Source organism: Nelumbo nucifera, chromosome 5, assembly GCF_055504915.1.
Source record: "Nelumbo nucifera cultivar China Antique chromosome 5, China Antique-T2T, whole genome shotgun sequence".
Taxonomy (NCBI): Eukaryota; Viridiplantae; Streptophyta; class Magnoliopsida; order Proteales; family Nelumbonaceae; genus Nelumbo; species Nelumbo nucifera.
In genome coordinates this window covers 50,479,691-50,623,869 of record NC_142653.1, presented here as the reverse complement: position 1 = coordinate 50,623,869, position 144,179 = coordinate 50,479,691, and the positions used below count along the sequence as shown (strand labels likewise).

The 144,179-nt window shown below is 36.4% G+C and overlaps 3 protein-coding genes and 1 pseudogene across 14 annotated transcripts; 3 read left to right on the top strand and 1 right to left on the bottom strand.

The window, feature by feature from the left end:
* Positions 1 to 4,106: 4,106 nt before the first annotated feature.
* Positions 4,107 to 4,682, top strand: LOC104588726 (uncharacterized). The gene has a single exon (XM_010246769.3). The coding sequence runs from the start codon at positions 4,107 to 4,109 to the stop codon at positions 4,680 to 4,682; it is 576 nt and encodes a 191-aa protein (XP_010245071.1).
* Positions 4,683 to 16,951: 12,269 nt separating this feature from the next.
* On the bottom strand, positions 16,952 to 54,390 carry LOC104588727 (PHD finger family protein). Of its 11 annotated transcripts, none has more exons than XM_088887636.1 (22): positions 52,671 to 54,390; positions 47,338 to 47,423; positions 45,818 to 46,198; positions 45,616 to 45,711; positions 45,084 to 45,509; positions 37,581 to 37,620; positions 32,234 to 32,384; positions 32,005 to 32,114; positions 31,483 to 31,713; positions 31,076 to 31,323; positions 30,766 to 30,996; positions 30,463 to 30,684; positions 30,299 to 30,352; positions 30,079 to 30,144; positions 29,809 to 29,949; positions 29,675 to 29,728; positions 22,157 to 22,216; positions 19,206 to 19,607; positions 18,576 to 19,116; positions 18,018 to 18,111; positions 17,797 to 17,919; positions 16,952 to 17,674 (listed from the first exon to the last, which is right to left on the bottom strand). In XM_088887636.1, the coding sequence occupies exons 1-19, from the start codon at positions 54,064 to 54,066 to the stop codon at positions 18,949 to 18,951; spliced, it is 4,563 nt and encodes a 1,520-aa protein (XP_088743762.1). In that variant the 5' UTR covers positions 54,067 to 54,390; the 3' UTR covers positions 16,952 to 17,674; positions 17,797 to 17,919; positions 18,018 to 18,111; positions 18,576 to 18,948. The 11 variants fall into 11 exon arrangements, with proteins under 11 accessions (XP_088743762.1, XP_088743760.1, XP_088743763.1 ...); XM_088887634.1 differs by having other exon boundaries at positions 17,797 to 17,910; XM_088887637.1 differs by lacking the exon at positions 18,018 to 18,111 and having other exon boundaries at positions 17,797 to 17,953.
* A 16,511-nt stretch (positions 54,391 to 70,901) lies between these two features.
* On the top strand, positions 70,902 to 71,297 carry LOC104588743 (non-specific lipid transfer protein GPI-anchored 9 pseudogene; annotated as a pseudogene).
* Positions 71,298 to 99,140: 27,843 nt separating this feature from the next.
* On the top strand, positions 99,141 to 138,961 carry LOC104588728 (uncharacterized). Of its 2 annotated transcripts, none has more exons than XM_088888832.1 (4): positions 99,141 to 99,379; positions 99,490 to 99,577; positions 128,026 to 128,178; positions 135,580 to 138,652. In XM_088888832.1, the coding sequence occupies exons 1-4, from the start codon at positions 99,247 to 99,249 to the stop codon at positions 135,584 to 135,586; spliced, it is 381 nt and encodes a 126-aa protein (XP_088744958.1). In that variant the 5' UTR covers positions 99,141 to 99,246; the 3' UTR covers positions 135,587 to 138,652. The 2 variants fall into 2 exon arrangements, with proteins under 2 accessions (XP_088744958.1, XP_010245079.1); XM_010246777.3 differs by lacking the exon at positions 135,580 to 138,652 and adding an exon at positions 138,666 to 138,961 and having other exon boundaries at positions 99,142 to 99,379.
* Positions 138,962 to 144,179: the final 5,218 nt, after the last annotated feature.

Here is a 144,179-nt window from a genome sequence, read left to right as displayed (position 1 = left end):
CTAAACCGAATTTGTGAAGTGATGAAGTCAATGAGCGACTACTATAATATAAAGTAATCTAGGAAAAGTGTTTATGCTGGAACCGTCACAAATTGGTTTGAACTTGAAGCAATATTATTGTCAGACTGGGACGAGACAAAACCAGAAAGCTCATTAGATCATAGTTCTACCGGTTCATAGACTGATTAGACGAAGGTTTTTAAAACCAAATCGGACGACGAATCAGTCAGGTCCGGTTTCTGAGTCAAACGGTCCAATCATTCAAATCGAATGGATGATTTGTTTTGACAAAAAATTAAAAAATAAAATAAATAGTCAAAACCGTTGAACGGTTTAAATGATTTTAATTGCCTAGATCAATAGTTTACTGACCAAATCAATGGTTTTTGATGAAATAACAGTTTTGGGATAAAAAAGAACTGATCCTGATTTTTTTAGTCTGACCATCCAGTCCGATCTGATTTTAAACTGTATGAAAGATTTGGTTTGAAGCCTCGAATAACATGGGTTTTCTGCCTTGTGAAAGCCTGACTGCCTGCCTGAATATAGACCGTCAATTTGATAATGGTTCCCCTTAGATTTGGCCCACGTATGTCAAGTTCCCACATCAACTTCTAACTCTCTAAAGCTCATATCAGAGACCCCATTTTAGATATATTGCTTTCTTATCCTTCAAAAATGGTCCCTCTTTTTTTTTTCAACAAACAAAATAGGATGAGAAAAATGACTCGTTTTAATTTGCCACGTGGAAAGAGAGTGGGCAAGCCCATTTTGATTACCAAACTACCTTCCACATGTTAAACATTTTCTTGTATTTCATTCCAAGAGAAAATAAAAAAAATAAAAAAACTGATTTGAGAAATCCAAATATCAAACACCATAAGATAAAGACGACCAAGGAACCTCATAGTTGATTTCATATTGTTCTCTTTGTTAAAAACGACTTTTCTTTAATAAGATAGATTTCTATACACGACTAAGTACCCCCAGATTGGTTGATTTGTTTTATTTTTATTTGTCAAAGGCTGGTACTGCCATAAAAAAGAAACTAAAATAACAATAAATAATAGTTGACTTTCACATCTCAGATGACAGTCTCACACCTAATGAAAATTGAATATTTGATTTGAATTTGTTGCAGTTCAAATTTGAATCTCAAATTTAACCATCAAGATTGACTTTTTCCATCATAGGGTCTGTAGTTCAAGTTCAAAAATACCAGCATGAGCCTCTTTGATCTGGGGCCCCATAAGTTTGACACCTTCCAATGTCTCGTTCTTATGATCACCACCACTTAAGTGTGTGAATAGACCGGTTTGGATTGGACCACATCCAGTGCAAAATCAATTTGGATGGATTAGACGGACTAACAAGACATATTGGATTGGACCAATTCGATCCAAAATATTTATTAGATTGGATTGGACCTGGTCTGTTTGTAACAAATTTATAATGGATTGAATTGGATTAAACCAATATCTGGTCCATTATTATAAGATAAGAATATATGTATCAATAGACCGAGTTTGGGTTGAAATCAATCTAAATCAAAATGAATTTGAATAAATTGGATAGTCCAAACACTGAATTGAACTGATCCAAATTGGTCCAAAACTTTCATTGGATTGGATTGGACTTAATTCATTTATAATGGACTCACGTTAGACCAAACCCAATCTAATTGACACCCCTATCTATGTTGGTTTAGGGCCATTTATGGGACCCTAGTTCAAAGAGACCCATGCTGGTTTTGGGCCATTTTGGGCCGAGGCGATGAACTAAGTGTGGAAAGGACTTGTCCAATCCAAACCTTACCTACCCAAAGGTTTGATCAATGATAATGTTCTTTTTCTCTTTGCTAGCAGGATGCACGTTTGCTTTGGCGTTATCCGAGAGAAAAGTGAAGGAAAAGAAAAGAAAAGTGTTTAAATGAGAATGAGTTATCTGCTTCCATCCATATCTTTATTCTTTGCAAGCTTATAGAAGTTGGTGAGCTCAATAGCGCATTCCCTTTTCCTTACCGGGTCTAAATCCCCCCTTCACACTAAAAACCGACTACCGACCCGTTTGCCCACCTAATGTTTAGCAATTCAGCCTACAGCAAGATGGTGTGGGGAAAGTTTATATTAAATTCATTCACAAGAACAAAAAATGGGTCAAACACGCATTAACATGTTAAAATGGGTCAACAAGTATGTATTATGATAAGTTTTTAGTTAGGAATATAGGATAAAAATCTGGCATTTCATAATTTGTTGTATGATTTGCTAATTTATGTATTTACCTAAATATTAATATAATTAATTATATAAATAAATATATAATAAAACAAAAAATCCCATATTTTTACGTAAAAATTTTATATATACCAAACAAATTGTTCATTTTCCCGAATAATTCATGACTTTTTCTTAACTTTTGAAACTTTTGCTGAATTAACAGATTTGTTACTTTACCCCGAAGAAGGGTCTTCTTTTGATTGGGCTAGCTGCCTAGCTCTACAACAACCCAAACCCATTTATCAGAACCCGAACCGGACTGGTTTTGGTTGGTATGACACTAGATATTCCTTTTGTTCCCAACCACAAGTGTCAGCCATTGCTCCACGCTTGCACTGATCTGTCCTCTCTGTTCTTTTTGCAGCCACTTCGACCCGAGCCGACAGTGCACTAAGCTCCTTCTGAAACAATACAAAAGTAAGCATTGGACGGGTCCGAATGCAAAGACACCATGAACTGGAAGCAAGATACCCTGCACACAACACAATGAAACCACTGGCTCTTATCTTAATTCTTAATACAGTTGTTAATGTATTTAAGTATTTATCAAATGTTTGAGTTAGCTTCTTGGATCTGGGTCTGCTCACTTTGACAGGTCCGGCCGGCCTGTATGGACCTCTGCAGAGTGCAGAGAGAGACAACAAGAACAATACCATATTTCTTGTGCTTTTCAAATACAGAAACAGTGTTAGGGCCCCAGAGACAATCTGTACTTTTAAACTTAAATAATTCAGAAGGTGCAGACTTAGAGTTTAGAGACATGGGTCACCGACTAATTTTTATATATCAGCCATCTGACCATCAGCTTACCAGATAAGGGTTTCAACCTACTATATTGTATCAATGGACCCACCAATTAGCAGATTGATGATGGTAAGATCACAACCCACTTGATCAGTTTATTTCAACTGGTGGGTCCTCCCACATCAGATGCCAAATCAATGGGGAATGGAAGGTGATGATGATGGGAAACCATGTTAATATGTTATGGGTGGAATCAGTGGTGGATGTGATCAGTTCATCATCTTACATTATTGACCAGACCGGCCTTTACCTTTCACATGTGTTCTTCACATGCTTGAGACAAGGCCATATGCAGTGTGTCGGCTGGGCCTGTTCATCTCTAACTAACATATATTTCATCCACACGTGCCTTCCATGTGCTTTCTCCATTACTGAGGGGAGCTAGCTTCTGATAGCCTAGATTTTGGGGGACTTACTTTACACATAAATTACTAGTAACCCATATATAAAAATCACGAGTACACAAATGGAAGATATGTATAGGGCCATGTAGGTCCCACATGAAGCTTGCCAAAACCATCGTAGCCGTCCGGTGGGTGGCTGACCAGACTGATTAAGGTGAAGATCATCATCATCAACCGTGGGATGGACTGCTAGCTGGGGCAGCTTGGTTTGGTCTCAGCTCTGCCTTGACTCTGGCTGGCCACGCTTAAGCCATACACACGGTATTAATGAAACACCAAACACGTCTTTGTCTTAGTCCTTATGGACTCATTAAAGTAATTGTTGTACTCGTTATGTGTTTATGGCTTGTAAGTCTACAGCTAGATATATAATATAAATATGCAGCCATGAAATAATGGGTCCAAAATAATGGTCCACCTTGATCCTGAAGATATCCTTTCCTAGAACCCTACTATCAAAGGAAACGGCCATCTCTGCAAATTCATTTAAAGCAAACCCAATGAACCCCTTTCCTCTGATTCAAATCATTCAACCTCTTTCTCTCTCTCTCTCTCTCTCTCTCTCTCTGTGGGCTACAATTCTGAGGGTTTAAGGCAATAAGAAGATTAAAAAGGAGACATGGGAAATCAGTATAATCACCAGCAAAATCATCACTGGTTCCGCCTAAGATCAATCATACCAATGTTGTGTTTGAGGCCGCCGGTGACAAGGAAGGAGAGGCTCCCAAAGTGCGACGGCAATGCCGCCGATGAGTACAGCAGCTACAAGGAGCCTGTGTCCCCTAGAGTTGGATGCATGGGTCAGGTCAAGAGGAGCAACAAGGTGGTTGGTTTCCCAACTCACCAGAGATGCACCCATAGTAAGGATAATGGCAAGAAGAAATACTTCAAGCTTCAGAAGATGTTCTCAAGCAAGGATCTGGTTAGCACTAGCAGTAGCAGAAGACAGATGCTCGTGGGTAGGAGTAGGGACAGGTTTGATTATGAGCAAGAAGATTACTCTTCCATCAGCATCAGCATCAGCATCGTTGATTTGGATCCCCCTTTACCAGTTGTTAAACGGGCGCCAAATGATGGTAAGGATGGAGGCGAAGTGGTTAGTCTTTGGAAGAGGAGATGTGGTGGAGAGGTGTTGAAGGGTCTAGATGTTAAGCAGAGACAAACTCCTTTTGCCCAACGACCAGCCTCTCTGTGAAGAAATTGATTAAATCATGTAGCTTTTTTTGTCAATTACATGAAACAACTGTGTATATATATATTTATATGTTCATTTCATTGATTCTCAATTTTGTTCATCTTTCTTAGCTAGTTTTCTTCAACAATACAAAATCCATAGAAGGATAACTAACTTGTTCAGAGGTAGGAAACTATTGGTCCAAGAACTGTTCTGCTAGCACTACATCCATATCCAATAATGGAACCACTGATCAAGTATTTGGCCCCACTCTGTGGTTTCACATTCTACTGTGTCATCTTTGGGCCCTACCCTACTGTCAGATAATGGAACAAAAGATCATTATAAGAACTGGGGTTGAAACATTGAGGAGAGTATTCTGGTTAGAATATCAGCAATCTGAGCTCCATTAGCAGAGATGGAATCCAAAGCATGTCATGAGAACAGATGCTGACTTACAAGTGTTTATTGATCAGGTATTCAATCTGAATAGCTGGCACACAAACTGGGCAGCTAAATGTGATTGACAACCGGTCCCAGCACTAGACCTGGAGACAGTAGATTGCTTCTCTGAACAGTAGTAGCTAGCTAGACAGAACTTGAAGCTAACAGGCAAATGCATCTAGTGTGGTGAAAAATATGTTTTACAGTGGAGAGAGGAGTTGGGTTCAAGGCATACATGAACTATTGTTTTGCAGCACGCTGTAGTCAGATCTCAAGAGACCAGGCATCAAAAATTGTGTTTTATTTATAGACTTATAGAGGAGAAAACTTATCATAGACCAAATTAGCTGCACATCTGGAAACCCAGATCCCCACTCAGGCAACTCGTGAATCGATAATGAATCATCAGGAGGGTCTAAAATCAGCCCGGAGTTGGTTTGATTCGGACAGAGTTCGACCTAGTCTATCTTATTCTTGATTTGTTCATCATATCAGTTCCAATAGGTTGGAACTAATCTGAGGGTTTGGGAAATATGAAGAACTGGATGCTATTTTTCCATAAATTAATGACAGTATTATCTCTATTGCCATTTTCCTGTATTTGTACAGCAATACAGTGCTTGGGAAATGGGGAAAAAGTTCTTTTGCTGATTATAAACGCTGGTAGGTCAATATATGCACTGAGAGTAGCATTTCCTACCTTTTTCTTATAATTTTTTTATAATTTCTATATATTTTTTCTTATTTTTATAGATTTTATCATACTTATATCATATTATTGTATAAATCATATATGGAAACCAAGAACCGGTTGACTCACCACTTGACTCGGTCAAGTATATTTTCTATAAGAAACTGATCGGTTGAGTCCATAATCCTGGTGTTCCAACCACGATCCTTGTTGTCTTTCCTTTATTTGCAAAGTGAACCTAAACAACGGGAATCACAAACATTGAAGGACTCTGGATCTCCTGCCCACGCCTAGGTGGTGTATTGTGGGTTGGGTCGGTTTATTGAGGTTTTCCCAACCGACTCGACCTGGTCGGGTTACCTGAGGTGGAAACCGAAACCGACCCACTGATAGGCAAAACCGACATAGTCGGTTTGAGTCGAGTTGGGTCGGTTTCGGTTTTGCTCCTATAGTCAAACCTTATTTTTAAAACTTGTCTCACCTTTGGTCCAGTGTCAACCTTACTAACCTCTGTTCCACTCAAAAAGTTTTTGTATTCAATAAGACAAAAGACAAAACTGTTTTATAGAAAACAAAAGTTATCAATATTCAATATTCAATAAGACAATAAAATAGAAGGTCAAACTGTTTTATAGAAAGAAGACTGAAATATTTATATTTAAAGAAACTTTCTAAATTCTAATCTAGGTAAAAGAGGACACCTAATTCTAGTTAAGTAGGAACTAGAAGATAGGGATGTTCTAGTTCTAGTAGAAGACTAGTTAAATAGGAAACTAGGAACTACCGAACTAGTAGAAGACTAGTTCGGTTCGGTTTCAGGTTGGTTTCGGTTTTTACACAAGGAAACCGAAACCGACCCGATATTTCGGTTTATAAATTTGCCCAACCCGAAACCGACCGGTGCTGAAGAAAACCCGGCCGACTCGGGTTGGATCAGTCCGGGTTGGTCGGTTTGGTCGGGTTGGGCCTTCTTATGAACAGCCCTACCACCTCCTGTGAATTGGGAACATCTCCCCCTGTATAATGCTATACAGAGGGTGAGATGTTCTCCATGTGTGGCTATGATAAACGTGGGCAGGATTCTCGTGGGTAGGAGATCTGGGCTCACATTGAAGAGCTTGGATTTACACACAAGAGTTGGATACCATCTTTGATCCAAAAGCTTGAGTCATTACGTTGTGGGCAAATCCTTATACATAAATCCTTTGTTTTTTATCTATGGGGTTAAACAATCCCCAACACCACTTTTGAACAGTAAACATTGTTATATCACCAAGTTTGACATGTACCAACCAAGAGCCATTTGCTCACAAACTATAGAGAACCCTCACTCAATTGTCAATAGCTAAATGGAAAGTCATCCATGAATGGATCAGAACATAGGAGTCAACAATTACTCAACTATGGGAGAATATTCATTATAGGAGGTGGAGTCATGGGTGTTAATCAACTGCTTTTGTCAACCACTCAACTATGAGGAAGCCTAGAAAACAATGGGAGTCATCACATGCATTCACCAAATACATGTACCCAAACTAACGTTTGGATCTAGTACCAATATTGTGCACAAAGAGCAGTTTGATGTATGCTATGATCTAGGGGTGTCAATTGGACTGGACTTAGTCCAATCCAATTCAGTACAATGTGAGTCCATTACAAATGGACCTGGTCCAATCCAGTACAAAGAATATTTTGGACCGGTCCAGAGACTATCCAATCTGTTTAAATTCTTGTTAATTTAGATTGGTTTCAACTCAAACCTGGTCACTGATACCTATATTCTTATCTTCTATCAATGGATCAGATATTGGCTCAACCCAATATAAATTCATTATGAACGGACTAGGTCCAATCCAATATGTCATATTAGTCCATCCAATCCATCCAAATTCAATATGTCTTATTGGTCCATCCAATCCGTCCAAATTGATTTTGATTTGAACAGAGTCCAACCCAAAACAGGTCCATTGACACCCCTACTATGATTTACACAAAACCAAGCATTGCTCTCGTGCAGTAGGTGTTGTGAAAAGCTGCAAGTGTCAAGTGAAATCAGTTTGGAGGTTATACTTATGTTTGGAGGTTGAAATCAGTTTTGGAAGGTTAGATAGATTTAAGATTTAGTAGATCTTGAATCTAAAAAATCTATCTCGAGGTATTTATTCACTTTTGTATGGGAAAATTGTATCTTAACCATCTAAATTTTAGAATTCCGTTGCATTTTCTACCACTAAGGTTGAATAATGTTGCTATGAAGCTAGGGAAAAAAATTGTTTGAAATGGTTTCTCCATAAACTCGGAAAGTCACATGGAAAGTATGTGATCTATTATGAAAATAAAACTAAAATAGTATTATAGACTAAAGCAAAAATGCTATATACCATTCCCAAACTACACATTTATTGATGCTTCATATATTTGATACATGCTAATGGTAATATCCAAGTACATATCTAAATTCAATAAATGATAATATTAATTTCAAATTCAAATATTCATCATCATCATCATCATCCATGCCTTATCCCAACTATATGGGGTCAGCTCCATGAGTCCTATTTCGTCAATCCATTCTATTTAAAGTCATATGCATTGTTAAATCATTAGTGCTTAGATCATTTCTTACTACTACTCATGTTCTTTTTTGGTCTATCTCGAGCTCTTCTAGGCCCTTCAATGTATAACAAATCACTTCTTTTAACTAGCATAGTAGGTGGTCTTCTATGCATGTTCCCAAACTATCTTAGTCGATTATCTCTCACTTTATCACCTATTAGAGCTATTCCTAAGTTTGCATGGATAACTTCATTTCAAATCCTATCTTTTCTAGTTTTTCTGTTAATCCATCGTAGCATTTGCATTTCTGCCACATTCATTTTTCTGGACATGTTGTTTGTTGGCAATCAAACACTGTCTCCCTACAACATAATTGGCCTCACAATTGTTTTATAGAACTTTCCTTTTAATCTAAAGTGGTATTCACCTATCACATAGAAGTCCAAATGCACCCCCCCATTTTTCCCATCCTACTCTTAATTCTTTGGGTGACATCCTCTTCAATCTCTTCCTTGTTATGAATTATTGAACCAAGGTACAAGAAATGGTCACATTAAATTATCTCTTGGTCTTTAGTTCCAAGTGCATCTTGATTTACACTATTGTTATTACTAAATATATATGTCATATACTCTGTTTTAATTAATCCTGCTTATTTTAAAACCTCTTGTTACTATTAAATTTGGATATAGTATTTTAGAATCACTTCTATGATACTATCTATATGGATTTTGTCCTCACAAAATCTGAACTCACACTATCCTCTTAGCCTTGTAGTCGTGCATTGAGAATATCTCCCATGAATAAAATCATGTGAGTACAGAGATGTTCTCAATGCACAGTTGAAAAGACCGTGAGGATGGATTTTGTGAGGATGAAATTTGTGTTCCATAAATCCCTTATAGTAACTGCAAAGTCTTGTAAACCATGTAACAAGGTTTCCTGAGATTAAGCAAAAAATATCACTTCTTTATTCAAAGGAAGGGTTCCTTGAAAAGGAACTGCTTCTTGACTAGTGAACTTCAATATAGTACTTTGAATCTAAAATTCATTAGCACGGAAATTGCTTCAGTTTCAAGAAAAGGAAAACCCTACAATGGAAAGACATGATATCAGATAGGAATCAATCAAAACCCTTGTAAATTTTGATGAAAATCCACCATATTGGTTATCATTTTTATGATGTCGGTTGATTGGTTATAAGTTTTTCTAGTATCATGTCCTTTTGGAATCATAAACTAAAAAAAAATAAAATCAAATCAAACCAAATATTAACAAACATGCCCCAAGTAAAATAGCAAAAACAAATTCATCACATAATCAATTAATCCTCATGATTTCACATTAAAGTAACCCTCGTTCCAAGCAAGGACTCAAACTAAATTTACTTACATAGTAAAATTAACATAAAGTGTTCTAGACATTCAAAGTCGAGTCTAGATCTCCTACCCACGAGAACTCTGTCCACGTTTATCGCAGCCACACATGGAGAACATCTCATCCTCTGCATAGTATTATGCAGGGGAGATGTTCCCAATTCACGGGGGGTAGTGTATTGTGGGTAGGCGTGGGTAGTGTTCTTGTGAGCAGGAGATCCAGAGTCTTCAAAGCCAGTTAAGTAATGTAATCACCAAGAAACATAATAACCTATACTTCTAGTCAAACTAACTTGCGCCAACTCATGACAACATATATACACTTGTATCACCTGCCATGAATAATTTTAAATTAGATCATTGTACACAAATTTTAGGAGCCAATCTCTCCAGACCTAAGACATCAATCAATAATAATTCAAAATACAAAATTGAGGGTACCCAAGAACCCCTTATTAGGTTCAATCAATGTTCTAAATATCGACCTGGGCCGATATGCTGGTAGGGTGTATGGACCTGTGTCTGTGCTTTTTTTATGTTTTACTTATTTTATTTTTGAAATTGGTTCAGAGTGGCCGGTTTAAAGCCCGACTACCCTCTGAACCAGTGGTTGACCCGATACAATCCTTGTAAGGGCATATCAAAAAGCCTTTGGCATAATATATATCGACCAATACATATCAATACTTTGAAACTTGGGTTCAATACCATTTTTTTTTTACTTTTTCCCAACCAGCAGTCAATTGATCAATCCTAACAAGAGAATTGAACTTCACTTATAGATGTCCAAAAGAGTCAGAGTATCGGAACATTGACTGAGGATGTCTAAGGGATACAACAACACAAAGTTCACCGTGGTGGAATAAGGGCCTATTTGGGAGGGCTTTCACGTTAATTGAACTATGTTCACAGAACCGCTTTAGAAAGCTACCTAATAAAACTCTATAGAAGATTGATTTTTTGGCTGATGCAAGTCTACTTTCCGCTTTTCAAGCTTCTTTTAACAAACATTCAAGGCTTTCCAATTCATGTAACACACATGAAAGACCTCCCAAACTATACAAAAAATACCAAGGTTTTTAAAACCGAACTGAACAATGAACCAATCAGGGGTCCGGTTTTTGGGTCAAACGGTCTGACCATTCAAACCGAACAGACAGCCCGTTTTGACAAAAAATATAAAAAAAAATAAAAAAACAAAATGACCAAACCTTTGGACGGTTCGACCACCTGAGTCAATGATTTGCTGACCAAATCAACAGTCACCTGACCGGTTCCCGGTTTTTCCAATCCAACCATCCGGTCCAGCCCGGTCCGGTTTTGAAAACCATGAAAAATACAACGGCTTAAGAGAAAACATTCTAATTAATGGAAATCGGTAGGGAGTGTTCTCTCTATTTGGGGGTGGAGGAGTGCTCCATTTGAGCTTGAACTTCTAAAGAAAGGCTTATTAATCTCGAGAGTGGGAGACGGTACAAGTATAAAGGTTTGGGAAGATCAATGGATTCCTACTCTTCCTCAATTCAGAATTCAAAGTGAGAGGCCAAATGATTCATCAGTTGTTTGGGTAGCAGATCTAATCACCCCTAACCCCCAACGTTGGCACAGAAATCTGATAAACAATTTGTTCCAACTGGAAGAGGCAAATGCAATTCTGACTATTCCCTTAAGTCCCAAAAATAATATTGATAAAATTATATGGGGACTCTCTAAAGATGGGAACTATTCAGTATACCATTCGACTTATCATTGGGCTGTGTTGAATTCAAATTCCCAAACAATCATAAGGGGAGACTCTCAACAGATGCTAAACTGGAACAAAATCTGGAACAGGGGCTCTTGCCACTTGCCAAAACCTTTACAAAAGAAAGGTGGTAGAGTCTCCTTTATGTCCTCTTTGTGAAAAAAGAGGAAGATAATACAAAGAACATGATTCTCCATTGTGATGCGGCCCAAGCTACTTGGTTGTTAAGCACAATGGGGATCAAAACTGAGGCAATAGGCGAAGGACATCTACTGCACTGGGTAAACTCCCCAGATATCAAAGGAAAACATCACAGTGTGGCTACCTATCAAGGTATCTAACTTTAAAGATTAACTCGGCAGCTAATAGTGATCACACTACTGATCCTCACAATCAGGAAGACCTATCTTTCAATCCAACTAACAGGTTTGATCACTATTTCTATCCTCTGTGATGTCTCAGAGAGCAGAGATTGCTTATGTTAAGAGTCCGGGTGTTTTCATCAGTGCTATGGGTGAATTAGTTCATTGTGGATCTGCCCATGAGACCGAGCTTAGGGCCATTAAAATGGCCATGGCGCCATGCTTGAGGTGAACAGACGGGAGCTTCGAAATGCTAGTGATATTTCTGATGCAAAAGTTGTGGTTCAGCACCTCAGGAGGCAGAGATCTTTATTTGACCCCTCTTCTCCATCTTGGCAGATTTCAATTCCTTGACTCCTTTCACGTCGGAGACTCCTATCCATGGTTTACAAACCGTCATTGACCCAGATGATCAGACCATTCGACCCAAGAACTATTCAGGCAACCGGTTCTGTTTTACTCCAAACTCGGTTCCTGGCCAAAAACTATTGAATTGGTCAACGATCCATTGGCCTAGATAGTCAAACCATCGATCTGTTCAACAGTTTTTTGCCGCTTTTTATTTTTATTTATTTTTTATTTTTTAAATTTTATTATCAAGATGGGCCATCTACTCCAACCAAACGGTCAAACCATCAAAAACCAGTGGCTAGAATGATTCTATTTTCGGGTAATTTTATAAAACTCATATATCTGCTATTGGCGACGTCAATACATTGTTCTAGCTCACTCAATTGCATGTAAGACCCTCAAGTCTCTTTATCCTAACCCTGTAAATCATGGTTGGATAGCTCCTTTTTTTTTACAGCCACCTATGAGGCATTATTCCCCCCTTGATAGGGTTTTGTTTTGTATGCCTAGTGCAAGGTTTCTCCTCGTCGGTTATTACCAAAAAAAAATATTAACTTAAACTTATTAGTGGGATTCTAGCTACTACAATGTAAATTATAAGTTTGTGGTGTTATCTTTTAACAATAATTTAATATTTATATTATTAAAATGTCTTAATAAGATAAGGGTTAAATACTTAAAGTACCCCTATTATTTAGTAAATAGATAAAAACTTTTCCTACTATTGGAAAAATTATTTAAGGTACCATTAAGTTTTTTAACAATAAACATTATCGTTAAATATTAATGATAAAAAAGCAAAATATCAAATTTTCCTCCATTATATCTCAAACTTTCAAAATAAAATCCAATATAAAAGATGCAAATCGAAGAACATTTTTTCTTAGATTTCTTAAATACTCATTACACAAAAACAAATTTGGAAGATAACCCATATATAAAATATCTATTCGAACACCACCCGAGAGAATCAAAAGTTGCAGAAGTAAAAATGAAGAGGCCTACAAAGGAAGGCTTTGGTTTCAATCCACGAGTTGCTCTTCATCAAGGGATCCAATCTTTTTCTTTTAACCTAGAAGTTCAATCAGTGTAGACCTATTCATGGGCCCAGTAGCCAGACGGGCTGGCCTGGTCCAGCCTGTCCTAAGTCAGGCTTGGACAATTTTAAGCCCGTGAGCTCGGTCTCGGGCTTTGGAAATTAGGCCCGACTACTTTTCAGGCTGGGCTCATGCTTTCCCAAATGAACTCAGCCCGATCTTGAGCCCGAGCCCATCCTGGTAATATAATAGAAATACGGCATGTCTTAATAATATATAATATATATTATATAATAATAAAATTAATAGCAAAAATGTATTATATATTATATTTATAATATATTAGTATATTATAAAATTCATGTCAAAGTTGGACTTCAGGCTTTATATAGGACTGGACTCAGGCTCAAGATCTAGGCCCACAGTCTGGCCAGGCTCGGGCTCGGGCCTGGTGATGTCCAACTAACGACTATTTAATTAATTAAATCTCCATCTTCTTTTCATGTTTCTTTCAAAATTTCTAACGCATTTGGACATTTGAAATATACCAAAAGAACACATTTGAACGTTTGAGAGATTATTTTAACAAAACAACAACCCAAATTCCAAAAGTGCTTCTGTATACAAAAGTCTCTTCAAACCAACAACCCAACCTGTGTTCTCTTTTGTGAAACCGCCTTCTGAAATTAACAATGGCTGTGGTGGTAGAAAGTTCGTAATCATTTCTATAAACTTTTTTAGCGTAATTTATTGGTCCTTCCGTCCTATTTTTATAGGATTTGCAATTCTAGGCTAACGAAGACATTCTATTTTTAGGCTGAACGCTCAAGCTTGTCGTTGGCAACATTATCTTCTCAATTTATCTAAGGTTCATCTATGGCAACATTGCCGTTGGATTTTATTTGAAAATTTAAAGAACAATGAAGGAAAAATCAATTACAAAATAGTTTTGAAATTAAGAAAAATTATACAAGTAATGTGACATCACATGTGAACAGATTGTAAAAACTTAAACACTTAAACAGTAATTTTTCAAAAGTTTTTGTCCATTTACTAAACCATAGGGGTACTTGAACTCTTGAAGTATTTAACATTGTTTAGAAAATCGGAATAGACCAGCCAATCAAACTTGTTAAACCATGACTCAGAACCTTAGCCAATTTAATCTTACCCCAATAATTGCTTTTGCTAAAAACCAGCTGACTGGTCAGTTTAACTGGAAAACTGGTAAACCAATCCAAGTTTCTTGAAACTGCCTAGGTCTCTAATCAATTACAATTTTAAAATGTAATTAACAAAGGCCACGTTTGGCAAGTCTTTCCATGCAGGCTTCGGGCCGTTTGGAAGCTCGGAAGCCTGAATTCTGGGCTTTTCCCGTTTGGCAATAGAAAGATATATTGGGAAAAAGTGCCAACCCATAAAAGATGCCAACAGCCCAAATTTGGGCTTTTTTAAAAAGCTTCAAATGAAGCTTTTACGATCTTTTAGCTCCCGCCGTCTTCTACAAACGTGTGGCACGATGCACACGCTTGGGAGAAAATGGGTATCTTTTCACAAAAAAAAAAACTATTTGAATGTGTAAGTGGGACCTACTAATGGTATGTGGGGCCCACCTTGGAAAATGCATGTTGGGCTCACATTAGGTATTATGCGGGCCCCGCCTTGAAAAGTGTATGTGGAGCCCATATACATGTCCACTAATGGCACATTAGGCCCACCTTGTAAAATGTATATGGGCCCCATGAACATGTACACACATGGACCCCACATACATGTTCACCAATGGTATGTGGGGCCAAGGTTCAAAATATCGATACACCGGATACGCCAGTATGGGCGTATCGGGCGAATCGATACTCCTTTTGGTGGTTTTTTTCTTTTTTGCCAACTGATTCAAGGGAGCCAGTTTAGGTCTTCGCCACACCCTGAACTAGTCAGACCACCGATACGTGTATCGATGGGGTGCCAGAACGATATGCATCGGTCGATACTTTGAACCTTGTGTGGGGCCCACCTCAAAAAATGTATGTAGGCCCTACAAACATGTCCACACATGGACCCCACATGCATGCCCACCAATGGTATGTCGGGCCCACCTTGTAAAATGCATGTGGGCCACACATACATGTCCACCAATGGTATGTGGGGTCCACCTTAGAAAATTTATATGGGTCCCATGTGTTAAATGAAAGGTTCATTGGCCCACACACAAGGCATTCATATTTACATAACACATTTTCATCACATTACCAAACGGTCTTCTAATTTTCATGGTCTTTCATGAAATCTATAAAAAATATTTCAATCAAACGGTCTTTGGTCTTCCAAGATCTATTTGCAAAAACTTACCGTCTTTTAATTATCAAATCTTGTAACAGATCTTTTAGAAAAGACTTGCCAAACAGGCACAAAATTTGAACCCATGACCTCTTGTTATCATATAATACTTAATTACCATTATTCACTTATTGTGTTACTAATTATTCTTTATTCTACATATTACTTTATTAAAAATATGTAAATAAGAGACTTGAACAGTTTTGAACCGTAGTTATTTGCTATGAAATAACAAATGGAACTTGTCATTATCCAGTTCGACCTCGATTGAATCTCTGCTCCGTAAACCTCTCTTATCCCATTCTATTCCCGGTCGAATTCTCTAAACATTGATAATTATCTATTTTGATTCAATTTTAGCATTTACATATAAAATCTTGACCCAAATCAAAATTTTGACCAATCAACTGGTATTATAAACGTGATAATCAGGAGTTATTTATCAAAATTCTTGGATGAGTTTTGATTGGTCAAAACTCTTCGCATACCATGTTTTTCGTGCATCATTGATTTTCCACCAATTAAAAATTGCATATATAAAAAATAAATAAAAAAATAAAAAATAAAAAATAATAATAATAATAATCTTAGGTTTGTCTTGACCAACCCAATAAGAACCGAAGTCGTCACTTCGCTCAAATTCACCTGTAACGTATGAACTTCCTAGCGAAGATGCACAAGTCAAAAATAAACAAAAAAATAAAAAATAAAAAATAATAATAATAATAATCTTAGGTTTGTCTTGACCAACCCAATAAGAACCGAAGTCGTCACTTCGCTCAAATTCACCTGTAACGTATGAACTTCCTAGCGAAGATGCACAAGTCAATTTCTAATCCCCGAGATCTGGAGATATCTATGTCAAGTTATTGGGTCAAGGTTTCATAACAGCAAAGCCATCTAATGAGGCATTAATCGCATTATTTCTACCATTATATGTGAATCAGAAGATTAATACAATTGAAGGTACGGTTCCGAGAATTGCACGTTCGGCTTAGTTTGGAAGGAATACAAATGCAAACATGTAGGGTGCAAAACCTTACATTTTATACTAATTTTTATGTATTTGCACCGTACATATTTGTATTTGTACTCTTTCCAAACTGAGCCTTCAGATCTAATTTCTCATGGTCAATCCTAACCATACTCTTGCATTGTCATGCTGCAACAATCAAAGGACCACGAACTTGGCTGAGAAAGCCTGATGGTGACCAGAAAACTCACAGTAAATTGCTTTCATTTCGCAGCAGGACAGTCCCGAAACCTCCACAAATCAAACGCAGGCCCTGAAGCTTAATCCATTTGCAGAGAGCAAGAGACCATGCAGATTCTATCTCAAGGGTTTACTTTTGATCTTTACATTGTCCAAGATGCCATGTCACAGTGAAATATGGTAGAAACAGAAATCAAGCATATTATGAACCACTCAACCACATAGAGAGATCAGTGCCTAAATTGTTTTTTAGAAAATATTTCAACAGTTGCTCAGTAACATAATCAATCTCACAACTGCTTTGTTGCTTAAATAGAGGAAAAGGCTTCACTTGGCAATGACAGCATGGCCAAAGTTTCTCTTCATTACCAAGCAGACGTCTAGGAAAGGGCAACCAAATCACAGCATTCCTCCAGGCTCCATCTTCCACTTTATGTCACGAATGGGTGGTTGTGGAAGTACTTTAGTTCAACATCACAGTAAAATACCTTATTAAACAATGTTAACATGAATAAATCTTTTCAGAGAAATTATTGGCATGCGGCATCTCAACAAAAAAGGATAATGCTGCTAATTGTAATACGATCTTACACAAACGAACCAAGTAATGAGTAAGCATGAACATCATAAACCATATGGCCTTGATCAACATTTCTGTCCAGCAGTTGTAAAAACGGCCCAATGTAAAAATGGTAGCAACTTCCAACTGGTACACATGCTATCAAGTTCTGGTTCTCATACCCAAAATACTGTTTATTTTGCCACATAGCTCTTGGGATCTTGTTTTAAGTGAACACTCATCATCCCCTATTTTCCTGCCCTAGTCCCATAGCAATTTAGTCTATCAATATGCATGAATTGGAATAGTGCAACCAAGAAATTCCTAAGATACTGCTGCTGCTCTGAACAAAGGGAATAAAATTCATTTGAGAACGTATTCAGTCAGTGACAAATTTTCTAGAAAAAATAAGCCTGGTATTATGACGAAACCATGACTTCTGTTCATTGTCAAGGAAACCCTTACCAGCAATCAGTTGTGTGGTCCACACAAGTAAAAACTGAACCATCAATTAGAAACACGTGTCGCAATGGTTAAACTGCTTGTAAATGCACCTTCTCGTGACATCCATTTGAGGTCCTGGGAAAACTTAATCTCCATTAATCAGTGTCACAATGCCATCCTGAAATACATGCACATGTACCAAAAATAAATAATACCATGACTAATAACAACTAACAACTAACCTTACAGTAAAAGGCCACGTCTCCCTCCCCAACAGGAATGCCACATCAAGAAAGACCATGACTTGAAGCATCAAAAATAACATAAAAGCCAAAGCTTTCATATCAAGGCAGAAAAGTCAGAAATAAACAATGTCAAAAGGGCATTAGAGCAATACAGTGCGTTCTCTCACAATAAGTTTAAGAATCTCAATAATCTATCATGCTTACTACGAACACAAACAATGACCATGGTGATCCAAAGTTCACAATATTTTAGCAGAAAAAGAAAAACGATAACAATGGAGAACAATAAAAATCCAGCTTCCAAATGAACCAATGTCAATAAACCTTGAAAAAAATAGCCACGTCGTGAATGTGATAGGTTAACCTAAATGGCATAACATCGGAAAATAATTTCAGACACTATGTATATCTTTAAAAAGACTTACAAGAGTGCTGTGCAGAAACTAACAGTAGAAATATCAGCTATCTGAACCTTGTAAGGTATTTCATGCAAATGCGTTGACTAAATCAAGAAATATATACACTAACTTTACAGAGTATGCAACATAAGGATACCTTCTAATTCCTCATATACAGTTACAGGGAAGAAGCATAGCTTCCATGTTATCCTTCCACCAGGGAGACAAGCAGCCAGATAAAGCAACTGAAGCTTGTCAGCATACATGTAATTGAGACCAACTCTCACCCTCTGTACAGTTTCCCCGGGATAAATATACAACAATGATGTCAAAACTTTGCTCTCTGAACCCAAGCAGCAATTCCTATTTAAGGATGCACTTGGCCAAAACCCTATCCCATTGGATCATTATCCTTTTTCCACTCAAATTTCGCAATTAAATGTATGTGAACCTCCGAGCAGAGTAGCCAGGATAAAAGGTCGTTGGCCATGAGAAAGGCAATCAAAACCCACATAAGTCAATATCAAGCCCTACCCATCACGTTCCAATGGTTCATGAGAAGCCGTGTCACGGGCAACTAGCTTCTCTTTTGATAGGCAGTCAAGAGGAACATAAGCAAAACCTTTAGGTAACCGCTGATTCTGCACGGATGCTTGGTCTGATGTCATTACCAGCTCTTTTTGAAAAGTCTCAGTGTGCTGCATCGATCACAGTAGTGAGGATCATCATTTTTAAGTGGAAAGAAAAGAGAACAAAAACAAAGCAAAAACAGACCATGTCACTGCACCTTTCTTGACTTGGATTTCCTTTCCCCTTCATCCGTGGAGTTTCGTGAGGCAACAGGTGCAGGTCTATGAGGAAGTTGCTTCCCGGAAAAGGCCATCCTCTCGGTTGGTCTTCGTGTGCCTATGTGTTGAGATGTTGAGCTATCATCAATTTTCTGCTCAAAATCCATGGGAACAGGAACCATAACTCGTCGTTTACCAGAGGTCATGCCATCAAAGGTGGCGTTCTCTGGTTTATGGATAGTTTCACTGCAGGATTTATGGTCATCCACACACTTGAGGTTGGTAGAAGCCGATTCTGAACTAACATCAAGTTGAAAGAAAGGACTGTGAACGAGCACAGAAAAAGCAACAGCATCTCTTTTTGAAGCAAGTATATCATGTGAGCAAAGAACCAATTCTCGCTGGATAGAGAAGAAAAGAAAGATGGTAAAGGAATGATACAACAAACTGAAAATTCCAGAAAGAAAAAATATATAAATGACTAGTTTACAATTCTAGATGATACAAATCTGAGCTACCATAACTCCACCTGCATTTGGTGTGGCCTCTTATAAGAGCTTCTAGCGCTTTTCACATTTTAGAAGCCAAAAGCATCCCATTTTTCCATTTGGTAAAAAATCCACAAATGGGTTTTTTCATATAAAAGCCCGTTTGAAAAAGCACCTGAGGCCCGACTTTTCGCTTCATGCATTTTCGAGAAGCACTTTTCCAAAAATTTAACACTCAAAATGCCCATTTAATAATTTCATAATCCCAGGAATAGCCATGGCTAAGAGAAAACGCTGGCTGACCTATCTTCTTCCCATTTCCCTTCAATCTCCCATTCTCCCAACTTGCAGTGGTGGCAAGGCAAAGAACAGATATGCATATTCCATTTTTTCCGTTTTTTCGTTATATTATTTAAATAAATGAAATTTCAACAACCCATTTGATGAGTTTGCCATCTTCTTCTTCCTATTTCTTACCACCATGAAAACAATAATTACCCTAACAAGTTGCAACGATTTTGCGACTATAACAGGTAAGAACCATCCTTTTTTGTTTTCTTTTCATTTCATATGATGATTTTTTTTTCAAAACCCCCACCCAACCTAGCAGCACAAAACAAGCTTGTGATTCAACATTAATCTATGGAAAATTGTTCAAAAATTGTTGTAGTCAGTTTTTTATCCTAGTGACAACAGAAATTTTCTATGTAAAATTTATATAGCATTATTCTAGTGACAACATTGTTCAATCCTACTCTAGTAATAGTGTGTTGAACTTCATTCATATGGAAATTTACTTCTTTTATGATAACAACCTCCCTTATATACACCATGTTTATATTGAGTTTTTGTTAACAGAATTTAGAAAATAGGACATGATTATAGGTTGGATATTGGAGTTTCGGCTCAAATAGAAAATATGCCACATGCAAACCATATGGCAAGTTGGCAACATTCATGGAGTTGTAAGTTCATTTAGAAGCCAAGAAATGTTGGCAGGCTTAAAGAAGTGCTTATGTCGTTTTTTTTAAGTTTATACGTGATAGAGAGTACAATCATCTTTATAGTGACAGAAGCCCGTTTTGAACCAAGCAATATTGTTAGAAAAACACTTTTTAAAAGAAAAAATCCACCCAAAAAAGCACCTCACCAAGCGCTCAATAAGTGATTTTTCAAGAAGCCTGTTTAGAGGGGAAAAGTCCTGCTAAACGCACCCTTAACCATCAGAATTAATGAGAGGGTAACCATGCCAAAATGAAGTAAAATCTGCAAATTCCTGCTAAACGCAGCCTCAAGCGAGGGCACTCTCAATTAATCAATATCTAAAATATACAACTAATGCAAGTACCTTACACATTGTTTGGTTCTTTTTAGGATACCAGATAACAAAGAGGCAAAATAATTTCAAGAGACAAAATCATAAACACTAATGCAATCTCCTGCCAAGGTGCCAGGAGATTTAGATGCATGAGCATAAACCTCATGAGTGCCAACATTTAAGAAAAACATGAAACTACAAAAGCTAAGTATAGAAATATGCTTACGAGTGTTTTTGTATAGAAAGATAATACAAATAGATAAATAAATCACATAAACAAGAACTAAGTATGTTATTGAAAAAAAAAGGACTACGTATATCGAGAATTTCTGATAAAGTCATGGAATTCTTACCAAACAGTTTGAGTAATAAAAGGTTCTAAGTGTTAATAATTCCTAAAATGGTTTCAAATATGCTGAAGCACAGATACAAACACATGAATACATGTGTACACGTACAAAGAAATACTAACAGACATAAGGTTACCCAAGGTGGGTGGAATGGGCTTTGTGCTTTTCAGGCAAGAGCATCAAGATTGAGACTTAATGTGCCTTCAGCCACACCTCAAGGTTAACCTCACTAAGGTTCTAATATCGGTGGGTGCTTTACTTCTTTTTAGTTTTTTTCCTGAAACAAGTCAAACCCCAAAACAGTGACTGTAGGAGCATATTGGAGGGTCACTGATACGATACGTATTGGCCGATACATTGTGAAATTTTAGCCCTTGAGCCCTACAGCCTCTTAAATTATCATGGACTGTCTTCATTGAAGCAATTTCTATGAGCATTGCCTCAAGGAGTAAACATTTATCGCAAAACCTTCCATGGGTCTGTTTAGTGTTAGGTCATCTAGTAAAGAAGGGATAGGCAACTTAAATATTAAAATATTGAAACTATGATATTTATGCAGACCATAATTAATCAAAACAATATTAAAATAGACTGGAAGATTGCACATGCAGCTAATCAACAAGGTCCCCTATGTAGTAGACTTTCAGATTATCCACATTATCATCTGCATTGCAGAAACTTGGTCGTGTAGGGAGGAATTCACCTGACCCAACTAAACATTTTTCTTATGCATATAAAAAAAGGATTATAGCAACTAGAGGCAAATTTCATCTATATAAATCTGCATGTATTACCTTCAACTTTTCCCGTTTGACAATTCTCTCGCAAAGTAGGCGTAACCTTTCCAGTTCAACCTGTGATTTCCATGAAAGGATGTAATTAGTTAATTCATTTTCTTTGATATTTCTGCTTTAAAAACAAGCTTCAATAGGATAAAATTCATGAGCATCATGTATTTTTCAGGATAGGAAACCAGATGAAATGATCGCTCAAAGAGTAGGAGGTTACAGTAAACAACATCCGGAAATGACACATTTAATAGACATCAACAAACAACTTGCTGAAAATGACGACTATATATTTAATAGCAATTCTGAATTTTTCTATCAAGCAACAGTAATCAAAAGTTATATGAATGCTGAAATAGGTAAAAATATGGTAACAATCCAAAATAAAAAGTAACGAATGAAGGATCAATAAAACCAGGCTGGCATACATAACTAAATCAAAATACATCAGTCTTTCATTTTAGGTTATATGTAGAGAAAATGATATACTTTATTAAAACAAAGCCCTCAGACTAGAGAACTTCTCCCTCAGACAAGTGGCATATTATTGTCTCAATAAAGAGCATCTCAAAAGTGGTTATTCTTTCCTCGGACATGTGTCTACTGACTTAAATGGTAGTTACCTCCATTCTGAAAAAAAGTAGTGGTAGTTACCTCCACTAAAAAGACAAAAAAAATAAAAAACTCATTTCAAATGACGTAGGATCCATAAAGTGGAGTATTATTTAGAAATAAAAATTGATGTAATCACTTAAGTTAAATAAAAAATCCATACATAAAAAATCAAATAAAATAAAAACATAAATTTACAACATAGAAAATGGGCATCAAACAAAAGTTATTAGAATACATATCAAAAAAATATCGGAATACTGGCCCCATAATTACTACGGGGATCATAGTGAAAGATAAGTAACAGCAGAATATTCAAATGACAAGGGAAAGGCTAGGCTGTTTGGAAAAAAGAGCCTGCACTGGTTGGGGGCTTCCTGCACATAGAACATTACTCAATTCAGAAACTTGTTTGTCTTTTTAATTAAAATAATATTGATCCCAAATGCTCTTTTCCCCACACCCAAGCTAATGTGCCATGCACATGAAGATTCAAAACAGCTCAGGCTCTTTTTCCCAAACAGCCAAGCTTTTCTCTCAAGGACAAGTAAATACCCATCTATAGAATATGCAGGGAGACGGGGATACATGTCCGTAACAGCTTTCAACTATGCATTAATGCTGAAAGATTTCAAGGATATGAAAAGGATTGACACTAAATGACAATGTGATAAGATGGTGGAATATTGAATGTTATCTTTAGGCTCAGTTTGGGAAGAGTGAAAATACAAGGTTTAGAAGAAGCATATACAAGGTTTTGCACTGTACATATCTGTATTTGCACTCTTCCCAAACTGAGCCTTAACCTTATTGTTTAGAGGGGATTTAAGACGTAATTAATGTAGTCCTTCTCTGAGATGTATATGTCTCTTTGGATCCATGATCTCCATCAGTGGATCCTTTTCCAACATGGGTGTGATCTTTATTTTTATCTTTCATTGATATATAGCAACAATTAAAAAAAAAAAAACTTAACTCCACTTGTTTTTGCACTTCAACTTCTAGATCTTTTGACATCCACATTCCATTTATTAAATTACTCAAAACAAGAAAACCCAAATTATTATATAATGTGGCATAGATAATAGCACCAACCATCCAATAGTTGAAGAAATATACATTATCCTCGGTGCTAATTACCATGGACAGTGGCATAATCAGGCATTTGGAACTAGTCATTTGTACTACTTCCATCTTTGTGCATAGTTGCCCTTTATACTGCCAGTTCATTTTTTATGTTTGTTTTTTCTTATATTCCTATATTGGTATTCTGCCCAACTCAGGCTCTTCTTTGAGGGAGAGCTTCATCCTAACAAAGAAAGAGTGGGAGAGAGGAAAAAGAGGGAAAGTCTTCTTTCATTTCTTGACAAGGTATGGATTTACATTTCTTTCTTATACTCTTTAAAGTTTGATCATAGTTGCAACTGATTACAACAGGTTCTTACAACTTCGTCATTTGCATCCTCAATTAGTTTGAACCACCATTTCAGAATTCTTTTCTGCTACTGGCGATTGCTGACATGGCCTTTTCATTCTCTTCCTAAAGTAGGTAAGCACCACAAGTTTAGCATGGCCATATTTAGAAAGACAGTCCACTACCACCAAAAACAACCCTCTTCCACTTAGAAGATGGAAGGCCTGTGATAAAGCCCATTGAGACTACATCCCAAATTTGCTTTGGGATTTTCAGCAGCTGCAACAATCCACTCGGAGCCTGAGACTTGTGCTGTTCGCAAATGGGACATGCCATCACAAAGTCTCAAACAGTACATCGCATCCCAACACAGTAACAATGGACTGAGATGACTGTAATCCATTGATAAGTTTTGAATATACCCGAGTAGCCTCCGGTAGGGGAACTGTCGAAAAGCGTTTGTTGGTTTGCAATATGGGTTGAACGGACTGGAAGAACAAGTTGGTTCTAGTAGAAAAGAACCGAATCAATGACTGTATACCCTAGGGTTGAAATGGACCACAGGCCCATTTAGCTTGGATCTGAACAAGTAATGGGTTGTCTTGGGCTTCACATTTGACACCATATCCAACAGTGGATAGCTAGGCTTGGTGTTACTAGGTTGACCCAACTTGTGAAGGAAGAAAGAGCATCTGCTACTTTATTAGTAGCCCCAGTTTGTATTCCATATCATTAATCAACCCAAAAACTTATAAGCCTAGTGTTGCTGATCCTAAATGTGAAAGTTCTGCTCCAGGAGATATATCAATCTTTTTAGACCCATTCAAACACCGAACTGGCGCCCCAACAAGTAGGCATGCCACTTTTGTACCACCATCAGCTCTTTCTCCTAACCTGACTTGGCTTGGGCTTGAGAGGACAACTGCTTGCTAAAATAGGCAAGAGGTTAGCCATCTTGCATTAACACCACAACCAAGCCACCCTGAGAACTGAGAAGCATCACATTCAAGGACAAAAGGCTTGGAGAAGTCCAGGAGGGCTAAAGTGGTTGGTGTGGAGCAGTTTTCTTTAGTGCATCAAAGGCCCATTGAGCATGACAATCCCATAGGAAGGTGTCCTTACGCAGAAGCTAAGAAGCGTGGCCAGCATACCATAGCCAGATATAAAGCCCCTGCAATAGCCTGTGAGGCCCAAGAAACATCTAAGGCTTTTGACTGTCATGGGCTTAAGCCATTTTTGTATGCTGTCAACTTTTTTGGGGTCTGCCAACTCACCATGCAACCGCAACATGGTCCAAATACTGAACCTAAGGTTGTCCAAAACCGCATTACAAAGCCTTGGCATACAACTAATTTTGCCATAGAAGGTCAAAGGCAATCAAAAGATAGTGCAAATGGGATTGCTAATCAACACTACAGACAAATATGTCACAAAAAAAAAACTAATATAAAATGACACAAGTGAGGGCGGAATGCCTCATGTGAACAGAACGCCATCTTATGGACATCCTCAAAATGCAGCACCCTAGTCTGGAGGTAACCCAATCATAGATCAGGCTTTGAGAACACTCCAACTGCTTGTAGATCATCCAACAATTCATCTATTAGCAAAATGGGAAAGTGATCATCCAACATCCTCAAAATGCAGCACCCTATGATCCAGGGGCCACAGGGGAGGTAGCACATCCAATTCTTCGAAACATCAGAATAGGTGGAGAGTAATTTCTATAGTTCCTGATGGACCTCGGGTGGAAGAGCCTCTTCTCTACTTAATGTCAACATTGGACTAGTGAGCTTCATGCCCAAGCATATCGAGGGTTGCCTGTCCACTAATCCACTTGACAACTTCAAAGAACTGATCTGAGGTCATCCACTTGCAGCAAGAACACAGAGATGCCATCCAGATTATAGGACACCCCATCCACTATGTAAGTGTGAACTCCATAGTCATTTTGAACCAATCACAAAGGACTCGTCCTAATTGCTTTAACCACCAAACACCTAAGACAACACCAGTGTTGCCTAAGTCAAGTGGGTACAAATTAGCTGAGAAAACATGACTCTGTATTACCAGTGACAACCCCTTGCAAATCCCTTCAAACCATATCAGATTACCATCAGCCAGGTGCACGACAAATGGTTCCATCTTCTGCACAACTAACCCCAACTGTTTGGATAGCATTTCGGTGATGAAGTTCAGTACTCCCGCTATAAATCAAAGTTAATATGGTGTGGCCCAATAAAGAGCCCACAACCCTCATGGTTGGCGGTGAGGATGGCACAATGGAAGTGTAAATTGAAATTTCTGGTTCATCCAACCCATTATAGTCTCCCCCACTGATCTCAAACGATTGATCTAAGTTTCCACTCTATAAATCATCAACTTACAATAGGAACATTTGTTGGACCCATCACTTGTGACCCCACCCAATTTTTTTTCTCACAATTGTAGTAAAAATCACAGTCTGCAAGCTTGCATTTCAACCCGACAATTTTCTTATAGGCACCGCAACAAGGCTAAGGCTGATGATTTAAATTGTGGGCCTAGGGTTTTCATGTATGAGGTATTCTTTAACAGAGGCAGCCCAGACTGTGTTGGACCTAGCAGGGTTGGTTGGTTCAGGCCACCTAGTCTTATAGGTGACCCGAACTACATGAAGCCAAGGAAGGGTCAAGTCATTTTCTTGAGTCAAGCTAGCCTCTCCTCCTAGTCTAGCAAGGCCAAGAAACAAGCACCAATGTCGGCTGGAGAGCCTTAACTTCCACCCAAATTTCTTCTTTCAGGCCTCCCATGAAGCATCCCAGGAGAGCCTTCTCAGGCCACCTATGCACCTTCGTCAATAGCTTTTTTTAAATTCGACCTGAATGTCACTTACCCTCCCTGCCTGTCAAAGCTTGGAAAAAGGTTAATTATAATCATCAAGCCTTATAGTGCCAAATGTCGAAAACAGGGCTTTGGTGAAATCTACCCAAGAAACCTGAGTATAGGAGCAGTAGAACCATTGGGAACTATAGAATAACCTCTCCTTCGAGGTGAAACAAGGCTATGGGAATTCTCTCATTATTGTGGGGTTTCATGGTTTTCAAATACTATTCGGCCTAAAAAATCTAATGTATAGGGTCATCACTTGAGTAGTTTGGAAAATCTAGCCTGGCAATCCCACCCACAGCCCTACTTCCTTGTCTGGTTCCTTCTTGCTCACAACTGGTCCTTTACTGGTCGTCTTCTTGGTTGCCACCAATGGAGATCTCCAATTGTGTCACCATCACCACCATCATCTGATTTCATGCAGGTTGTCAGTCACCTTGTGCAAATGGATCTCCATCCAATCAATTTGGTCTTCTTTGGTTTTTGATCTGGTATTGGAATTCTTGATCTTCTCAAAATGTCACCAAAGCTATACTACCAAATGTTTGGATTCTGCCCAACCCAGGCTCTTCTTCGAGGGAGAATTTCCTCCTTACAGAGAAAGAGAGAGGGGGGGAGAGGAAAAAGAGGTAAAGGTAAAGACATTTCATTTCTCCACAAGGTATGGATTTGCATTCCTTTCTTATACTCTTCAATCATACTTGCAACCAAGGTTTTAAAACGTGGAGGCGTGACACGAGGTGTTCCACTACCTAGAGGCATGAGGCGTAGTTCAGAACGTAAGAGGCGTAAGTCTCCTTAAGAGGGGGAGGAGGAAGAAGATGAAGGGGGGATCTTTATTTTAAATAAAAATCTTTTATATTAAGAAGAATAAAGATGCATAACACTAGTTGAAAGGGGGGGGGGGGGGGGGGGGGGGGGGGGGGGGGGGGGGGGGGGGGGGGTCTTGTTGATAGTTCCCTTTCAGTTCTTTTTTTTATCATTAATAGTTCGTTTCAGTTAATCATCCCGTAAGTGTAAATATACTAATGAATAAACACACATACTATAAAATATACCAACATATTCATGTATGCAAACAAGCATGTTTTTTTTGATAAATATGCAAACAAGCATGTTCACAAATATCATCATCACCCAAGCCTTATTCCAACTATATGAAGTCAGTTTTTTTTATCAGGCACCAAAATCAAAATTTATTACTTAAAGAAAGGAATATACAAATCGAAGGTGGCTACCTCCCAGAAAATACAGTAACAATTTTAATATTTTAATCTTACAACTAAGCCCAAAAACACTGTGCCCTATTTAGTATTTACCCCTTGTTTTGCTAATTGGTCAGCTAGACCATTTGCTGACTTTGGAGTCCATTGAATTGTCAGCTGCATGTCCCTTGAGAACCTCCTGAATTTTTTTATTTCGTTGTTGAAAAACCAAGGAGTCTTCTCATTCTGTTTCAGCCTGCTTATCACTATTTTGGAGTTACCTTCAACTACTAGCTTTCTCACCCTCCATCTTCATAGATTTCTGTATCCCATAGAGCACTGCATTCAGTTCTGCTGTTACAGAATCACACAATCCAGTGGGGCCTGAGTACATACCCAATCACGCCACTTTCACTTCTTAAAACCCCTCCAATTCCAGACAGACCCAGATTCCCAAAGCTGCTTCCGTCAAAGTTTTATTTCAGGAAGCCTAACTCCTGGGGGTCCCAAAACCTTAGTGCCCTCTTCTTGGCTGAAGTTGAGGCTGCAATTGTTCTCCTGTTCCTTATTATGACATCAAAGGAGAAAGCTGAAAACTACTCCCGTGTCTTAACCCAGAAAGCCACTTTTGTCATAATCCCTTCAATTAAGGCTTACTTGCTCCTTTTCTTTTCCTCCAAGATAGGCTTATTTCTGTCCTCCCATAAAGTCCAGATCACTGCTGCCCTTGTACACCTCCACATCAGTTACATGAACCCTGTTTCCATATTCCATTATATTTAATGCCATATCAATTGTCAAATTATTAATACTTTGACCCATGTCCTTTTTGGTCTAAGCTAGCCTTTTCTAGCCCCTTCAAGTTGCAACAGATTGCTTCTTTTTATGGGTGCTGCTAATGGTCTTCCATTCGCGTGACCACCATCTGAGTCTACTTTCATTTTATCACCTATGGGAAAGTTGGGAGCTAATCCTAGGTTCCTCCAAATAAGTTCATCTCTGACCTATCCTTCTAGTTTTTCCACTCATCCATCTATGCATATGCATTTATGCCACTCATTTTTTTGGCATGCTGTTACTTCACATCTCAACATAAGTAATTGTTTCTATCAAGGCACATGACTCAACTTACTAACAATGTCACAACATAAACAAATAAAACCAGCCTAAAAAGGACAATGCATGGTTTTCTTGCATGGAACGAACAAGATACTCTGATCAAACAGTCTATTACTATGTATAGAGAAAATGACTACTGCATCTGCAAAGTTTGAAATCTAAATCCATGTTAGTGCAACCTCATCGTGCCAACTGAATTGGGAGCATTTAAGGTATTTTATCATGCCATTTTCTTTTTTCCAAATTCAAAATTGATGAACTGAATCACAATCAAGAATAAATATATAAACTGGAAGCACATCTCACCCTTATTTGTTTTATAGCTTTTAGCTCCTCCACCCCATGTTGTTGAGTTTCAGCCTGTATAAGTTGGCTAGGTCAGAATGAGATCAAAGGAAAGAATAAACACGAATAGAAGAGATAAACCAACTAAATATGACCTTTTCTTTCTGCTCCAAGCTATGCTTTTCACAATAAGCTTTATGCTGCAACTTGCCTGTACCAGTCTTTACATGCATGAAGAGGCCAGCATTTCTAGCACAATATGGATGAAATGTGCTCTGACAGTGACCATAGTTACACTGTAAACAGTGAAATAACAATAAATAGCTCAAAATCCACAGTTTTCTCATCAATAATAGCAAATAAATTTATCCAGAAATGTAAAAGTCACAAAGAGGGATTAACAAATAGTTAGTGAGGATCCTAACCTTGATACATACACCAACTCTGCGATGACAAATAAAGCAAACGTCTCTTTCCTTTGAAATGGCCTCCTAACATTAAGTAATAAAGTAGAATAAGTCCACATATAAATAGTAAAATTCATGCTTTATGTAAATATATTGCTTGGCAAGGTCTCTGAAAAGGAAAGAATAATATGGAAGCAGCACTTAATAGACACTACAGAATAGTACAAACAGCACTTACCATCCCTTCAACAGGATTTTGTTGACCCCTTCTGAAAGTTGACTCCAGCACCCACTGCAACAGCAAAGTTAAGAATTGGAACAATCAACAACATTCTGAAAAGAATAAGAAATAAAAACCTTATTCCATCGAGTGACAATAACAGAATTAAGAAATTAAATTACCTCAGCACAGAAGGCATGAACCCACAGGCCATCAGTTGACTTTCTAAAGGCACCAGAAGTGGCACCACATAAAGCACAATGTACAACAAAAGAAGGCTTCTCCTGAGAATTCACAGCTGGACCTGTAGGGCTTCTAGATGGTAATAGATCTTCACACAATTCACAGTACCATGGACCAATTTGATCTTTAACATTGCGATAACAAATTAAGTGAACTGCAACCTGTCAAAACAAGGTCTTTGTTAAACCCCAAAACTACAGACATCAATGCTTCAAAATAAGCTTGTAAAGACGCAAGAGAACCTTGCAGTTAGAACAAACTAAAATCGGATTCAATATTGTCTCAGGTCGTCTACAAATATCACATGATCTTGATTGTTCTTTTGGAAAATCATATGACAACTGAAAGCTGTCCGACTGCTTTTCAGATGACACCCTTCCAACAGCTAACTTTGACAGTGTCTCCTTTGCTCGTGGTAACAATGGAGAGTAAGGTCCAGCCCTCCCACTGACTGTGTTCAACTTCGACAGACTCTGCAAGCAAAATATGTCATCAGTTCCCTTATTAATGAACACAAGTAATTAAAAACTTGCTGAATTACAAGATTATAACCTCATGATGAGCAGCTTCATCATGTCCATCCTTCCTAAGTGATGAAATCCTTGAAGAGGCTGCTGCTGCAGCCGTTGCAGCAGCAAGCACTGCCTGAGCCTCTTTGTGCCTTTTCTCTTTCCTACCCTGTTTCTTGGCTTCTCTGAGTTCACAAAGATACTGGTTGACAAGCACCGCATCCCATTTTTGCTTCCTTGCATCATCAATCTCCTGGGGAAGTCTTTTTGCAACCCTAAAAATTAAATTATCTGCAAAAAAATCCCATAGACAAATTGAATAATCCAATCACATATAGACATAAAAAAGTGAAGAAAATAACAGAAAGAACATGGCATGGTGCCTCAACTCAACTGTTAGGGTAAGTGGAAGATGCAGAAGAGAACAAAATAGAGAGGGGAAGGCAATACCACAATGACGTTTTCTTGCAATTGCATTGTCTATTAGCCTATTCTGAAAGTAAATAAGTTGTCCTTCTATTTCATCTTCTGGAGAAAGATCCAAAATTCCCATTTTCCGGGCCTTAACCAACTGTTCTGATATATCCATGTCACTGCAAGTTGAAAGTCGATCTTGGTAATTACAGTAAACACTGGCAGTGTAATCTCCATCCATGGAAGGCATACCTTTCTCCCTTGAATCTGCCAAAAAAAATTTTCATAAAAAAGGATAGCATCCAGTAATAATGATGACTGCACGAGTGAATAGGTGCAAATAGAAAGTTCTAAAAGAGCAAAGAGAAGACCAAGGAAAACATGATCTGAAGTGCGAAATTTAAAGATATTTGAAAGAAAGCATGGCTCTTGATAGAGCAGAATGGCAGGATAGGATTCATGTAGCCAACCCCATATAGTTGGGACTAAGGCTGAGTTGAGTTGATACTTTCTCCAGAAAAAATGCACATGGAACCAATAGAGAAGATTTTACCATACCATCACATTCAGGAACTGAGTTTTTCTGCTTGAAAAACATAGTCTGCATTTGTATCAACCTTTTGCTGATAAATGGGTGAGTATAACAACTTGAAGCATCTTCTCCACTTCTGCATTAACATGGAGATTCAGAAGAATTGTTATCTATCACTGAAAATTCAAGAATTATCTCAACCAAAAGAATAGGCATCCGATGAGTAACAAAATAAATCTATGTTGTAAAGTTTACATGTGGCCATTCATAATAGGCACTGCTGCATCAACAACACAACTTGATCGCTCCCCACTAGAAGTGACTGGAACATCCTCAATAGAAGTATCATAGTATCCTAATTCACCATTCTCCAATATGTTGCTTTTAGCAGGTTCAGCAGAATCCACTGTTGAAAAATGAGTTATTAGCGTGAGAAGGGATACTAACCAGGGGCACATTTGATAGAGAACCCAAAATAAAAAATAAACATCAACAAAAAAACACTCAAAAATGTAACTTCAGAATTTGAAACCTTTGTGGGCCAGGACATGAATGTTGATTAGTATAAACTCACAGACATTGGACGAACAAAAGTTGATTAGAAGAAAAAGCAAACTAGCAAAGCTATAATATGTATTCATAGAGACATCTTGTACTCATACACAACAATACCATACTGGCCCCTGGCTGCTACTGGAATACCAAAATATCTATTTCGGCTTACATGACTAATATTTTACTTTGTACAGATGCACCCATCTGGATACAGCTTGTACCATAAAAACTCCCTAGGTAACCAGATATCACATAACTACCAAAATATATGTATTTAAAGATAGATAAGCTTTTTTAAAAAAGTGTATATGCATATCTATCAATGTCACATGCACAACCATGTGTTTTTAAGTGACAGCAAAAATATGTGAAACACATAACAACAAACATGATACCCTAACATGACTAAAGTTCTTGTCGTAAAATAAAGAGGTAGTTGTTATCAAAAAATAAAATAAAGAGATTCTACCATATATGGATCAGCACAATAATAAATTATTAAGTATGAAAATCTTTAACACATAGAAGCAATCTTACTATAAATATTCAAACCTGCAAAAGTGTTAATATTGGTTTACAACTCTAAGTGACATAAGGAGCAATGTTTTAAAAGGCATGGGAGGCATATGCCTGGAGGCACACGTCCAGGCAAGGCACCCCCAAAACACCATGAGGTGTGCAAATTTCTTAAGGAAACAAGCAAATTGTGGCATGTTGTGATTAAAAGAATTCACAGTTCGATGGACAATGGTTTGCATGCTTGGGCCACCCTCTCTTCACCTTGGAAAAATGTCTTTCCAGTTTTCCATCCTTCCTTAACCATATCCATATTGATGCTTCCTCGGGTGATAGAGGCAGATTCTACAAAGACCTTTGGTGGGGGATCAGCCACTTGGGCTGCTTTTGATAAGAACACAAATACAGAACCAATACGTATTTACACTTCTGTACTGAACATGAAAATAAATTTGTATTTTTCTGGCATTATTGCATTCAAAATGGGAGTACAGTTTACTTCCAAAAAATGCCAGCAAACTTTGCACTCATATTTGACTGATGTAAAATAGGAAGGATCAAGTCTTGAAAGTTGTGTCTGTACACATTACAACTAAACACAATACAAAATTTATCAATACAAAACAAACAAGTTTGCATCCATACTTTTGACCAAATTTACATTTATGTCAATTCATGTGCTTTTTGAAATATTGCCAAATGCAGATTGGAGTCTTAAGGACAAATTTCCAAATATCGTATCTGTTTGGTCAAAAAACAACCTTGTTTCTAAGTCTGTCATTTTCTAACCAGGGTTCATCAAAGGACTTGGGGCTAATAAGGGATTAACAAAGGACTTGTTTCGATACATCCACTTCTGACACCATGATTTGGTCCTTTACTCCAGGAACAATTCTCATGTGCTTCTTTCTTTAAATGATTATCAGCATCTCTTTTGCCTACCCTTTTTTTTGATAAATGATTGATAATTTATTCATGATAATCAGAATGACAAGGACCAGTCCTGATTAGGAAATTTGACAAGGACCAGTCCCCTCTCAACATAGGGCTTTTTCTTGGGAGGCCATGCACAAAAAAGATTAATACATGTGAAATCTTCAGAAGAGACCATGCTGGTTTCTAAGGGGCAAGTTGTGAAACAACTGATGTTTTTCTTAGGAACTGGCTAGTAGTGGCTTCTTCTTCATCCTAAAGGAGAACAGCATCCACTCAGTGGCCATATCTAGACCACAACTTCATCAAACTAAGCTTTGATGAATAGAGTCCTGGTAAGTAAGTTGAAACCAAGGTACCTCTTGAAAGAGGGCGTTCAGAAATACCGCTGGTCATCCATTGGATCATAGAAATACTGCTAGGAGGATTAAACAAATGGCAAGAGACTTGGAACATTAAAACTAAAACTTAGCTTGGTGCCAAGGTCAGCCAACAGTATATCCAATGCCTTGGCTAGGCAAGGAGCAAGGAGGAATCCTTTATATTGGAGTCCAATCCCTCCATGGGAAGAGAATGTAATGCAAAAAAAAAAAATTATCAGTTTGTTATATGATCGTAAGTGGGGGGCAAGAACATTCACAACAGGGGTGTGCTTGGCACATTTATACATGTACAGAATTATTTTCACTTATCAATAAAATCACCTAGATGCTGATCAAAAAACTATTATTTTATAATAGAGTGCTAACTCGTTGCATAGAAGGTACTCTAAAGTCTGACCAACATTAAGATATAATTTATGCCAAAATATCCATCTGAAAAAGTCTAACCAAAACTTATTTGAGAGAACTTTTGTTTTACTCTTCCCCTTTCCTCTTTTGTTTTGCTACTTCCAAAGTTGATACAACGCCTCATGCAAGCCTATGTCATAGACCCATAGGCTACAGTTCACTAAGGCACCAAAGTGATCACTCAAGTAATGTGCTTATGAATGTATACCCTCTGTACAGATTCCCATTGTACAGGGGATTTTTTGTACTGTTAGTTTTTTTTTTTCTGGAATGAAATAAAAGTCCATAAGAAATGTTATGCACCACATGTAAATCATATACATGTCTTATTTTTGCTTAAATGCCTTACATATATAATATAGATTAAAATATAGAATATGTAGACTTCCATTCTAGGGGGGCATGACCAACCAACAACTCAAAGAGGATCAATCTCCGATGTCCTCCCATGCTCCAAGAATATGTAAAACAAGCAAATAGAAAGAAAATGGGAAGAGAGGAGGTGGGACCTTGGATCAATTTGCAAGACCCTGCTTTCATCCACATCTGTAGTACAAATTTTTTTCTTCCAATTGTACCAATAAAATGGTGCATGCCTAATGCCCTATCTCTAATGTTTCTTCTAAAGATTGAAAACCAAAATTGGGAGTCATCCCTCCTCTGAAATGAACTGGGACAGTAGGGCTCTAGATCTTTGGTAAGCAGCAACCTATATACTCGAGGCATAAATTGCATGCCATAGGAGCCATTGTTTTAAACTTCCACAGAGAACTATTTCCACCAAAATGTTCCACTTTTGTAGCACTTGAAATAAAACCTTCCTGGAATACAAACAGTACAAGGTTCCAATCAAACTTTGATAAGTTTTATTCTTTTTGTAATTGGAAAATAGAAAGTATACTTATATTATAAAGGAAAATACATGGTAATTACAAGCCCCTTGAATGTACAAAATAGAGAATAGGCCACCCCTACTCATGGCACAATAAATGGGCTCATCATATAGAAAATAAACGTCCCTAGTCAAACTTTTTAAGTGTTGATTATTCCAATTGATTTTTATATATACACATAAAAAATAAAAAAATAAACAGAAGCCAGAAGTACATGTGAAATATAGAAACATTCTTCTAATGCTCCAAATAATTACTTTGAAAGAATATGTAGAGGAACCTTCTGCAAGAGGCAGGGGAGAAAGATGCTATCTAAAAAATCAATGGCAACAACAAACTAAAGAAGAACCATTTTCGTAATTATAATTAAAGGCATCTTTTAAATATTGGGACCACTTCATAATCAAACAGATAATTCAAGGGCACGACAACTACTACAGAAACCAATTCTATCTTTGGAGTGCAAATTATCTTTTAAGGATATTTTGAACATAAATGAATTTCTGCTAAAGGAAATTCTTTGAAAGAATGTAGTTAGAGAAGTGTTTTAAACATTGACTTGAAGACTGACCTGTTTTTCCCTCCGGGTGGAACCCATAATATTTAATTAATAAGATTTGAGGCCAAAAAAGGCATTTTTTGGTAAAATTACTAAGCTCAGGCGTCTTCAGCTCCTTGCAACACATAGGTTGCAAAACGTTACCCAAAAAGAACACCCCACTCCAACCAATAAGCACAAAATTATGGCATCCAAATGTGTTCACAGCTCTTCCCTAATTATATGTTCATAAATATAATTATATATAAATTATTGCAGAAAATAATACTTTCATTAATACATAGTCATGGATGCACCACATACATACATAAGCAGATACAGTGAGAAGATATAGCTATTATTAAAATAATTTAAACCTGAAATATATATATATAATGTAATTTATAATCAGTGACCTGTTGTTCCGGGTCAAGCAGATTTACAGTTCAAGCTTCCAGAGCGATGGGTCTCTTACCAAGTCAACAGCTTTTGACAAACTAGTAGCGGGTTTGGGGTTAACCCAAGATGGAATTGTTGTTGGATGATGGTTCAAACAGTATATCTAAAGTATGCTTACAGCAATATCCAGCACTGTCCAATTTTAGAAAAAAGAATACCTTTGTTATGCAAGTCAACTTTTGCTCATAAAATATTAATCTTGTTTTGATCAGCAGAAATGAAGACTGCCCTCGAATAAGAAGATTTGCATACAAAAAAGTAGGGCTGTCATCGGGTCGGGTTCGGAATGGATTTAAAGGCCTCATATTCGAATTCAGATCATAACGGACACAGGTCGGATTCAGATTTTATCTGGCTCCGATTTAATTTTTTAAAGACCTCATATTCGAATTCAGATTTTTATATAATATACAAAAATACACTTTTTATATTTTAAATATAATTATATACAATTTATACATTAAAATCAATAAACATTATATTATAATTAGATTCAGATTTTAGTCGGATCGGATGGAGTCAAATCCAAATCCAATCCGATTATTAATCGGATGTAGATTACAAAATCCAAATCCGATCCAATTACATAAATGCAACATCCAAATCCGAGACAATCGGATCAGGCCTCAGATTTTCAGGTATCCTTGACAGGCCTACAAAGAAGACCCTGCAGGTACCAACAAACACCAAAAAAGAAAAAGGCAAGCATGCAAAAGACAGCCCCATGTCGATGAAGGTGTTCACCAGTACAAAACAGGTAAACATGTATACTTTTGCCAAGATAAAAACCAATTCGACTACAACAAAATGCCAAACAAGTATCAACATTGCAAGTGTCGAAACTAAGCACCATGTTAACACTTTTAATAACAAAGAAGCACACAGAGCATAAAAGATTGGCAAAAGGCAAATGTTACCTTTAGATTTAGTTGGCTGTCCTACAGAAGAACCCAACACCTGATTACCCAAAGAATCTGTTAAAATCTGCAATTACAAGTGAACTTGTACCAAATGTAGCAAAAATTTACACCTCAAGAATGAACTAAAGAGGACAAATGTATTAACAATCACTTTCAATTGACATAAAATGACAACAGCAACAAGATAATCAAAGCCTGAACATTAATTGTTTTGAAATGAATCCACAAAAGCAACAAAATAACAGAAATTCATCGGCAAGTGGGATGTGAAAGCTCTTGTTGGGGTTACTGGAAACAAGACAATGAGGAACTCGGTTCAGAAAAGATTGGAAGAGCTGGTGGGGACTGGGGAGTAAAGTTGGGGAGGATGTGAAAAGGGTCGTTGGAGATTCTGTACTCACTATAGTGCCAGAAAACTCAACAATGAAGGGTGTGATGGGTTGGGATGACGAGTATCTGTGGTTCTTGAGTCCATAAGAGGAGCAAACGTTATGGAGTTGGTTTTGGCTTCCAGTTCAGCACAAAGAGTGCATGGATGGGTATTATGTTGCATAGAACAAGGTTCTTTGGGATGATGATATATAGCAACTGAAGGATAATAAGGAAATCCCAAGCCTGTTATCAACACAGGAAAAACAAGGAAGATGAAAGAAATAAATTAATAGAGGCTTCTGTATTCCTTATTTCTTATTATGTTTATTAGCTTTAACTCTTAGAATGGCATCTTTAAAATATGTATTTTCATTTTTGTTTCTCTGAAAAATTAAACCAAAAAAAAGCAAAAGTAGGCTCCCATTTAACAAGTGCAATGCAATAAATTAATACAAAATATTAAATGAACCAGAAAATATAAACATACACGCCACTAACTAGTTCACTATGTAGTTTAATTTTTTGACGAAAAGGCAAAGCACTTCATTAATTTCATCAAAAGGTATATGGATCTACTAGTATATATGCATGTATAGTTAGTGAGCCACTATAAATCAACAACTTGTAATTTTCTGCTAGTTATTACCAAAGTCAAAGCATTTCCTTTGACTTCTCTCCCTCCAAATGCACCAGGAGACTACAGCTGGGGTGGTATTCCAAAGGATTCTTCCTTTTTACTCAGCCTTCCAGGATCTCAAGAAGTCTCTCATCTTCTCGGGTATACACCAGCTCAGGTTTATCAGTCTACAGAAATGAGAGTAGATATCTCTTAAGAGCGTGCAAATTGCACATGACACAAGATTCAGATTGGAAGCTAATACCCCGTCTTATAAGATTGTCTCTAGTCAAGCACCTGTCCAGGACCATAGACCACTACACTAAGAAAGCTGCCTCTGAAGAGATCTGAGGTAACCATAACCTTTTTGTGAGGGAAATTGTGGTTCTGATTACCAATTAGCTGGTAATAGCAAGATTTCTCTGGGAAGACTCCAGATTTTTGCCAAGTCCACTGTCTTTAATCCTCCTGGTTTTGGTATTGAGGCTGTTCCACTTAGCAAGCTGAGCAATGCTGTGAGATCCTCTATTTCTCAATCACTTAAGTTTCTTCTTAGAGATGGTTGCAGCAAACATGTTCCCTCTGGAATTTATAGTTGTTAACCACCCTAGAATCTTCGTTCTCTGCCAAAATAAAGAGTAAGGCGAAGCACTCCAACAAAGCTCTCTCCCCACACCAAACATCCCTCCAAAAGCTGATCCTGTCCACGAGCTCAATTTTACACCTGGGAGGAATTTGCTATGAAGTTTATCAATGCTCTCCAAATTGAACAGCCATAAGGACCCATCTCTGCTCTTGAATCCCAATTAAAATTTCTACCACTAGAACTTCTCCCAAATTAACTGTCTTCAAAGCATATTTGGTTGGGTACTAAACCTCCAGAACCGTTTTGCAATCAGGGAACTGTTCATCTCCTTCAATTTCTTAATCCCTAGACCACCAGCAAATTCAGGTAGACAGAATTGGTCCCATTGTACCAGACCTACCTTATCCCTAGCCTGCCACCCTCTCCAAAGGAAATACCTTTGGATTCTTTCCAATTTCTCAGCAACTGCAACAGATAAAGGAAATTGGGAAAGATTGCTCTTTACAATTGTTACATCAACTCACTATGTAGTTTAATTCAACAACATTGTGATAGTTATTAAATCAACATGAATCCCCCCACCATGATTATCAAGTACCATTGTTACAACAAAAGCACACATGTACAACCATTGTACACATGAAAATCCATCCTTCTACTTGAGGACCAAGTAGATCTCTAAAACTTGCAGAGTTTGGCTTGATTTTGATGTAATCATAAAGTTAATTCAATTACCAATCCAACAAGCTCAACATCACATCATTGAAACATGAATCCAGCAAGTTATGGCCACAAATCACCATTTTTGTCTATAATATTGATTTTTTTTATTTTTTTGCAGTAATACTAAAATCTTTCTTTTTTTCTTTTTGATAAGAGATGAAAATCGAGTTATTTATTGAGCAAAATGGGATAGTCTAAGACCAATAATACCACACTAAAACAGAACAGAACACAATACATTGCTACCCGAGATTAAACACTGTTTTAAAAGCGCAAGGCACAAGGGCCATTTTACGCCTGAGGCACAAGGCAAAAGGTGAGGCGTGCGCCTTTTTGAGGCAAGGTGCAAAATCTAAAAAAAAAAACTAAAAATTCAAAAAAGTTGCAAAAAATTCTAAAAGAATGCAAAAAAATCAAAAAAATTATAAAACATAATATTAATAAAAATATAAACTTAAGTTTTAAAATAAATGTTTAAAAACCTATTATCTAAAATTAAAATACATAATATAAAATGTAAAGCATATTCAAATGAGAATTTAAAAATGAAATCAAACATATAAAACATTTTCAAGAATATAAAAACCCACAATCTCTTTTTTTCTCAATTGCATCAAGTAGCTAATGTGACATATTACATTCCTAATTCTACGAGCCGCCTTTGTGCCACGCCCCTCGAGGCAAGCCAAACAAGTCCATGTTAGGGTCTTAAATTCTTAGATTTCACACAAGAAATTATAATTTTATAATATTAGTTGCTTTTAAGAAAATATTTTATTAAGATGAATGAATGGACAACATTACCAAATAGAGGATTCCCAAAGCGGCAAATTTTCAAAAGGCGCATGCCTGGGCTAAGGCACAAGGCGCACCAGGCGCACGCCTAGGCGCACCAAGCGTGTGCATTTTGAATGGGTTGCGCCTAGGACCTGGGCGAAGCGCCTACCCTAAAATGCGCCTTGCCTGAGCACCTAGGCGCGCCTTTTAAATCATTGATTAAACACCAAAGGATATAAAGCATCACCACCAACCTCTATTACCAAGATAAAGGGAGAACAGAGTTGGAGATATTTTCTGGTGATGGTATTAAGGACTTCAAAGGAGAAGTCATGGAATGTGGAATAGCTAAGAAAGATGCACATAGAGATATCTCTGAGACGCAATTCCATGGCATTTCTGTTTCAAAAGTTTTGAGAGACTCGAGGAGAACCAGCAGACTGCAAAAGTCTTTTTGAAAGATATGGTCAAACTCTCCAATGCACTTTGACCAGAAAATGATCCTCCCTTTGCACTTATTTTATTAACTCAACCATGGGTTCAAGTTCCTGATCATTCTGGGTTTTTTTCAATCATGAGTTCCAAACAATTTCAACATTTTGAAGCTCATACAAGTCAGCCACAACTTTGACCACCATAGAACCACAATTTGAACATTAGTTCATTACATGGGAAGAAGTCCTATCCATGAGAGGGAAAATCGATACCTACCCACCCACCCAAAATACGCTTTGGTCATGACTTCATATATAAAGATAATATCCAACCCACAAACAATCACGGAAGGAAATCAGCTACCAAATTATCTATTACCACTCACCAACACAATAGAAAATTCTCCCTTCACCTCAAAATGAAGTAAGCACTATAAAATTGAAAGCTACAATGCTATTTATCACCAAAACAATGAAATCTTCAAAGCCCTCCTAATAATAAAGGGATTCCTAAACCTTTTTATCTTTTTGGCTTAACTAGTAAAAGATCCTCATCTGACTAGGATATTTTCTCTATCAGGCCCTGATAGAACTTTTAAAGTATCTTCTCTTGCACTTGCAAAAGTCCTGAAGGAAATGTACAACAAGAAGCTTGCAGTCTGGCAAACTAAAATGCAAACAATAAGGTCAAGTTCAAAACTTCACTCAGGGAACATTAGAATGAAAGATCACCTGCTTAGATGGGAGAAGGTGTCAAGTTTACAACAAAAAGGGGCTTAGGGATTGGGAACATTAGAATGAAATATTGAGCTTTACTGAATATGTGGCTATGGAGGTTCTCGAGGGAGAGCGATAGGCTTTGGCATAAAGTGATAACAAGTGTGCATGGACTGTCAAACAATGGATGATGATGCTTGTATCCAGAGAGTTACCTTGGCTACTCCTTGGAAAGCCATCCACAGTCCTGCCTTCATCAATCACATCAGGCATGACTTAATTTTGAATCTTAAGATCAGGTTTTGGACCAGTGCCTAAGTTCATTTGCTCCTCTTCCTCTCCTTCTGAGTTAAATTGGAAGTTGGGCTTTGTTAGGAACCTTAAGTGTTAGACAGTGTATGCCCTTAGCTCCAATCAGATTGATGTACATAAGCATTTATTTGTAAATGAATAAAGTACATTGTCGTTTCATGTTAATGTCAATGTTTTAAAAGCACAAGACACAAAAAAGGTGCAGAGGTCAATTTGCGCCTGAGATGCAAGGCGCAAGGCGAGGCGCGCGCCTTTTGAAGCAAGGCGCAAAAATTTTTAAAATTGCTAAAATATCAAAAAAAATGTCAAAAAATTCATAAACAAATGCCAAAATTTTTCAAAAAAAAATCAAATAATATTAAACATAATATTAATAAAAATATAAACTTGAATTTTAAAATAAATGCTTTAAAAAACCTATTATCTAAAATTAAAATATATAAACATAAGATGTAAAGCATATTCAAATGAGAATTTAAAAATAAAACCAAATATATAAAACATTTTCAAGCATGTAAAACCTCTAATCTCTTTTTTCGCTCAATTGCATTACTTCAAGTAGCTAATGTAATGTAAAACATATTACATTCCCGATTCTATGAGACGCCTTTGTGCCACGCCCCTCGAGGCAAGCACAAACAAGTCCATGTTAGGTGCATTACCCTTTAAACAGGACACTTAAGAGACTCGTGTTAACTTAGAATGTTATCAACCATTGGATAGACTTGGGGAGTTTATCCTGACAAGGCTAACGCTGGTGTGCTACCAAGGAGTTGGAGCAGCTTTTCTCAGCTGCTAAAATTTGACCCCAAGCACAACCAATGGGTGTTTATCAAAAGCATTGAAGTTGAACCAATTTCCAGTTATGCCCTGGACCTTGGAGAGAGATGGGCAAAACTAGAAAGTTACACATAACTTTGATAAAATAGATGGGCAAAAATATTTATATATATTTTATATATACTTATATATAATGTATTTATATATTTTATATATTTATATATTATATATTATATAAATTATAATTATATAATAATAAAGTATATAATATATTGATAAAATAAACAATTGTTTTCAATTTTATTATACTAATTTATTTAATTATTGTATATATAAGCAAATGTATACATCAAAATTCATATAAAATTAAAATTTTAATTTTTTTCAATTTTTTTGAATAAATAGCTTTGGCTTGACCCACGGCCCCGTTTGGCCCACTGGCCAGCCCAACCCATAGCACAACACGGCATGGGCCCACAAGGGCTTGGGCCGTGAGTCGTACATGGCTGACCCCCAAGTTATCCCAAGGGAGGGCGGCATAGCCCGAGACAGCTCGTGGGCCGGCACAGCCCAACCCACACTTTGCGTGGGCGGCCCACGGGGCACGTTGTGCCAACCCGGCACAGCCTATTTTACACCTCTAATCCATGCCCCGCTAGAATTGGAGGAGCCATCAGGGATGATGAAGGTAATATATGTGCTTTCTTCTTGGGCCCAGCTAGGCAAAATGATGTTGCATCAACAGAATTCTTAGCATTTGTCTGTGGCCTTGAGAAAGCAAAGGAATTGGGTCTAGAGAGGCTAATTATTGAAGGTGATTCCAATATAGTTGTTGATTGGTTAAAGAAAGGGGAAGGAGTTTCATGGCACTTAAGGAATGATCTTAGGAGGTTCAAAAGGCTCTCCAAGGATACATTGATTCAAACTAATTGGCAAATGGTTTAGCCAAACAAGGGGTACATAAAAACTATATGTTTCGGGCTCAGTTGTAACTTTTGGAGTTCAACAGTTGGTGTCTATTTGTAACCTTCACAACTACTTGTTGTGCCTCTTTAATCAATTTAATGGAATCTTTTTTTTTAGTATTGATCAAAAACACTTCCTGGAATCAAAATTTCCAAATATTTATCTTTATTTTCCCAATATTTAAAAAGAATTGAATATATTAGAATTTTTTTCAGTTTATTATCAAATTTCTCTAAATAATGACAAAACATTGGGAAATCTTTACCGGTGTTGCCCAAATTAATTGAAAATAATCATGAGATGCATGTATTGCCCAAATTACTACTCTTGACAAATTTAAGAAAAAGGTATTTAGAGTTGCTTGTTATAGACGTTTGAATCAACAAAACTAACCAGTTTTTCAAAATATATAGATCTTTTAAATTTGTAGACAAATAATTAATTTAGGAGTACATAACTATGTAATAATCATAAAACAATATACCAATCATATTAACACCATAACAATCAATTCATGTAATATTATGTCCACATAATTTAAGAATAAGATAGTTCTAAAGAATCTTAAAGGAAAAGATTTAGGATAAGAATTATATTTAGTTTTTAAAGATAATTACCTTAAAATACTAAATCTAATGCCCCCCTCAATGCTCATTTTAAGATTTTTAATCTTCTATTTCCTGTGCATAGTAAGTTCTTATCTTTTTTAAGTTTTGAGTGATTATATTTTTTTTACAAGGTGCAAAATAGCAATGCATCACCCATCGGTTTTTGAACCCATCAAAACGCCAAATATTGAGGTTTAAGGGAAAAGGCCATATTCAATCACTAATACCGTTCCTAGAGATGGATTCAAATCTTTTAAGTCTGATACAATCTCGAACCATGTTTATTGTCCCTTAGAATCACGTAATACACAAATTTTGTGTAACACGCATGCCAATACTTTGAACCTTGACATTTTCACAATACATTAAGTTTATTGAATAAATCCATGTTTTCTAATATTTCTAATGTTTTCATAATTTCCTAAGATTTTCCAGATTTCTAAGCAAAATTTAGAAATCTTCCTCAGTTGCACATGGTGAATTGCTTGACCAAAACTTTTCCTTTAGTGGTAAGTAAACAAAAACTTCAGACCACGGTTAAACCTAAAACATTTTCTTCAACCCACAAAAGAAATTAAAGATTTATAAATCAGAAATAGATATGGTTACCTTTTCAATGCCACCTGGATCTTTACAACAATATCCATCAAGAGAAAGAGGCTCATTACTGGAACCATTTTTCGGATCTTCAGTGAGAACAAGTGTGTGTTGATTAACTATCATTGCTCCATTCTCGTTTTTGTGCATAGATGTTTCCTTAGATGGGCACACAACTTTGCTACCCTTCAAAATCTTTATGTTGCTTTTTGTTCTCCTTCTTGGTGGCACCGATTTAACATGAACATTATCACGAACATCGGGACTGGCAACCACAACAGCATTTGATCCATCAGGACCTGCTACACCGACCTTTAATGAAATAGCGGAATTCCTCCCACTTTTCAATTTTTTCTGAGAATCACTCATATAAGCATGATTCCCAAGCCACTTAGTTATCCTGCATCTCAAGTCAGGGAGAAATGACGAGCGATCACCCTACAGGAAATTCAATCACACAATAAGAAACAAGGAAAGCAGCTGAGAATCTTTCTGTAACTACTACTTATGGATAACAATTGCAAACATAAAATTCTTCTATCACTTTTCTGAGTACCGCAAGCACTGCAGCCAATGAATCAGATGAAATGCCAATTTCTAGTGCTACATCACTCAGAAAAGCTTTCCCTCGATCAATTAACTGCACATTCAAATTGAGAGAAGATAGAAAGCAAAGCTAAGATAATTAGTCCCTACAAACTATAGCACAGGAAATAGCGAATGCTGAAGCAAATACACATCCATACCTTCTTCAGAATCTGTACAAAATCTAAGGAATCAGGTAGGTTAATCTCCCCATTGTTATTTCTCTCATGTGGCACAACGCCAATAGATTCTTGTGTATCACCACATTCTGAAATATGTTTGGCATCTTGTTCCAATGGTGTCATAACATTATCCAATTTATCTAAATTAGCATCCTTTCTATTAACATGAACCATGTTGTTGTCTCCATTCCTAGGTCCCAGATTTAACTTATGTGGTTTGTCTTCCAGCAATGTAACAGGCAATTCGTTGGCTGCAGAAGAATCACAACCAACATTCACAGAGAGTAGGCTACTTGAATGCTGGTTTGCACTAACTTCCTGAAACTCTGAGTGCTTTGAACAAAAGGCCCGCAGTTCAACCTGAAGCAATGTTAGCCAATCAGATCACATAGCTTATTATAAATATTTATAATATACAAGGAGAAAGCCCCAACCAAAAAACAATGTACTTAATTCTGTTTGTACAGTTTTATTTTTCGGTGATTTTAGGTGGTTTTTCTGTATTCTTAGGAATATGTGAGTGGGGTATTCTCCTGCATGAGTCAGTCCAAGTGATTATTTATCACATGACATTGTAGTTCTTTCCTAGTTTCCTTTCAGTTCTGTTTGTTTACAATGCAAATCTGAACCATAGTTTTCAAGGCATCAAGGCACCAAGGCAAGGCAAGGCAACAGGGGGGCACCTTGCCACCTAGTCGCCAAGGCAGGTGCCTAGGCAATGGATTTTTTTATGTAAAAAACATATATTCTAGGGTAGTTCCCTAGGTACCATAACCATATTTCCTTAATAATTATTCATAATTTTCATAAGAAAAGTATAAAGTTCATATTAAAGAATAAAAATCAACATATTCATGAGAAGAAAAAGAAGAAGGAAAATAAAATTCAAAAAATATAGGGGCTGAACCCTTACTTTTGTTATGAGGAAAGAAGAAAAGAAAAAGTGTTGACCAGACAAAATTTTAAGTTCTTCCTTACTTATTGGTTTAGGTTTTGAAGTCTCTGAGGGTTCAATACAGCATTTAGCAATATTTGTGTTGATTAAACCCTAACAAATAAGAAAATAATAAAAATAAATTAGTATATAAACACAAAATGATTATTTTAGTTTAATAATGTCTATTTTATAATTATAATCTCAAAAAAAATAAAGAACAAAAAGTATTTTATAACAATTTGCACCATCTTCCTCCTGCCTCAATTCTCACTCATACAAAGTAGGGAGCAGATCGCATAGCTACCTACCACTCTCAAACAAATAATCTCCTCTTCCCTCCATTCTGTGGAACATAAGGTGGGAACTGGGAACCACATAATTTTACTTCTCATAAACAAATAAGACAGTCAACTCTGAAGCAAAAGTAAACCAGAATTCACACAGCCTATTTGCACTCTCATCCATCTACAGTAATGCAAATGAAATTTGCACTGCAACCAGTCTTCATGAAATTTTTATTCACCACCAAAAAAAGAGGAAAAAGAAGCAAAATCAAGCTTACATTTTCAAAACCAGTCTTTCCCCAGATTTCCATCCTATGTTTTGCCTCCCTTGCACATATAGGATGAAAAGAAGTTCTGCAAGTTCCTGAAAAATTATTCAAACAAAAAACCATCATGAGTAGGAGCATCATCACCCTAGAACATCATTTCAAGTTATTCTGCATCACCAGCATATACACTAAAGTGGATTGTACAATATCAAATACAATGTTTCCATCAAATATACTTTCAGTAATACAAATATATTTTACCTTTCCTCAAAATAACACAATTGTTACAATTAAAAATATATCGTATAAATTTGAATTTTGAGGGCAGAAGATGTGTGAATCAGGTGTTGATTATTTTTGATAAACGTGAAACAGGTGTTGATTGGTCATATAATTTGAGCATATCTCCATCCTCAACGAATTTATTGGTCTTCCGTCTTCATTTTCCAACTTTTGTAATGGATGGGTTCTACTGTATTTGGCTATTAAAGGGCTGGGTGGTTGTTCTTTATTTAGTTAGCAATTCAAATAGCGTGTATCTGGGTTTGGCCTTTGTTTGGCTTAATGAAGTCTCTTTAATTCATACGAAAAAAAATAAAACATTCATGAGGAAACAAATGTGAGCAACTGAGCATATGAAACCTGCAAAAGTGAGCATATGATACTGAGAAAACACCATAAATTGATGCCAAGGAGCAGTTTGAATGAAAGACTCATTAAAATAACAGACATAGCAAGCATTGAAGCTGGAATTAGCGGTAAAAGTTGGCAAAGTGGAGAGACTCAATAAACACATGTTTTCCAGCAAAGATAGCACCAAATTATCATGTCCAATGCCACCTTTTTGGAGCAGATGCTGATGACCTGTATGATCAGTTGGAGACCCTTTAACATGAGCATCACTTATAACCCATTTCATGACAAAATGCAAGACTCTATCTACCATTGCAGAAAATTTTAACATGAAAGAATAAGTCTCCAAATACTGTCTGGTTATGTGATCTATGGATTGCAAGCATGCTACTGTGAACAAGCAGGGCTACGTTTTACATACAGACATTAATACTTCCTTGTTAGAGTACTGTTGGTGGTCTATTATCTAGCCAAAGCATCAGCCATGCTGCTAGCAAATCTAAGATTCCAATGGAAAGTGGCATTCAGCTCAGCCAACAACAATCTGCCTTCCTTTAACATGTATGTATATTTCCAAATTCCAGCAGCATTGTTTCTAAGCCATTCCACCACTAAGTCCCCCTCCCCACCATTATTTCCAAGTTCCAAACTTAGCATTCCAAGTTTCGATAATTCAACTCCAATTGGACCATTTGGGAAGGAATGGTAGAATTTTCAATGACAAAAGCAGGAGTAAATTATTGACTTAATTAAAATAAAGGTTGCGCACTGTGTGAAAACTCTGGAAGTTTTTTTATCAGCAACACAATAAATGATTCATTAGATTAAAAAAGCTTATACAACAAAGAAGCTGTAATTTTGGAGGCTTTCCAAAATCTCTCTGAATGAAATATCATGAGAAATTGGAAAGAAGTGGCACTCCAACTTCCTAAAGCTTAATTTTTATGGAAGGTTCATTGACAACATGGGATTGACTGGGGTAGGGGGAGTCTTCAGGAACTCTGAAGGAAAAGTGGTTGCTTTGTATTCAGGACAACTGGAGCATGGTGATGCACTAACAGCAGAAATGGTTAGTTTATTGCAGGGATTAAAACTTGCTGAACAATTTCATTTCCACAATTTATAAGTGGAAGGTGACTCTCAGGTAGTCATTTCTTGGACAAGATGCAATACCCAATCTCCTAGGATTTCAGGGAAAAACTTGGGGAGACTGAGAACTTAATAAGAGAACTAAATGTTTACTTTAAAGGGGTTAGAAGAACAACAAATGGAATGGCAGATACTGTAGCCAAACAAGGGGCTTTGAGACAACATTTGTTTTGGGCAAATTTGTGAAGTCTTGTACTGTTGGGGTGGATCCTACACCCATCTTCTTGTAAACTTCAAGTTGCATTAATAAAATTACATTCTACTGGTCAAATAATAGTTCAGCTCTAATTGAATATTCCACTAGTGCGTAAAATACCTGGGTTTAGCTCCAATTGAATATTTATTAAAAAAAATACCTGGGTTGCATACTGCACCCATCAAAGTTTAGCTTTAGTTTGATATTGGCAATTTTTAGAAGTGCATAGCGCAAAAAAAAACACAGGTAGTTCTTTGCGCCTGAGGCACAAGGTGCAAGCTGTGCAAGGCAAGGTGCATGCCTTTCTGAAGTGAGGCACAGAATTTTTTAAATTGGAAAACAAATACATAAAATGCACTCAAATTAATATACATAAACATAACACATACAGCATATGCAAAGTGAAAATGTAAAAATAAAATTAAACATAACATATAAAACATATTCAAGCACGTGAAAACTTTGAATCTCGTTATTCCTTTCCCAGTCACATTAATTCTTATGAGCCACTTTGTACTGCGCCTCCTTGAGGCAAGTGCAAATAAATCCATGTTAAGGTCTTAAAATCTTAATGTGTACATAAAAAAATGGTTGTCTTGCATTAGGAAGAATGAATGAACAATATTGGTAAAAAAGGAGTTTCAGGACATTTTTTACAAGATAAGGAATTAGGACTAGTTTATAAAATCAATTCTTTAAGTACATACTAAAAATTTAAGACCTTAGCATGGACTTATTTGTGCTTGCCTCAAGGGGCTTGGTTAGGGGGGGTCCATGGAGGGGGTGCACCATGTTTAAAATAGTACAAAGCGCAAAATTTAATACAGACACTAAGCTGAGGTGCAGGCGCACCAGGCACATGCCTTTTTAATGGGGCTGTGCCTGGGCCTAGGCGAGGTGCAGGCCTTCTTGCCTATGCACCTAAGCACACCTTTTCAATAACTAGATACTGGAGGAGACCATGTTACAGCTGTAGCACTTCCTTTTATAAGTAACAGAAATTTATTAATTGAACATGACAATGAAGTATTTCACGAGATTGTGTTGTACATATCATGAGAGTGAAGCCCCTACTATCTCTTCACCACAAAGGAATTTTCTTTATTTATGAGCCCAAAAAATCTGTTGCCTGCTACTCCCTTGTTTAGCCAGAGCATCAGCCAAACTATTGCCTGATCTTTGTACCACTGAATTGTAAGCTGCATGTTCCTTGACCACCATTTAAATTGCCTTATCCCATTCTTATAGGTCCATAGATAGAACAATGTTGCCCCTCATCAACCAGCTGTAGCACTTCCAAGTGATGGAAGATTATGCCAGTCATTGACAGCCCCTAATGACATTTTTTTATAAGGTATAAGCAACAAATATTTCATTAAAAGCACCCAACTGCTAACAAAAGTAAGCAGCTGGCCATGAAGTACAACTACCAAACTGGAGTCTCAATACAGTAAAAATTAAATACAAATAAAAAACAATAAGCAGCCTGTTACAGATTACACCCCGCACCCAGGACAACCCCAAACTAGCTGCTACTCAACACCCCTGCTCCTGCCAAAGAATCCGTCAACACGTTTGCACTTCTAGGGAAGGAAATGTTCAAAGAGGCACCTAGATAGTGCGCCTATCTCATCAGGGTCCTAAACTAGGGATTATTTCATGAGCTTTCATACAATATATTATAGTTTGGCAGTCTCCCTTCACTTCCACATCTTTCATTTCATCAATTTCACACCTTGAACTAAAGCCAACATTTCAGCCTGCAAAGGATTACCATGTCTAATTGGACCTGAAAAGTTGAGGATAATGTTGCCACAATGGTCACTAACCTCCCCCACACCTAAAATCCAGGGCTTACCAAACAGCACCCATCAAAGTTAAATATGAGTTTCTCCACAGCTGGGGCAATTCAATCCGCTACTCTTAGTTGCCTCCTGAACTGGAAATCTGCCACAGCTCGCCAGCCCCTTAAAATATCATTTAGGATAATTCCTTTGAACTTATCACATATTAAAACCCAGTGAGCAACTCTTATCATGGTGAGTTCTTACTTCCTCTGTTTGATTATACTGCTCTCCAAAAATACAGGCATTCCTTTGACTCCACAGCCCCCATAACACTGTTTGTCTTGTACATTGCCAGAATATCTTTTCCCCATGGGTGGAACAGCTCATCAGAGATGATCTAAAAAGGTGTGGAAATTCAGACAGTGCCTCCAAATCTCTTCCAAACAAATAAAACAGGTATTGCCACACCTTAGAAGAGAACAAACAATATAAGAGAATGTAGTTAATGCTTCAAAACTCTTTAAACAAAGAAGAAACACATGAATTGAGAGACCAGTTTTTCTATTTTCTTTGAAGTATACCATAGGTGTTTATAACTTGGTTAACAGCCTCCAAGCTTCTAGGTTAAAGTCAAATTTTGGTTTCGGCCTCAAGAAAGAAGCATATGATAACAGAATACTGACATGGAAAAAAAAAACATATGAGAACAGAAAAGATAAGCAGAAGAAATGGTATAAGTGTTCAAAACATGGAAATTTAGGTCCCATTGCATATGTGTCAGCATTAGTAAGAGAACCCAAATTAGGGAGTGACACTGATAACTACAGAATGCTCCCCCAAAGACCATGTCAGTGGTTTAATGGAGTCTTCTCACAGGCTATCTGAATTTCAAGGTGCAAAGATTCATATCCAAATTCAAGAGAACCCACAGTTATGTTACACCAAAATAACAGTAGTTGTGCTTTAGAAGTCTAGATCCCAACCAATTGCTTCTTATGCTTTTGGGAAATAGTAGACAATAAATTCCTTTCATTTTTTTCTAATAGTTAAATTCCTTTCATTTTGAAGCAAGTATTAAATTGCAACCATCAACAAACCAATTCACAATGTTTTATAACTTTGCCTTGGCAGCATACCCTTTATTTTTTGCAACTCTCCGCCTTGAAAGTCTAGATGATTTTGTTTACCATGGTTGAGACTTAAAAAGAATGACCTAGAGAGTGATTAGGTTGGCAATAGGCTTATAATTCCATCTAGGGATCTTGCCTCATGAGAGATCTGGGATTAAGAGGTAATATACCAAACTAGTGTTGCCTTAAAGATAATATGGTCCCACCATTATCAACTGTTCAAAAGAAATGAGGAAAGGATAGAATCAAACATCTTGTCATAGCTTAGTTTAACCATCTATGTAGTTTGGACCAGATAATATTCAATACATGAAGTTCAGTGTCACAATACAGGTGCACATTTAATGACTACAATGTACAAATTGTTGTTTTGAAGCACCAGTTAAAGAAAAAAAAATTGCAAACATGGTAGAAAAGAAGGGAGCAACTCAAAGCAATAATACATACCATGGCTACAGCGAATGCAAACGCCATACTTCACCTTGCATAAATTGCAAACTAATTTTCTCCGTGTATCCTTTATACTTTCCACATTCATAATTGGCTCCATAATTTTTGTGTCTTTTACATATACCTCAGGCATCCATTGACAACAAAACAAGTGTGCAAACTTCACAGCACCACCACTTTTGCTTTCAACACCGTCCTTGCCCAATGGTTTTAAAGCACCACCCTGTTTTGGGCAAAGCACACAGGGCCTAGAAAATAATCCGTTGCCATTACCAACAGTTCCTTTTCCTAGCAACCCAGTTTTCACATCAGCCTGCTGCTTACACCAAGAACACAACCATGACACGTCCGGAACATTTTGCACGCCATAGCATTTCTGATGAACTGAAGCATTACAAGAACCACAGACCAGCAACTGATTTGACTGTTCCCCAGTTTCGCCCAGGCAACATACGTGGCAGACGAATGAACCCTGTCCTTCCGATGGTCGTGCAACGACCAGTCTCTCTAAGCCTGCATCTCCGCCTAGGAGCTTCCTCTTCTTGGAGGGCCGCTCCGAGGTAAGTAAAATCTTATTCCTGGATCCCAAAAGCCACTCTAAACTAGGCCACAATGGAAAAGAGGACGGCATCACTGAAGAGGTCATTTCTTCTTGTGGCAAAATATCAGCTCCCCCACTGTCAATTTCCATGTATTGCTCTTCCTCCTTTATCTCCTTATCACCCACCTCCTCAGAAACAGGTTCCTCCATCTCCGTATCTTCTGGAACAACCGCCTCTTCAGCAACTGTCCTCGCGTTCTCCAGCTCATTAGCACCAATTGCCGGCTTCACCTCAACTTCAACTGCATTGGCATCAGTTCCAGCGGTGGAAGAAGAATCTACATTTCCTTCCACAGCTTCCCGCACTTTAGGAATAGAAAAACGCGACAAGTCAGCTGCTGAGTAACCAAGAGGAGTCCCCAAAGCAAACAAATTGTCGATATCATTCAACATAACAGGCCTGAAGTAGTCCTCCATCTCTACCCAAATGTTCGAAACCTGTGGCTGTGACACTGCCCCGTGCCCCGAAGCCTTCTTAGCTACGGCCTCCGAATGAGATTTCTTATGCTTCTTCCTACCATCAGAATACTTCGACAGGAAATCAGCCAACCCAACGGGAAGCGTAGAAACCCTAGACGGTGGAACATCGTCAGACTCATAGGGGCAACGCTCGGAGAGCGCCTTCCGAGCCTGCGCGTAGAAATCAATCTCGGCCGGTTGCTGCTGTTGTCGTTTGGCGGGAAATTTGTTGTTGGAAACCCTAGAAACGGGGCAAGGCTTCTGTTCAGTCCCACAACCTCCCTCCGCACCCCTACCCATCATCTTCCGCCGAGAGCATCGGCTTCCAGTCATGGCCGCGACGAGCCAAAACAGTCCATTCCCCCAAACCCTAACCCTAGTAACCTAACCCTAACCCTAGCCCTGGTTACGGCCCTCTCATGCAAAGAAAGACGGAGAGACAGAGCGAGATAGCGAGGGAAAGCGAAGTCGGTGGCGGGAAAATTCGCGAACTAGGGTTAGGGTTTTCTGTTAAATTCTTTTTTTGGTTCCGTTCGGATCCGTCGAAGCGTCAAATTGTTTTTGTTTGTTATCCTCGCCCGTCTGTGTTCGGTTTGGAGAGAGAAGGTCTCGCGTTTTTTGCAGGCAGAAAGGGAGGTTCGTTTTCACGAGATAATTAAAAAATTATTTTCATTACAATTTTTTAATAGCAATATCGTGTACAGATGGACATTGACCTTTTTAACTGTTACACGTGTCTTTTCTACAAATCAATACCTATGACGTGGCGAAACAGCACCCAAACATAACCCGGACACTTCATGGATAAACACGATTAGCCACGTCATTATAACCCACGAGGCCAGAAGGAATTGATCATTGTAGGAAACGCTCCCTTCTCTGTCTCTCTCATCTCATGGTTGAAGCCTGCAGAGTGCAGAGTGAAAACATATTAGGACTTAAGAGAGGAACAAGAGAGAGAAAAAAAAAAAGCGGGAGAAGCGAATAAGGTTTGTGCACGTACGAGACATCTAGAAACAAAAGAGGTGGAAACCAGAAACGGGTTGCGAGTTTGATTCGGGAATATGGGCGAAAGTGCATTTATAAGGAGATGAGGGCGGATGACGGATCGGACTTTAGAGATCTTTTTAAGCAAGTGAAGCGATGTCGTACATGTTTACTAGTTTAGAAGGACAGTGGGTGGACTGTTAACGGCTCAGATTTATTGACCCAGCAGCAGAGCAGCTATGTCTCGGATGATTTGAGGAAGTTGTCTTTTGTGACTACAGTCGCAGCACCACCTTGGCTCTCCAATAAAAAAATGACACGTAAGTCATCATAACCAAATGAATAAATGCTTGAGGGTAAATTCCTAAAACCTATTTATCAAACCCAAAAGCAAATCTCCAAAAACCATTAGAGCAGGTAAGGCTGCGTTTGGTTGCAGTGCAATTTTATTTACACTAGTATGAATGTATGAAGAGTGCAAATGAAAAAAAAATACAGATTCTTATTTAATTTTGTTTTGGGTTTTAATTTATTCTGCTCTGTATCATAATTTTCTTCATTTGTACTGCATTCAAACAAAATAAGCTCGAATTTGAAACAAAAATAGATCAGAATTTACACTCAAATCATTTGCACTGCCATGGTTTTGCATTGCAACCAAACACAGCCTAAGGGTGAGCAAATGGGTGGATTATTCTCCACACCTAACTAACCAATCATAAATTCATGTTGAAGCAACTTTACCCAATTTGTTACTCAGTAAGGTCTCTTTATAAATTATTGGAATCTACCCCAACTTAAGCCGGTTCTAGGGTTTGAGGGTGTACCCTACTTAAACCATTCTCAAGAAATAGCCTTGGTGGAACTAAACTTGAATAACCTTAGCCTGATCATTCTTAGGCCCTGTTCATTTTTCGGTAAGTTACTTACCCGAGTAAATGCAGTTACTTGGGTAAGTATTTCCCATGTTCTTTTGTTTCTCATGTAAATAAAGCAATTACCATTTTAGTCATAAAAAATTATTATTAAAAATGGCATTATCGTCCAATTCAAGTATTGGCAACTTTCTCTTTCCCTGGTCCCCACATAAATCTGAAAAAAAAAAACATGGGATTCTTGGTCAAAGGAAACCAAAATCCCATTGACCAAATTTCCCCCTTTCAAAATCCGAAAAAATAAATAAATAAAGAACACCCCCTCAGATTGGCCTAGATGGGAATCAAACTTGCTTTGAAATAAACCTCTAAATACTTTGAAGATGTAAAGGTTTAAACTCAAGCACTCATATTCACAAACACCATGGTCTCACTTGATCATTTAGCCTAAGTAAACTAATAAACTTCATTCATTTTAATATTTGGATGTGTATAATAAGTAATGTAAAAGTCAATATTTACAATTTCTTTAAAAAAAGGCAACGTTTGCACATTTTAAATTATAATGATAAGTTTTAAAACCTATTATTATTAGTAGTAGTAGTAAAGTCAATATTTACTACTACTACTACTACTACAATTGTTATTATTGTTATTGTTATTATTGTTGTTGTTGTTGTTGTTATTTATCAATGATAAAATTTGTGCTTATGTAATTATGTCATGTGTAAAATTATTAGGTTCCGTTTGGTTTGTAATTGGAATTATAACCAAAATCGGAATCAGAATGGGAATTGGAATCAAAAGACCATTCCCTCAAATGGGGAATGCCCTTAATGGGAATGGGATTCCAATACCATCCAACCAAACAATTAGAATCAGAATAGTCCATTCTGATTTCGATTTTGAACCCCTATTCCCGTGAACCAAACGGGCCCTTAATGTTCAAAAAAAAAACATAACATATATAGCTATTTAATTAGATTCTTAATGTTATCTTTGTTCTAAGTTCCTTTTTTTTGGGGGGGGGGAGGGGGGGGGAGGAAGGGAAAAAAGGAAAATATTCCATCGGTAGACCCTATAACCTCCAAGGCCAAAACCAAAAACCAATATTGAAATTGAGGTTCACAAGATAGGTGATGGTTCCAAAAACCTGGAACCAACCAGATCAATCTATGCTCACCCTAAGGGAAGATCACTTTACTATTCAAAACTTGGAAAAGTTGTAGATACCCCAAATTTTGTTAGCCTTCAAGAAGATATATGAAAAATGCTCATGTGTGCATTACATGATATATTAAACGTTTTTGAATGCCTAAATTACCCTTCTTCAATATGTAATGATCATAGTACTTCACTTTTCTTTTTTGATGGTAAGAAGCTTTTAATTGAAAGAAATCATTGTATTGATCATTTTACTTTAACATTGATGCCACTTATGTAGACAACATTTAAGGGGTATTTGCAACTTTTTGAAGTAACACATCCTATATATTCCTTCATGATAAGGGAGGAGGGTGTTGGAGCTTATCCTTTTTCAATGTTATTCACTTTTCATGCATCAAACAAAATTCATAAAATCCCAACAAACAACATTCAAGAAAACATTTCATGTAAACACTTTTTAAACCATAAATTTATTTCTCTCAAGATTTATAGATCTTAGAAACAACCCTCTTAAGGTTAAAATTGGACTTCCAACATATAAGTAATTATAGGGGTAATTTAGATATCTCACCATAAAATCCTGATTGGGCAATTCATGTTTAACTATGATGTATTAATTTAAAAAAGAAATGCATAAATGCTCCATACAAGGATTATATTCATCAACCCTGAGGCAACTATTAGCTCCCAAAAATGTCTATAAACAAGAAAGGAACAACAAAACTCCCGACAAAAAGACTATATGAGTAGTGAGTTAATTCCTAATAAAATCCAAAAATATATTTATATTAGCCTTGACAATGTTTTTGTTTAAGGTAGAAACCTCCACATTTCATTCTAACCATATAACCTACATGATAGCCAAAGGAAATCACAAACCATATTATTGTACCCTTGTTGGGGAAAATTCCACTTTAGTACCTTGAACTTTGGGGGTAGTGTCAAGTTAATACCCAAACTTGTACTCCTTGTCATTAACCAACTATCAGTTATCTGACCACATGATGACGTGGAACTTAAAATTTTTGAAAATGTCAAAACTACCCTTCAAAAGAAGACATTGTGCATTGTCTTCTACCTTGAGATTGAACGGGTTTGAGGTGTAAAATCATTGAAGTTTTCTGGTTTTTTAATTAATATATAATAATCTCAAACTGTTATTCATTATGTTCTCTCATTCGCCAACAAGGATGGCGGATGTCGAAATTACGGATGAGATAGATATATTGGATTGATGCCTTCTACCTTGGAGTCCATCAATCCATATAAGATCCATCTCTGTTATTCATTCTATTATCAGAAGTCTTGTTTGAAATAATTGAATTACATAGTAGCTCGAGAATTCCATTAAGAAAAGTCATGTTTTTGTGATGTGCAATGAACTAATTGACATGCAAGAAGGAAACTTGAATATACCGCTGAAGGGGATTCAATTCCCGGGTTATGTGCAAGCAATTTACTTGTTTACTAGCAATGAAGTATTGGAACCCATTAAAAGGAGAATAAAAGACAAACTTTCAAAAGGCAATAAATTGTAAAATTTAGATAAGACCATATCCAAAAAGCTTCAATGAAAATTCAAGTGCCCTTGAACACAAATGGAAACAATTGTAGATCAAACAAAGAGAGGTAGGACAAAGGGAAAAGCAACAAACAAAGAAGGGAGTGGTTTAGTATTTTAGTAACCATGAGCTCTGAGTAGAGAGTTACAAAGATGGGAATATTAGTAACCTGGGAATTCGCGGAATAGATTATAAATCTTGTGAGGTTTTACATCTCCAGGAAGCCCTACAATGAAAAGGGCTCTAACCTCTTCTTGTCATGTTGGAAAATTGCCAATGCTTATGGTTCGAGACTCCGATGTCTAGTCCATGTCTGCAATAACTAAGGTACCAAAATTCCGTTCTCTTTAAATTTTCAATGTCATAGTTTGTAGGATGTTGGTACAAATGAGGCAACTCCCTAGGGTTTCATACAATTGAAATTGGACGTTGAGCCTAATCTCGAATAGTTGGATTGATCCTGGAGGCTGGAGCAATGTCAGAGCTGGTTGATTATTGGCTTGCCACTTCTTTTGTGGTAGTTGAGCCCAATCACAGTCTCTGCCTCCACTCTAAATCCTCCCCCTCCCAAAAAAAAAAAGCAAAAAACCCTAAGTTTCAATTAATAAAAAACTCTAAGTTTCAATAACCCAAAGAACTCTCTATCGATAATCTCCTTTGTTCTGTCATGGTAAGTCTTGTCTAATCGCTTACATCATTCAATCTGGTTCTTTCTCCGAAATCAACCTCTCAATTTTCACCTATCTCAGTCGTTGCTCATTGTTATATTCAATTAGTCTCTCAAGTAATTCTTGCAAACTATGATCGAATGAGCCTTAATTGAATAAAATCAATTTCCTTATTTGTTTTTTCAAAGATTAATGCAGTACAAAGGACCAAAAAAACCTTTGTAAATCTTAAAAAAAATCCACGCACTTAAGGGAATAAGGGTTTAAGGGGTCAGATTCTAGGGTTTTAGATTGTTGAACCTCCATGGACGACCTTGAAAAGGCTATATTGATAAACTTTGATGAGTACATACAATAGACTCAATTCTAAAATCCCACATTTCGGCTTACTATAGCCAAGTGAGAGGGGTCCCATCGATCTATCGTTTCTATGCTACGGTTGATGTTCTCAACAACAAAGCCTAGGTTCTCTTTATCTCAAAAAAGAGATCAAATACCAATCATAAGAAAATTAAATGATAGGTGAAGGGAGTTTTGTCCTTTATATGATGCTTAACATCTGTTAATGATTTTGGACCAACTTGACACTTTTTGAAAGTTTGGGTACTGCAATGACACGTTTGAAAGTTCGAGTACTAACTTGGGAGAACATCCACACAAATGAATGCCTCTTTGATAATGAGAATAGACCTTATCGAAAAAAGTCACAAAACAAAAGTATGTGGTTTGAAGATTGAAATTGCTTATAGAGAGGGCAAAAGCAATTGCTAATATCCATTATTATCTTTGAAAGGTTATCCTTTATCAATCACTTATCTAATACTTCAACCTATACCACATAAAAAAAACCCTTGTAAGGTGTTAATTACCTCCTAAACAACCTTATGAGGAAAATAAACTCTTTCACCATTAGTTATACAATGACTTCATTGAGAACACACCTAAATGTCACTACTTCCAAGTCCCGATGTCTTGCTCCATTGGGTTGCACCTTTGATGATGCAGCATGGTTCAACTTTAATCATTAAAGTTGGGTATGATTGGTGTGTCCGGAAGCGTGTCGTTAATTAATTCGGAACACTAGTTTCAATATTTATAAATTTTTCCGATTTTTAAAATAACTATAAATGCAGTTAGTGGTTAGAAAGGGGTCGTATCCACAGGGAAGCGAGGGAAAAATTGTTACGTATTTCAATATGGACAAAATAACATGACTGGAGATTGCAGAAACACAAAATTTAATTAATTAAACTAGAATCCATTAAAATAAAATTCTAACAATATTAAAAATGAAACATGCAAAAAGATAAATAAATGACAAAAATAAATAAATAAATAAATAAAAACTAAATAGAAAGTCAGCAACTCGGTCCGAGGTAGAAGTCTCTGGATCTATCCTTTGACCCACAAACTTCTCGAGGTAGGCCTTCTGTCTTACCTGGTCGAATTTCAGATCTGCAAAAAGGAAGACAAACATTGAACTAGATAAAAGTAAATTGCAGAAATAAAAATAAGGAGTGGAAATTAAAGAATGGAAAGCAAATCTCAAACTAATGGAAAATTGGTTGGGATCCGAATCTAGAGGTGGCAGTAGTGGTTAGGCGAACTGCAAGCAGGAACCCTTCATCTTGCCTGGGTGTTCTCCTCTTCCTCTACCCTTGAACTTCTTAAGAATAGCCTTCTGTTTTACTTGGGAGAAGAATCCAACCCCTTCTCAGGACCCCTTGGGTCCTTTTTATAGAGAGGGGTGGATAATACTAAGATTAGAGAGAATGAGGGGGGCGATAGTTGGGCAAAAATATGGGCGCCATAGGGTTTAGAATGGAGGGTTATGATTGTTCTAAGGTGATCCTAAGGTTGATAAGAGAAGGAGAGGGCGCCCAATATTTTGTAGGGCTTTGATTTGGGCACCTAGAATTGGATGGTGGAGATTTAGGCGCCTAGGGCTGAAAGGTAGAGATTAAAAGGAGTGAGTGGCGCCCTAGGGTGAATGGCTGAGATATAGAGTGAAATAGAGCGTTGAGATTTAGTGGCTAAAGGCTAAATGGTGAGGAATAGAAGTTAGGTGGCATCATAGGGTTAGAATGCACTCCAAAGAGGGTGCCCTAAAATGGAAGGTAGAGATTATATGTTAGGAAGGGATGAAAGGTGAGGATTTAGCAGTTAGGGGTGGCTAAGGTTTGTTAGAGATGAAAATAATGAGTGGAGAGGCGCCCTAGGGTTTGGTAGGGAGAGGAGAGTATGTTAATATAGTAGGAGGGGCGTCATTTTGGGTTTAGCAGATAGGAAGTGCCCTACAAAGTTATCTATGATCTATTCTTGTTTCTATCACTGATGTTCAAACCTTAATCTCAATTCCTTTGATCTTCAAAGCTACTTTATATAGCATAGTTCCGGGGATTTTGTGATTGTGTTACTATTAAATTTTCTTTTATCAATTTATGTTTCTATTTAATCCTACATGCCTTATTTGTCTACTTTCTCGAGATCAATGTTGTCTTGATGGTTCTTGACTGACATGCACAAGATGATTTCTCTTCTATGTTAAAATTTGCTTTGTTTTCTTCGTTGGAATTGGTGTGTAAAAGTGCTCCACTATGCTCTGCTTTAGGTAAAAAAAATAAAACAAAATTGGTTGTGAGTCTTTGAGTGAAAGAATGATGATTCAACCAAGTTCAAAAGGATTAAACACTTCATTCCTTTCCTATTGTCTAGAGATGAAGCACGCACATGTATTCTACTAGGCCTTGTACGTATTAGATCACAATTTGTATGTTGTCTCATTAAATAAAGAATTGAATGGTGATTATAAATAAAATTTGTAACTTTTCAACCTTCCTCGATGAGTTTAGCGAAAGTTTTGAAATATCTTTCAACATTAATTCAATACAGTGAATTGCATATGGAGTCCAATTAAGTGCTTTCTCTTAATAACTTTTCTGCTTTTCTTGTATGCACTTCCATTGTTCATGATTATTTGAATGACTTTTTCTACTCCAACTTATTAACAACTTTATCAATCAATTTATACAAATAATTTATGTCATGTGTCTTTCTTAAGGCATCAACTAACTTATGAAAAATTGTTTGTCCATCACAATAAACCATGAAATTAATGATGGACAATCTTTTAGGCCCTATCCAATCATCACACATGATGGTAAGTTAATATGTATTACCTTTTTGAAAATAAGAGTAGAAATACTATTTAAGTTCTTCAACTTTTTCATCAAGAAAAGTACCCATAATATCATATGGTGTAGGGCCTTTATCTCCTTTCCATGTTGATGCTATCTCATCAATAATTATTTGATAATATGGGGATGTGGTAACATGTGTTAGTATGTGATTGTAAAATAGGAATTTTGCAATTGACTTATTGGCATTAAATTTATAACCTTTTCCTGAAGAAGCCCCTTTATAGTATTCCTTTAGGCTGCATTTGGAAGGAGTGTAAATTCTAGTTCAGTGCATTATTGCACTCCGGTCCAGAATTGCATGTGTTTGGAAGTAGTGTAAAAAAACCTATATTATCGATGGAAATTTGCAAACACTCGATGATTTACATCGATTTAGCGGTGGAAAACTACATCAGTTTTTTCGAAGTAAAAAATCATGCCCTATTTCATCGAGGGAAATAGAAAAGGAGTTTACGCTCTTCCATCGGCACGACACTCTAAGATTTGAGCAACGACTATTCTCAGATTTGAGATCTGTGGAGTTCAAAACATCCACCAATAGCCTTGAGGAGTTCGAGCGTCAGCGTTTAAGTCTGCGTTGAGATCTGAACAACGAACCTCTTCTTTGTTAAAAGTCTACGTTAAAGTTGGTGAGAGAACAATGAACCTTTTCATTTCTCCATCCGATTTACTAAATAGATATTGATCAAGTGTTATTTTGTTCTTTTATTTAGTTTTTCTCTTGTTCAAAGCTCTTCACCATCATCATTTTTAGATCCCGTTCAACATGTCTCTGAAAGTGAAAGTAAGATTTCTCCAGTACCTGATTTTCATTTTCTCAATAAGATCTGTAGTTTTTATGGATTTGGGAAATTTTCCCATATCTTGTAGTAACATTTATAGATGTATATGTTTTTTTATCTATTCAACATTTCCCCTACATTTTGTAGTTATTATTAGATCTATAAAATATTTCATTTGTATCCCCTGCATTCGAGTTCGCGGCATCCAACAATGAAGCAGAATACGAGGCGTTGATAGCTGGACTAGCCTTGGCCAGAGAAGTAAAAGCCAAGCATATCGTTATCTGCAATGACTCCCAGCTCGTGGTCAACCAGGTCACTGGCGAATACGAAGCTCGCGAGCCAACCACGGTCGCCTACTTAGCCAAAGTCAGAGAGACCTTGCTCAACTTCCAGTCACACTTCATCAGGCAAATCCCGAGGTCGGAGAACGCTGAGGCTGACGCCCTGTCCAGGTTAGCTAGCACCAACGATATCACCATGAGAACCGTGTACATAGAGGACCTGCCTCGTCCTAGCATTCTTGGGGGGGCAGAGGAGGTCGCTCCTGTCGTTCAAGCAGAGCTGAGCTGGATTGGCCCGCTCACAAGCTTCTTGTTACATGGGACCCTCCTTGCAGATCGCAATGCGACCAGAAGGGTAGAGCGCTAGGCATCCAAATACATCATAATAGACGAACGACTGTACCGAAGATCCTACATGCTCCTCTACCTCGATGCCTGCGACCTACCAAAGCCGAGCTCATACTCCGCGACACTCATGAGGGTTTGTGCGGCGAACACATGGGGGGCAGGGCCCTCGCCCAAAAAGCACTAAGATAGGGGTATTATTGGCCAACAATGAAGGCAGATGCCGTCGAGCTCGTCAGAAAATGTGACAAATGCCAGAAGCATGCCAATATCCACCACCAACCTGCTGTCGACCTCAAGTATCTCACCAGCCCGTGGCCTTTCACACAATGGGGCATTGACATACTTGGACCGTTCTTGCCAGCGGCAGGCCAGAGGAAGTTCTTAGTAGTAGTAGTGGATTACTTCACCAAGTGGGTAGAAGCTGAACCTCTTGTAACAATCACAACCCGGAATGTCCAAAACTTCTTTTGGAAGAACATTGTGTGCCGCTTCGGGTTACCTTGGGTGCTGATTTCTGACAACAGCAAACAGCTCGAGGACATCAAATTCCAGAACTGGTGCCAAGACATGGGAATCCGATAGAATTTCACTTCAATCGCACACCCTCAAGCAAACGGTCAAGCAGAAGTCACAAACAGAGCCATCCTCCGCGGACTGAAGGCACGTTTGGACCGAGCTAAAGGATTGTGGGCGGATGAGCTACCCAGTGTTATATGGGCTTACTGAACCACGGAGAAAACCGCCACAGGAGAGACTCCCTTCAACCTCACCTACGGCACCGAAGCAATTATCCCGGCAGAAATCGAAGTACCTACGCTGCGACTGGAAGCATACAATGATGAGACGAATGAAAACGAGCTACATACCAACCTCGATCTCCTCGACGAAGTAAGGGACCTCGCGTACATCAGGACTGTAGCTTTTGAGTAGAGAGTAGCTCGGTAGTATAATGCCAGGGTCAAGAAGCGAAACCTCCGCGTCGGCGACCTGGTCCTGCATAAAGTTATGGTACCTGAGCCCGGTGCTGGCAAGCTCGGGTCCAACTGGGAAGGACCTTACCGAGTGAAACGAGTGCTCGGGGAAGGAACATACGAGCTCGAAACCCTCGAAGGAAGACAAGTACCTCGGGCCTGGAATATTGTCAACTTAAGACAGTATTGCCTGTAACAACTGAGCAAGCTACGAGCCACTCCCAGAGCCTAAGGGCCAAGATGCCATGCTAACATGGTCTCGACACTAAAAGACCCTGCCGCCTATTCGGCACAGGTGAACTCTAGGAGAACAGGCTATAAGCCGCTCCTCCAGCCTAAGGGCTAAAATGCCAAGCTAATGAAAGACCCTGTCACCACATAAGACCTTGCCGCTTCATCGGCATAGGCTAAGTATTTGTAATGCCTAAGGCGCAGGCAGCTCGGGTACGAACCTTGTGGTGCGTAGCCCGCCCTGGCATGCAACAAGTTGAACCTGCTAAGGACAACCAATGTCAACTCAAACCGGGCGCAGACTGGTCGGACACATACCCTACTATGTTACTCACCTCGGTGTACATAAGGCAACCCCTACTAAGTATTGGAATACAGTTTAGGGTCACGACAGTTGAGGAACCCTCACTTCGGGTAATTAGCCTGATAGCCTAACAGTTCAGGATAAAATGATCACTTCAGCAAGTAAAGAAAATTGCACAAGCGTTTAGTGAAGTGAACTTTTTATTATGAAAATTTCATTACAAAAGGTTTTGTTACAAGAAAAAGAATAAGAGAAGATTAAGCTTGCAAATACAAGGACTCAGCTATTTTGGAGGCTCGTTGTCTTTGCCAGGGGCCTCCTCGGGGGAGGTAACCGGGCCAGCAGCCTCTGCTTCATCGTCGGCGCCTTCGCCCTCAGAGTCTGGATCATCAATCGACTGACACACTATGTCATCGGTGATCCGGGAAGTGGTGATGGCGCTTGTGTCCAGACCGGGGTAGAGGTGTCTAATCAGCCACCGGCTGTGCTTGAAGCCCTTGCGGTAGGCCTCGGTCATCACATCATCAAATCCTAAAGACTGGACGTAGTCGATAACTGCTTAAACCTTAGTCTCCTTGAGGGGCCTATCAGTTAGCCATGCATCAACAGCCCTTGCCTAGTTTAAAAGTGATATGCTATCTTTTCTGTATAAGTTTGAGTCATAGGTGCACCAAATAGGTACCAATTCCAACCCCATGGGATTTTGCCCATGTTTTCTCCACAAGTTCTCTTTCCATCCCAAATCTCCACAACTATTTTTGAATCTAGGCTTTGCTCATCATCCATGGTAATCCACTCCCGTGCGGCCATGCCCCTTCTTTAGAGCAAGATATCCTTTTCCATGCTACAAGATGGAATCCCTTCTCATCATTTAGATCATCCCACAGAGATTCCCATCTAATCTTCAAAGTATCATTTAGTCTATGCAGCTTATGATATTACGTTATTTATGCTCTAGTGTATGGAGTAAGTTATAAAGAGGTAAAAGTTAATTTTTTGAGAAAATAGATGATCAAGTAGTGTTCTGTCCAAAATATAGATGTCCCTTGCTGGATTGAGAAGTTGAGGAATGAATTGCTTTACATAAAAGGAAGTATCCAAAGTTAAGAATAGCATGCCCAATGAATGTCAGAAAGAATGTTCTGATGGAAAATTTACAGCTAAATCATTATATCTGTTGCTGGTGAGAAATGTGATTGGAAGGTACAATAGAGCAGGGTATGAGGTGACCCCATTACTCTGAGGGTTGATCAGAAAAACTTTGTTTGGTGAGGTAGCTTGTCCAATCTGCTCCTTGTTTAGCTACTGCATCTACTTGGTTGTTGCAGATCATTTAACCCAACTATCGGACTTGATCATTTAACCCAACTATTGGCTGTTGCAGATCATTTGGACTTTTTTATATATTGGTATTTCATAGATGTTTTTCTTGATTATTTTGGACTTGATTTCAAAGTATGGATAAATGGTAGACGACTTGATTATTTTTCTAAGGCTAGTCAGAAATGGTAGCATTTATGGACTTGATTACAAGTGTCCAGAAGTTGTAGATATTTGGTATCTGAAGCCTAGCCTCAAATTATTTTTCTTGTAAAATATCCCCAATCAAATTCCTGCGTCTAAGTTAATGAGGATAGCATACACGTTGTCAATTTAAATTATATAAGGAGGCTAGAATGTTTCTGGACTGTACATTATAGCCTCATGGCTAATTAAGTTATAGACACGAATTTTTATGGACTATACATTTAATTGGTAGCATACACGTTGTCGACACCACAGGTTGTATTTTTGGCACAATGTATCTGCATCTACAGTGCTTGATTATGTTTTACATTGGTGTATTCTACCAAATGGTAGCAAAAGTACACCGTATATTTTACATCTTCGTGCCAAACATAAAAAGTGTAAATTAGACATGCAAAAACAAACCGGTTTCACTTTTTTTAAACCAGTGGAATGTAAAAATACACCTTGCAATTTTGTATTTACACTCCTTCCAAACGCAACCTTAATTTATTCTGCCCCGCATCTTGACGTTTGTACATATATGGATTAACTTCCTCAACACTTAGAGATTGTCATTCTAATCTTGATTGTTTCTTGGAAAAGCTAAATTTACTTAACAACTCTTTCACGGAGGATTATCGTGCTATTATACTTTGGCTTTTATTCAATGATGGTTGTGATGAGCCTCCTACCTTCTCCATGTTGCTTTTTTAGTGCCATTTTAATACAAAAATTTTCTCACCATGTCTATTTACACTTTGATAACGATGATATATAAATAAGATTTATCTTATTATGCATGAACAATATGTAAAATTTATATATGCATAAACAAATTACATATATAAACAATTTGTATTAATGATAAACTTGATTTCACTGAATTATTTTATTATATTATATATATATGCTTTTTTCATTGTTATAATTATGGGTTTATATCACTTTATTTTAGCTTTTCATAATTTTCATTTTGATTTTTTTATTATTTTCTAAATAATATTTATTCATTTATATAAATAATATCTATAATTTTTAAATTATATAAATGTTTTTAAATAATTAACACTTTATTTTAGATTTTATGATTTTAATTTTTAATATAATTATAATTATAATTTTTTATTTAATTATTTAGTATATTTATATAAATGACAAGTGTGTTTTCATTGAATTATTTTATTAAATACTAGTGGGGTTCTGTGCGATGCACGGAATTTATGGATTTACTAAAATCTACCCTATAGTTAAAATTTTACTAAAACACCACTTATAATTTGCAATGGATTTAATCAATCTTCCATTAGATGATAGTATTGACCCTAATGTTCATTTAAATAAATGTAATCAAAAGATAATAAAAATAAGATACCATTTTTGCCCTTTATAAGACATGGGTAACCACTCTATTGGTTATATTTGGTTAATTTTGTTTTTTGTACAAAAAAAAGTGTTAGGGGTATTTTTGAAATAAAAAATCATGGGCCTAATGGTAAAACAAACACTCCTTGATGAAATGTTGATTAAGTAAATAAGTTATAAAATACATGGGATGTTTTAATAAAATGAAAACTATGAGGTAGGTTGAAGTAATTATGTAAAACTATAAGATATGTTCTAGTAAATGACCCTAATAGAATCACATAAGAGTATACAATTGTTTTATATTTTCATATTTTTAAATAATTAATAATTATTCATATTTTATATACTACTTTTAATAAGTTTTTACAATACAAAAATAACAATAATTAATTTCAGTTAGGTTTATTCATCAAACTGATGAAACCGGCCAACCCGATCAACTCGACCCGACTTGGTCGATTTTATAGTATTTTAGGTCAACTTTGGTTAAAAAATTTACCAATTCGACCAAGTTGGATCAATTTCACTTTGGCCATTTGTAAACCAACCAAAATCGAATGACCTAACCATGAATATATATTAATATTTTATATTTTAAATATAATTTTTAGTATTGAAAAGTGGAAAAATTATCATATTTCTTAGTAAAAAATGTTTTATATCATAAGTCTTATTTCTTAATTTACTTTTTAATAATTGCACGATAATTTTTAAAATTAAATTAAATTTTTAAGTTTTAAATTGTTTGAACCAACTGACCAAATAAAAAAATCGACCCAAACCGATACAACTTGAGTGGGTCGGTTTTCACAAAAGGTCGGTCGATTTCAGCTGACCAACTCCCCAACCCGACCAAGTCATTTTGGTTGGCTAAAAAGCCTACGACCAAACCGAACCAACTCATTAACACTCATAATTCTAGCTAAATTAATAGTCTCTTCTATGATAATTAATAATTGTTTAGTATCCAATAATTATTGAAAATTTATAGCAAAAATACACAATTATTGAAAATATATTAATAACCAAAAAAATATAATAATACAAAGATACATTAAGTGCTAAAAATATATTAACTTAGTCAATAAATAGTATAATCTCAAATAAAAGTTTAATCTCTAATAAATATTAATCAACAAGTTATAACAAAAATACAATAAATTAAACTTAAAAATTTCACTAATAGTAGTTTAATCTCCAATAATTATTGAAAGATTTCTATTAAATAACGAAGGAAAATAAATTTATACATAATCATTGAAAATACATTTATCACAAAAATAATAAATAATTACTGAAATACAATAAATATTAATTTTAGTATATATAATTATATAATAAATACAGATGAAGAGTTTAAAATTATTATTAATAAATATTATTTTTTTTGAATTTATTTTCTTGAATTATTATTTGATATAAGGGAAATTAGTTATTTAAAATATTATGTAAAAATATTAAATTATTATTAATTTCAATATTATGTTAAAATTATTTTTCTATACTTTTCATAAAATTTTTAAATTTATTACATAATTTCTTTATTTTAACTGTTTAAAATCTAATTATGTTAAATATTTTGTTATTTAAAATACCCAGTTATTTAAATAATTAAATAATATGTAAAATATTTAAATACTTAATTATTATGTTATAATTATTTTTCTACTTTAAAGAAAATTTTTGAATTTATTAAATAATTTCGTTATTTTATCTATTTAAAATCTAGTTATGATAAATATCTAGTTATTCAAATATTTAAATAATTTATAAAATATTTAAAATCTTTAGTTATTTTAATTTTGTTTATTTAAAGCTTTTACATATTGTTAAATGTTTGAAAAACATTGAAATTTTGGATCTAGAAAAATATAATTTAAATTGTTAGTAAATAATTTCGTGATATATTTCATAAAAATATAAAATTATTTATTAGATAATTTCGTTATTTAACTATTTAAAATATAATTATGGTAAATTGTTAGTTATTTAAATATTTATATATTTTATGAAATATTTAATTTTTTTTGTTATTTGAATTTATTTATTTGTGGCTATTATATATTATTAAATATTTGAAAAGCATTTAATTTGATAATCCGAAAAGCATAATTTAAATTGTCCGTACATAATTTCATTATATATTTTTTAAAATATAAAATTATTTTTTGTGTTTTTAATAAATATTTTAATTTTATTATATAATTTTGTTAGAATATTTAAATATTTCTTAAATTTTTTAATCCATACTTTCTTTAGATAGATATAGATAAAAAGTAGGGGAGAGGATAAATAAGAATTAGAGATAATTTAGGAGAGAAACTCTCTACTAAATTAGAGATAATTGTGGAAATAAATTGGAATTAGAGATAGTTTTGGAGAAAGTGAGGGAGGTAGTTTAGAATAAATTTTAGTGGATAAGAGATTATTTAGGTTATTGGGAAAGTATAATATCGTAAATGTTCTAATATAATTGTTTATAAGGTGTTTTAAGGAAATCTTTTATTATATCTATTAAATAAAATGTGTAAGGTTGTATCAATACATCTTTACCGATACATAAACATGTATTAATACTTTTGAAGAAAAAGAGAGAATAACGGCTACGGAAAGCAGTTTTCTTGTTGGATCATAACTTAAAACTCGCACCAGATTCCTTCCCGTATATAGAAAACCTATAACCATCCTAACCATCTTCCTCTTTAAAAGAAGAACAACAGTTTGAAACCCTCATTGTGTTTCTTTTTTCTCCCCTCTCCCATCCTCAATTTCAATCTTCTCCAAGTGTTTGACGGTTTGTTTTCATGGAAGCCAATCAATCAAAGCTCTCATTGTCGTTAATTCTACTATTATCTTCTTCATTGGTCTTGGTGGGTTTCTCTCAAAAACTTGGAGGAAATCGTTTTAACGTTCCAATGGATTGCTTGGAGAAGCTCCTCCCCTGTGAATCATACTTGAAGCCTCCAGTGTCACCACCGTCGTCATGTTGTGTTCCATTGAAGGAGATGATTAAGGATGACCCGAATTGTTTGTGCTCTATCTTCAACGACGTCGACCTTTTAAAGAGTCTCAACGTAAGCCAGAGTGATTTACTGGAGCTTCCAAAAGCATGTGGAGCCAATGTTGATATAAGCATTTGCAGTAAGGCAGTTGCCCCTATCACAAACTCACCAGCAACTGCATCTAACGGTTCTTCCTCGAGCAAGTCCACCAATATTCCAGCTTCTAAGAGCTTAGCTTTTGGGATCTATCTTTCTGGTGCATGGGGCTTCTTTGCTATATTTACATCTTTAGTTTTGTTAGTATTCTAGGTACAGTAGTTCTACTGTAATAGGTTCATGAACATTCTATTTTGCAAATGAAAAGATTTCATTTCACAAACGGATATAAGTTAACCTGTTGTTTTAATAAAATTGATATTATAAGTGAGTCATTTGTTAATTTTATAAGGACGCGTGGCTTATAGTTACATTAATTTTATCATAATATTTGTCTTAAAAATTTAATTTTGGTTAAAGTAAAAATTAAATTATAATTTTAGAATTCATATTTATATTAATCACAACTAAATACATTTACTTTTTTTTTATTTATATTGTCTAGTTGCATAGATTTCAACATTTCACATTAAAAATGAGAATCTCATTTCAATTGGTAAAAGAACATAAGGAATTTAAAAATCTCAAACCTTATCTATCTTTACACAAGGTCAACATTCTTCATAAGTCATGTATTTCTTATGAAATCTAATTTCGATTATTATCAAACCAAATCGATAAATAAGTAAGCGTTAACCATATCCAATACACCATGACATATTTTATCTTTCAAATTTTCAAGGTTTAAAATATTATCATGACACACCCGAGTGAATCGAATAATATCGTAAATGTTCTAATATAATTGTTTATATGGTGTTTTAAGGAAATCTTTTATTATATCTATTAAATAAAATATATAATTAAAAAAGTAACAAATAAAATGTGTAAGGTTGTCTCAATACATTTTTACCGATATATAAACATGTATTAATACTTTTGAAGAAAAAGAAAGAATAATGGCTACGGAAAGCAGTTTTCCTGTTGGATCCGTTGTGTTGAAGAAATAAAATCCTCCAGTGTCACCACTGTCGTCATGTTGTATTCTGTTGAAAGAGACGATTAAGGATGACCCGAATTGTTTGTGCTTTGTCTTCAATGACGTTGACCTTTTAAAGAATCTCAACATAAGCTAGAGTGATTTACTGGAGCTTCCAAAAGCATGTGGAGCCAATGTTGATATAAGCATCTGCAGTAAGGCAATTGCCCCTATTACAAATTCACCAGCAACTGCATCTGACGGTTCTTCCTCGAGCAAGTCCACCAATACTCCAACTTCTAAGAGCTTAGCTTTTGGGATCTATCTTTCTAGTGGATGGGGCTTCTTTGCTATATTTACATATTTAGTTTTGTCAGTATTCTAGGTACAACAGTTTTACTGATCAGAATTATGTCTAGAAGAGTGTGGATAGGTTACTAAAATGATTGTCATGACTATATGTTTTTTTTAATGGATTACTAGTGGAATGGCCCGTGCGATACGTAGGATTTTTGATATTGATGGTGATGTTTGACTATGCTTTTATATATCGGGTATAGATTTGTAATTCATGTTATTTTCTTCAATTTTTATGATTTTCTATATTTTTTTTGTAATTTTTCTATGTATTTCTTTATTTTTTATATTTTATATTATTTTCTTCAATTTATGTGTTTTTTCATAATTATTTTGCAATAACATATATATAATGGGAAAAATAGAAAGTTGAGGGTAAAGTTGGAAAGTAAAGTTAGAGTGTTTTGACCAAACCAATTGTACCATTCTCATTTTTTATTATGACTAGGCTGAATGAGTCAATGGTTGAACCACTCGAGTCGAATGGTTTTTTGACCAAATGGTGGGTTTCTTACAAACCAGACCTGAAATCTTAATTGCATAATGGTTTAAACGATTCAACTGACGGGTTGAAAACACTAATATTTTATATATTTTAAAATTTTTAGTATTTATTTATAGCAATATGATTTGATTTATTTGACTCAAATAGTTTTTTTCTACGTCACTTAGGTGGGCTGAAAACGCTAGTATTTTTAGTATTCATTTATAGCAATATGGTTTGACTTCTTTGGGCCTAGTGCCACTTTGGTCCCCAAACCTTAAAATGTGATGATTTAGTATCCAAACTTTTAAAATGTGTCAATCTAGTACTTGTCAAAATAACATTGTAGCTATTTCTCAGCTAGTGAGTTTTTATTCAGGACAATCATAAAAGGAGATCTTGAATGAGAAGGGAGTCCATTAAAAAAATCAATTGCATTTCAAAACAATAGTCATATTCAATAAAGAAAAGGTTGTCAACAAAGCAAGCAAGATAGTTAAATCTTCTAAACATATTTTTAGTTGATTAATCTATACTAAATATTTTGATTAAGAATCCATTAGACGGCAATCCCTAACTATATGATTTTTTTATCGGTGTCACTGCAAGCAAAATATTCAGATTATTATTGTTGTATTCCACTCTCCAACTAGAACAAATAACTCAAATAAATGAAAGATGAAAAAAGTGTCACCTCAAAGTAGATTTGGGGGATGGGCTACCCCCTACAAGGAATCTCTTGGAGTTTAGATACCTTGAGTACATCTTCAACTGTTGCCTTGTGATGATGCCATGATTTTGGCAAATATTGCTTCCTCAATCCAACATATAATTGTACAAGTCTTGAAGTACCCAAATAAATTTCATATCTGATATTTGAAGCATTTTGTTTAACAAAATTTGAGATCCTTTTCTTAGTTTATCTTTGGTCAAATTTAAAAATATATACTTTTCTTATTTGTTTTCAACAGAAATTAGTTCAGCTATTTCAGTCATTATCAAACCACCTCTATACTGGTTTGAAGCATACTTGATTTTGGAAAGCTATCTCTTTAACCAACGTAATTATGTTGCCACACCTTTTTAACTATCAATGCATGCAAAACACAAACACATCACTATTTGTTGTCTAATGGGTGTCCATCAAGTAACCATTCCATAATAAATGTTGACAAGTGGTGCTAAGGCAATCATTAAAACGTTCATTTGGTTTGGTTTCTAGCATCTAAACCATCCAAAGCACACCATGGGATACCAACACCAACAACACAAAGTCCTAATACATGCCTAAGGACCAAATATTTGAAAACTACAAAAGAAATTGACTATGGATTGAGATCACAAAAACACACCTTTGATAAAATATGATCTTTCGAGCTCATATAATTCAGAATTGATAGCAGGCACCTATAAAATTGGCCATAAGAAACATCATCATAAATGTGGAAAATAATGACCTAGAAAATAGATAGCAAAAAGCAAATAAAACTCTCATATAGCTAAAATTTTGGGGTAAAAAGAAAAAAAAGATTATTTATCAGTTCAATTAAGTAATAGTTGACAACTAACATGCTATTTAAATACAGACTGATTAATTCTTTTCATTAATTGTAGTTTATTTTCTATAAACTTATCATGGATTGATCGCATGGTGGAATGGAATGTATACACCTAGTGTGTAGCACTCTATTGTATAGAGACTTTTTGCCTTTTGAATACAATATGCATTACTTCACTTTCACACACACAGACAGAGGAACTGAAATGGATGAACTAAATGACTTATTGATTTGTATGGATAAAATTACCAAATAATAAAAAGTCTAAGGGTATAGGAATTATTAATCAATGCCACCTCAGCTTCACCCATGAATGAGCTTGTAACCTCCTGGACTTAATTACTAAACAAAAAATTCTTAAGCCATTCATCAATTCAACTACATTAGTTGTAATCAAACAACCCCTTACACATAATGCAAGTATTCTAAATGAAGTCCTATTAAATTAGATATCAAGGCAAAGAGGCAATAAATAAATAAATGGGTTCAAACCTAACTCCATCACCAAAATCTATTTTATGTCAATAATGCATCTATAACACCAAATGTGATCTCCAACTTCATTGGCAATGCTATGACCCATCTATATGTGCGTGGGTATAACAACTTGTATAAGAATTAATGAGCACAGGCATGCATTATTTTTTCATAATTGGTTTCTTATTTCATCTTCAAAATATAAGAAAAACACAACTTTTGTGGAGTCAATCAAATTATACAAATTAGTAGAAACTAAAAAAGATATTTTTATAGGAACTATGCAATTTAAGTGACCCAACATATTTGTAATGAACCAACAACCATAAAATAAACTAAATTAAATAAAAGAAATAAAGACTAGTTAAATCATATTAATTATAATGGAAAGCAAATTAAATAAATGCTAAGTGACCTATTGGATCCTATAAATAAGTAGGAAAAAAATAACCATTAAAGGAAATGTCCACATTAATGGAATAAATGAAAAAATTATAATGCAAGCCAAATAATCTAACCTTTAAATTTGAAAGTAAGATAGCAATTAAAGAGCAATGATAAAATCATGTAGTCAGTTAAAGATCAATGATAATATAATATAAATTTGAATGCTGAAATACCAATTCATACCATGTTTTACAAAATAGGAATATGTAGTCTCCTAAAATCCACAAACTCAAATAATATAAACTTCAAGTAAGCAATTCAAAGAGTTGAAGTCAAAACTGTCCTAAAATCAACAAACTCAAATAGATAATATTAATTTAAATGCATTAACCAATTTAAACAATAAGTATTTAGGTTCATCCCTTGTTTCACAAAATAGAAGACTACAACCCCTTAAAATCTACAAAGTCAAATAATATAAATTTCAAAGAAACTTTAGTAGAAAAATGATAGATTATATCTATGAGGAATATATCTCAACATCTTACCCTTCTAGTAACTTTCTCTATAATACTAGTATTTCTTTAACCTACTTACCGTTGTTGTCATACATGAAGATAAGTTTTATACAACCATTGTCCTTGGAGTAATAACCACAATTGGCTTCATAGGTAAGTCATGTGTAACAATCACAATGGGCTACCCTCCATTGTGTAGCCCCATAGAGCAAAAATAAATAAATAAAATTCATCGTTTGAATATTAGACTTGTAAAACATAGGCCACATTGGAGATTGAAATATGTTCCAAAACTTGTGAAGTTCTTTCTGGGGTTGATCACGGACTCTCGGAAGGGTAGCGGTGCTAGCTTTCTAGTCCGACAATACTAGTGCAAAATCCTATGGCTTATCAGTTATTAGAATGAGTATGCTATTAAGTATCCTGAGCATGTGTGTTATATCTGCCAGGCGGTATAGATACATGTTGATATCCGTTGCATGTCTCCTCATCCCTTCAACTCCACCTATTCCTAATAACAAATAGGTGGTTTCGGAGTTTCATAGGCTTATCACATATTTTTACGATATGTCACCTATTGCTGTCTTCTTCCAAAACTTGGAGGATTGATATTTGGGGCTAGATTTTTGAAGTAAATAGTTCCATTTTGCCACATTGTTGTCTTCTTTGGATTTGTTGGATTATAGGCGATTAACCCATGGGAAATGCTCTCGTCTTCCTTGGAATAATGGATTCAGCATAGGGTATCCCTTGGATAAAAACTTGAATGGTAGGAGTTGTCTCAATGCATTAAATGTGAAGGGTAAATGATCATACATGTTCTACTTGGGGATAAGGAAACCATGGGTTCATATAACTCTTAGATATCTTAAGCTAAATTTGGTAGCCAATGGCAAAATGTCCATGGAGCAATCAACCAAACACATGGAGTACGTTTTAGTAACCACCCAATTTACACCTCATCTAGATTTTTCAGATAGTAAATTGAACAAACTCATTACTTAACATATAGAGTTTGTCCTCTAAAAAGAATGCTATCAGAACTGAAGGAATGCAAGAACGTACACATTAGGTATAAGTATAGAGTTTGAACAAACTCATTATGATGGGTCTACAACATCTTTTATTTTTAGAGAAAAAATTATAGTTAAAATTAAAAATACATTAGGTAAAAGTACTTTACTTGCTAAATCAACTCTTGTGTTGTTGGAATGCTAGAACCATGTTCATGGCTTCATATTTGTCCTACCTGACCGGTAATCGTTCAACTATCCCTTCTGACAAAACTGATTTGAAGGGTTCTGCAACATCTTTTATTTTTAGAGAAAAATTATAATTAAAATTAAAAAATAAATTAGGTAAAAGTACTTTACTTGCTAAATCAACTCGTATGTTGTTGGAATGCTAGAATCATGTTCATGGCTTCTTATTTGTCCTACCTGACCGATAATTGTCCAATTATCCCTTTTAACAAAACTGATTTGATGAGAAAGAAACAAAACCAATTGACTTGGCATAATCGGCCCTTTCATTATCCTCGAACATCGAACTTAAAGTAGAACACTTTGCATTCCATTTGCAATGAATGGCCAAAAGAAAAAACTGTAGCTCTCTTGTTCGCCAATTCTACTACCATTTTAACACGTATAAACACACTTTTTTCTCAGGGTGTTTTCAGGTTTTGATAATGGATAAAAATGGAAATTTCTTTTGATAATATGGGTAAAAGTGGAAATATCAAATTAGGGTCTTTTGACAATAAGCAATGAATCATTCTCATTTTTATTAAGGGGTAATAAATATATAAGTTTCTATGATTTTCTTCATTTTTTGTAAAATTTTAATATATTTCTTTGTTTTTTGTAATTTATATTGTTTTCTTCATTTTATGTTTTTCATAATTACTTTGTAGTGAAAATATATATAATGGAAAAAATAGAAAGTTCAGGGTAAAGTTGGGAAGTAAAATCAAGGTGTTTTGACCAAACCAATTATAACATTCTCATTTTTTAGTATATAAGATATACATGGTACAAAATTTTTTATGATTTTCTATATTTTTAGTAAATGTTTTGTGTATTTCACATTCTCATTTTTTTAGCATGGTATAGAAATTTTTATGATTTTCTATTTTTTTTTAAATGCTTTTGTGTATTTCTTTGTTTTGTTTTTGTGTTTTGTAATTTATATTGTTTTCTTTATTTTGAGGAGAAAGGTGCAGGATAAAGAGACATCATTTCTATTTTCTCCTTATTGTGAAGTAGGGGGAATGGATATTATTTGGCCTTTTGCCTCATGTTGTTCTGCTTGTCAATTGTGGGGTCATCATTTGCATATCTAACGGCTAGTGTTTGGATATAGGTTGATCTTGATTCGTTTATATTCATATTTGAATTGAACATCCATCTGATTTTTGTAGAAGAGTTTGAATTTCCTGCCAACAAAACACATTCCAAACCCCTATGACCCTACCAAGTGCCAAACCCCTACAGTATTACGTTGGTAGGGTGTTAGATTATTGAACTGGCCGGATGATCGTTGAGAAAAAGCATCCTAAAACAAATCAATATAATGAACCTAAAAACATTTCCTGATCCAATACAACTTATTATGTTAACGGAGACAATCGAATAGACTTATACATAATGCATGCCCACTTCCAAAAGTGATTGTCTATTTATAGGTGAGAGGATACTTATTCTTTTTAATTTTTAGATAATAACAACTATATTCTCTCTACATTTCTTTTAGTGTCAATGATTTCTTTATGTCTTTTAATTAGAGTCCATTTATATATATTTAAAGGATAAGTTATCATTATTTCTTATCCTTCTTTTAAGATGTTATGGGATATTTTTTTTATTGTATTTTATCGGTAATTTCAATTGCTCTATCCAAATATAAAAATAAAGTTATATGAATTTGGATTTCTTTCTTTGCTAATGGTCATTTTTTTGCCATTTAATGAGTACTTACAGGAGAATCTTTGAAAGATTTATCTCTCACATGTTCTTTATCTATCTATATATATACTTAAATCATTGGGAGGGTGTACGACAACATTATTTGGTTGACACTTATACATTTTTTGTTTTTAAAATTATTAACACATGTTTATCTCCCTTCTTCTTTATTATCTATTTTTTCCCGCGTCTCTTTGTCTGAAAAATTACAAGAATACCACATATAAGACAAATCTCTCTATATAATTGCTTCTATAATATTCAAAGGGGATATTTGTTTTCATTTATGTTTATTGAAAAAATGTTGCCACTTCAGTGCCATATCAGCATTTGGCACAATAAACATTTATTCACATTGAAACCACTGTTTGGTACGAGCGTTGAAAAACATTAAAAATCGTTTTTCATCGATTTTTGTAAAAAATAATCGTTGGGGGAAGTGAGAAAATTGTGCATAGCCAATGTGGCGCTTATGTGTCACATGGCGTGGCATACTGAAATTTTGATCCGGTGCAACCCGGATCTACCGTCCCGTAATAAATTCATCTTTGTTTTACCATCTGATGAAACCCTAACCACGAGAAAAGCTTTGACGTCGCTCACAGACGATTGGAGGAGTGTTTTCCTTGGAACACAGACACTGACCAATGGACGATGGTAAGTTCGTGGGTAACACCCTTTAATCCCCCGGCTTGCCACTAGCAAGGTGATTTTTTTTCAAATAAATTATACATTTTCTCTAGTTTTACCATCGACACGGTGCTCGTCTGCCATTCTTCATCAACAAGGTGATTGTTTTTCGTTGAACTCTGCCTTCGATTCATTGTACTTGAAAGAACGAATGATGCTCTGTTTTAGTTTGACAACACATTTATCCTTGATCTTTCCCTGATTGCTTAATCGTAGGCTTAAATCTTAACAATGGCTTGAAGGAATAAGGGACTTATACCACAAATTTCAACCATTATATGTGGGTTACATCATATATCCACCATTGGAAATGCGCCACCAAACAACACGAAGTGAAAAAAACATTTATTGTGTTGAGTTGTAAAGGTGCATTTCAAGAAACACCCAAAATAAACCTAACAAAATAACAAAAAATGTTTAAGGCGAGCGTTTATCTGATAAACACCCATTCAACAAACATAAACACAACCAAATACATACAAAAAGTACAATATTGCCACATATAAGACAAATCTCCAAATATAATTGGCTCAATTGCATTCAAAAATTACAGTAGTGCCACATACAATTATTTACAATTATGATATCCTATAAAAAAATGCCATTGTCTTCTTTCTCAACTCTCTCTCTCTCCTATTCTCTACCTCAACTTTTATTTATTCATTTATTTATTTTATTATTGTTATCTAAAAATTTATTTATTTAATAAAATTAAATAAAATATTTATTTTAATAAAATAAAATCGATAGAATAAAAGATATGTGACATTAAGAGATAGGTTTCAATAAACATTTATTTATTTATTTTATTAAACTATTTATTTATTTAAAAATAATTTACTAACAAATTATTCTCTCCCTTTATCCCAATATTTAGTGTTGTTAATGGGTTAGGTTTGGTTTGAGATAGCCTATAGTAGTACCACCCCAACAGACTTATTTTTTTAATTAATTTATTTAGGAAAAGAAATAGGGCTGAACCAATGGGTTGGGTTTATCCTGATGGAGTTTAATTGACTAAACATAATTATAACGGTTTTAGTTCCATGATTTTTGTCTTGATTAATTATTGGATTAAATCTCATTCTTATTTGTCTATAAGTGATTCAGGTCTGGAACCAAACATTTTGTGAAATATTTAATTTATTTATCTTTCTTGTATTTTTTACCATGTTTCATGTTTGAAATAGTAAATTTGATAAATAATAAATAAGATAATATTAGTTTAAAATATTTAACTTATTAGCATAAAAATAAATTAGTGTTGTTTTGACTTTTGGCTTCAATATAATGTGGTCTATGATTTGATCCCAATTAAATAATCGGTTCAAGTTTGGTTCTACGTGGTTGTTTATTATTCATAATAATATAGTTGTAGTTATTTTATTTTAAAAATATAACCTAATTTATTATTGGATATCCCATGGTTTTCAAACCACTATTGACCCGGATTGTTAGATCGTTCGACCCTAGAACCTTTCAGGCAACCGATTCCATTTTACCCCAAACCCGATCCCTGGCAAAAGAACCATTTAATCAATTAATGACCCAATGACCCAGGGGGTCGAACCGTCGATCCATTCAACGGTTTTTGGCCTTTTATTTTTAATTATATTTTTGTTAAAACATGTTATCCGTTAAAACCAAATGGTCAAATCTGTCAATCCAGAAACCGGTGGCCAAAATGGTGCCATTTCCAAGTAGTTTTTAAAACCATGGTATCACTCCAAATAGGTGTAAAAAATTGTATCTCCAAATTGCATTTTTTCGCAAGGGCTTCCCCGTTTGTATCTTTGTATATGATTATCATTAGGAATAATTTCTTTAGCTGCTCCATTTCTAAATTGCTCATGTCCATTGACACCGATTGGGAGTAGCAATGCTGAAAGTCTTTTGAGAATGGATAAACCATGAATGTTTTATTGTTAATTTTGAATTAAGAATATTTTACTTTGGGTGGACTTATAACTCCAATAATTAAGGTGTTTAGGTGTTCGCTCTAAAGGCCTTGAGGGAAATCTGCATCGATTTTGAGGTTCCCATTTTTTCATTGTTATAAACTTTATTATAATGATCTTAAAATCTATTTTTTCTCTTCAAGACTTCTTATAACAACATTGAATTCGAACTGATCCTGTTTCTATACGAATGAGCTTCCTAGTACTTTTGATTCTTGTTTAAGGAACATACCAGAAAATGATTTTTTTGAAGCCCTTTATTAGGATTTTCTAGGATGTGGGCGTCTCACTTTTGTTGGTTGAAATTACCGTATCTACATTAGAGAGAATAAACATATTAAATCCTTTTGCCTTTTCCAAGGATTTTACCTTCATTTTTTTAGTAGAGGTGAAAATGGGCTGTTGAGGCTTTACATTCTATCCAAAGCGGCTACTACTTGCCAATTTCATTTATACACTATACAAATTCATTTATCAAAAAATTAACTAATTGTCAACTTCTTTTATATATTTCATGTCAAAGTCAAAAACAGACAAGATGGCCAGCCACCTAGCAAATATATGGCTGGACACCAAATTCTTTGTCTTATTTTCTAAAATTTCTTCCTCAAACCTATGGTCTATTTGCATGGTAAAGTGTTGGTTTACAAGATTAGTTTTGAATTTGGATATACGAAAGACTATACTGAGCACTTACTTTTTTATTGTCAAATAGTTCTTTTGAGTATCATTGCATGTTTTTGAGGTGAAACTTACTATCGCTTTCCTTTCGTTACTAGTTTGCTTCAATGTCCCCTCATATCCTATGTTAAACGCATATGTTTCTATAATCTTTTTGCCCTTTACCTAATTCTTTTTATTGCTATTGTGATTTTTATTGTCAATTTGGAGGGAGAATTTTTAAGTGTTTTTAGCAAAAGTTATCTATTTTTAGCTGTCTTGATAATGGTGTACTATATAATTTAAGCATCCTAAAAATCTCTATAATTATTTATCGTCTCTTAGTTTGTCTATAAATTTGTTAGCAAATTCAAATACGCTCTTAATAGAAAAATCGATCTCTTTATTATATTGTACCTTAGGAACCTGATTTCCATGGTTTTTAAAAACGAATCGGTGACCGAACCGATCAAGGGTCTGGTTACCGGCTTGAATGGTCCAACCATTTGACCTTAACGGCTATAACATTCTGGCAAAAAAAAAATTGGAAAACAGTCAAAACCGTTTGAACGGTTAACTGGCCGAATCAGCGATTTGCTGACCAAAATCAATGGTTTTGGGGAAAAAAATCAGTTTTGGGGGAAAATAGATGACTAGTTCTCGGGTTTTCCAATCTGGTCCTGTTTTGAAAACCATGCTGATTTCTATTTGAAATAGCCTCCTCTTTTTATCAGATAATGGTAACCCCCCATTTCTTAGTTATATGTAGTAAGATGCTTAGATGTTTCCAATGACTTTTTGTTATTGTGAGATAAAACATTAGAACAACATTAATGTATATTAAAAATGTCCAAATGGAATAGTGAACACTATAAAACAAAAGAGTTTTTGTAAAGTTACATAAATATCATCAAAAGTGGCACAAATATTGCACTTGCGAAAGTCGCAAAAAGTTTTTGTGACATTTGCAAATGTTGCTAAAAGCAATTTAAAAGTCATTCAATGCACTTTTTCCAAATTCAAGTATGTTAAACATTACTAAATGTGAGTGATTATCACTTTTGATGACATTTATTAAATGTTGTTAAAAGTTTTCTTTTTTTACTCATTTTTAGTTTTTTTGGTATCCTAATAACTTTACATCACTTGTTTTATGCCTGATTCATTAATGTTCACATCCATCCATATAATATATATTGAATTAATTGACAATATATATATATATATATTTCAATAAAACAAACTAAATTTCAATATTATAATTAATAAAACTTTGTATACAATTAAACAATTGTGTTTAAACAAATAAATACATAAAAGAAAAAACATTAATCAAAAGTAAGAAATTTCCCCTTTGCTCTAGAATGGCCACTCTCCCTACTTGTTATACATGCATATGAGAATCGTGCATCATGTTGTTAAATGTCCTACAAAAGATAAAATAATTAATGATGTTATTTTTACATCAAAAGATATGAATATTTATATTACTTTAAAAAGTATGACTAACCTCAAGAATATTTTTTGAATTTTTTGAGGACAAAATTCACCCTTCTATATTTTAATTTACTGATGAAAATGAGAGAAAAAAGGGTAATTGGTTATCGATATTAAATGAATTAAAAAAAGGCAATGTTAAAATATTCAATGCATTAAATTCTCTCTCATTAAATCCAACATTTAAGGTATTTGCATTCACCTTCATTGCATCGTATATTTAAGCATTTTTTTGTTTCTTTTCGTCATTAAATTCATACATAATAAATTAATAATTCGAATAATATAAAAACTTATACTTTTAAAATCTACCTGGAAAAATAGTGTTTTCATTTAGGTGGTGATAAATTTCAAATGGGCCAATTCATGTTGCAATAATTAAATAATAAATTTCAAATATATATAAAATGCAAAAAATATATATGGAAATTAGAAAAAGTGGGAACATTTTTAGCATCATATACTTGACATATTAAACAATAATAAGTATGAAAAACAATGTTTTAAAAACCGACCCATAGGTCGTCCTTCTTACATATTTTATCAATAAATAATATAATTATGTTTTACGTATGTTACATATAATATATGTATTATGTTGCATTTATATATGTTTTTAAATTTTTTTATTTATAAAAATATTAAAAAAATTAATTTAGGACAAAAAAGGTTTTTTTCACGAAAATAGCAAGGGAAGGCACCTAAGGCCCTTGGGACGTATAGATATTGAAAAGTTACCAAAAAAAGATCACCCCAATTGGACATTGGAGTGCAAAGTTATGGCTTCCAAAAGTTTGCTCATAATGTGCAACTTACAACCTAGTTACCGGGTCGAACGGGTAAATGGTTGAACTGCCCGGGTTAGATGGTTTTTAACTAAAACTAGTAGGGGCCCGTGCGATGCACGGGAAATTTTGAAAGATTTAATAATTTATTTTTTATTTAATGTTGATTTATAAAAAAATATTATTGTTAATTGAATATGAACAAATGTTTTTTAATAAATTTAGTTTTATTAATAATTTGTAGTATTTTTAAATTTTTTTATTCTTTTTATTATTTTTAAATAAAATTTTGATTAACTTTAAATAAATAAAAATAATTATAAGAGCTAAAATTTTTATTAATTCAACTAATAATTAACAATTATATAGGAATGACAACGGGGTGGGTTCAAGGAAGGGCACCCCATCCCTTTCCTTGCCCCATAGTTAAGGCACTCTACCCCTTCCCCACCGTGTCCCTAGTGTCAAGCGAGTTCAAGGCAAAGTAACCACTCCTCAATTTTGGGCGAGTTCAAGGCAAGGTAACCCCACTTCTCATCAAGGATTAGGAATCCTTGAATTTCCTAGCCTCGTCCCTAGTATTGAGCGGGTTCGAGTAGAGGTGTAAATTGGGTCATGGTAGGTTGGCACGACACAACCCGCATGTGGCCCACACAAAGTGAGAGTTGTGTCATGCTCCACAAGGCATCTCGGGCCGTGCCTCCCTCCTCTAGGATAATTTGGGGAGTCGGTTTGGCACGGGTTCGTACTATGCCATGGGTCGAGTTGGTCCATGGGTTGGGCCTTGGGCCAAGTCATCCGCACACCAAGCTAAGATAAGGCAAGACACCCACTCACTGTCTAATGTTTTTAAAATTGGACTGGATAGGAAACCGTTATGGCGTCAAACGGTCTAAATGTTCAGTCCGAACGAATGACCCACCCTGACAAAAAAAAAGAATTAGAAAAACAAAAAAGGCCAAAAACTGATGTATGGGTTGATAGTTCGACTGCCCAGGTCAGTAGTTCGTTAACCAAATAGATAGTTTTTGGACAAAAAGCGGTTTTGAGGTGAAAGAGTGTCCGCTTCCCAATTTTCTCGGTCTAACCATCTGCTTTGATCCAGTTTTGAAAACACTGTCCCCGTTAACCCAATATTTAATTTGATGATAGAAATAATCAAAAGGATATACTATACTTGTGTAATTTTAATATTCAAAAATGTAATTTTATGAAAATTTTGGATAATTTATTATACTTGTGTAAAATTGAAAATTTATTCAAATTTATTTAAATATTTATTAAATAATTTATTTTCCTTTTAAATGGTTTACTTACAGAATTATACTAATTTATATTATAATTTATAATATAAACTAACCAATAATTTTTGTTTTCCAATATTATACTAATTTATCATAATAATTTATGTAATTATTTGCTCAAATTATAGTTTTCCATTTTCCATAGTCATTTATCTTTAATAATTTTCAATAATTTGCAATGAAAATTACCTAATTTTTCAATGGTTTTACGAAAATATAGTTTTATGAAATTTTTTGAAAAAATTATTACATATTACGAAAATGTAGGAATATTTTTAGGTAGTTGGGTGGCATGGCTTAATGGGAGTGGTGGGAAGGGGAGAGGACAGAAAGTCAAAGAGAAAGCAGGGTGGGGGTAATGGATCAAGGAAAGGCATGGTGACAGGGACCCGTGTGATGCATAGGCTTTGTTAAGCAAGAGTTAAATAATAGAAATATATAAGAGTATATAATTATTTTATATTTTAACTTTTTAATAAACAATCCAATCAAACTCAACCCGAGTTGGTCGGTTTTCTATTATTTTAGATCGACTTTGGTTTAATAAATATATATTAATATTTTATATTTTAACTTTAATTTTTTAATAGGGAAAGTAGGAAAATTCTCATATTTCTTAGTCTAAAATATTTTATATCATAGATTTAATTTTTGTAAATTATTTTTTAATAATATCATTGTAATTTATGAAATTTAATGTTAATTTTTAAGTTCAAATCTTTTGAACAAACAAACAAATCCAAAAATAGACCCAAATCGATACAACTCGAGTTGGTGGGTTTTCACTAATGGTTAATTGGTTTTAAGAAACAAACTGCGGACTTGAGCAAATTGATTTGGTTGGTGAAACAACCTACAACTGAACTGAACCAAGCATTGAACACTCCTTATTTTAACTAAATTTATAGTTAAATAATAGTTATTTAATCTCTAATAATAATTGATAATTTTCTATTAAATAACAGAATAAAAATAGATTTATAAATAAATATTGAAAGTAAATTTATATAAAATAATAAATAATTACTAAAACGAAAATAAATATTAATTATAGTATATAAAAATATATAATGAATATATACTATTGTTGTGAAATTATTACTAACAAATATAATTTTGTTGATAGTTATTTTCTATAATTATTAATTGATATAAGTGAAATTAGTTATTTACAATGTTATTAATTTATTGAAATAATGTTGTTATTTAAATTTTTAGAATATTAACTATTTATTGAATTTAATAATCTATAAACTTATAATTGTACTATTATTATATAATATGTTAGTAATTTTGTAAAATATTAAATTATTATTAATATGAATATTATGAATTCTATTGTAATTATTTTTCAACTTTTAAGATTTTTTTTTAAATTTATTACATAATTTCGTTATTTTAACTATTTAGAATTTTGTCATGTTAAATATTTTTTTATTTATATTTTTATATATTTAAATAATATGTAAAAATTTTAAAATTTTCTTTGTTTTATTTTATTTATTTTAATGTCATTACATCATATTAAATATTTTGCTATATTATTTAGCTATTTTTAATGTTTTTTATTTAATATTTTTAGTTATTACTACAAAATTTCATGATGAACTTTGTAAAAATATTGAATTATTAATAATATGAATATTATTAAATCTATTAATTTTTTGTGTTTTGAATAGATATTTTCAATTTAGTATATAATTTCGTTATAACATTTAAATACTTCTGGATTGTTTTAATTAAAACTTTCTTTAGATAGATATAGATAAAAAGTGGGGGAGAGGATAAATAGGATTTAGAGATAGTTTAGGAGAAAACGTCTCTACTAAATTAGAGATAATTTAAGAGGTAAATAGGAGTTAGAGATAATTTACGAGATAAATAGGGATTAGAGGCAATTTATGAGGAAGTGGGGGAAAGTGGTCCCATTTGGCTAAACATTGGAAAGTCATATCCCTCTTTTTTTATGGTTGTTAGAAATAGTTAAGTAGATGTGATTTCCTTATTGGCTTAAGTGATATTATATGGGTTAAAATAATAGAAAATTCAAAATTTTGAGAAATTTGGAAATGGGTGGGGGAGAAAGGAGAGATATGCTGACATGGTGGGACCAATTTATATATTTATATGGCGAGTTTCAACAAAACCAAATCCAGAATCAAGGTCGAATAATGGTTTTAACGGTTCAATCGGTGAGGTCAACATTTGGGTTGAAAACATTGATGATAAATAAGAAATGTTTTCATTAATGATGGAAATAGAATGCAAAATTTAAAACCAATTGGATGCAAAACTACTTTTCTATTATCTGTCATTAAATCTCATATCTAGGGTATATTTTCTTATTAAATCCTATATTTAAGATATATTTTTCTCCTCATTAAATTCTACTAATTAAATCCACAACATTAATTTTAATAATATAAAAAACATTAATTTTAATAATATAAAAATGAATATTATGAAAAGTAATTTGAAAACACAACCATTTTCTTTCCTCCTCATATGGATAAGCAATTCAACCATTTGCGAATGTCATAATTAAACAAAGATAAGTATGAAATGATGGAAATGAAATGCCAAAATTAAATTCATTATACTAATTGGGCACATTAATAATATTATAAATGCCTTAATAAACCAATAGGGCACGTTAATAATATTATAAATTCATTATACTAGACAAAGATAAGAATGAAATGTAAAAATGATTTTTAATAAATGATGGAAATGGAATGTCAAAATTAAAATCAACCTTGAAATGAATTGATGTCTTAGTCCAATAATAAAACTTTTAAAATATAAAATATAAAGAATTACAAAAATAAATATTATACATAATATATAATTTTATCAATAATGGAAATGTAATACAAAAATTAATGTCAACCTAGAAATCAAACTATTTTTGTTTTTGCGTCATCTATTAGTGATTTGGTTCAAATGGATTAATCAATGACATGATAGTTAAATAATAAATCTTTAAAAAGTAATAAAAAAGTATAATTAATCAAAATAATCTATAAAAATGTATATTAATTATGTCAAACAAAAATCAAGTGTGATAAGTAAAAATTGTTTATATAATATAGATGAAATACATAATTTAAAACTGATATGAAAGCAAGACTATTTTCTTATCTAAAAAGTGGGTCAATAATCCAAGTTTTCAAAAAACTCATGATGTCATAATTGAATAATAAATATTAAAAAAAGATAGAACACAAAAAAAAAATAAAAAGCATAGAATTTTGTCAAAGACATTTGGGGACATTTTTAATTCATCATATTAAATAAAAATTACTATTAAAATAAAAGTTATGCTTATTTAAGGTAGAAATGGTCATAACTGAATAATAAAAAAAAAGATAGAACACAAAAAATAAAAAGGGCAGAATTTTGTCACAGACAATAGTAGTAATAAATATTATTGTAATTTAAAATTTCTCCAAGTGCACATCACTACAAGTATTTAAGTTTATTTTTAATCATATTGTTAATTTTATTAATTTTTAATTTGTATTTTAACTATGTTATATCTAAAATTTGAATAATTAATATGAAAAACAATTCATACGTGCAACACACATGCTTAATTACTAGTATGAAAATAAAGTTAAAATTGACATATCTTACTAGGTTTGGTAGAACAACTGCATGGTAGGAATGAATATTACCTCATTGTAAAATATGAGTGATTTTTTTTTACCTCAGGCTCTATACAAAAACTTATAATGTGTAGAAATTCAAAAAGTCACTAATTTGAGATAGGTAATGGTTTAAAATTAATTTTAAAATATAATGTTTCCAATTTTATGCTTTTAATTTGACAAGAGGCAAAATTCTCATACTATTTTTGAACCCTTAACCACATAGTAAATCATTTCTTATGCTTATTATTTTGGTAAAAAAATGCATAATGAAAATCATAGAACAAATATTCACTCCCCATAGGTCATTTGTTCATTCCCTAAAAAATATCTAAAAAAATGTGGGATATATAGATTGCCTTTTCTTGAACTAAGTGGCCAACTACTTATGAGGAAAATTGTAAGAGATTCCTTAACCATGATATTTTGAGTATTTTCCACTTGGCTCCATCATTTCAAAATATTTTAAAAATATTTAATACATGTCTTTCCATCTTAAATGCATCATATGCCTTGCATGTGTGCTCTTAGTCATTTAAACATTCATAACAAATGTATGCTTACTCATATTTAACGTCTAGAATGTTTGTTTGATGAAGTATGTGTTATACTAGGTCATCAATTTGTTTAGAAAAAGATATTTGAATAATTTATCATCATAATCATCCCATGATTTAAAAAGACTTTTATTCACCACATTTGAGTTTTTTATTGAATTCTTGGAAAAACAATATTGAAATTCCAAATTTTACTAAAATATAATGAATGATATGTTAAAATCAAACACTATTAATAAGGTTTTAACTTATGAAGGTGTCAGGTTCGTCTTATAAGTTTAGCAAAATTAAGTTCAACATGACAAAAAAAAAAAAAAAACAAGTGAACTAATGCAATTTAAGTCAAATTAGGTAAATGCCCTAGCATAAAAAAAACCTCAATGCCTATTCAATGCCTAAAGGCTTTTTAGTCATTTAATTCATCATTTAGTGGTAAATATCATAAATGTGTTTCTTCAATATTCCTTCTCAAAATCTTGAGTTGCCATTAGAACATGCCCAAACATTAATAGTTCCAATAATCAAAAACCCATTCATTATTTTTATACACATATCCAAAATGCCTCATTTTGCTATTATTTCCTTTATCTTTGCTTTTTGGTCTTCCTTTCCATTTTATTCTTAATCATTTTCATTTCTTCATCTTAATCTTGTTAATCTCAAATCCATGTTTTCATTGTATCGTATGTAAAAGATTTATTCCTTGGTTTCTTATTTTTCTTGAAGAGCTAATATTAGGGAACCCCTCTTTATTATTTTATCTATATTTATGGATGAATTTTTTGCATCAGTATTAACATTAGGGGTTTCATGAGTACATGTATATGAAATGAAGATGCCATTGAGAAAGTTGTTAGTAATATGGTCATATGTTGTTGGGATATGGTCAATCTCCTCATCTGATGGGGTCTCAACATTACCCATTGATGCGTAACAAGTGGTGCTAGTATCCAAATAGATGTTCTATAAATCTTGTAAGTATGAACAACCATTTTTCTTTACTTGCTTATACTTTTGCATGAGGTATACTTGATATTAGCATCTTAGTAACTAAAACCCCTAAAAATCATCCCAACACTTATATAACATTCTTATTAAAATAAGAAAGTTCCATACACTTTTACAAGCACTTGGTTTTTTTACAATTGGATCTATGGTCCTTTTGTGATTGATAATTTTTTTGATAATCAACTAATCATTTAATGCTTTCTTAAAATGATGGATCTTGTTCTTAAATTGGTCATGAGTGTATAACTTGTTATCTCTTGTTGAACTTTAGCATTATGTTCTTCCATCTTTCAATATTAAAAGTTGATGTTGGTATGTTATGTGCTTTTACCTACTCAATCATCAATTCTATAAATGTCATTTCTTTAGCATCCAAATGGCTGATTCATTTACTACATCCTCTTGTAATGTATTTTTGTAAATGATCACGTATGTGAGAGGAATAAAATACATTCAGATACATCACATCATCATAACAAAAGTAAGAGACAATTCTAACAAATCATAAAATAAATTTTTTTAGTGGCTATACAAATGTATCTATTAAGCAAAGATAATTATGCATTATAATTTCATAGTTAATCTAACTCTATAACTCAAATAGGTACATTAACTCTTTGGTATTCAACATCTATTAGCTATCATTTGTTTATATAAATGCATGCAATTACCATATCATAATTTATTTATAGAAATATCTCATAATAACCATCAAATGGTTATAGCAAGGAAAACCAAGATTCAATAAACAACATATTGATGGTAAAACATTTGATTATGATTTATTTTGTGTTGGTAATCGAGATAAATTTATAAGTCAAGATGACACAATATGAGAAAAAAAAGTAGTCAATTAGACAAATAAAAAATCAAAATAAAAGCTTCAATGTATCTTAATGAGGCGTAATTAAGATAGTTTTAAGGAAGACAACAAACTATTGCCTCTATATAATAGGGTGGGTTCAGGGTAGGGATTACATTTCCCATCCCTGACCCCTATTTCCAAATCATCCCCCATCCCCGTCCCTGATCCCCATCAAGGAAAAAAATGTTCCTCCATCCCCAACCCTGGTGAGTAAGAGACCCAGATCCCCAATTGCTTTTGACAATATTACACGAATCATTTTTTTTTTTGCTCTATTTTATAGGGTAGCTCTTAATGTATGTTCATCCCAAGTTTCTTGCGCATGGAAAAAAAATATTGAGTCCAAAGAACTTTCAATAAGTTTTTTTTAGTAAAAATAAAATTTCATTAGAAAAGAAAAAAAAATGATACAAATGCAAACAAACTAAAACATCACAATCAACCCAATTACAAACCCTTACTTCCTTTCTTAAAGACCAAACTGCCAAGCTGATTGTTTCAGCATCCCTCATTTTAATGAAGGACTTTGACATTTTCATTATATTTCCATTAAGCCTTGTTACTCATTCCCATTGAACACTATCAATCTGTCATTGATATTTTGAATCTAAAATAATAGAGTATTCAACCTGAAAATGTTACTAGATATATGCAATCCATTATTTAACTAGTTTGGCATCTTTCACAGCTCGACTAAGTCAACTAACAAATGAAGTTCAAAAAAATTGAAATTCTAATTTTTGAATGAGACTACATGGTTACAAGACATGCTTGAATCAGTGAAAGGATTGCCATTGTTCATTTGTTAGTTGACTTATCTAACATACTGATGCCATTGTTTTAATAATCTCATTAGAACATGAGAGCAACTGAGATAATGAAAGTCTAATCTCATAAATGAATGGTAATGACTTGTTTGTCGTTGGATATATTTAATCTCATAAAATATTTTAGCCACATTATAAAATTCTTACAACCTCTCACAAATCTCTTTAGCTAAATCACAATCTTTTTCAGTTGGCAAACATTTATACAAAGGCTTTCGTTGTTTTAACCGATGAAACACATATTTATAAATTAAAAAAACATTAAGCATCAAGTACATCGATTTCCACCAGGTCTTATAATCAATAATCAATTTTTTTGAACTTGATATTTGTAACTGACATGTTACTTCTTTAAAAGCTTACTGTATTTTGGGTGATGCTACCTTAAAAGCCACACTATTTTTAACTATTTCTACATCTTCTACAATGATCATCAAACCATCTTGGACAGTTAAGTTGAGAATATAAGCACAACAACGCATATGAAACAATTTTTCATATAACATAAGTTCACTAATGTTAAGCTTATTCAAGATAATCTCAACGATGAAATCATTAGTTGAGCAATTATTAAGTATCATTGTTGATAATTTATTATCAATATTTCAATCCATCATGCAATCCACTAAAATGTTAGAAAGTGCTTCCAAAGTGTGTAGAAAAGGCACATAAACAAACATAAAAATGCAACATTAATTTAGTAGTAAGAACAAGTCTCAAATATTTGTTTCAAAATTAAATTAGCTTGCTTGTAAAAAACTAGTAATACAAAAAGAACTTTGTTAATGTATTAAGAAAATTAAATTTTAAAGTAACATGTTAAAAACTAAATACCTCATAATCAGACTTTTCATCTCCCAACTATCATCAATGAAATGCATCATGATAGCAATAAAGCCTTTTTTTTATTTATAGTCGTCCACATATTAATAGTTATTACAACCTTAGTAGGATTCTTTTCCAACAAGTGCAATGTTTTTGATTTCTCATTATCCTATATCTTAAAGATGTCACTTTTGGTAGTATAGAACCTTAAATAGAGGTTAAAGACCAATTGCATATTTCCTAAATACACAATGTTCAACTATTGAAAATGGGTATTCATATAAAATTATTATGGTGGGTAGGTATTTTTTTGAAGCATCTTGATCAAAATGATAATTATTAATACACACTTTTCCAACAGTCATTCTTAGTTCTTTTACTATAATTTGTTGCCTTATATCTTCATAACACCTTCTTAGGCAAATCTTATAATGGTCATGCAAATGAGTTAATTTTCTTTTTATACATTAGCATTGGGGCTTGATTAGGTAAGTTCGAATCATCAAATAAAATTTCATTAAATTTTGTGAAAAATTTAATGGGTGATTCACTTGGAGAACCAATTGGAGTTAATGAAGCTGGAGTTTGTGAGTGTTTAAGTTCAACCCCAATTAGAGATTGATTGTTACCAATATGTGTCATTGATTTAGAACTTTCATCTTTATTTTCAATATTTTAAAACTGTAAATGAAAGTTAGAAAGCAAAAAAATCCCATCAATTATAAATCTAAAAATAAAAAAATAACATTAAACATGAATTAAATAATAAGTATATATGTATATGATGACCTTTGATTGATGAATATCACTTCCAACTTATATCAAATACAAAAAACATAAACCCAATGGTTTAAGTGGATTCGATCAAACCATTAATTAAAGTACAATGAGGTTAATCAATGTGAATTTTTAGAATATGATAAAACTAAAAATTATAATGACATAAGTCTCTATTAGTAGTTGTTTTTCAATTTAGTCATTATTCAAATTATAAAAACAATAAACAATAAAACTAAAATTTTGATAAAATAACATATGGTAACTGGGATATGGAAATCTGAAGAATTTTTTCATAGCTATCTCTTTGCATTAATCAATAAATCATAAATCAATCTATGCAAACCAAGTTACAACTTGTGAGTTTTATAGGAACTTGCAAAGTTGTTATTTGGAAATAGATTGAAATCTATTTGAGGGAGAGACTTTAAACTTGCAACTTGCGAGTTACAAAATTTCAGATCTATAACATCTATTTGAGATTTCAAAAATCAGAAACCGGACTTGTGAGAGGACCGTTGCGGGCTTGTGGCGTTGCCTCACTTGAGAGCGAGAGAGAGATGATAGACAAAGATGATAGACCGTTGCGGGCTTGTGGCGTTGCCTCACTTGACTACTAATTACTGAAGATGATAGACAAAGAACAAAAGAAGAAGAGTAGGGTTTCAATTTTCATCCGCCACCGCAAGTTCTTTTCTCTGTTCTTTCTTATTTGTCTGTTAAGTTATTGAGTTAATTAGTTTAGGTCAGTCAGTAAAAGATAGTCAATAGATTCTCGAGAGTTTTAATTTTTTGTCTTTTAATCTTTTTGAGTTTTTGTTATTTGTGTAATTGCATTTAATTAATTGTTATTTGTTAATCAAATAATATATAATATTATAATATAAATAATATATAATATTATATATATATATATATATATTAATCGGGGGCAGGGCGGGGCAAGGATTGCATTCCCCATCCCTGTCCCCAAACCCGACCGGGGATTTAGTTTATCCAAGGTTTTAAATTTTGCAATGTATCGGCCGATACACATTATTTTGGAAGAGTTTTGATACACGAAACATGTATAATTAGATGGTTTCATATTTTTTCATCCGTATTAGCCTTGAAACGTTTTGATACACATTATGTATCAACCGAATTTAATTTCCCTCTCCTTTTTAAATTTAATTTTAATTTATTTATTCTCTCTCTCATTAATATTGATTTTAATTAAGCCTTCAAGTTTGAGACTTCACTAAATGCTAATATTATTTAATTAAATGCTCATTTGAGTTACCTTTAATTATGACATTTAATATGTCATTAAATGTTATTTAAGTCAAATATCTTGTTAAAAATCGAAAGTAACAAGTTTCGAACCCAAGTTATTTGCTTACAACAATAATTAAGTAACATTTATTCCAACCTCAATTGCTTATTAAAGCAACATGCTTTTTTATACTTAAAGTAATCTTTCTTGCCTTGGTGAATGTTTCCCAACAAATTCTAAAATTTGATTATTAATATTTATATAATAATAAGTTGAGTACAAATTATATTTATTTATTAAAAATTAAGGTATATATTAACTTGCATACATAGTAAATATTATCTAAATCTATATATATAATAAATATTAACTAATAAATGACTTCAAAAAAATATTAGTACATATACACAAATATATATTTTAGTTTTATTAATTTTCAACGGTTACTAATTATATCCCGATACTTTATGTAAATCATTAAAGAATGATTTTTATGTTTAAATAAATTAGTTATAATCATATAAAACTCATTTTTATTGTTGTTCATATTTTCTAAGGATCTTTATTTTATTTTATTTTCTAGTGTATCCATGCGTATTTTGATTTTTCATCCGTATCTATGTGTTTCCAAAACATATCTCGATACGTCTCTTAAAATTACCTTTCCGATACAACTTGCATTTCCAATACTTTGTACCTTGGTTTTAGCCCCATCCCTGACCTCGACCCCGGCCCTGCCAAAGCACTCCCCATACTCGACCCCATCGGGTCGGGGAGGCCGGATACCTGTTGGGGACGGGGAAAATTGCCATCCCTACTCTCTCTCTCTCTCTCTATCCTTCTCCTTCTTTCTCATTGTTAATGATAAAATTGTCTTATTTAAATCATATTTCTCCCCCCTCTCTATCCTCTCTCCCTCTCTCACGATTAATGGTAAAAAATCTATTCTTTAATTAGATTTCTCTTTGGTCACCATTCAAAAAGTGTGATAAAGCAACTAAACGAGTACAAACCTTGTATAATATAAGGGAACATGCTAATAGAGCACCTACATGCTACTATACTTTTCATAACCAATTGAAAACTACAAGATTCACAATCTTTTTACTAGAAAAAAGAAAAAAAACTTATATCAAAATAAATGGAAATGATTATCAATTATTGAAGATTTAGAATGTTCTTACAAGGTAAGATTGATAAATAAATCATTATCGGTTACTAATTCAAAAAATTGTTTAGGTGCATGGAATTATCATGTTGCAATGGATTTATGTTGTTTTGGTTCATTATGAATGAATCATTTTATGGAGTCTATTAGATTAATTCTATCTATTCCTTGGTAGGGGGAACTAGAAATTTTATAAGTGGAATGTGGTAATGCCTCTTAAAAAATTGGATGGGGGTTTGATGCTACACTATCATGTTTGATAGTGTTACAATCAAGCCATTATGGGGAGAAGTTGTTGGAGGGTGGTTTCCTTGGATCTGTCTAGTATGGGTGGGAATTTTTCACCCAACCCACTGAATCCATCTCGTATCTAACCCACCCAAGCCACCCATTTACTTGGCGGGTTGTGTGATCAACCCATCATCCAATCCGCCCATTTAAGTGGGTTGGGTTGGATTGGGTTGTGGATAACCATTGGGTTAATCATTACAGACATAAGTATTAATTCCTTAGCCTTTTTTTTAATTTTCTTCATTTGAATTAAATAATTTATAATTAATGCGAAATAGTTACGGGTAGAATGGTTTGGTTTCTTCATGCTTTGCCCGGCCTGGACTGCCCAGTCCGGCCCGAATCTGGATCGACCCGATTTACTTATGATGACCCACTTCGGTCCCAAACCCGTGTACAAACCTAATATGGCCGATCCAAATCAATCCACCATTGACTAAACCGGTCCGGTCCGGTCTGACCAAACCGATCCAGATCTAAATGGTTCAAACACCCTTGATGTGATTAGCTTGAAGATAATCTAATTAGATAGTTCAAATTGGTCTGACTGGTTTGAACCTAAGTGGTTCGGTCAAACCCGAAATCTGAACATAGTCAAATGGCTTCGCCGCTTGTGTAAAAATAACATGCATGTAATGTGATTTAAGTCTACACCACTTATGTAAATAGTAATTATTATTACCACCAAGCTATGACCAACTTATTTATTAATAGAGATTTAGTTTGTTTTTTTAAATCTATAAATATAAGATTAATGGGTTTGGACAGGTTAGATTGAATTAAAGTGGGTTTGGATTGAACCCAATTGGGTCATTAATGGGTTGGCAGTTTATATGGATTGGGTTGAAGCTCAACACAAGGCAAACCCAACCCAACCCGCCTAATTACCACCGGTGCTACTTCCTAGTAGCCAAATTATGTTGGTTGTGATTTTAAAGCCCATAATAATTTCCTAATCATGGGTGGTAGGAATTACATCCTTGATCATAGCATTTCTTGTATATTCCCTAGTAGCTTGGTAACCTTGATTGTTATTTATGGTTCTTGATAGGGCATAGTTCAATCAAAATAGAGGTTTATCTTGTATATTCCCTAGTAATTTGTGCTTTTCATCTTTAAAAGCTTATCCAAACTCAAAAGGAAATAAGATGATTTGCTTCATGGACCAAAGGTGGAGAAAAATCTACTAACGAATATATATATGTGTTTGTTTGTATATTTTTTGGTAGATATATATTTGTTTGTTAAGACATTTTTTAGCATTCTTACAAAAAATGGACATTTTTTTAGCTTGCATCCCTGTATCTTTGATTCTTTCTTTGTAAGGCATCTTAAATTTCAGGGAGTTCTATCAATTTATGACACCATTTTTGTTTTTATGAATTTTCATTTTTTAGATTAATTTTCACCATCATTTCCTCTCTTGTCATAGTAAGTACTTCAAAACCCATCCTTATTGCAATAAAAAAAAATGTTACCAACACGAAGGTAAATGAATAAATAATACCACTAACCCCACTCCTTGTTGCGGGTGAGTTTAAATAGCACTGCATTTTTTATTTTTCAAAATAAAAAATCATAAAATTTAGAGGGATTTGAGCAAAAGGGAGATAATTTGACCAAGAAATTTCATTGGCTCAGCTTGAAAGGAGTAGAAATGCAATTATGTAAAGTGTAAAATTTTATATTTTGTATTATTTTATTTGTATTTATATTGTATAAATTTGCATTTATACTCATTCCAAACAGAGCCTTAAAATACAAATACAAATATGTAAATTACAAAACCTTATACAAATACAAATTTGCATTTGAAACAGACATTGCCCGATTGCTACATGTCTCTACGTTAGCCGATTTATTCCTCCGGAATTCGCTATCCTATCAGATAGCGATTCTGGTATAACAAAAATAATGATATCAACACGTCACAACTCACACGATAAACCCAAGGTCCATACCCATGATGATCATATAATTCGAGAGACGGCTCATAACTCTGATAAAACATAAAGGCATAACAGAATTTTGTTTTGTATTCTTTTATAAACACATCGTACACCACTAATCTAGAACATTATATCATTTTAAGTGAACCCATGCAAATTATTCTAGTCTTGTGGTTTAAAATGAATTTGTAAGGGATACGGGAAAAGAAATTTGTACCATTAGCATTTCTCAAGGAAGGAAAGAAGAAAAGAAAAAGAAAGCAAGCTGGCAGTTCGACGACAGTGTTGTTTCTCTGGTGGAATCCTCTTCTCTTACCGTTTAGCTTAAGCACGAAGGCTGTTTCTGCTGGAGTAGAGCATCTTGAATTTGTGATGGATTTGAGGGAGCTATGGACAATCTTTGGTCCCGGCTTCGCCGGTGCAGTCTTCGGCGCCGGCTGGTGGTTTTGGGTTGACGCCGTCGTCTGCAGTTCCGTCAAGGTCTCCTTCGTCCATTATCTCCCAGGTTTTTACCTTTTTTTTTTTTCTTTTGTATCCATCTTCTACTCTCACCTTTGATCCCTATTCAGATGGTGATTAGATTTCTGGTATTCATTTTTGTTTGTCCTCTGGCAGGGATCTTTGCATCGTTAGCCGCTTTGATGTTCAACTGCGTCAGAAGAGAAGACATTGATTACTCTCCATACGAAGAGGGAGAGTGGAGGTCAGTTGTTTATTTCTTCTATTCACATATAGTGTTCTTATTTATTTGTAAATTTATATCGTCTAAACTTCAATTTTCCCTTTTTTCATTATATATTAGAATTATTGATCTCTGATGCTTCTGCGCTTTTTTGTGGGTTTGGTTTTTGCTAAAAACGAACATCAACCAGTTCAGTTCATCAGGATCACATTGTTTTAGTCCACTGTGTATACTGTGGTAGGATATATTTGGGATTTAGTAGTCAAGTGGTGCATGCGATATGATAGCTCAGATTCGATTCTGCTTGGCAGGTAAAAGTTGATAGTTTTTAACTCGGAAGACAAAAGAACACGTTTAATCATCATTATTATTCTATAATCAAATATATCAACCATACCTGATTGTGTAGATCCGAATGCCATTGTTTTAGCTGTTACTGGTTAGAACTTCGGTCATCCAGTCTCTCTCTAATCAGAGTGTGCTGATCTTCTTGAGTTATCAGGCAACTGTAATGGATCCTCAAGAGCCTTACGATGGGGTTTATACAACCTGAAACTCAGAGTTGACCAGGAATCCTAATATCAAATCAAATGGCTAGGATTAGTTGTCCTTATCCATACTGTCCTCTCACATCTAAACTTTCCCACATCAGATCCTTATTAGAATTAAAGTTTCATACATCAGTTATCAGTTCATCTAGAATCCTGGAAAGGTATCTGGGTGAAAATCATTAAGTTGCCACTTTTTTCTAGGATTGGTGAAATTTTTGCAATTTAAGAAAGTCGGCCTTGGTTTATATATTCTATGAAATTCCTTATGTAGGCTTGGCATGAAGAACTGTAAGTGGTGACTAATCTAGTAGTTTCTTGTCTGCAAAGTGGAAATTGAGGTGTGCGGACTCATAGACAGGCCATGAGGGCGATAGGATGCATTGCTAGGGAGATCAAAGCAACATGTTCTTGGGTTAGAAGATCTTCAAATGGTTATGCCCTGAGGGCAATAGGATGCATTGCTAGGGAGATCCAAACAACATTTTATTGGGTTAGAAGATCTTCAAATGGCTTAACAAATTTGTTAGCCAAGCAAGGGGTAACTAGAAATCAAGTGTTTTGGGCTGTAATGTAGTAATCCCTTTGGGGCCAGACTATGTTAGTTTGGTTGTTATCTTTCTATAAGTTTTAATGAGATCTAATGTTATGGATAAAAAAAAAAAGATTCATATAGACAGCCACAAAAGGTTGAGGTTAAAACTGAATTGAGTTGAGAAAGTGATTACAAGTGGGAGAAAGAAGACCTATTTGGATGGAGTTGAGAAGGTTTTTGAAGTGAGTTGATGTCATGTGGAACCTAGATAAACCTTTATCTAGGATGAATTTTTACTTGCAAGCTTTGCAGGCCTTACTCCTGTGGTCCAACTTGGAACTTGGAAGACACTGAGAACTAGGAAAAGAATATTAGTAATAGCTTTCCTTTCGACCATTCTCTGACTGGCATAGGAATTTGGACCTGTTGCAAGTTTGGCTGTGTCTCTTGTGCTTCCTTCATTTGTGCACTTTTCTCCAATCCTAATCCTCCTCCTATTTATGGTCATGGCTGTGTGAAGCAGACAGTCCCACCCTAGACCCTAGTTTAAGCCTTTTGTTCTTTTTTGATAAATGATGAAATTTTATTAAATCATAAAAGGTTTGAGAATGAAAGCTCACACGAGTTGCAGCCTCCCCAACAAATTACAAGGAAATTACTTACAACACAGATCACAATTGAGCCCAGAATAGGTCTTCCCTATTTGCCCTTTGCTTGGCTAACACATTTGCCAAAGCATTTCCTGATCTTCCCACCCACTGTATAGAAGTAGACATATTCCTCGTCAGCCATTTGAACTACTTGATTTCATTTTTGTAGCACCAAGCAGCGTTCTGGGGGTTATTCAGTCAGTTCACCACTACTTTAGAGTCCTCTTCAATAATCAAATAATCCACCTCCATCTGGTTTGCAAAAAGAACCCCTTGTACAGCGGCTAGTAATTCTGCCCTAATAGAATCTCCATGTCCCAGAGGACCCGAGTACAGCAAGACTGTCTCTCCATTCTGATTTCTCAACACTCCCCCCATTCCAGAAGGTCCTGGATTGCCTAGGTTGCTCCCATCAAAGTTCAGTTTCACAGATCCTGCAGACGGGGGAATCCACCTCATAGCTACCCAGATCTTAGTGGAGGAACAGCTTGCTACTGTATGCTCCCATCAAAGTTCAGTTTCACAGATCCTGCAAGCAGGGGAATCCACCTCATAGCTACCCTGATCGTAGTGGAGGAACAGTTTGCCACTGTCATCCAGTTTCTCCAAAGATCACTAAAGGAGAATTGCTGAAAGAGCTCCATGGTTTTTAGCCATTGTATTGCCCTATTCAGAACACAATCCTTCAAACCAAGGCTGTTCCTCTCCTTTTCTTGGAATATTCTTGCATTTCTTTCCTCCCATAAGGTGCAAAGCAAAGCTGCCCGAGCACATCTCCACATGACTCTCTCTCTTTTTTTGGGCCAAGAGAAGGTAGAGTGGTCAAAATCATGCATACATCTGCTGGTAGTTTCCAGCTACACCCAAACAATGAAAGGAGCCAAACCCATAACTCTTCTGAGAATGGATAGGGAATCAATAAGTGATAGCAATCCTCCCCATGAGCTCTACGGAGAACGCACCAATTGGGAGCAATACACAAGAGATGTCTTCTCTTTTGTAGGTAATCTAAAGCGTTTAATTTCCCAAGGTACACTTCCCAACAAAAGGCCATGATCTTTGGGGGAATTGGCCTACACCAAACTTCCTTGAAAGGGAACAATTGATAACTAGGAGAAAGGTAAAGAGACTTGAAATAAGAGGTGCAAGTGAAGGTCCCTTTGGGCCTCGGAACCCACACCCTCTTATTTGACTCCGTTGGGTCCAAACAGACCTGACTGAGGAGGGAGAGAAAATCAGTCAAAGAATCAACTTCATTATCCCTTAACCCTCTACGAAAGCCAAAATCCCAATTCAAAGCCAAAGGAGTTCCTGATGTTGAAACAAATTTTGAGACCCATTTTTATAAAGAGAGATAGAGTATAACAAGGGGAAAAGGTCTTTTAAGGGGTTATTTCCCACCCAAACATCCTCCCAAAACCGGACAGTTTCCAGAACAGACTTCATACCTAACATACCTGAAATTGAGGAAGGGTGTTATGAATGGCCTTCCAAGGTGCTGCCGAATTAGCCTGTCTTGATACACCAGCGTCCCATCCATCCTCTGAACTACTGTGGATGCTTGCAGTCACCTCATGCCATAACCTCTCTTTTTCCAAAGGCCAACACCAAAGCCATTTCCCTAGCAAAATGCTAAAATTTTTTAACCACCCTTGCTATGCCCAATCCACCCTCCTCTTTACTTCTGCACACAACTTCTCACCTAACCAAGTGATCCTTTTTTGTCTTGTCCTGGTTCCCATAGGAAATCTCTCATTAATTTCTCCAACTTCTTTGCTTCCCTAGGTGGTATCCTAAACACAAACAAGAAGTGGGTAAGTTCGCCAAAGTAGCCTTTATTAAAGTGATCCTACCTCCTAGGGAGATGTAGTTCTTCTTCCATGAGGCTAGTCTCTTCTCAAACTTTTCCACCACCAAGTCCAAAAGCTACTCTCCCTAGGGTTTGCCCCTAACAGAAGCCCTAAGTAGGACATAGGCCAAGAAGAGATAGAGGGTCTCCTTGTCTTATTCCCCCTTAAAGCTAGAAAGAAGTCCACCATAGTTCCATTTACTAACACAGAGTAGTGGCAGTTCCTGACACATCCCATGACCCACTTGCACCATCTTCCCCCGAACCCGAAATTTACCATCACTTCCTTCAAAAAAGCCCAATCAACCAAGTCAGGTCTTTTCTAAGTCCAACTTACAGACCACTCCCTTCTTCCTACCCTTCTTAAAATTCTCCACACTTTCATTTGCAATGAGAATCTGATCGGTTATTTGCCTCCCTTTCACAAAGGCTCCTTGGTTTGGTGCAATAATGGTAGGCAGTACTAGCTTTAGTCTAAGAGACAACACCTTTGCAATTACCTTATACAAACCATTAACCAAGCTGATATAGGTTTGGAATCTTTTTGGTGTAAGGCATCCTTCTTCTTTGGGGCCAAAGCAATGAAGGTGGAGTTCAACCCAGGATTAATCACTCCCCTCCTATAAAACTCATCAAACACTAGCATTAAATCCTTTTCCAATATTTCCCAGCAATCCTAATAGAAGGCCATTGTAAATCCATTTGGGCCCAGAGCTTTTGTTCTCTCCATGGAGAAAACAACTTCCTTTATCTCCTCCACTTCATTCCCCCTTTCCATCTTTTCTCTGTTCTCAACCCCAATACTTGGCCAATCCAAACCTTCCAGCCAAACCCTCTCACCTAATGGTATCCTAAAGATGGACTTAAAGTGATCTATAAATGCCATTGCTATCTCCTTCGGGTGAGTGAGGACTGAGTCCTCAACTTCCAATCTAGAAATAGAATTCTTCCTCCTCCTCCCATTTGCTACTGCATGAAAAAAGACTTGTATTTCTGTCTCCCTCCTTCAACCATTTACAACGAGATTTTTGTCTCCAACTACTCTCCTCCTTACGTACACAATCCTCTAGCTGCCTCCTTGGTCTCCCTCGTTGTACCTTGTCTTCTTCTGCAAAATCTCCTCATTCTTCTATTTAATCCATCAATGTACTCTTTCTTTTCTCAATTCTACCAAACTCCAAGAGATTCCATTTTTGATCTTTGCTTTCAAGAATTGGAGCTTTTTGTGAAACCTCATATGGTCATACCTTCCCATTCCATTGAAGGGTGACATTGTTCCCACCATTCTCTAACTTTCTTTGTGAACTCCAGGTGATGTAGCCACATATTTTCAAATCTGAATGGGGTGGGCCCATCTCTTCCCCTTTCCTCCTTGCAGATCACAATGGGCCAATGATTAGAAGTAACTCAATAAGCCTTGGGAGTGCTCTAGAGGATAAATTTCCCCAATGTAATTCTCAATCTGTGGAGAAAAGAAACCTGTCCAATTTGGAACAAAGTGGGTTCGACTGAAGATTAGACCAGGTGAAAGTCATATGGGATAAAGGAATCTCCTCAAGTTCAAAGGCATCCACAAATAGGTTGAAATTCTTCATACTTGTAATAACACTTTGATTGGGATTGTTAGTCTCTATAAATCTAATCACATTGAAGTCCCCCCCCCACCCCCACCACAGACCATGGTCCATCCCACAAGCCCCTAATATCACTCAATTCCTCCCATAACTCCATCCTTTCCCTATATTTGTTTGGTCCATATACATTCGTTAGCACCCATTCAAACCCATCCTCCACTTGCTTAAATTTCAGAGAAACTGTGTATTTACCTATTAATTCCTCCATCCCCATCAACATATCCTCCTTCCACAATGTCACAATCCCTCTAGAGGATCCCCAAGATGGAGCAGCCACCCAGCTAATCCACCTTGTCCTCCATACACTTCTTGTCCATCTGCTATCAAATTCCATTCTCTTGGATTCCTGAATAAGCACTACATCCGGATTGAATTTCCTACTCACTGCTTTAATTGTAGCTCTCTTCCTTGCACTCCCCAATCCCCTCACATTCTAGCTAAGTATCCTCATGAAATCTCTTTTTTCTGCTCCCTTCCTACTCCCCCCTTCACTTTAACCCTTTCCTTCTCTCACCCTTGACACTAAATTGCCTATCTCCTTCTACATCCCTTTTCAGTCCCTCAACCTCACTTAGCTTTCTTTTCTTGGTCTTACTCCCCTCCTTTTTCTTTTGCAAGAATGCTTTTAGGTCATTTGGGTCCTTTAGTTTACATCCCAATTTACCTACAAATTTTGTAACAGAATCCTCCCTTCTGGACTCCTCTAAATTTTGTAACAGAATCCCAATCTACGCAAGTTGGGAATGTGTGACATTTACTCCCAACTTGAGGGGGAGTGTTGAAGATTAATCAGTTTTATGATGTTTTATGTTAGTTGTTAGATAGGAGGTGGGGACCACAGTAGTTATGTGAGTCCAAATTTTGTTATGTTTTTGAGTCTTTTATATGCTGTTTTATGTTTTGCCGCCCTATAGGGGCATAGTTGTCTTTGTACTGTTCTTATATTTTTTAGTATAAATAATAAGTGAAGGGGGGCGGCCAGATTATTGCTCTCTTTTCTTTTCAAGGTCTCTTCTTCTCTTCTTCTCCTTCTCTCTTCCTTCTCTCTTCAAGAAACTACTTTTCTTTCATATTTTTTAGTTCAGCAGATTTCTACTTGTTTCGTGTAAGTCTGCTGAAACCATGCCTATCTCCTTTAGCCAGAGTTAGCAGCTCTCTACCTTAGTTCTCAGACGAAGGGTCGCTCTTGCTGGAACCCTAGTCTGTGCAGGGCTTTAGATGGGTGAGATCTGGTTCAAAGCAGGTCCAACAGGCTGTGGTTAAGTGGAAGAACCATCCAGTTGAGGATGCAACATGGGAGGACATCTCAAGACTGCTGTTACAATTCCCTAACTTCAACCTTGAGGACAAGGTTGATTCTGAAGTGGGTGGGGTTGATAGGATCCTGGACCAGCACAACAGTATGCAGACAACAACTAAAGCCCAGGCTCAACACCCTCCAAATCTGATCAGTGAAGGCAGTAGCTCAGGAAGAGTATCTTGTGTAGTTCAGCCCATCAAGTTCGTCTACACCAGGAAGCCACATCAGCATAACTAACTCGACAGTCCCATGTGCAGGGAGGCAGCTTGACAGTAGCCTATTTTGATTGAATATAAATAGCACGAGAAAACCCTATAAGTGCATGAAAAATATCTGAATTACTTTTCTTCTTCAACCTCTCTTCTCTTCTCCTCTTTTTCATTTCAGGAGGAAGAGCTCCCTTGAAGAAGCTCATTAGAAGTGTTCTTATCAGACACACTAGGAATTTCAGACTCTCTAAGGTTCTCCTTGAAACCTAAGTTCCAGTGCAGCCTTGAAGGGTGAGAGTGCTGGCCAATAAATCAGACACCGGTCTACCCTTGAGACTGGAAAGCAAAGAGTGAGGGAAAGCTCTTAACCAAAGGGAATGCCCAATCCAAATATCCTCCCAAAACCTAATTTTTTGACCTAAAGCCAAATCATACCTGACATAGTTGAGGAAAGTAGGAAGAATCTCATAAATGGCCTCCAAGGGGTGGCTAAGTAGCTCTACATAGAAAACCAACATGCATCCATTGCTTGACATCCCATGAATACTTGCAACAACTTTATGCGATAACCTCACATTTTCTTTGGGAAACCTCCATAGCCATTTGCTAAGCAAAGCCAAAATTTTCATCTTGACATTACTAATCCCCAAACCCCCTTCTGCCTTTAATTTCACCACCTTCTCCCATCTTACCAAATGATCTTTCTTTCTTTCTCCCCGACTCCCAAAGAAAACCTCTTGTGATTTTTTCAATTTTCCTCGGTACCTCTTGGGGCATCCCAAAACATGACACGTGGTTGATTTAGGGTTGTCACCTAGGGGTGTTAAAGTCTTTTTTTTATTCAAATAATTTGCAATAAGTGGGCTAGCTACTCTACTAGCCAAATCATTAAAATTATAAAAAAGTATCCTGTATGGGAGTTCCCCCTCTTAATTGGGGAGTTCTCTCTCTTTAAGTGGGAGGGACAGGTGTCCTTCACCTAGGAAGAGGGGGTAGTTACATAACCACCTCACTCCCTATTTAAGCTCCTTAAGGGGAAGCTAGATACACACAGAGAGACTCTTCGGAGAAAATTTTCACAAGAGATTCTTAAGAAAAGCAAAGATAAGGAGAGAAGAAAAGAGAAGTGCTCAAGGGAAGGCAAGGAAGGAAAAATCTCACTAATACAGGTAGAGAAAAGGAAAGTCCTCTCTGTGAATACTTCCTATTTATGTCTTCTGCTATGTATCCTTCTTTCTCTCCCTTTTGTTATTACTTTTGAGAAAGGAAAAAGAGGGAAATAAACCATCTATAACTAGGGGCCTTTATTTGGTTGATTATGGTCCCTCTTTCAAGACAAAGTTAGGGATTAAACCATCTACAGTCTAATTCTCGAAGATTGATTATGGTTCCCTTCAAATGAAAATGAAGAGTAAGGGGGAATGAACCATTTACAACCAAGTGCCTTTACTTGGTTGATTATGGTCCCTCTTTCAAGACAAAGTTAGGGAGTAAACCATCTACAGTCTAAATCTCAAAGGCTGATTATGGTTCCCTTCAAATGAAAATGAAGAATGGAGGGATGAAAATCGTCTACAATCAAATATTCAATTTGATTGACTACGGTTCCCTTTTTGTATGCAAAATTCCAAGGAGTAAGGCTGTCTACAATCAGAATTTCATCTGATTGACTACAACTTATTATGAAGAAAGGAGTGAGAAGGAAATTTTCTTTGTATTAAAGAAAAGATAAATGTATTGCTGTATAGTTTCTCAATTGTATTTTCTTCTCTTTCTTCTCATTCTTGTACACCTGATGTAAAAGAAAAGCAAATGAAAAGTTCTTTTTTAAGTATCCTATTGTTCTTTTCTTTTGTTCTATGCGTTCATTTCTCCAAGTCAGAATCAAAAGGTATTCTCTACTTTCTTGTTGGGATGTAATTAAGGGGAACAATCCGTATGATTCCTTGAATGGGCCTTACCCAAAATAATAAAAACTCAATCACTTGATTGAGTGAATTATGTTGCGTGAGAATTTATTAAAATTTTCACACCAACATAATTTTGGCATGCCCGGTGGGACCCATTTTCCTTTTCATCTTTGACTTAGAGTATAGAACAAAAAAGAAAAAAAAGAATGTATAAGTCTTATATCAATATTATCTACTTACAGGAAGAAATATCTCAGACATGGCACCTAAAGTGGTTGTCTACTACCACAAGTTGACTGCTACGGAGAAGGAAAAGACAGGAGGCTCTAAGAAGCCTTCCTACAAGGCAACATTTACTGTGGACGTGAATCCTCTTGCTGTTGTTACTATGTCTTCTGTCACCAAGGTGGAGAAAAAAATCAAGGAGAAAAAAAGGAAGGTCACTAAGACCTCTCCTATGAGGAAAAGTCTACATGTTCAAGCCATGTTCAACTCTGCTAGGAAGGAAGGTTTCAAGCCACCAAGGGCAAATTCCTCCAAAAAGATTGCTTCGTCAATCTTGAATATCACAAGATCAATGGTGACTTCCCCAAAGAAGTCCACTAAAGCAAGGGCTAAGGTTATTTACCCTAGCCAAATCATGATAGGAACCATTCCAGTGAATCTTTCGATTCCTCCTACAACATGAGTCATGATTGTGACTATTTCTGAAGAGAAATCTACTCTTCAAACCTTCAACGAGGCTATAGGAGAAAAGGAAATAGATGTTCCTTCATCTACACAAGTGAAGCCCCGTGTAATTAAACTCGGAAATTCAAGTGGAAAAGGTTCTTCTTCTTGTGGAAAAAAATTATTTGTAATCAGAAGCCTTCAACTAGAATTGAAGGATCTTCAAAACAATCCCCAATTCCTGTTCGTAAGCCTAGATCCAAGAGGCCTCCAAAAGCTAAAAAGCTACAAAGTAGCACTCCCATTTCCCTTGCTGATTTTGCTGTGGAAAAATCAAAGAAGCAAAATCAAACATGGAAGCTAGAAAATGGGCTTTTATTTCTGGATACATGTTTGCTAAACAAGCAAATTTTTACTTTGCACTAGGGGCATATACCATGCCCAATGAAGAACTTAAACCTTATAAAGGCCCTATCACTAGAGCAAGAGCTCGATTGTTGCAAAGTTCTGAAGACACGTCAAGTTCAAGTTTGATCGGTGAGTCTGTCACTTCCAAAGTTCAACTAATCCAAGAAGATCATAAGTCTTCAATTCAAGAAGGTGAACAAGACAAATGATTCGGAATATTGTCAGTATCATAGGATGGTCAGCCATAGCATCAAAGATTGTTTTGTTCTCAAAGGTATCATCCAATCAATGATAAATAGGGGAGAAATTGAAATTGCAGAACCTCCTCCTAAAGAAACTATTGCAGCTGCAAATAATGTTTCTCTATTAGAGGAAGAGGGTCCTACCCTCCCTTCATTATATGAATTGATGCAAGAACCAAGTATGATGTGCTTCAGTGATTCTTCTGAGGATGAAACAAATTGGCAAACTGTAGTCAAGGAGGCAAAGGGGGCAGTCAAGCCCATACAAATTACACTCTCCAATTCTCCGGGCATTAAATTTCGGGGACGAAGAGCCTCCACAAAGAACAATAAGAAGAAAAATAAGAGGAAATTTAAGAAAAAAGTTCAAGTTGATTTTGAAGAAGAGTATGAACAACCTCCAAGGTTTCCAGTCACATTGAAAGAGTACATCCCAAAAGAAATCTTGGGAGAAAGTTACGATGAATTGGAAGTAGCACCATGTTATGTGGCTTCATGCAAAGAAAATGAAGAAAGAAAAGAAAATGAGGTGGATCAAATTACTTTGCAATATAGCCGAAAACACAAGAAAGAAAAGGATATAGATAGTTCTATTTCCATAGTAGAAAATGAAGAGCCAGGAGAGAAAAGGGAGTCAGAGTTGACTCAACAAGTTCAACAAGACAAGGAGGAAGACCATAGATTAGAGAATCTAATCAGGGTCCGACCTCAAGTTCAGAAGGCATTTCGAGAAACAAAATTGCGCATTGAATATGACATTCTTGCCCATCTAAAGCGCATTCCTGCATTATTAAGTGTTTATGATGCTCTCCAGCTTTCTCCAGAATTGAGAAAGGCATTAATTCAGGCATTGCTTAATCCTAAACAATTCAAAGATGAAGTTAATCAAATTGAAGTACAACCAGAGTCCCCAAAGGTTTGTGCTTCATGTATGGCATGCATATCTTTTGATGATGAAGACTTACAGCTTGGGACGGAATATCACAACCGCCCTTTGTATGTATTAGGAGTAATTGGTGATACTCCCATCAATAGAGTTCTTTTAGATTGTGGATCTACTGTTAACCTTCTACCCTTGAAAACTTTATTGGTTATTGGTATGACACCTTGCCAATTATCCCCTTCATGTTTGACCATTCAAGGGTTTAATCAAGAGGGGCAGAAGGCAATGGGTACCATTGCTCTGAAGATTGAAATTGGGGAGCTATATTCCGATGCTTTGTTTCATGTTATTGATGCAGATGCTTCGTATGATGTCCTTTAGGACGTCCATGGTTACACACATACTGTGTTGTCCCATCAACACTTCATCAATGTTTTAAGTTTAGCAAAGATGGAGAGGTAAAAAAGTGGTTGTAGATACAGTCCATTCCAAGGAGAAGAACATTATGCGGATGCTAAATTTTATAAATCTGCTAATTTTCATTCTTTCCCTTCTTCAAAGGAAGAAGTTAAAGAGAATGTTTGTTAGGGACTGCCTAACTCAAGGACTCTTTTGAGGGAGCCTGCCTCCTGAATGAGAGAGAGAGAGAGAGAGAGAGATTGTATTCCCAAATCGATAATCCCTTCCTAACTTCCTTTCCTTATTTATATACTGTTGTTACAATTCTGTTATACCAGCCTCTCCACTTGTCCAGTCCACTTGTCTAGTTTGTTATTTAGTTTGTTCTAGTGGTTGGCTGTCAGTTACATTCTTTTAAGGCTGGCGTGGCCTTTTCTTGTACACTTGTATTCCCTTTATTTGTGTCTCAACAGTCCCTCCTCCCTTGAAAGCGACCTTGCCCTCAAGGTCAAGATGTGGGAATCTATTATGTAAATCCAAGTAAGGTTCCCAAGCTGCATCCTCAATTGGGAGACCTGACCATACCACCAATGCCTCTGGTTCGATGTGATTCCCTTTGCGTATCCACCTGAAATCTGTTATCTGAGTGGGCTCAGTTTGAACTTGGCCATCTTCCGAGAATGATGGGAGGGTGGTTGTTATTGCTCCTGTTTTTGGCCATTTCTTCAATAGGGATACATGGAATACAGGGTGTAATTTTGATGTTGCTGGGAGGTCAAGCCTGTATGCCACCGACCCAATGTGTCCCACAATCCGAAATGGGTCGAAGTACCTAGGGCTCAGTTTGTTCCACCGGTGGCTTGCTACTGAAACTTGCTTGTATGGTTGTAATTTAAGGAAGACTTGCTCCCCAATCTGGTGCTAGACAAGCCTATGCCTTCTGTTGTAGGAGTCTGCCATCCATTGTTGGGCTCGATGGAGGTGGGATTTGAGATCTTGTAACACCCTATCTCGCTGGAGGAGTTGGTCTTCTACTGCTGCTACTACTGTAGACCCTTTCTCATATGGGAGTAGGGGAGGTGGGTCTCGTCCATATAGAGCCCGGAAGGGAGTCGTTCCTACTGCACTATGATACGTGGTATTGTACCACCATTCTGCCCAATGAAGCCACTTAAGCCACTGACGTGGCCTATCCCCTGCATAGCACCTTAGATAGGTTTCCAAACTCCAGTCGACCACCTCAGTCTGCCCATTTGTTTGAGGGTGGTAGCTGGTAGATTTGAAGAGTTTCACTCCCTGTAGTCGAAAAAGTTCTGCCCAGAAATGACTCATAAAAATAGGGTCGCGGTCTGAGACAATAGAGTTAGGGGTACCATGCAGTTGTGCCACCTCCTTAGTAAAAATTTCAGCCACCATGGAAAGGGGTGGGATAGAGGGAGAAAATGGCAGTATTTGGTGAATCTATCAACCACTACGAGAATGACGGACTTGCCATAGGAAAGGGGGAGCCCCATTATAAAGTCCATGGATATATCTGCCCACACTTGTGTAGGAATTGGGAGTGGTTGTAGCAGTCCTGCTGGAGACTGGGTATCCGCCTTATTTTTTTGGCAAATGACGCATTCGACTATGAATTTTTGGACCGAATTTCGCATGCCTTTCCAGTGGAATTGGGTGGCTAGTCTCTTGTAAGTGCGCATGATCCCTAAGTGTCCTCCTGCTGGGGATGAGTGGAAAACTTCCAGAAGCTGCTGAATATGGGCTGAATTTTGTGATATCACCATTCGACGTTTATACAACAACAAGTTATTCTCCACTGTGTACCCTGGGTGGCTAGTAGGGTCCTCTTGGACCTGTGAACGCAGCTTGCTCAGTTGTGGGTGCCTTTCAGCTTCTTCCCTTATCTGACCCATGATGGAACATGTTGGGCCCGTCAGAAGTAATGGAAATTGATGTAACCGTTTCTAGTCACGTACCAATTTTTGTGATGTATCAATTTTTTTTGGCTAAGTACCTCGTCATTTGACCTGGTGGTGAAGTGCCTTGGTGATGAGCTACTTGGTGGTGAACTCCCTGGTGGAGAACTGCCTGGTGGCGAGCTCCCTGGTGGAGAGCTGCTTGGTGGCAAACTCCCTGGTGGAGAGCTGCCTGGTGGTGAACTCCCTGGTGGAGAACTGCCTGGTGGCGAACTCCCTGGTGGAGAACTGCCTGGTGGCGAACTCTCTGGTGGAGAGCTGCCTGGTGGCGAACTCCCTAGTGGCGAGCTGCCTGGTGGCGAGTTCCCTAGTGGAGAATTGCCTGGTGGCGAACTCCCTGGTGGAGAACTGCCTAGTGGCGAACTCCCTGGTGGAGAGCTGCTTAGTGGCGAACTCCCTGGTGGAGAGCTGCTTAGTGGCGAACTCCCTAGTGGCGAGCTACCTAGTGGCAAGCTGCCTGGTGGCGAGCTCCCTAGTGGAGAACTGCCTGGTGGCGAACTGCCTGGTGGCGAACTCCCTGGTGGAGAGCTGCTTGGTGGCGAACTCCCTAGTAGCGAGCTACCTAGTGGCGAGCTGCTTGGTGGCGAGCTCCCTACTCCTAGGCGGCCTGTGACTCGGAGAATGGTGGAGCTCCCTGGTGCAGCACAACCCGACTCCCCTCTACATGAGGTGATCTTTCCTTTGTAGGCAGTGGGAGCTGAGGGACCTGCAAGAACTCCATCTTTTCCTCCTCTTTGTAGGCGGCGGGAGCTGGAGGACCTGCGAGAACTGAATCAGAGGACCTGGGGGTATTTTCCTGGCGGGGACTCTCCGACGCTTAAGTTAGCACTCTGATTGTAGAGAGCTTGAAGATGATATTGGAGAAATGAGAGAGTTAGAGAGCAGGGATTACCTCTATTTTTCCATCCTCCTCCCCTTTGGGGGGTGAGGTCTTTATATACCGGAGTCCTCGCGGGTTAGGTGGGTGAAAAGCCTCCAAACGGTAAGACTCCTCACATCCCGTCAGAACCAGGGTACGGTGGTGAACTCCTCGAGGTCGTCAGGCTGGCACTTGTGTCAGGCGGCCAGGTCGGCGCCTGGGCCAGGTTGTCAGGGCGGCGCCTGCGTCAGTCGGCAGGTCGGTGTCTGGGCCAGGTTGTCAGGTCGGCGGGTCGGTGTCTAGGCCAGGTTGTCAGGTAGGAGATCTTCCTGCGATACGCCAAACTACTCCTGTACCGAGCTACCCTACAAGTGGCGAGCTGCCCGGGGGAGCTATGCTGAGCTGCTTGTGGCGAGCTCTGCCGAGCTGCCTGGCTCCTTGGCGAGCTCTTTGGTGAGCTACCGAGCTCCTTGGCGAGCTCCTTGGTGAGATACCGAGCTCGTGGGGTATGCATGCCGAGTTTATCGGTGGACGTCTTATGGGCGGCTAGGTCGGCCAGGTCGGATCATGTGCCAGGCCGATCTAGGTCGGCCAGGTCGCGCAGGCCGCGCCAAATCGCGCGCAGGCCGCGCTAGGTCGCGCGCAGGTTGCTCCAGGCCGGCCAGACCGGTGCCCGGGTGGGACACTAACTTGGTAAGTTGTTGCCTAGGTGGTTGCCTAGTTGTCACGAGGTGCCACGTGTCGCAATTTCACTGGAGGGCCAAATCTGCCCTCATCAGAAATAGTTGTGGCTGGCGTGACAGTGCATCCGCCACCTTGTTAGTGTGCCCTGCCTTGTATTTAATGACATAATCGTAGCCAAGTAATTTGGCTATCCATCGCTGCTGTTCCGGGGATAGTACGGACAACTCCAACAGAAATTTCAGGCTCTGGTGGTCAGTTCGTATGATGAACCTCCTTCCTAGAAGATAGGGCCGCCACCTCTGAATTGCGAGAACAATTGCTATCAGTTCACGTTTGTATACTGATTTGGCCCATTTCTGTGCTGTCATTGCTTTGCTGAAAAATGCTAGTGGCCTTTCTTCTTGCATGAGGATTGCACCAACTCCTTGGCTTGACGCATCACATTCAATGATGAAGTCTTTTGAGAAGTCTGGAAGTGCGAGCATCGGTGGGGATGAGACAGTTGTTTTGAGTGTCTCGAAGGCCTGATGGGCCTCCCTAGTCCAGCATAACCCATTCTTCTTAAGTAAACTTGTCAAGGGGGCAGTAATCAGTCCATACCCTCTAATGAATCGCCGGTAGTACCCTGTTAAACCCAAGAAGCCTTGTAACTCCTTAACATTTTGAGGTCGGGGCCAATTTATCATGCTTGAGATCTTTTCCGGGTTTGTTGCTACAATGCCGTTTTCGACCACGTGCCCTAAATAGTGTACTTCTGTCTGTCCAAATGCGCATTTTGACTCCTTTGCAAGGAGTTTATGAGTCTTTAGCAGTTCCAAGGTGATTTGTAGATGTACTAGGTGTTCGTTCCACTATATACAAGTATATCATAAAAAAAAAGAGTATAAATTTGCGCAAATGGGGTCGAATTATGTCATTCATAAGGGCTTGGAACGTAGCTGGCGCATTGGTCAACCCAAACGACATAACCAGAAATTCATAATGCCCTTCGTGTGTACGAAAGGCAGTCTTGTGGATGTCTCCCTCATGGACCTGAATTTGATGATATCCCGATCTCAGGTCTAGTTTAGAGAATATGGTGGCTCTGCCGAGTTCATCTAGTAGTTCATCGATTACCGGTATGGGAAATCGATCCTTCACAGTAATGTTGTTCAGAGCCCTATAGTCTATAAAAAACTGCCATGTCCCATCCTTCTTTTTCACAAGTAATACTGGTGAGGAGAATGGGCTTTTGGCTGGGTTGTATAATTTTTCTGTCAAGCATATCTTGCACTTGCCTCTCAATCTCTAGTTTCTGAAAATAGGGGTAACAATATGGCCTTACATTTGTGGGTGCAGTTCCGGGCAGCAATGGAATGCAATGATCATGGGCACGTTTCGGTGGTAGTTCCTTAGGTTCTTGGAAGACCACTGAGAACTTTTGAAGTAGCTGCTGTAGTTGTGTGCGGCTTTCTTCGGATCTGCTTCCTTGGGCTAGAATGGGGCCGTTCCCATGGGAGTCTATCTGCATTAAAACGATGTGGGCTGGGTCTGCTGCCTGTTTCCTTAGGGAGGTGAGACTAATAGGTCCTGGACCCTTGGACAGCTGCCCTTGAATATGCACCGGTGAGATGCCCACTTGAAAATCCATGGTGAGACGGGCCCAATCACATATTACCGGCCCTAGTTGCCTTAACCATTGGACTTTGAGAACTACATCTGCTCCACTGATTTCCAGGGGGTGCAGATCTACCTTGAACTCATGTCCTTGTATCTTCATCTTTAATTCTGTGCATGTACTGTCGCACACCAGGTTGCTCCCATTAGCTACGTGCACTTGGAAGGCTGTACATGGTTGGACCGGAATCCCTAGTTGTCTGACCAATGTTTGGATAATGAAATTGAGGGTGCTGCCACTGTCTATCAGAACCGACACATGGCGCCCTTGTACCAGTCCGGTTACTCTCATAGTTTGAGAAGAAGCAAGACCGGTCAAGGCTTGCAGGGATACTTTCGGGTATTCCTTTATCCATTGCCCCCATTCTTGGTTGTCCATTGGCTCTTCAATGTCTGTTGATTGCTTTACATATTCGGTTTCAGGTTGAAGGAAGAAAACTTGAGGGATCTTATAGCGATGGCCCGACCCGAATTTGTCTCCACATGCATAACAAAGGCCCTTTTCCCGTTGGGCTTGCACCTCAGCCCAGGTTAACCTCTTGGCTGAGCCGGGGCCTGAACCAGAGTTGGCGTCCTTGCTTGTGATTCCTACTCCTGATCTGGGCTCCGGTTTACCCAAGATACCTGGTTCTGGGTTCGGTATACCTGGTCTAATCGCAGCTCCCAGAGGTCGATTAATCCTTCTTGCCCGATTCAGTTTGTCTTCATGTAGTCGAGCTAATGCTGCTGCTGCTTCAAGAACGGTGGTGGGCTGCATGGCTTTTACCTCCAGCCGCAATTCTTCCCTGAGTCCACCATCAAAATTGCCGACAAGCACATTTTCTGGCCAGCTTTGCACGTGCACAGCTAATCTTTCGAACGCCATCTGATAATCTTGGACTGAGCTGGTCTGTCATAGCTTAGCGAGGGTTTCATCATAGTTCTCAAAAGCCGAGGCTCCAAATCGCATGGTTAAGGCGTCGGTGAAGTCTGCCCATGTAGCTCTTGGGTGCCGTCGTCGGTACCACTGGTACCAGACGATCGCCTCTCCTTCCAGGTATGCAGAAGCTAATGGAACACGACCAGGTCCTTGTGTGTCGTGGTAATCGAAGTATCTTTTTGTTCGCAGAAGCCAGGATGTGGGATCTCCCCCTGCAAAGATGGGAAACCCGATTCTTGCTGTTCTTGATCCGCTTCGATGACTGGTGTCACTGCACTCTTCCTGGTTCGGCGCAGGTGGTGCCTGTGCCAGCCATTCAAGCAAGGATGCAAAGCTTTCTTTGATTTCTTTGACGTCAGCCGATATTCTTTGCATTTCTCCTTCCATGTTGTCGACTCTGTTCTCCATTGCGGATGACCTTGTGCTTGGCATCTTGGCTCTGATACCAATTGGTTAGGGTAATCCCCTCCTAACTTCCTTTCCTTATTTATATACTGCTGTTACAATTCTGTTATACCAGCCTCTCCACTTGTCCAGTCCACTTGTCTAGTTTGTTATTTAGTTTGTTCTAGTGGTTGGCTGTTAGTTACATTCTTTAAAGGCTGGCGTGGCCTTTTCTTGTACACTTGTATTCCCTTTATTTGTGTCTCAACAATGTTGAAAGTAGTCTTCAAGAATGCAAAAAACCATCAACTTCAAAAATCAAGATTGCTGTATCATTGCAACAGGAAGTCAAAGGGAAGCAAAAACCCCAAGTTGACTCAAAACCTAAAGCTACCTTTAGGTACATTCCAAAAATCCAAAGGAAATTGGGGCAAAAGGCTCTTACTTCATTGCAAGAGACTACAATGGCGACATTGATGACAAGTTATACTTGTCCACTTAGGAAGATTGACCAATCCATCCCATACACTCAATTTATTGTGTCAACTTCCCTTCCAAAAAATGGAAGAAAGAATAAAAGGTTAGTTCTCCAAAAGTTCAAGCCATTGAGTCACTACCGTAATCGTACATGTAGTGATGCAGAATCGACCTCAGCAATCCCTATGTTCATAGAATGTGAAAAGGCTATTTTCAGCCAAGAGAGGATAAAGCCACGAGTCTCTGTGTTCAAACGACTTAGAGGTTTGAAGAATATACAGAAAAATGAAAAGAAACGAGTCTCTGTTTTCAAGAGACTTGTAATTCCAAACCAAAAGGTCAACAAGGTTGTGAAAAAGAAAGAGTAACCTAACATTATCATTAAAAAGCTAGAAGATGGTGGAGAATTCAAAATAGAGGTCAATTACATCTCCACCAAAGAGCATGAATCCTCATTGGAGGATCAAGGTATGAACCCTATCCAGGATTCTAATACTTCAATGGTGCTTCAAGGTACAAACCTTAATTGTAATAATTTGCAATAGGTAATGCCTTAAGTGGATATCCCTCAATCAATTAATCTTCTCCATGAAGATGAAAAAATAGAAGAAGTCAAAGAGGCTCAACCTGCACCGTCAAAGCTTGAAGATGGAGGTCAAGCAACAGTAGATGACCTTCAAGAAATCAACCTCGGATGTGTTGAAGACCCCAAGCCTATCTTTTTCAGTGCTCTACTTACTAGGGAAGAGCTAATAATGTATGAATCTTTATTGAAAGAATACAAAGATGTTTTTGCTTGGGGATATAAAGACATGCCAGGATTGGATCCTAAAATAGCTGTACATAGATTAACTATTTCTAAGGATAAACGTCCTGTAAAACAAGCTCAACGTCGCTTCAGACCAGAGCTCACAATACAAATTGAATATGAGGTTGATAAGTTGATAGGTGCTGGTTTTATCAGGGAAGCTAAATATCCTACATGGCTTGCTAATATTGTTCATGTTAAAAAGAAAAATGTACAAGTCGGCATCTGCATAGATTTTAGAGATCTTAATGATGCATGTCCAAAAGATGAATTTCCACTACCCATTACAGAATTGCTAGTGGATGCTACTACCGGATTTAAATCATTGTCCTTCATGGACGGTTTTTCAGGTTATGACCAAATTAAAATGGCTCCAGAAGATGAAGAGCTAACTGCTTTTCGAACTCCAAAAGGGATATTCTGCTAAATAGTTATGCCCTTTGGCTTGAAAAATGCTAGAGCTACATACCAGCGAGCCATGACAGTCATATTCAGTGATATGCTCCACAACACTGTGGAATGTTATGTTGATGATTTAGTGGTGAAAACTAAGGAAAGAGAACGCCACTTAGATGATCTCAAAAGAGTTTTCGACATACTTCGAAAACACCAACTTAAAATGAACCCCTTAAAATGTGCATTTGGGGTAACTTCAGGAAAATTCCTTGGATTTATTGTCTGACATCGAGGGATTGAAATTGACCCTATAAAAATTAAGGCAATCTTAGAAATGCCTCCTCCCCAAAATTTGCGAGAATTATGCGGCTTACAAGGGAGACTTGCTTATATAAGGAGATTCATCTCCAACTTGTCTGGTAGATGCCAACCTTTCTCTAAGTTGATGCGGAAGGATGCACCTTTTATATGGGATGAAGCATGTCAGAATGCTTTCCAAAGCATAAAAAATTATTTGTTAAACCCACCAGTGCTGGCCGCACCAATAAAAGGGAAGCCATTAATATTATATATTTCAGCTTCACCAAATTCTCTTGGGGCATTGTTAGCTCAAAATAATGATAAAGGAAGGGAAAATGCCCTTTATTATCTGAGTAGAACCTTAGTTGGGGCTGAACACAATTATTTTTCAATTGAAAAGATGTGCTTAGCTTTAGTATTTGCTGTGCAAAAGTTACGACATTATTTGCTTGCACATCCAATTAGCTTAATTTCTAAAGCTTGTCCCCTCAAATATTTGCTCTCTCGGCCAATTCTAACAGGTAGACTAGCAAAATGGTCACTTATTTTATTTGAGTTCGAGATAAAATATGTTCTTTTAAAAGCAATAAAAGGGCAAGCTTTAGCTGACTTCTTAGCAGAAGAGTGCGATGTACTTCCTAGGAGTACTGATGTGCTACACCAAGCTGAACATTACAGATATATAAATGGCATTTTATATAGAAAATCCATTAATGGAATTCTACTTAAGTGCCTTTCTGGAAATGAAGTCCAACAAGCTCTCCGCGAAATACACGCAGAAGAGTGCGATGTACATCAGAATGTCCCTGAAATGGTAGGACATTTAGAAGAATTGGGCTATTTTTGGCCCACTATTATCTTAGATGCTATCTGCATCTTAAGGAATTGTGTTAACTGCCAAAATCTAAGGGGTATGTTACCAGAAGCTGTCAATGTTAACATGGTCACAGTGTACCAAGTCGAAGAAGAAACAGATTGGAGGCAACCCATTATTGATTATTTACAATATGGGAGGTTACCTACAGACCCAAAGAAAAGAGTCGATATATGTCGACGGGCCCCACGTTTCACTTATCTCGGCGACACCTTATATAGAAGATCCTTTGATGGAATCTTGTTAAGATGTCTATCTAATGAAGAGGCAAGAAGTGCATTATATGAAGTCCATTCAGGCACATGTGGAGCCCATCAAGCCAGACCAAAAGTTGCAGGCCAATTAAAAAGGTTAGATTATTATTGGCCTACTATGATTCGAGATGCAATACAATTTGCTTATACTTGCAAAGTATGTCAACTTCATGGCGATTTTATACATCAACTGCCCATGCCTCTTCATCCTACAACATTATCATAGCCATATGAGGCTTGGGGCCTAGATGTTATCGGTCCTTTTAAACCACCATCTTCTAAGTCACATTCATATATTTTGGCTACCACGAATTATTTTTCCAAGTGGGCAGAGGCAATTCCATTAAAAGAAGTTAGGGCAATAGATGTTGCCAACTTCATTCAAAACCATATTATATATAGATATGGAATTCCCTCCAAAATTATATTGGATAATGCCTCGTACTTTAAGTACAAGGCCATGATAAAGTTAGCTGAGAAATATAAATTCTAGCATGCCAAATCTGCAGCTTATAACCCCTCGTCAAATGGACAGGCAAAAGCTTTCAACAAAGTTCTTTGCAAAATACTTAAGAAGATGGTATCGAAGAATAAAAGAGATTGGCATGAACGCCTCCCTGAAGCACTTTGGGCATATCGAGCAACAGTGCGGGCAGCCACTAGATGCACACCTTATAGTTTGGTATTTGGAGCAGAAGCTCTTCTTCCTCTAGAAGTTCAATTGCCCTCTTTAAGGATTGCAACACAACTCATACATTCGGAAGAAAATGTAAAGATAAGGCTTGTTGAACTTGAGGCTCTCGATGAGAAGAGACTCATAGATCAACAAAGACTTGAAGTCTACCAAGCCCAAGTTGCAGGCGCCTTTAATAAAAGGGTGAGATATTGGTCATTTGTGGTAGGAGATTTGGTCCTAACTGTCAGAAGACCTATTGTAGTAGTCACAAGGAAAACTTCAGGGAAATTTGAACCCAAATGGGAGGGTCCATATGTAGTCACTAAAGTCTTCCCAAAAGGAGCATATGAACTCTTTGACTCTGAAGGTCAAAAGTGTAAATGGTAAATTCATTAAGCGCTTTTATGCTTAAACAAAAAGAAGGCCTAAATGAAGACCCACCGATGCCTCTTATGTGATTAAACTGACGAAACAATCCACCGATGCCTCTTATGTGGTTAAACTGATGAGATAGTCCACCAATCTCTCTTACGCGATTAAACTGTTGAGGTAAGCCCAAGAAAAACATTGGCAAAAAAAAAAAAAAGCAAACCACCAATTGCTCTTAAGTGGTTAAACTGATGAGTAAAACCACCATGTCTGCACGTGGCTAAACTGCTTAGATAAACCACCAATCGTTCTCATGTGGTTAAACTGTTGGAGCGGCACATGAACTACGTTGACTTGATCCCTAAATGGGTATGTAGGCAGCCTAATATATAGGTCCAGCCACAACAATAATGTAAAACATATATTCATTTGAATATCAATGTTATTATAAAAGTTTCTAAAGAATGTATGAACAAATCAATACATTTCAAATATCTTTAAAGAGTTGGTGTCTTTGCTCATATGAGCTAAGTAAATTCTCATAACTAGCCACACGAGCCTCATGGGCTTTCATTTGCTCCTCTCCAGCTTCCAACTTGTGAGTCTTCAATTGAGCTTCTTGCTCTTTACATTCCATGAGCTCACGGTCAAGAGCAGATTTCTCTGCTTTCAAGGCCTCATCCTTTTGTTGTTCTTCAACAAGTTGATGTCTTAGATTAGCGACATGGCATTCAGCTTCCTTGAGCTCAGCAGACAAATCAATCATTCTTGAAGTTATCTCAGAACAGTTCACAACCATGTCAGCCTGCCTCTCATGAATAGCATTAATGCGGTCAAGGCATTTCTTATAACGAGAAACAGCTTCTCGGTATTTGAGTTCATCTATACCTGAACCTTTTGCAATTTCAGCCTGGTGGGAAAGAAGGTCTTTAGATGTAGATAAAACTTTGGTCACAACATGACAGAAATTTTCCACCTTTGTCCGAAGATCGGGTGCTAGAGTCACCATTGATTGAAGTACAGAAAGGCTGTTATGGATCTCCTTATTCTTAAGGATTAATTCCCTGGGGGAGGAGTTATTTACAATTTCCAAAATTTCTTGGAAGCTGTGATTTACAAACTCCATCATACGAGACACCATGTTCCCGGGAAAGGTAGCAACAAGAACACCAATACAGTCTTCATTACCTTCTGAGGTAGGTAAACTGTCAGCAACAAGCGAAACATTTTCAACCTCAATATTCTTCTCATTACCTTCTAAGGAAGGTAACTCATTGTGGATACATGAGGTTTCTTGCGCATGGCTAGTTTCAAATTCAACATTCTTCCCACTAACCTTCCAAAGAAGGTAATTTATCAGAAGCACCATGCATCACCATTATACCACCAGAAGGGTCAATCTAATCTTCAAACATTTTGATATGATCTCCTTTAAATCCTTCTCTCTTTATGAGGTCAAAAGTTCAAATCTGAAATTGAGAATATATCAGCCTAACACCAAGGCAATCTTCAATGAGGTCAACTTGACCTAATCTCTTTATGAGATCAAAATGATTTTCAAGTAAAGGTGTATTTTAAAAAAAAAAAAACTTATTTCTTTGTGAGATCAATTTAATCTTCAGATCAAAGCAACCTCTTTATGAAGTCAAACACTTGGCTTAATCTCTTTGGGAGATCAAAATGATCTCTTAAAATTGATTTCTGCAGTCCCCAAATCAAATCCTTCTCTCTTTTCAAAGCTGAAATTGAGAACATATCAGCCTAAGACCAAGGAAGTCTCCAATTAGGTTCACTTAAAAAAATCAAAATGATTTTCAAACAAAAGAAAATCTCCTTAAATTGATTTCTGTAGTCAAATATTTTGATATAATCTCTTATGATATCAGTCTTTGATCTAAGAGAAGAGATCAGATTTTCTTATGATTGATTTCTGTCGTTGATTCTCTTATGATATCAGTCATTGATTTCTGTAGTCAAATATTTCTTCTTTTTCTAAGTTTGATCTCTTTTATGAGATCAGATGTGAAATTGATCCCTGTAATGAGCGAGGGGGTCATGTGTGAGAAGCCCTTAATCAAATGATCATCAGTACTAAAAGAAGCTTTAGTACTAAAAACAGAGTGAACATACCTGAGAGAGAGAGAGATTTTAATTAGCTAAGAGATTTTCACTTGATAAGGAAGCTCTGCTATATTTTGTAGCAGACATGTTGTTTCTGATGCAGTGGCTATACTGCGATGTTGGTTTTAGATAAACAGCAGATATGCTGTTTCAGCAGATAGGCTGATGCAGTGATTATACTGCAAATCTTGATTTTAATAAACAGCAGATACGCTGTTTCAACAAATATGCTGATGCAGTGATTATACTGCAAAACTGGTACACTGTTTCAGCAATATGCTGATGCAGTAATTATACCGCAAAACTGGATTTAAATAAACAGTAGATACACTGTTTCAGCAGGCATGCCGATGCAGTAATTACACTGCAAATCTTCTTTAAATAAACAGCAGATACGCTGTTTCAGCAAATATGCTGATGCAGTGATTATACTGCGAATCTTGGCTTTAATAAACAGCAGATATGCTGTTTCAGCAAACATGCTGGTGCAGTAATTATACTGTGAATCTTGGCTTTAATAAACAGCAGATATGCTGTTTCAGCAAACATGCTGATGCACTAATTATACTGCGAAATTGGCTTAAAAAAAAGAACAGCAGATATGCTGATGTGGTACTGCAAACTTGGCTTTAAATAAACAGTAGATACGCTGTTTCAGCAGACATGCTGATTCAGTGATTATACTGCAATAATCCATTGAAGAAACAAGTGAAGCTTTCTCTTGAAGCAATAAAAAAATATATATCAAACCTGGTTTGGGGTTTTTTTTCTCCCCAAGAGAAGAGAAAAATCTCTCTTTGTTCATCCACCACTTCAGAAAACAAAGAAAACTCTTTGTTTAATCACAGATTGTGAAGAGAAGACAAAAAGTCCCTTGTTGAAAGATTTCAGCAGCTCCTTGACTTGAAAACTGAAGGAGAGGTTTCCCTTTCTCTCATGAACCGTAGAGAGCTTGTGAAACAAAAAAAAAAAAAAATAGAGGCTGGAATGCCAGCCCATGCCTTTTATAGCCAAAATCAGTCTTAGTCCTAATATGATTAGGATTGTTCATTAGGGTTAGGGTTAATAACAAAGGCTGGGGCGTGCAGCCCACTTAACAGCTTTATAACAACTTATTTGTGGACCTATTTTAAGTTTAAATAAGAAATTTTAAAATAGCCCACTTACAGCTTTTAGTTGGACCCAAGTACACAGCCTTAGCCCATTTAGTGGCTTGACAGTAAGCCATACGTGGGCCTCATAACAACTCATGATACAGCAGCCCATTTAGGCCCATTAAGTTTAAGCCCAAGCCTCTTTAAATAAATTAAGAGGCTGGGACCACTTCTAAAAAGGGGTTAAATGCAAAGAAAGTTAAACCCAAGCCCTTTTAAATACATTAATAGGTTGGGACCACTTCTAAAAGGGGGTTAAATGCAAAGAAAGTTAAGCCCAAGCCTCCTTAAATAAATTAAGAGGCTGGGACCACTTCTAAAAGGGAGTTAAATAAAAAGAAAATGTAATCAAATAAAACCCTCTTAAACATATAAAAAGAAAATATAAGTCCAAAATCATAATAAGCCTTCAAATTTTGCCCCTTACAATATCTCCAATTCAATTCAAATTGACCATTAATACCCTTAAGGGCCCACCTGATGTTTAATTAAAATTATTCATCAACTAAAACAAAATAAAAAAAATAATAAAAAAAAGGGAGTAAATCACATCCATCTTTGGATGCTATAAAAAAAAAGAGACCTATTCAGAATCCTATTCAGATTAGGACTCTTCTGTTCCAAAAATGAAAAAAAAAACTAATTACATGATTATTTACAAAAAAAAAACCTACTAAAGCCAGGATTCCTCCACGAATCCTACTTAAATTAGGACTCTTATTTTATGAGCCTACAAAATGATTGTCTTGGTCAAAAACAACTCGGGATCAAGATTTAAGGGTGGATCAAAGATATATTGATAAAACCAAAGAGTCCTACTTCAACCAGGACTCTTCCAACTGTGAAAATCTGTGATTAACCCTCAAATACTCAAATCAAACCACACAATTAATAACATCAAGCATAACAAAATCGAAAGTCCTAGTTGCACTAGGATTTCTCAATTAAACAAGATGAGCAACTATAAAGCCTCATCAAATCAATCAAATAGTTAGATTATATCAGATTTTGTCTAATGAAAGATATTGCAAGAGTCCTGATCATACTATGACTCTTCCAATTTTGGCTCAATTCTTTTTCTAACGATAAAACTTTCATAAGTTTTGACTTTAACTGCTTTTTTGAGCCCTGTATGCCCCATATTCTAGGATTCTGGGCCTACAGTGCTCAAGGGGGCACTGTTAAAGTCATTTTTTTTTATTCAAATAATTTGCAATAAGTGGGCTAGCTAGTCTACTAGCCAAATCATTAAAATTATAAAAAAGTATCTTGTATGGGAGTCCCCCCTCTTAAGTGGGGAGTTCTCTCTCTTTAAGTGGGAGGGACAGGTGTCCTTCACCTAGGAAGAGGGGGTAGTTACATAACCACCCCACTCCCTATTTAAGCTCCTTAAGGGGAAGCTAGATACACACAGAGAGACTCTTTGGAGAAAATTTTCACAAGAGATTCTTAAGAAAAGAAAAGATAAGGAGAGAAGAAAAGAGAAGTGCTCAAGGGAAGGCAAGGAAGGAAAAATCTCACTAATACAAGTAGAGAAAAGGAAAGTCCTCTCTGTGAATACTTCCTATTTATGCCTTCTGCTATGCATCCTTCTTTCTCTCCCTTTTGTTATTACTTATGAGAAAGGAAAAAGAGGGAAATAAACCATCTACAACCAGGTGCCTTTACTTGGTTGATTATGGTCCCTCTTTCAAGACAAAGTTAGGGATTAAACCATCTACAGTCTAATTCTCGAAGACTCATTATGGTTCCCTTCAAATGAAAATTTAGAGTAAGGGGGAATGAACCATCTACAACCAGGTGCCTCTACTTGGTTGATTATGGTCCCTCTTTCAGGACAAAGTTAGGGAGTAAACCATCTACAGTCTAAATCTCAAAGGCTGATTATGGTTCCCTTCAAATGAAAGTGAAAAATGGAGGGATGAAAATCGTTTACAATCAAATATTCAATTTGGTTGACTACGGTTCCCTTTTTGTATTTAAAATTCCAAGGAGTAAGGCTGTCTACAATCAGAATTTCATCTGATTGACAACAACTTATTATGAAGAAAGGAATGAGAAGGAAATTTTCTTTGTATTAAAGAAAAGAGAAATGTATTGCTGTATAGTTTCTCAATTGTATTTTCTTCTTCTTTCTTCTCATTCTTGTACACCTGATGTAAAAGAAAAGCAAATGAAAAGTTCTTTTTTAAGTATCCTATTGTTCTTTTCTTTTGTTCTATGCGTTCATTTCTCCAAGTCAGAATCAAAAGGTGTTCTCTACTTTCTTGTGGGGACGTAATTAAGGGGAACAATCCATATGATTCCCTGAATGGGCCTTACTCCAAAATAATAAAAACTCAATCACTTGATTGAGTGAATTATGTTGCATGAGAATTTATTAAAATTTTCACACCAAGGGGTAATCCTAAATATCTCAAGGGCCACTCTCTCCCCTCACAACCTAAAGATTCTGCCATAGCCCTCATATCATCTCCTTCTACATTGATTCCAGCTATTAAACTTTTAGACCAGTTAATCCTCTTCTTCTTTTCTTCTTTTCCTACTACAAAATCACGGGATTTCCCCCTATATTTTCTGAATTTTATTATTTTTTTCTTCTTTTTTTCTCATGGATATGTTGATTTTCTATACTTCAATATGAAGTTTAATACTTTTTAATGAAAATCATAGATAACTATTAAGGATAGATGGTCGCTAGTTGCCATGCAACCTAGGAAACTACCCTAGGGTTCATGGTTTTTATTTAAAAAAATCATTACCTAGGTGATTAGGTGACAAGGTGCCCCCTGTTGCATAGCCTTGCCTTGGCGCCTTGAATACTATGACACTGTATTGCCAGTAGGAATTAGGACTGGAAACCTTGTTGGTCTCAGCTTCTAGGGTGTGGAGATAACCTACAAGTCTAATAGCTTCTGACAAGGTGCTCTCTGTTTTCACGGTATAGCATAATCAAACAGATTGTTCTTTCTCTATTCTTAGTAGCTGCATCTTGGACTCAGGTAATAAATCATGTATGCTGGACCTTATTATCCAGCTTGATGAAATAATTTCCTACTGCTTGAATAGTGATTCCTAATGTTTCAAAATAAAAATATCATACATATGCAAAGTGGCAGTGGCAGAGATGTTGGCAATAATTATGTTTGAGGGCCTTAAACCCTTAATTATGAAAATGCACTGGTCCCACCATTGTCCTTGTGCTTGCCTTTTTTTTTTTAATTATGTACTGTGATTTATGAGAATTTGTATCATAATGTTTACTTGTCGAGAGGTGGTGGAAATTGGCAATAACCCATTCACTAATGCAACTTTTGTAACTGCAGATTGAAGCTTTGGCTTTTCCTAGCATATGTTGTATCGTTTGTGTCTCTAGCAGCATCTGTGGGCCTACTTGTACAGGATGCACTTGTGAAAACTGGTCCTTCGACATGGACAGGCACTGCTGGTGTCTTGCAGTGTGTATTGGTATTAATCAGGTATATTTATTTTCATGATTCCTTTATAATCACGTGTTAACACACTTAATATTGGTGTGCATGCATGAATGTTCTCTAAATGGGTCAGTTAAGTCTCTCGTAATGCATAAGCCAATGTGGAATTGGGGATTTCTTCTTTTTTATGTACAGATAATAGGTTTGTTGCTGTAGTTTTTTAGAAGCTTTTTTTAGTCATTAGTAGTTTCCTAATTGCATTAGGAGTTGGTTTTCCTAATTGGATTGGGAGATTGTTTTCTAATTGGATTTTAAGTTACTTTAGTAAATTGCAATTGAAGGTTTCTGTTTAAGGTAGCAATAGGGAATTGAAAAAGGTGGAAAGAGAATTTTTTATCAATGTCGGAGGTAGGTGATCAGATGGTGTGGATTAGTTAGGGATGGAAGGTTGTGGAGATGACTTTGGTGTGAATAAGGCTTCATTGACCAGTTTGTGCAGTTCCCTTGTAAGGATGTATAAGTGGATAGTTTAGAAGATGTTTTCAGGTTTTCTTTTGGTTTTTGTTCATTATGTAATTGGGGGCTAAAGATTGCTTTGAAAGTTGGGGTGCTCATGGTGTTATCTTCTAACCATTTAGCATCTTTTTTTTTTTTTTTATCAAAAGTTTCTTTTTACTTTCAAACAAAAAGTTAAGTCAGATTCACATTCATCTAGTAGGATTTGTCTTATTCCTTGTCCCAAGTCAACCTGAATTTTAGCCAAAGTCCTAGTGCTTATCCAATTAGGATTTGTCCTATGCATCTGTTAGTTGATTTTGAAGTAGGAAAGCAAGGGAAAAGGGCTACCTTACCCTCCTCTCTTTGCCTATATTCTTAGGGCCTTTTCTTTTTCCTATAGAAGTTAATATTAGGTTAAGCAGAATATTAGGGTGGTTGTTTTTAGGAGAAGAGTTTATGAGAAAAATGTTCTGGGAATTGGAGGAAAGATATCCTTTGAATGAAGAAAGCTCTTTTGGGGATACTTGAATGATAGAGTTTTGTTAGGATCATTTGAATTGGGTGTTTTTTTTGTGGGGGGGGGGGGGATGTTTTGGACTTTTGAAGTTTGTTTTGGGTCTTGTCTGTTTTGTTTGTTGTTTGTAAGGGTTGGGGAGGTAAAGTTTTCATTAAAGAGGGGGTGGAGGGTTCTAGTGGTGTGGGTTTTGGGTTTTGATCTGTGGCTGATCAACCCCATCCTAGAGCTTTTCCAACCTGATTATTGGACCCACTATCAACCCCCCTCAAATCTGTTTTAGGCTTGTAAAGTGGGATTTTCTAAGCATCCATTATCAAATGAAACGGATGTGGCTTATCTATACCATCCACTAGATGAGGTTCATTTGGGTTTATATGTGCTTACTTCCCAAGTGGATAACAGCTCCATACAATCCCTGAACTTTTGTGATTAAGTATCCTTTCAAAAAAAAAAAAAAAAAAAAACTATTGGAACATTTCCCAAGAGATGAAGATCTATTTAGCTTTCCTTTTTATTCTTTTTGATTTAATTCAATACTTATAGACCACAAACTGTTTTTTTTTTTGTAAAAGGTAAGGTATTTTATTAAATCAAATAACAGTACAAAGGAGCCTAGGCCAGTAAAGGCTCCCTAGAGCCACCTCAGATTACAAATGCATCCAAGTCTGAGAACTAAACAACAATCTCAAATTCTGATTTTTAAATTCCTCCGTTGCCGACACCCAAGACAGTAGTTTACCCACAGCTTTCTGCACCATTTCCTCTGGAGATTTAGCTTTGCCCTGAAAAATTCTGTTATTTCTTTCAATCCAGATAGTCCAAAGCACTGCATCCGGAATAGTTTTCCAAACCAAGGTTCCTTTCTTGCTGAGACCCTCAGTTTTCCAACAAAACAGCAGATCCTTCACAGAATTTGGCATTATCCAACTGACTTCCAAGGCCTGAAGGAAATGCCTCCAAATATGACTCGAGACTGGGCAATGTAAAGAAAGATGTTCAATAGTTTCTGCTGCCCCACCACACAAGCCACATGACATGTCCAAAATCTGAATGCCACGTTTCACTAGATTAACTTTGGTTAGACACTTATTTAAAGCCATTGTCCAGAGCAGAAACTTCACTTTAGAAGGACTAATTGAGTTCCAAACCTGCCTAGCCGGAAAGTTCCCCTGACCTGAACTTATCAACTTACTGAACATAGACTTTACAGTGAACCTGCCATCAGCCTCCCATTTCCATCTCCAAGCATCCTCCTTGTTCAAGTCACTCTGGTTATGAAGCAGGCCCAACAGATTTGCATACTCTTCAACTTTCCAATCAAAGAGGCACCTCTTACAAATTAGATTCCAACTGAAAGAGTTACCAGAGGCATTGAAATTCTCAGCCACCGAGGAATCCTGATTTACAGAAATTTGATAGAAGAGAGGAAAGGCATCTTCCAGACACACTTCAGAACACCAAGAATCTTTCCAAAATTTAATTCTTTCCCCATTTCCCAATTTATATCCGATTCCTTCTTCAAATAAAATAGAGTTCTTCAAAATACCTGTTCAAATGGAACTTATCCCTCTTGAAATAGGAGATTTGGATCTCCAATCACCCCAATCCACTCCATATTTGTCCCCGATCAGCTTTCTCCACCATGCATTTCTTTCATTTGCAAATCTCCGGGACCATTTACACAGGAGGGCAGAGTTGAACTTATTCAATTTTCTTATTCCCAACCCACCAACTTCCTTAGGAAGACACACTTGGTCCCAATTTACAACATGAACCTTCTTCTCCTCCTCCCAACCTCTCCAAAGAAAGTTTTTCTGTATTTGCTCCAATCTATTTGCTACTTTGGAAGAAATAGGGAAGAGGGAGAGGAAATAAGTAGGCAGGTTAGAAAGAGTGCACTTAATCAGTGTAACTCTCCCCCCGAAAGAAAGATATTTAGCTTTCCAAGATGCCAATTTCTTCTCCATTCTTTCAACCACTGGAATCCAAATCTCAGAGGAAGTACATTTAGCTCCAAGAGGAAGCCCCAAGTATTTGACCGGAAGATGGGCAGTCTGACAAGCCTTAACTTCTGCACAATCCTCTAGATTTGTAACATGACCTATAGGGATGATCTGAGATTTACTCAAGTTTACCTTGAGGCCAGGCACCACCTCAAACCAACTCAAAATTCCAAGCACCACCTCCAGCTGACTTGGTGAAGCATCAACAAAACAAAGTGTCGTTAGCAAATTGAAGAATATGAACTTTTTCCTTGCCCGGTGCAATTGCAAAGCGATCCCAAAGCCCATTCTCAGCAGCCTTCTTGCTAAAAAGAGTTAGAATTTCCATGACACAAATGAAAAGTAGGGGGAGAGAGGGTCACCTTGCCTCAAACCTCTAGTGCTTCCAAAAAACCCCGTTGATTGTCCATTAACTAAGATGGAGAACTTAGGAGTCTTAACACAAACTCTGATCCAGTTTCTCCAAAGCTGCACAAAATTCATTTTCTCCAACACCAGGTCCAAACAGTGCCAGTTAACATGATCATAAGCTTTTCCAATATCAAGTTTACACATAACACCTGGGTTCCCCTCTCTTCTTCTGGATTCCAGCAATTCATTAGCAATGAGAATTGAGTCAACCATCTGTCTACCCGGGACAAAAGCACTTTGATTGCAAGAAATAACACTGCCTAACACACACTTCATTCTTTCTGCCAAAACTTTAGCCAAGATTTTGTAAAAACTGTGCAAGAAACTAATGGGCCTAAAGTCCTTTATATTGACAGCCCCCTCAATTTTTGGAATGAGAGTGATGAAAGTTGCATTCAAGCTTCTTTGAAATGAGGCATTAGTATGAAATGCCTGGAACACCTGCATCATATAGACCACAAATTGTTAATTTGGATTTGTTGCATTAGCCGTTGAGCTGAAATGTCCATGAATTGGAAGTGATCAAGGGAATATGTGAATCCTTGTGACTTTAGAACAATATACGGACGTTTCATGTCATGCCCTTCAGGAGATGGAGAAAGCAATTGCTAGAAGTGAGGAATGCTAGAATCGGAGGAGTTGTAATGGCTTGCTTCAATACTTGATGGTGGTCAAGATGAGAAAGGTGGCTGTGAAACCGAAGAAGATGTTTGCAGTTGATTTAGGCTGCTGGAAAGAAGCTTGGTGGGTCGTTTCATTAACTCTAACCCAGATGTGGAAATTGTGGGAGATTGGGATGTTGCTGAATGGCATCCAAAGAAACCTTTCTAGGTTAGGAAGTTGAGTGCTGGCTTCTTCCTTTTTACCTCAACAGCGAGGGGGAGGCAATCGACATCTTAAGGAGAGAACAAAACCAGATTCAATCTCCAGACCTTAGGATTGGAAGATGGAATCCTCGTATAGGAGCAATCCGAGATTTTGGGCCTTCAAGCTTGGTGTGGATTAACACATTTGGAATTCCTTTACATGCCTGGTGTTTTCTAACTTTTGTAGTGGGAAATGCGTGCGGAAGAGTTTACAGTTGGGGCGGGTAAACAATCTGGAGTTGTGGAAGAATGATCTAAGTAAGAGTTTACAGTGATATTGATAAGGGCGTGAGACAAACAGATGGACTGAAGGGGGAGCGATGGAGGTTGAAGATGAGGGTATTTTGGGAATTGTAAAAAGAGTAGTTTGCATGGGGCAGGTTCGCTGGGTCTTAATGAATGTGGAGGCTGCAAGTTTTCAAGAATAAATGAAAGATGTGGGGCCCATCCGAAGTTGAATAAAGAAGATAATAAGATGGGCTTTGAACAGATAGGCTGAAGGGGGAGGGATGGAGGTTGAATATGAGGGTGTTTTGGGAATTGTAAAAAAAGAGTAGATTGCTTGGGGCAGCTTTGGCAGGTCTTAATGAATGTGGATGCTGCAAGTTTCCAAGAATAAATGATGATGTAGGGCCCATCTGAAGTTGAATAAAGAAGACGATAAGGCAAGCTCTTTTTTTTTTCACGGAACAAAGGTGGTGGTGGGGAGATTGTAGTTAAGGGGTAGTGGAGGGCCATAAGGAAGTAAGGGTGGGTTTGATAAGGAAGTGGAAAACATTTTGAACTTGGAAGTTGAAGAAGTGGCTCGAGATGGGAGACATGATGAAGGATTGACTGGGCCTCACTCTTTGAAAATAAAGTTTAAAGATGGGCATAAGTCTTAACACTCAACAAATTTAAAGGTTGATAAAATGAAATGCCCAAAGACTAAGAAGCTTGGGGTTTTGATCAAAAGGTTCTAGCATGAGGAATGAAAGGGAGAGGGGGAAGTAGTGGTTGGAAGGACTGGTGTGGAGTTGGGTTGAAGAGGAAGACCTAAGAGAAGAGTTTGAGTGAAGCCGTGGCGGCGACCACTAAGAAACTTCAGGGTTAAGAAATCTTCAAATTGTTCACATTTTTTTTGATCAATAAGATAATATTTTATTAGAGTTGGATAAGAAAGTTACAACAGGGTGAGAAAGAAGAATGTTGAAGTTCTTGAGTCGGCTGATGGTGTGTTGGTTACTACTTCTGAAGAAAAGGTGGATGGATTAGGAAGCTTGCCTATTGAGGAAAGCATTGAAAGAGAAGTAGCGGTTGGTAAAAGGCTGGGCCTGTTTTTTGGGGTGGTGAGGAGTTTGCTAGAAGAGCCTTTGAGGAGTTTGAGAGATTGAGGAAAGAAGAAAGGTTGAAAAACAGAGGCTGGGGAAGGTGGCGAGATCTGGAACGAGGATGATGAAAGGCAAGAGGAATTGTTTGAGGGGCATGACTAGGGAGATGGTTTTTTCTTGATGCCATATTGGCTTCGGTGCAATTGGTGGCGTGTGGGAGTCTTTTGGGTTGAGAATTTTGGGATGCTTCTGTGGCTATCAATTGAGTCTGGTGGCTCTCTGGTTTTTCGAGTTCTTGTTTTGAGGCTGTTGTAAGCTTTTGTCAGTTGCTGGTCAACTCTTAAGTAGTGGTGTCTTTCCCTTGGGCGATATCTTATCACCTTTCTCATGTACTATTCTTTTTTGTTTTTTATTGATTTTTTTCTTTTACTATAAAAAACCCTTTTGGTTATCAGCTATTGCGTCCATATGTTAGACTCCTGAATCCTCTAAATCTCTTTTAATGATTCTAGCAGATGGCAGGTGCCAGCACCATATCTATGTGTCCATGGGGGTGCACATGTCATATCCATCCCCATTATTATTTTTTGATGATTAATGGAATGACTTTTATTCATTATAAAGGAAACTTTGCTGTCCAAAAATGGGTAGCAGGCGAAATACAAATACAGCAGCAAGCTGATAAGTCTTACTCAATTATTGTCATTAACCAGTGTTTGCAAGGTGATCCTAGGTCCCAGACATCCAGTCTTAAAGCTTCCCTAACTGAGAATCTTGATCTCCATGGGCCTCCTTTACTGTGCACTGCCAAGAGACTACCACTTGACTCCCTTTCTATGATTAAATCCTCCCCAGTTATTCATTTGTGCAAGCTTTAATCCTTGTATTATCACCATCAATTCTGCACTTAGGGATTCACCAAGTCCTGCTGGACCAGAGAAGCTAAACCTTACATGGCCTTCTTCATCCCTAATCACCCCACTGATACATGAAACACTGGGGTTATCCAGGCTACATCCATCACAATTTAATTGTAGCTGGCGGACTCTGGAGTTGGGTAATCCTACCATCTGAGCATAACAAAACTTCTTGTTTACTCTACAGTCTTGACCAAATTTCTATATCTCAAGATAGCAAATGGAGCATTTAATTAGATGGTTTGTGTTTGATTGAGCTTCTAAAATGCTCTATCTATTGGTCGGACACTTTGGATTACCTTGGCAACCCATTTCTTGTTATGGGGCTTAACCTACTATTTACTGACAAGATGCATAGCCTGTATCACTTATCAGTTTGTATGCATTGTGAGAATCCTATTAAGCTTTGTATATTTTGTAATAGTCTCTGGTATCCTTATCAAGTATGAAGGGATTTCTTCATAACAGACCCCTTTTCCTTTCAACATACAGAACAAGAATAGTGGTTTGTGATCATTTGGGGAGAATAATGTGGAATGATAACTTTGCCTAATTGTTATTTATAGATTTTATGGTTTTGCTGTCATCGTATCTCTTGCGGGATGGGAACCTCTTCCTCACCTGTTTCTTTTCTCTTATTAATAAATTTCACCTTCAAAAAAACAGAAATCCAAGAAGATGAGATTATCTTGTTTTCTTGGGTGTTGTATTGTCAGATTAGTAATAGAAATTAAGAGTAGATATTGGAGGGCAGAATGGGTAGAAGCTTAGAATATTGTGGTTACCATTCTTGATGGTGAAGGCCACCAGAAGTTTTGGGCAAATTTGCTCCCATTTTTGTGTGTTCCTTTATCTATTTTACTCTAATGGGCTCAGGATGCACTGGTGCAGAACAACTGAGAATTGAATCTGAGCATGTTGTAGCCTGTAGGTACTCCAATCAAGGATTTGGTTGCATGAGTTGGACATGTACCTGAGCCTTCACATGAGCTGTGTTTGTGTCAAGGCATATAGTGGCTGACTTCTGCCAGCTTGATCAACTTGAAAACTGTAAATATAGCGTCTAACTTTCTGGCTTGGGTCTGCTTGATGATCAACCTTACAAGTTGGATACTGTAAATATAGCATCTAACTTTCTGGATTGGGCCTGCTTGATGATCAACCTTACAAGTTTGATAGAGAACCGGAAATATTGCTTTCCTGGGGGTCCCCACATTGGACTGCCTGTTCAATAGAGTTGTTTCTTTACTGAGTTCTACCAGAAGTAGGAATTGAGAATGTTTTTATTTAGCTCTTCTAGGAAAATAAGATATAATATGAGCAGGAGCTTTATTTTATGATGAAATTTTCTTTTTCTTCTCTCTCTCTCTCTCTCCCTCTCCCTCTCTCTCTCTCCCTCTCTCTAATTTGGGTTGTAAGAATTAATTGTGGAGCTTCTGCCCCTATCTTTTCCTGTTCTTGTTTTTGCATTTTGCAAATTTATCTGTTCTATCTTGTGGTGTTGGTGGCACTGTCAAGAAAAGTATATGACGAAGTCCAAGTTTGTTAATAGTTTAAACCAACTTCTGTGAGCTATATCAACCCTGCAATCTCTCTACTACTTGGTCATGTTAATTTTAGCCACTAGTGCTACTCTAATTATCCAGCTCATTTTACTTTTTCCATTAATCGCAAGTGGTTGTCTCCATTTCTCTCTTAATGGCTACCAATCTACCAGCCCTAAAATGACTTTATTTCTTGTTACTAACCCTCTGGTCTCTTCTACTCCTTGTTCAACTATCAACAATATACACTCTTAACTCCAAGAATTTAATGCCTAAGAGCATGCAAAATAAGCAACAAACAATGATGCAATAAAATCTGAAGTTTTATCAATGTTCTCCTTGGTTGGCCTAAATTTTGTAAAACCTTGGTTTAAGCAATAAACAATGAAGTGAAGCAATAAAAAGATGAAGTTTCAACAATTTTCTCTTTGGTTCGCCTATGATCTGAAAATTGTAATCATATTGTAAATCAAAAGGGGCTTGAATCGAATTATATTGCTCAATGCACTCCACTAAGTTGCACATTGTATATGAAATAATGGTATAAATATGACTGCAACTTGGGCCGGGTTAGCCTGAAAAACCTGAAAAGTCAGGTTGGGTTGATGTTTGGGTTAGGGTTGACTTTTGTCAACCCAATTTCACTTTGGGTTGGGTTAGGGTTGACCTCTCAGGCAACCTGGCCCAACCTGAAATTGGCTCTTTTATTACTAATGTACATTTGTAATATGGTTCTATCTTAACTCTTACAAAAGTCATTGGTGATTTTCATTTTACGTAATTTTGATTTATTATATCTGATTTCATGTTCAGGATTTCAGATGTTTAATATTAGATCTCTTAGTTAAAGACTAGGAAAACTTTAGGTTGTGTTTGGTTTGAAGGAAAAGGTAGGGAAATCTATACAAAGTTTGTAAAGGTTTCCCTACCTTTCCCTACTTTTTCCTTCAAAACATAGCCTTAGAGATTTTACAAAATTTTAAGAGGGTGAGAGAAGGTCGGGCTGGGCCAGTGGGCCCAACCTGATCCCAAATTAAACTTTGGGTTGGGTTGGATTGGGTTATGGTTAAGGGATTTTAGGTTTGTTAGGGTTAGAATTTCCTGGGGGGGGGGGGGTTCAAAACTTTGGTTTGGGCTAGGTTTGACCCAATCCAACCCAGCCCGACTTGCACCCCTAGAGTGTAAAACAGTAGACATGTTACTTTAAAGCATTCTGATAGGGAGAAAATCTTGGCTGTTTGGAAAAAGCTTCCTGCACATGACATGTTTACTGAACTTAGTTCTCTATTTGTCTTTTTAATCGAAGAATATTGATTGCAATTAGTCTTTTACCCTACATGCTGTTTACATGTCATCCGCATGAAACTCGAACAAACCAGGCTATTTTTTCCAAACAACCAAACTTATCCCTCTGCTGGGATTGTACCATACCCCTGGGTTGCTTTTGTTGAAAAGCAAAATGTTTTTTTTTTTTTTTTTATGATAAATGGTTTCCAAGGGACTGGCAATTAGGGTTCGTTACGTGCTTAAAGTTTTGTTTTCAGAGTTTTCTTATCTTCCTCCTCTAGATGGATAGTTTGGGACAGAACCAGCAATTTCATAGATGTCATGTGGCATGTCAACTGAGCTATGGGATCACGCCTAATAAAGTTGATTATAGTGTTATTCTTTGCCATAAAGCTTGCTATTTGTTTTTTGATAAATCTATAGAAAAGGGGCTACACAGAACCCGGGGGCTGCAGAGTTGTGACGATACTCCAATTTGCCTTCTAATCTCTTGAGCAAAGACCTGCAATCCATGATTATTGACTTCACTCTCCATGGGGGATCCACATAGTTCTTTAGACAGTGACCTGCAATCCTCGATTATTGACTTCACTCTCCATGGGGGATCCACAGAACAAGTTTGGTATTGTCGTCAATAGTGATGTTCTTGTTAATGAAATTAAGGGCCACAGTGTGGGCTTTTCCATGCAGCCCATGCTTCGGCCACAAAGCTTACTATGCAATCTCTCTCTCTCTCTCCCCTCCTTCGGACTTGAAGATTGGGTTACTTTTTCAATTAATTGAAAGCAAACTATTGAAGTCTTCCTGTATATTATTTTCAGTGCTTTCATTTTGAGAATCAAGCTTGCCATCTTATCGTTGTTAGGACAGTTTTGTTTTACTGATATAAAATAACGCACAAGCACACACACACCCACACGTGCATACATATGTCCTCATGATGTAAAATCATCATTTTCATTGTTTTATTTTACCTACCTAGTCATCATCTTCACCAGCTATCATCATAATCATTATTCACTGGGGGTACAACTTCGGTGGGCTTGTGTTGAACATTACTAAAAATTTCAAGGGTCCTTGCCTGAGGGCCCGAGCCCGAAGGGTACCCAACTTGGACACCTATCATTATCATTTTGGGGTTGTATTTGACCATACTAACTGTTTTATGAATTTGTGCAGTGGACTAATGTACTGGACGTCTCATTGGGATTAGGTTGGTGAGACAGACAGCCTTCCATTTGACAGAGGCATGTACATCCTAGATGTCTAATTGGCGACAAAGAAATATCTCAATCTGTAATTCTTCCCGGTGCTTGAGAGGGGTAGTTTCCTGTAAATGTTTGTGTTCACGTCTTTGTGCCTGTTTGTAAACCCAATTATTCAAATGACCCTGTTGAAAACGACTCACTCTTATTGAATTTGACACTTGCGGTGATTCCTTGTAAAATTGGAATTCAATGGGGGTGCCTTGAAGATATTTGATTGGTCAAGTCATCCAGCTTTTTTGCCGTCTGACAAATTTTTGAACGATAAAATGATGGATCACTGTTTAGGTGTGTAAATGGCTGGGAAGTGGAATCCTGAATGATGCTAAACTTCTGAACTTGGAGCGTAAGGTAAGGTGTTTCTAGCTTGGGCCTTTGTCTTATTGAACACTGATCTCGACTGAAAGACCAGTCTGGTTCTGCATGACATCTAGGGATGGTGCCATGGATGTCTCTTCGGATCTATTCTAGTAGGCTTTCTGAAGATGGAAACCCCATGCGAGTTGGCAACTTGGAATGGATGCAGATGGCGGAAGGATATTAGGCAGCGTTACTAGGTTAGATTGGTCCAGTAAATTACTGGGTCTGGAGTTCTGGACCACTGGTCCACTGACAGGGTGGGGGCTGGGTTGGCATTACTGCCTCTGCCGACAGAGTTTGGATCTTCTCCTCACATCAACCTCATATCATGTTCCAGCTGCACATTGGGAACAAGGTTCAAAGTATCAGAATCGTCAAGTGTATCGGAAGACATATTGGAATGCGTCTCGGATATGCATGTATATCGGAGAAAAAATAAGATACGCTTGGAAATACTATAAATACTTTAATAAATCATAAAAATACATCAACAACACTAAATATAAGACTTCAATGAGATATATACACATTAAATTAATATATTTTAATTATTTTATGAAAAATATATTGTAGTTTTATAATTTCATTAAAAATCCTATATAATTTAATAAATTATAATTCTTAAGTTTTAATGTTTTATGGGATGGGAAAAACCCAACTCTCCTATCCAATCATAAAAATGCATTGGCACAACTTCTAAGTGAAAATATAATTAATAAATATTTATTATCTATTATTTATTTTTAAAAATTATAAAAAATAAATAAACATTATATAATATATTCAAAAAATAGTTATTAAAAAAAATTCAATTGCTTTGTGGATATGATAGATCATCCATAGAATTATAATATATTCAATCATTGTGATCAAATGATAAAATATAATTAATTAATTAATTACTTTTAATTCTAAAAAAATGAAAAAAAATTATTAAATAAGAAATTTCAATTGGTTTGTGGATATGATAGATCATTCATAGCATTATAATATATTCAATTGTTGCGATCAAATGATAAAATATAATTAATTATTATATATTTTTTAAATATAAAAATATAAAAAAATTAACAAAATAAAGAAGAAATTTCAATTGCTCTATGGATATGATAGATAAATCCATAGATCTAAAACATATTTAGTCTTTATAGGCAGAGAAAAAATTACATTTTCAATTTTTTTTTGTTAATTTATATTTCTCCAAATATCCTCATGAATTTTCCATAAATCTATTGATAACATAAAAAAAAGTTGTGATTTTGAATGTAAAAAATGTAGATCAACATAAATTTATACATTCAATAAAAAAAAGAAATCACAAGATATTATAAAAAATGAAAACATTTACTTGCTTTTTGCCATGTTTTTTTTTCAAAAATTAAAAAATATTCAAAAAATTAACGATTCACACATGTTTCTTGCAATTTTTTTTTTCCAAATCTAGCACTCTAGGAATGAGGTTTAGAGTTTTAGAGTCATTTGGGGGTGAAAGAATGTTTATTTCAGGAAAAAGAAGCTTGTTTTTCCCTTTATTTTTTTCCAGTTTTTGGCAATATCTTTGTTGTCAATATGCCCCCAATACTGGTCCGATATGCATGAAAAAAGGACAAAACGCCTGATTTCCATACGATACGATATGCCTCACATCGAGTGTATCGTGTCAAAATTTTAAACCTTGGGTAGGATGTGGTTGTGAGGTAGATGTGAATTCCGGACCCACCAATAGGGTGGGGCCTGGGTTGGCCTTGCTGCCTCTACTGATAGAGTTCGGATCTACTCCTCACACCGACCTCACATCATGTTCCAGCTGATCGGGAACATCCCCCGTAGTTGTATGTTATTATTCATGGGAGATGTTCCGAATGCATGGTAGGATGTATCTGTGAATAGATCCCAACTCTCGCTGACAAGCCAACTGGTTTGGTTGAGTAATTTTCCCAATGTTAAACGAACTCGGATTTAGTCCTCATAAAAGGAGATCACATCAGCACCCCACGGGGTGTGCCTCACGTGCACATCTCAGAGTGCGTTAGGCTCAATTTGGAAAGAGTACAAATGCAAATATGTATAGTGCAAATACACAGTAGTTCTTGAAAACAATGTAAATAAGTGTAAATGCAAATATGTAGAGTGTAAAATGGTTCATATAAATTGCAAAATTGGGTTAGTTTTGCACTGACAAATTTACCTTCTTACCAAATAGACTTTTAGCTATAATGGATGCAAACATGAGTTCTAATAAAGCATATGCTTTTTTTTTTAATCAAAAGTCCACTTGAATGCAAATTTGCCTCTTTTTTATTAATGTACTTTTACATTTATTATCAATATAAATATGCATTAGTCTATCATTTATCAATACATAAATGTAATATTTCCAAACACAGGCAAAAGTGAATTAGAATGCAAATTTACCCTGAAACGGGATTTACACTCCATTCACATTATTTCCAAATGCAGCCTTAGGAACATCTCCTGTACTAGTCATTGGGAGATGTTCCCAATACATAGATGGGATGTTGTGTGGGGAACTGATGTGCTCTCATAAAACTGTCCTCACAGGTCCTCATATTTCTTTAGCTGTGCATTGAGAAAATCTCCCCATTGGTAAAAACATGAGTATGGATATGTATTCAAGGTTTAAAATATCAAAAATGCATCAGGCCGTACCAATTGATACATGTTGTATTAGTGACCTCCCGATATGTCTTTACATTGGATGTTTTGGGGTCTGACCTGGTTCAAGGGGTAGACAGGCCTTACCCTCCTGAATCAGTTTGAAAAAAATAAAACCACAGGTTGATACAGGCTGATACGCCTCAGTCAGCATATTGGCCTGTATTGATATTTTGAACCTTAGAAGGCTGTGAGGACTGAATCTGAATTCATGTTAAACCTGTTATCTGTTGGGTCTGACTGGCTTAGCCTGTGCTGATCTATAACCCGGGCCTGGCCTGATAACCTTGATCAGCTGATGGAAGATTAAGAACTGGACCAAACTTGTGGCGGTCTAGTCAAGATCTTGTTATCTTCCCAGGCCTTCACATGATGTTCCTCTTGGGTCCTGACAAGTCTCATTATACTCGATTCTTTTGCTTATTATTTTGCACGTTCAAACGATTGCCCCGACCACGCTTCTGCAATCTGGGTCCGGTAACTTCTCCTGCATGTGGTATATGTTTGTCTTGGCTTCTCTCATTCTCTGCTGTGACAGTAAGCTTCATTAGTGGATGTTACGTGATGACGAAGGTTCCTCATTTCTATGTCTTCCGAATTATTGTTAGTTCTTCGAAGTTCTTACAGCCAAATGAAGTGTCAGAGCCTCAGAGGCTGGAGTCGGCATTGGGTTGAACTGGGCCATGCCCAACTTTGTCGAGGCTTGGGTTGGGATATGCCCATCAGAAACAGATCCCGAGTCCTGACCCACACAATTCATTAGTCATTACAAAGAACAAAAAACATAGAAATCTGAGCAATTAATTAGTACGTTCATCATGTTCTGGAGTAATGCTAGCGCTACAGCCTATAAGTGCCCTATTACTGCAGACAAGGCACTTTCTTGGGAGACTGTTTGCCTTTGGAGTTGAGCGGAGGAGGTGCAGCTCATGGTGAGCAAACCTAGCTCTGCAGCTCTGACACTGGGGCCTTGGCATTGACAACAATGACAAGCAGTCAGAGACTTGGAATGGGTATCAATTATCAGATTCCAGTATAAGCGTTACGTCCTGAACCAACAGTTTTTTGGGCAGAGATCTACCAAAAAAACAGAAAAAGGTTTCTGGAGATTGGAGAATGGTTAACCAAGCCGACCTTAGAAGGTTTCTGAGTTGGGTCCAGTCCAGGATTTCATTCTTCAATCAAATGGAACGACAAACATTTTATCCGTCACCTCCACTAATTGCTTCGTTACCCAACACAGATGGGATGATTAGCATGAAAAACCTAAGGCCCCGTTTGGTTTAGGAGAATAGGGGTCTGGGTTATTTCGATTTTAACTTGTTGATTGAGTGGAATTAGAATCTCATTTCTATTCTTGCTAAAATGGTATTTCTCCATTTGAGAGAATAGTTATTTCTTACTTTTTCTTTGAAAATAAAATTTCATTCCTACTAATTCCAATTATCATTCTTATTTCTATTTGAACCAAACAGATTATACAAACAAATGATATCAATTCCAATTCCAAAAATTTTCGATTTCGATTCCGATTCTAAATGCAAAAGAAACGGACCCTAATGTCATAACTAAGCAAGCTCTTTGATACACCATGTGCCGATGACCCTAGTAATTCAATTGATTAATCAATGTCCCTCCGTTTGAGGTAGTAGTGTGGGTTCAAATCATGGAAAGGCAGCCTTGTCACCACTAACCCACCAACCTCGCTAACTGGGTCTGGTGTAGTATATCACCTTAAAAATTTGGCTGTTTACATTCGTCAACCTGTACCATCCAAAGAGCTCTCTGCCTCTCCCTGTGCCACACGTTGACTTACATGAACTTCAAGCAACAACAGTAACAGTGCTAAGGGGATGGCTATTGGCTATATAGTTTAATGTGTCATCTAGGGGGGAGAGCCTGTGGGCAGCCAAAATTTTTTCAGCTCCTCGTGTACCCAAAAGATGGACACACTGTGTGTTGACATGGATAACACATCTGTTGCAACCGTGACCACAACACTCCCTTGCAACCCACCCTCCAATGAAACATGGATATCCTTTAATTTCAATGCGTTTGAGTTTCATTGGAGGGTTGTAAGGCTCCGTTTGGTTATGGGAATAGGGGTCTGGAATCAGAATTAGAATGGACTGTCCCGATTCCAACTGTTTAATTGGGTGGAATTGGAATCCTATTTTCATTTCTGCTAGAATAACATTTCTCATTTGAGGTTTGAGGGAATGGTCATTCCCTGCCCCTCCCTTGAGAATGCAATCCCATTCCTGCTGATTCTAATTCCCATTCTCATTCCTGTTTGAACCAAACGGAATATGGGAATAGACCATTCTAATTCTGATTCTAAATCCAACTACAAACCAAACAGACCCTGAGAGAGGACTGAGACCATGGTTTA

Coding starts and splice junctions, on each gene's coding strand:
- LOC104588726 (XM_010246769.3), top strand. CDS start 4,107: ATGGGAAATCAGTATAATCACCAGCAAAATCATCACTGGTTCCGCCTA.
- LOC104588727 (XM_088887636.1), bottom strand. CDS start 54,066: ATGACTGGAAGCCGATGCTCTCGGCGGAAGATGATGGGTAGGGGTGCG. Junction 31,714..32,004: donor CTCAGTTCCTGAATGTGATG/GTATGGTAAAAT, acceptor TTTTTTTGGCAG/ATTCAAGGGAGAAAGGTATG. Junction 30,685..30,765: donor TAGTTTGTTCTAACTGCAAG/GTTCTCTTGCGT, acceptor TTGTTTTGACAG/GTTGCAGTTCACTTAATTTG.
- LOC104588728 (XM_010246777.3), top strand. CDS start 99,247: ATGGATTTGAGGGAGCTATGGACAATCTTTGGTCCCGGCTTCGCCGGT. Junction 99,578..128,025: donor TACGAAGAGGGAGAGTGGAG/GTCAGTTGTTTA, acceptor TTGTAACTGCAG/ATTGAAGCTTTGGCTTTTCC. Junction 128,179..138,665: donor TGTGTATTGGTATTAATCAG/GTATATTTATTT, acceptor GAATTTGTGCAG/TGGACTAATGTACTGGACGT.